At 34.4% G+C, this 144179-nt stretch overlaps 6 protein-coding genes, 1 long non-coding RNA gene, 2 other non-coding genes and 2 pseudogenes across 14 annotated transcripts; 2 read left to right on the top strand and 9 right to left on the bottom strand.

The window, feature by feature from the left end:
• Positions 1-1121: 1121 nt before the first annotated feature.
• On the top strand, positions 1122-3688 carry LOC145587292 (uncharacterized). Of its 3 annotated transcripts, none has more exons than XR_014101241.1 (4): positions 1122-1439; positions 1836-2220; positions 2850-2930; positions 3339-3688. It is a non-coding gene; the product is annotated as an uncharacterized LOC145587292 (long non-coding RNA). The 3 variants fall into 3 exon arrangements; XR_014101243.1 differs by having other exon boundaries at positions 1125-1439; positions 2131-2220; XR_014101242.1 differs by having other exon boundaries at positions 1128-1439; positions 2136-2220.
• A 9633-nt stretch (positions 3689-13321) lies between these two features.
• Positions 13322-14243, bottom strand: LOC145590190 (ribosome-inactivating protein PD-L3/PD-L4-like). The gene has a single exon (XM_081646944.1). The coding sequence runs from the start codon at positions 14241-14243 to the stop codon at positions 13344-13346; it is 900 nt and encodes a 299-aa protein (XP_081503070.1). The 3' UTR covers positions 13322-13343.
• A 5998-nt stretch (positions 14244-20241) lies between these two features.
• LOC145590192 (uncharacterized) lies at positions 20242-20640 on the bottom strand. The gene has a single exon (XM_081646945.1). The coding sequence runs from the start codon at positions 20638-20640 to the stop codon at positions 20242-20244; it is 399 nt and encodes a 132-aa protein (XP_081503071.1).
• A 10140-nt stretch (positions 20641-30780) lies between these two features.
• LOC145590193 (antiviral protein MAP-like) lies at positions 30781-31770 on the bottom strand. Its single transcript, XM_081646946.1, has one exon. The coding sequence runs from the start codon at positions 31768-31770 to the stop codon at positions 30781-30783; it is 990 nt and encodes a 329-aa protein (XP_081503072.1).
• A 6664-nt stretch (positions 31771-38434) lies between these two features.
• On the bottom strand, positions 38435-42097 carry LOC145590194 (antiviral protein MAP-like; annotated as a pseudogene).
• A 30824-nt stretch (positions 42098-72921) lies between these two features.
• LOC145590319 (small nucleolar RNA R71) lies at positions 72922-73028 on the top strand. Its single transcript, XR_014101947.1, has one exon. It is a non-coding gene; the product is annotated as a small nucleolar RNA R71 (small nucleolar RNA).
• A 10297-nt stretch (positions 73029-83325) lies between these two features.
• Positions 83326-94598, bottom strand: LOC145590195 (putative F-box protein At3g16210; annotated as a pseudogene). Its single transcript, XR_014101870.1, has 3 exons — positions 94526-94598; positions 85084-85219; positions 83326-84921 (listed from the first exon to the last, which is right to left on the bottom strand). The product of XR_014101870.1 is annotated as a putative F-box protein At3g16210 (transcript).
• A 1159-nt stretch (positions 94599-95757) lies between these two features.
• LOC145587293 (UPF0548 protein At2g17695-like) lies at positions 95758-98874 on the bottom strand. 3 transcript variants are annotated; one of them, XM_081644026.1, is made up of 6 exons: positions 98195-98614; positions 98007-98071; positions 97736-97912; positions 97456-97654; positions 96052-96101; positions 95758-95984 (listed from the first exon to the last, which is right to left on the bottom strand). In XM_081644026.1, exons 1-6 carry the CDS (start codon positions 98222-98224, stop codon positions 95939-95941), a joined length of 567 nt encoding a protein of 188 aa, XP_081500152.1. In that variant the 5' UTR covers positions 98225-98614; the 3' UTR covers positions 95758-95938. The 3 variants fall into 3 exon arrangements, with proteins under 3 accessions (XP_081500152.1, XP_081500151.1, XP_081500150.1); XM_081644025.1 differs by lacking the exon at positions 98195-98614 and adding an exon at positions 98777-98874 and having other exon boundaries at positions 95758-96101; XM_081644024.1 differs by having other exon boundaries at positions 95758-96101; positions 98195-98476.
• A 1385-nt stretch (positions 98875-100259) lies between these two features.
• Positions 100260-108731, bottom strand: LOC145587294 (uncharacterized). Its single transcript, XM_081644027.1, has 8 exons — positions 107892-108731; positions 105092-105194; positions 104926-104991; positions 103872-104054; positions 103587-103683; positions 100765-100895; positions 100558-100665; positions 100260-100476 (listed from the first exon to the last, which is right to left on the bottom strand). Exons 1-6 carry the CDS (start codon positions 108580-108582, stop codon positions 100776-100778), a joined length of 1260 nt encoding a protein of 419 aa, XP_081500153.1. The 5' UTR covers positions 108583-108731; the 3' UTR covers positions 100260-100476; positions 100558-100665; positions 100765-100775.
• Positions 108732-110773: 2042 nt separating this feature from the next.
• Positions 110774-112320, bottom strand: LOC145587295 (S-type anion channel SLAH1-like). Its single transcript, XM_081644028.1, has 2 exons — positions 111439-112320; positions 110774-111040 (listed from the first exon to the last, which is right to left on the bottom strand). Exons 1-2 carry the CDS (start codon positions 112318-112320, stop codon positions 110774-110776), a joined length of 1149 nt encoding a protein of 382 aa, XP_081500154.1.
• Positions 112321-118196: 5876 nt separating this feature from the next.
• On the bottom strand, positions 118197-118303 carry LOC145590275 (small nucleolar RNA R71). The gene has a single exon (XR_014101911.1). It is a non-coding gene; the product is annotated as a small nucleolar RNA R71 (small nucleolar RNA).
• Positions 118304-144179: the final 25876 nt, after the last annotated feature.

The raw sequence follows: 144179 nt of genomic DNA on the forward strand, positions 1-144179 counted from the left end.
TCATGCTTGATAAGGTAAAATGACCAAGTCACCTTTTAGTTGAAAGGGTGAAGGAGCTAATGACCTTTTGGAACTCATACATATGATGTGTGTGGACCAATTAGTTCAAGAATTAGCAAGAGATTTAACTATTTCATTGCCTTTACTAACAATTTAAGTAACTATATCGATAATTACTTAATGAAGTGAAGGTTGGAATCATTGAAATGTTCAATATTCCAAAATTAAATGTAGAATCAGTTTGAGATAAACAATTTCACACCACAATAAGATTGTTGTGATAAATAATTAACTCAAAATTAATGATCATCTAAAAGGAATTGTTGAATTAATTCACAATCCAAAAACACTACAATTAAATGTGTGTTGAAAAGGAATCAAACTTTGCTTGTCATGGTTCGATCTTAGATTGACTTTAATGATTTACATATATTGTTTTGAGGATATATATATTAGAACAACAATTGTGAATATACTAAACAGAAACTCAACCAAAGCAATTAAAAAGACGTCATAAGAGTTATGAATTGAAAATGTTCCAAAAGCTGTCTTTTCAAAACAAGATTAAGCGTTATGAAATCGATGTAAAATGTTTACAAAGATGACATAATGCACCCTAAATCAAGTAAATAGTTCTTCGTGGGTTTTCCTATGGAAACTAAGAGGTATTATTCCTACAATCGCGTAGATAACAAAGTGTTTGTTGCTCGCGATAATGTCTTTATAGAAAGAAATCTCTTCCTACAAAACTAAGTGGGAGTAAAATTAGATCTCGACACTACTAGAAAAAGGGTCTTTAGTATCATAAAATTTAGTATCAGTAAATATTTCCGATACTAAAAGATTCATTAGTATCAGATAATTTTTTTCCGACACTACTTGGATTTTGACTCAATCTCACTATTAGACTTTATTTTAGTGTCGGAATTTTTTTCATCCGATACTAATAACATAGTAGTATCAGAAACATTTCGATACTAATAGATTTTTTTCCTATCGGAATTAATAATGTTACAAATAATTGCCTATAGTAACCAATTATTCCGATACTAAAGCCTATTTAGTATATCTGATGAAAAATTTACATACTTGGCGCGGGCGGTACATTAAAATTTTGGGGAAATTTTGAAACACTACACTTCATTTTTATAATTTCACCTCGGTATTATAACCAAAACCAAATTCAAAAGAAAGGTCTTACCTTTTTCTTGAGCAATTGAGCACTCTTATCTCTCCTCCTCCATTTCACGAATCTAGGGTTTACACCAAAATCCAATTTGCTCAAATTCACGAACTACCCATTACATTCGAAGTTTAATTACTTCGATTTTTCTGAAAAAAAGCAATTGCTGCTCATATCATTTCTCAATTTCTACGCATCGAATGGGATTTGCTACTCAACTTCTAAAATCTCAACCAATATTCACTGGTGGTATTTGGTAAGTTTAACTCACTGATCTACTTATTAGAATCCTCTTTACTTTAAACCTATCCTATTTGATTAGGAATTGTTGACTTATATAAAAATATGAAGAAATTCTTAAATTAGGCATATTTTGAGTTTCTTGATTAATTCCATCGTTAAGGGCAAGAAAACTATGCTGAAAATTTCAATTTATCATAGCTTAACATTGAAAATATTGAACAAATTTATTGGTTTTGGTTATTACTAGAGCTGTGAAATAAGGATTCAATGTAGAATTTATAATTTATTTGATGAGTTTAGATTTAGATTTGAATTTGGATATTTGAAACGACAAAAACTGTAATTGTTATCGCTAGAATTGTGTAATTTTTGTTTGTTTTTGCTGTTTTGAGCTTCAATTTTGCTGCAGGTTGGATGAATCTGAATGAAAATACACTGTATTATCAGAGACGTGTTATTTTGCTGGGTATAGTTTGGGTCCAGTGCAATATTATATGTTCATTCTAAAAGGTTGAAGGTGTGTTAGACTTAATTAAAAAATATTTAATTATTTATTGGTTTGCCTCAAACTTCAATGTCCCTTGAAATAGAGATAATATCATTAAATTTTTGGTACTTAGTTATCTCCCTATTTCCAGTATATGTTTTGGATGTTTAATATATCTGTATGGAGAATTGTTGCTTATGTTTGATTATTATTGAAGAATAGGTTTAGTTTAAGGAGATATGACTATAAGAGTGAGAGGAAGGAGCAAAATGAAGGAGAGAAAGAACAAACAACCTTATATTTGAAGGTATATGATCTGACCCTTGCAACGCTTTTGTTTTGAATTAGGACCTGGCTTTTTTATTCTCTATTATGTTTCATTTGGGGATGATTTGGGTAGCATCAATTAGAGTACTCCAACTTTAGTTTCAACTATCAACTCAATCACTAGTAATGCTTTTCTATTATTAAAATAGTCCAATTTTCTCACTGATTCACTAATTTTAATTGTATTCTAATGGGTTTATGATTAATAGAGGTTAGTGATGTATCTTTTATGTCTTACATCCTACAGAGCACTATTGTAGTTACGATGACGGAAATATGCTGACATAAATGAGGATGATATGTATTTGGACTACAATGAGATCATATACGCACTTATTAAAGTTTTTATATATGGAGATATATTAGCGTTCATGATGGAGTAATGTTGGTGGTGGTTCTTAATCTTTGTGTTCTAATTTTGTGTAACTTTCAAACATGCAGTTATAATACAGAGGGTTTTACAGAGAGCAAAAGAAGGGGTTTAGTTGTTCCCTAATAAAAATTCGCTATTCATTGTTGTCTTTAATTTTGCTTGTGGAGCATGGTTTAGTTTACTAAACATTGCTATCTTTAAAGTGTTAACTTTCTTATGCCTATTTGTGAATTTAGTTGGTATACGCAGCAAGATAGAGAACAATATGAGTACTTTTTGATGGGAAGATTATCACAAACTCACATAGTACTCTCAAGGTACATCTTACTTTCTTGATGAGTATTCATGTCATCTTATTTATCGCCCTATAGTTCATGTTAGAACAATCTCACTTTTAATCTTGATAGCTTGCTGAGTTATCAATTTACTTGTTATGTATGATCAAACTAACCACTATATATGTTCCCCCACCAAACTTAAGAAAGTAAATTAGAAAAGTTTTCTATGGATTATTTCTTATATAAGTTAAAAATACAAGCTACACTAAACAAAATATTATTGTATATGATGATGAAGTCATAGCTGAAATTCTCTTATGTCCTTGTTAAACCTTATGGCTAGTGTATTAAGTTATACAATGCATGCTTTCATTGTGTGATGCTCAAGATACTAATATGCTGTTGGATGAATTTGTATGTGATGGTTTTTCTTATTTATGTTAACAGCTTAAATTTTTGATGATCTAAAATGTCCAAGTTTGAAGATCGTTGATGGAAGCGTATAGCTTTTTTGGAAATCAAGTAGCTATTGTATACTTATGTTAAGAAAAATTTATGCTACAATTTTATATCTTCAATGGTGGTGATGATTATGTAAAATTTTCTTTGTATCTTTGTATTACAAGCATGTATATATCAGTTTTTTGTATTAGAACTCCTTAATGTAAAATTGTTTACAGCTCTAAATAAACAAAAATAATGTACAAGGGTTTGGATTATGTATTTAGTTTTGAATCATGTATAAATTAATTGAACAAGGTTCATTAGTTAATAATGATACTATATTTTGTCTAGTATATGAACATTTCTAATACTAGAGTACTGTTATTGTTGTAAAGTTAATCATTAGTATCAGAAATTTCTGATACTAAAGAGATTTTTCAAAGCTAAGAATAATTATTGTATCAGTAATTTCAGACACTATAGGGTTAGTTTAGTATCAAATACCAATCTGATACTAAAGATTCAACTCTTTTGTATCAAATATTTCCGACACCATAGTATCTTTATAGTATCAGAATATCTTTTGATACCACAAGACATGATATTTGTATCTAAATTTCGGTTACTAATTTTCCGATACTATTGATATATCCGATACTATAGGCACCCCTTTTTAGTATTGGAATAAAAAACCGATACCAACACATTAGCCACAGAGGTACTAGTATCGGTTGAGTATCGGAAATTATTTCCGATACTAATGACCTTTGGTATCAGAAAATATCTCTTTAGTATCAATAAATTCCCGATACTAAAGACCAATTTTCTAGTAGTGCGATGAGATTCGAGACGAGCAACAAATGAATGTGGATAATACTACATCAGAGACGAGGGCACATGAAATCAGCTAATTTGATAAATCATGTGTCGATGCAAGCTAATTTAACTAGCGAGGCTTCTATCGTCCCACTTGAATGAAAGGCTTTAAAGAGTTGAAGAGAATAATTCTATTGTTGCTTATACTTATTGTAGGTTACTTAGGATCAAAGCAAACAGTTTGTTGAAATTCTAGTAAAAGGTGGATTCTAAAATTTTCCTATTGGAATGGTTAGAACCCATACCCTACATGCAAGCTTTGGTAAGTGCCAACTCAGGAAGTGGCTTAAGGCCATGAAATCCAGTTGAAATCTAGAATGGACTCCATGTCTGTAAAGATGTGTTAGTCCATGATAGTCTTACAAATGGGGTCAAACCTATTAGCTGTGTAAGCCTATTCGGATTCTTCTAGTGATTGCTGATTTCGATTATGAAGTTTAGCATTGGATATCAAAGGAGGATATGTATATGATACAACCTAAGGGCTTTGAAGATCCAGAAAATCATAGAAAGTTTTGCAAACTTCGGAAATTCATTTAATGGATTGAAGTAAGCATTAGGGAGTTGGAACATTCATTTCGAAGAGGCAATCAAATACTTTGATTTCCTTGAAGAATGAAAAGGAATCTTGTAGAGACAAGAAGTTTATTTAGAGAAATTGGTTTTCTTAATCTTGTATGTAAATGACATACATTTTATATGTGAAATGACATATCTATGCTTGAGTAAGTCAAGCAGTGGTTAAGGAGTTGTTTCTATATGAATGACTTAGGAGATGTTAGGTGCATATTGGGAATCAAGATCCACGAAATGAATTTCGAAGAATGATTGGACAACATCGAGAGACTTATGTTGATAAGGTTCTTGACAAGTTGATGAAGCAAGACTCTAAGAGAGGATGTATTCCCATGTTTCATGGTATTGCGCTCAGTAAAACTCAGTGCCTTCAAAAGCCAGTAGAGTTGAGTAATATGGATAGTGTACCCTATGCTTCTGCAAAAGGGTCCACTTTATGTGCCATGAAATGTACAAAGCAAGATATTACATATTACTTGTGCATGTGTAGCAGGTTTCAAGCAAATTAAAAATAAGCATACTGAAAGTTACCAAGAACAAATCCTTAAGTACTTGAGAAGCACTAAAGGAATTTTTCTAGTTTATGGTGGCAAAAGTGAACAAGTTATCAAAAGGTTATGCGGATGCAAGTTTTCAAAACAGGCAAGATGACTTTAGATGGTGATCTAGATGCATTTTATGTCTGAATGGAGAAGGACAATGAGCTTGATGAAGAGTTCAAAGCACAACACTGTTGCATACTTAATGTCAAAATATGTGTGTTTAGCTCCAGTAAAAGTAGTTAAGGAGGAAGTTTGGATCAAATTGTACTGTGACTAAAAGGACACTTTTTCCAAAACAAAGGAGTCAAGGTCACATCACAAATCCAAACAAATAGATATGAGATATCACCTCGTTTATGAGATCAATGACTTGCGGGATGTCATGATCTGCAAAGTTTTAAGTGAGAATATCGCTTATTTATTAAACCCCTTCCACAGAATAAGGTATGGGAGTCATATTAAAGTCTTGAATTTTAGCAAATTATATAATTCAAGTTGTGTATGTTTTGAGAAAACATATTACATGAGGAATGCATATATTTGCAGAATTATATTTAAACAGAAATTTTTATTTCTCTTATTTAATTATGGTTTTGGAAATTAAATAAAATGTCCAAAATAATTATGAATTGATGGGCTCATCAGGTTGATGACCTGGTGAATGAAACTCCACAGGTGAACAAAATTCCTATATTATTTAAGTTCCTAGTTCGAAATCATTAAAGTGGACATAAATGATTTCAATAAATGGACTAGCATGTAAGATTGATTGAATAGTGCAGTTTCATGGGCTATAGGCGCATAGTGATGCTCGGTCAATTACTTGGATATGCATGAATGATGCATGATTGAACTATTGACCTACTTTGAAGTTCAAGTATAGAGTTTTCGAATATATTACTGGATTTCTATGACACGAGTGGGACATTGATTCTATTTAATGATTGATTTAATTGTGGTACATTCAAACGTCTACCCGTAACCGGAGATTATAAAGGATGTTTCTTGGTTACTTCAAAAGTTGAGTGGGAGCTTTGTTGCTACAAGATTGGATTGAGTCTACTTATTAAATTAGGGAATGTGTCATGACCGCTTGAAGAGGGAGAATTCAGAAAATATGTGGCCGCGTTCAAATGTATTAATCAGTAATCATTTGGTTTTGTAATTCGAACTCAGATATTAAGAAACGATTTGTAGATTAATATGATCTCGACATGTGATGAAATCATATCATCAAATTGACACACATTAACTTAAGGAATTTGAATATTGCACACTTGTCTCAGACAAGTGGGAGATAGAAGGATTTATGTCTTCGTCATGTGCAATTACTAGATATATAAATGGATCAAATTATGGAGATAATTAAGTTCGTTCATTTGGGTCGTCGTTATATTATAGCTAGAGATACTAAAGATCTTTGGGTTAATAAAATAGGCCAAATCCCAATTGGACGAATCCTATAAGGTCACACAAAGGGTCTAGATCGAGCATGAGAGGACGAGGCCCATGATGGGCCTCATCCTCTAGCATGGCCGGCCATATGGAGGAATAAGGAGGCTTTTGGGCTTCGTGACTTAGTCTAATTATAATAGGATTATAAATAGACTAAGAGGCTAGGGTTTTTAATAGTGCAATTGAGTGATCAGTTTGATCAAACCCTAATTAGAAAACACAAGACCAAACCCCTCTCAAGCTCCTCCTCCCTCGGCGCCGGTTATGGTTGTTCATGGTGGTCGGTTCAGTCCATTAAAGGTGGTGATCGCGGTTTTCCTCTTTCAGTTGACCAATCTAGTATTGGTGGACGGCTCGTTCGAAGCTCATGGACTAAGTAGAGGAGCAACGCTTGGGGCTCTATTCTCTTCCGGATTTGCCTGTCGAATTGCAACGTGGAATTCACGCTTCAAAGGTATGATTATGTGTCTTGTGTGTTATGCATGCGATCTTGAGATTAGGTGCTTTATGAATATGATTCATGTTTTCCGCTTTATAGTACCTATAAACTCCTACAACATAATCAGCCCGTACACATTGAAAGCCAATTTTCGGGCACTTCTGGTCAATTTTTGGGGTTTTGATGTTTAATGGAAGATTGTTCCTCTCGAAAAAACCTTGAATTTAGGCTCAAGAATCACCCAATTCGAAGTTATATTGAAGGAGTTATGGCCTCTGCAAGGTCTGCCTATTCTTTCCAACGTAAATCGAATTCTCTTTAATCTTATTCCTTTATTTTCTTCATGGTAAGTTTTCTAAAATTATTTATACTTATTTCAAAGCTATAATTTTATATTAAAGTATTATTTAAAGAGTTTTATAGTCCATGCACATTAGATTTGGGTTTATGTCTAAAGATGTTGTAATAACCTTATGGTTATGTTAATTGCAAGGTGTATTCGTGATTGAACTTTGAAAGTGCGAAGTGTTGATTGATATTCGTAATCAAGGTACATTTAGGTGGCTATAACCTTTGAAAGTGATTGGTTTGAATAACATGTTTTATGTAATTTGATGGTGATTGAATTAAATTGATTTGAATTATGATTTATGAAATAAGTATGTTTGGAGGTATTGATTTTAAAATTTGTTTTAATAAATTATCTTTGAAGGATTGATTTTCATATCATGTTTTGAATGGTTTGAATTACTTATCATGTTTAAATAAAGGTATTGATTTGAAATGTTTGTTGAATTAAGTAAAAGGTTTTTCAAAGGAAAAGTTATTGATTTTGAAAAGTTATTAATATGAGATTTTATTCTCAAGTATTTATTAAAAGGTTGATTTTAAAAGCATGTTGAATTGAATATAAAGGAGTTTTGAGTGATTCTACTACAAAGTTTAATTTTATTCAAAGAGGAATTTCATGAGAATTATTGAATTATTTATTAAAGCTTTACAAGCATGATTATATTAATCCCACTATGCGGATTTGGTTGATAAGACTATGGATTTTGTAGACCTAGTCTTTCCACAAGGATAGCCTTCTAGATAAGGACACTAACTTGGGGGATGTGCACACTTGGGTGAGGAATTGGTCTTAAAAAGAAGAATTGGTTTTAAAAATCGTTTTATTGAATTATTAGAATTGATTTTGAATCATGAGTTTGGAATGATTGGATTAATTATTGGAACTGATTTTAAAAGCATGTTTGCTAATAAATTGAGTTTACGCTATCTTGCACTTATCGTACTTAGCATAATTTGCTAATCCGTATTTCCTATTTCTTTTGGTTCGCCCTATTTACTGTTATGGTAAGCAGTGTTGACTATTTTCAGGTGGAGTCATGAATGAGCATATGGGAGTCCCGTAGAGTTGTAAAAAACCGACCCGAACAGGTGAATCCGAACCGTTTCGAACTATTCCGAAAAGAAACTGAACCGCTAAGAACCTGTTATTTTAAAACCGTAAACTAGATCGACCCGATTTTTTAAAACCTGAAACTTAACCTATCCGAATGTTTTGAGAACCGTACCCGTTATCAAACCAAACTGATACAACCCGAAACCAAGGACAACTCGGACCGAGTACTTCCGAACCCGATAGCAACCTAACCCATTGTAAACCGAAACCGTTTAAACCCGACAAAAACCCGATGAACACAAATCGTTTACAACCTGTAACTGGTTAGGACCAAACCGTTTATAACCCGTAATAAGTTATGGCCGAACCGTTTACAACCCGTAACCGGTTACAACCGCACCATTTATAATCTGTAAGTCCGTAACCTGTTATGACTGTAGAGTTTTTTTTTTTTTTTTTTATTTTTCTCTCTTTTTTTTGGGTATATTTTATCAATAGTAAAACAAAAGGGTTTAATATGAATTACGAAGTATTTATATTGAAAAGGTTTGGAATTTTGATGTCATTGAAACTCTTATGCTATAATATTATCGTCCTCTTACAAGTAATGGCTTATGGAACACTATATTGTATTAAAAAAAATCTTAATCAAAAGCTAACTCTAGATTTGTTATTATTATTTGATCCTGAAAATCGTTATACAAAAAAGGGACATAAAGCAAAACAACTAATTAATACTTTATATGATATACTAGAATTACTAATTAAAGAATGTTGAGGATATACTAGAAGATATACTTCAACGAAACCCGTTTAAAACTGGCAAAACAAGTTGTCAAACCGACTGAGTTCAACTCGAACCAATTATGACTTGAACCGATTACAACCCAATATGTTTTGACCCAAAACCCGCTTTAAACTGACAAACCCGATTTTTGAACCAACCGAATTTAACCCAAACCGATTATGACCCGAACCAATTATAACCCGACCCGATTAAAATTCGACCCGAAAAGAAATTGTAATAAAAATAAACCAAACCGAACCGACCCGAAATTATTTAAAATCGACCTGAACTGACCCGATAATAATTCCAACCTGTTAAAAACCAACTTGTTACAAACCGAAAATCGATAAACCAAACCCAAAACCGAACCGCAAACCCGATTGACACCCTTAGAGTCCCGAGATTTGCTTCACCTAGTTTAGGAATGTTGATTTTGTCTTTATTTTGAGTACTCATAACAATGTTACTATTTTTATAAGTATTTATAAACGAAAGTTGAGTTTTTTCGCTGCAAGTTTTGTTATTAAATTAAGTATTTTGAGTAGCCTTGCGTAATCACGTGGTGGTAACACTCCTAAGGCCCTGTTCTGATTCATTGAATTAAGCTGAACTGAACTGAACTGAACTTATTGGAGTTGAATTGAACTAAACTGAATATTTTATGAGAGATGGAAATGAATAACTGAACTGAACTGAAAATAAGCTTAAGAGAACAGACCCTAAGTCTATCTCTACGATATAATTATACGTATTATACTAGTATTTCTATAGAGGGAGATTTGGGGGTGTTACAAGTTCGTCACTATGCTTTTCTTGCATCTCGATTACGGTCCGCTGGGTTGCAGACTAAGCTTCTACGTCATGTCGGTATTGTTAGTCTTGGTCGAGCTTTTGAGGAGTCTGACATTTTGAGTAATCTTAGTGAGGTCGTTGCCCCGAAACTCATGAAGAAATTGGCAGCTATATATTTCACAAAGGTTACCGCTTCTACAGAATCCACGTTTTCTTTATCTCCTCGTCAATCAGCCTTGTGGAAATCACACTAGGGTGATCACCCCTCTACTTGGCTTCGGGCTATCCCTATTTCGGGGTTGGGTCAGACGATGAACGCAAAGACTTACCGATGTGTGTTGTGCTACTGGTTGAGTGTTCCATTGTTCTTTATATTGACGTCGTGCTTAGCTTGTTCAAGGGTTTTTTCTGGGGATATTTTTGGTGATCACGCGGTGCCGTGTGCTGGTATGGTGGATATTAAGCATTAGCATAATGTTGTTCGGGATACCCTTGTTGATGTTTGCTATCGATCTGGGATTTCAGCGAGAAAGGAGGTTAACATTGGGTTGTCCGGAGGGAATGACGGGGCCCTATGACCTGCAGATGTATTACTTTATTCTTGAGATCGTGGCCGCGTTGTTTATGATGACTTGACAGGGTCTTCTCCTTTGACACAGTCTGGGCTATCTCACTACTAAAATTTGGTAAAATTGCGACCGTGTTTTTACGACCGTCATTAGAATGGTCGCAAAATATAATATTTGCGACTGATTTTAACACAGTCGTCATTTTGCAATCATTTTGGGCTATTTAACGGTCAAAAAGGTATTTAAACGTTTTTTTAAAAATAAAATACATGTGAAAAATAATTCTGAATAAAAACAATTCTATTGCGACCATACAACCGTTATAGAAACGGTCGCAATTTGCGATCGTTTAAAGCGATCGCAACAGGGTTAATATTTATTTTTTTAAAAAATATGGTATATAAGGAGTAGCAAATTAACCTTAGGCCTAATATTGTTGACCGCCGCTCCATATCTCCTCTTTCCTTTCTCTCCCTTCTTTTTCCTTTTTCCTTCTTATTCTCTTTCCTCTCCTCCCTGATCTGCTCCTCCTCCCTGATCTGCTCTCTTCTTTTTCCTTTCTTTCTTTCTTTCCTCTTTCCCTACATTTTTGCCTCTCCTTTTCTCTTTCTCTTTCCTCTTCTCCCTCTCGTTCTTCTACCTCCAGTTCTCTTTCCTCTTTTGATCTACTTTTTGGAAGTTTTTCGGCAACGTCGGTGGTGTTGGTGAGTCCGGCAAATTTCCTGCACGGTCCTAATTCTCTTGGTTCGATGCTTAGGTGGTGGATGTAAGCAAGTTAAAGGTTTTTAAGGTCAAATTCGACCATGAAAACTTTAGATCTAGACTTTTTATTGTCGAATTTGGCCTTATTAAACCAAATTCGAAATCAATTCGGGGTTTGAGGTATATTTTCATGTTTGTTTTTTTTTTTTGTTCGAATTTGGTTTGATTTTTTGTTGATTTATATACGAATTTCCATGTTTGAATGTTAATTTTTTTTACTTGATTTTTGTTCTATATGGGTTTGAAATCCGTTTTGATTTTTTGATTTTTTTATTTGGGTTTATATAGTGGTCGTTTTGTTTATTTGGTTTTGTGGGGGTTTTTTTTTTATTTTTTTATTTTTTTGATAAATTCATGTGTTTGGTGGTGTGTTTAGGATGTCGGTTTAATTTTGGTGGGTTTAGTTTTTGTGGGTTTTTTTTTGGGTTAGTTTCTTTCGGAGATGTTGACCCGGAGCAAAGGAAAGATGACTAAGGTAGTTTGTGGTTGACGGTTGTGGTGGGTAGAGGTTGTTTAGAGATGGCGGCGGCGGTGGGTAAGGCGTTTTGAAGTGTACAAGTATGCAGGCCAGTGGAAAGTAGCTGCTGGTTGCGTTTGATTCTGATTTTTTAAAAAAAAAACAACTAGCGACTGCCTATGGCCGTCACAAATGTCCATATTTGCGACTGGTGAGATAACGGTCGCAATCAATAATATTTGCGACCGTTTCAATATCGGTCGTTGAAAATAAATAAAACGGTCGCAAATTGATTGCGACCGTCAACCCGTCAAATTTTTTCTTTTTGCGACCAAGCGAATAACGACCACCCTATTACGACTGTTGATGGTCGCAATTATTTTCAACGACCGTTTTTTCTATTTTCAGCGACCGTTTGAGACGGTCGCAAAAACCATTGTTTTTAGTTGTGTCTGACTTTGTTCCTTGACAGGTTGTGGCTAATGTGGCTCATCGGAAGCGGGTCAAGTACGAATCTAGTTGTCAGGCGATTGGATATGGTTTCATTCCCTTATCTTTTTCTTCACTAGGGGAATTAGAGAAGAAGGTTGTTGCATTGCTTAAGCAGATTCAAAAATTCTCGACGACGCAAGACATTGGGGCACGTGCTGCTGCGCATATATTTACTAGGGTAGGGTTGATATAGCTAGAGGATTGGGGATGCAGATTGTATTTCGGCTTCCCACTAAATTTTTGTAGGTTGTATGACATCGTCTGCTTTTGAGAAATAATAATAATCTTTAATTTTACAAATTTTACTACTTATTAGGGATTAGATGTACTTTGTATTAATCATTGAAATTGTACAAGTAAGAAACTAATTGCAATGTTGCATGTACGTCGTAACAATTACTAATTTAATTGATGACAATGTGAACTTGAGATAAAGAGATTCTAAGCTTTTATTGATTATGATGGTTTACTTAGCAAAGTCATTTTTTACGCTTAATTTATGATTAATAAAATACAGTACGTTTATCCATCCTGCCGAGCAAGTACCATGAATTTTCTTGTAATATAGTAATCCGCAGGAACAAAAATATCTACTATTTTTTTTTTTTTTTTTTTTTTTTTTTTTTTTTTTTTTTATGTGCAACTCACATTAAAAAAAAATAAATAAATAAAATAAAAATCGGAGGAAGTATAATTATAAAATTCAAGTCAAATATTATTATTATTATTTGAGATGTTCTTGCAAGAATGCATAAATTGTGCTTTATTTCATTTGAGAAATGGAAATTAAACATACATAAGCAAATTTCATACATTACACACGTCATTATGACTTATGCACGACTTAAATAGAACTTCACAATTCAGCAGCTTGATCTTCACCAGTATTGGTTATTAAAAACTTGGTCATAAACAGCTTCAACTTAGTAAATAGAGATAGTTGGTTACTTCCAAAATTTTTAAGGAGTGCCATATCATTAACTATGTCTTCGACTTTAGTCACTTTCCAATCCTTATCGTTCACATCCTTTAAATCAAGCTCCGGTGAGATTACTCCCTTCTTAGATTCCTTAATACCTTTACTAATCTTACTCCAACGAATCTCCAATCGCATTGCTTTTGGATCGGGGTTATAAGAATCCGCAAATTTCGCCAAAATCATGGATTCGATATATTTGAAACGTGTTGCTTCTGAAACCATTTGAATAACAACAAGCATAAACTGAGCTTCAGTCTTAACAACAAGCGTCTTTCCGTAGACATCGTTGATGAACTTGTTCAACGGTTTAACTCCCAATCCCACTCTACCCCGACTCGATACGCCAGCATTACTCTCTATATCAGCATATGAACTTTTGTAGTTTATTATTAGACGGTTTTTACCCGTTGCCTCTGTAAAGAGATCGGTTTTTGCATCCGAAGGAGCATCCTTAAAAATATGTGACCTAAAGTTTCCATTAAATTTGTCAAGATATCCAACGACATATATATCATTATTTAAATTCAAAGCTATTGTGATGGTTCCTCCCTCTGATCCCTTAAGATCAACCAAAATGTACTTCTTTTTGAAAGTAGCAGCCATTACTGGTACGTTGGTGCCGCCGTATTTGAGTTTCGGATCCTTCACCAAGTTACGCAAGTCGCTCAATAGCTTCGAATACGTTGTCGCCGGCGGATTTGTTGCATCGAAACTTAGATCTGATGCCGCAAATGTTGGTTTTAGGATGACTAACCATACCACAACAAAAGCTCTCATTATTGTTTGTATTCCATTCATTTTACCTGTTAAAGGACTTTAATTAAGTTTACAACAAAAAAGATTTGGTTATAAGTTATGGTACTTTATATTGCAATAATTAAAATTAATAATATAACAGTGCGAGAAAGTTTAAACAAAAATAATATAATTACTACATTGATTGCACATTATAGTTCACAATAAATCCAATAATAAAAATACGGTGCAAGCATCTTTTTGTGCAGCTGAACATAATGAGTGACCGCCTGCGAGAAATACATGTAACCCCTTATAACACTAATATAGTATCCCTTTATTATTCTTGTTATTGATCAATAAATTCTTAAGTAACGGAGTAACCCCTATAACAATGACATAATAATTAAACCCTTATAAATAATCCTAGCTAAGTAACCCTACCATGGTTGTCATGTACTCCCTCCGTCCCATAATTACAGGCAAATATACTATTTTGGGTGTCCCAAAATATTCCTCCTATTACTAAAAATAACATTCAATCATTACTTACTTTTTACCTTTTCCATACAAATTACACACATACCTAACAAATTATTACTTACTTTTTAATTTTTTCATACAAAATACACACATACCTAAAAAATCATTACCTACTTTTTAACTTTTCCATACAACATTCTCTACTTTTTATCAACATTCTTCACTTTTTAGCTTTTCCATACAATATTCTTCTACATTTTCCATCCTCCTTAAAAACCGTACTTTTTAGAGTTATTTGCCTGTAATTATGGGACGGAGGGAGTAGTAAAATACGTCACATACTAGTACAAAAGTTAGTGTAACAATATTAATTACAAGTAATAAACATCAACAATAGAAAAAAATGGTAAAAGAACTAATAATATACATATATATATATATATATATATATATATATATATATATATATATATATATATATATATATATTTAAAAAAAAAAAAAAAAAAAAGTAACTTGGCTTAAGCTTAATATATCAAAATCGAAGATGACATACCAATAAAAACTGCGAAACTAAATGAAAGTTGCTTGATGATATCCTAACTCCCCTGGTCTGTAATAACTCTAACTTAGCTCCTTTAAAAAAAAAAAAAAAAAAAAAAAAAAAGGTTGCTTGATGCGTTTACACTTTGATGACTTAGAGAACGTCGTATGGGAAAAAACAATGAGCTGCAACGTTCAACTTATCTTCTTCTTTAAATAGAAATCATGAGGAAAGTTCATGCGTGCACGTTTTAGACCCAAAAAAAAAAAAAAAAAAAAAAAAAAAAAAAAAAAATTTAATACCAAGTACTAGTATATTTTTACGTAGTATTAATGTACTTGTATTTTTTTTTATATTTTTTATTTTTTATGAAAGATGCTGTCTTTTATAAGTGTAACATGTAAGATTTGACTTGAATTTTATGACTAGAAATTTTGTATCATGTAGTAGGGGAGTACGGTATATTATTATTAAAAAAAAAAAAAAAAAATGCATGTACATGGCACGTGCTAGGCAGGATCATGTCGGACAAACGTGTAGATTAATCACATGTAAATTAAGTTTAAAAATTTATTTTGCTCCGTAAATCATCAGATTCAACATATATTTAGTTTAAAAATCACACCTCTGTCTCCTACCATTTGAGTTAAGGTTCCTCTTTCTTCCGGTAGGTTATCTCCTCAGTCCATGTACCAAAAAGCTGTTTTTTTTTTTTTTTTTTTTAAATAATTTTTTTTTTTAAAAAAAATCTTTTAACTCTGCTCAAACAGTTTAAATCTTTTATATCAAACAGTGTCATTTGATAGGAAGAGAAATTACAGAGTAAAAAAAAAAAAACAAAAAAAAGGACTCTTAGGGTTTGTTTCAATTTACTAAAAACAACTGAACTAATTGGGGCTAAATTGAACTGAACTGAAATAAATTGTTTATGAGAGAAAGAAATTAAAAACTGAATTGAATTGAACTGAAATTAAGTTGAACAGAACAGACCCTTAATAGAAAGTAGCCACGTGGCCACAAATGTCTGTACATAATAGGTCACGCGGAAAAACTCTACCATGCATTAATTATTTTATTGTTGAGCACCATTCACCATTTCATATTTATTTATTTTAATTTTACACCAAATACATTTCAACGATAATAAAAAAAAAAATTCTGCTTTATCCCAAAAAAAAAAAAAAAAATTATCGTTGAGATGTCATAAATTTACCTATAAATATAGTCCAATATTGATCTGACATACTTTTTAATTTCACACTTAAACTTTTTAGTCTCTTTCTATTAACCCACAACATACAATTTTCATATTATCCAAATCCAAAAACAAATGTTAGTGATACTTATGGAGTAAACTTAATCAAGGAAATAATTTCTACTCCACAAATAATCCAAATTTCCAACGATAGTCTCCAAATTTTCAAGCCAATTACCATTTTGACCCAAGTACTCTAATCCAAATATTCAAAGGATGTTATATCACAACATTTTTAATCGGGCAATAACATATCCAAACCAACAATTTTCTAACCAGTTTCCACAACAATCTCTTAACCAATTTCAACAACTACTGTATATCAAATCCCTCAAAAGTATCCATTTGGTTCAAAGTTTCTAATGTCTTTTGTAGACACCTGATTGTGTCTCCCCAAAAACCAAACCCAGTGATGAATATCTTTCACGTCATTTGATTATCGAACAAGGTGAAACGTGAAAAGTCTTGTGGTGCGGTTTTTTTAATAAAAAATATTTCTTTCTGTTTTCGAAAATGTTCTTTTCTTACTCTATTTATGGAAAATGTCCAGTCCAATTTAGTTTGGTCCATAATAAAGGTCCAATAATAGTGTAGTTGGATTGGGCTCGAAAAGAGCTTTCCAACGATATATTATAAGCCCGATTCCGATAAATAATGAGGAAGTTATGACCAAAATACGAAATTGGGCCCAAAATGATTATATGGGGCACAATGATCAAGTAGAGGGGCCATTAATTAACATTCCTAGAGTCATTAGGGTTGATTTTAATTTTCTAGAATAATCTGGAAGGTTATTTTAAATTCTAGTGGAATTAGGATTAGTAATTATATCTTTTAGAAAAGTAAAGAATTTTATTCGGAATAAAACAAGTGTTTTGAAAGATTAAATCTGATTTTAAAAGATAAGTACGGACATTAATTAGTCTAATTTAATTAAATTAAGGACTCTGTACGGCCTTGAGTTAATGCCTGGACCATCGCGAAACGACAGCTCTATCGCGCCGCGATGAAGCTATCGCGGCGCGATGGACCCTGTCGCGCCGCGATGGGAGCAGTTTTATTCCGAATCGAACTCGATCTTTTTCTGATCGTTTCGGGACTATTTTCTCTATAAATAGGGTCGTATTTCCCCGTTTTTATTAATTCATAATCATCAACAATCATCTTTCTAACTCTATTCTCTTCTCTCTAAAAGCTAGAAACTTGTTCTTTCTCCCTCTTTCTAAGCCTAGCCTTTTTTACAAATACAATACCACATTCAAGAGTTCTACACACACCTAGTCAAGTTCGAAGTTGCCTTCGCCCTAGACGTGAAAGGTTGATAATTTCTAAGGGGTTGGTCCCAAATTCCTATTTCAATTATTTAAATTAATTGTTTGATTTAATATTTTCCTTAAAGTTACTAACGTGTGTATTGTTTTGATAGAAAGAGATATGAGGCAAAAAAGTAAGTTGTTTCACTGCTTTATTTTTCTTTAAAAAAGCACGCTTATATTATTTTAATTCCTAGTATCATGTTAAGATGCTTTTATTGCTTTCTAGTATCATGTTTAGGTTGCTTCCTATTTTCTTCTATCATGTTAGTATCATATTAGGGCTAAAACTTTGATTTTTATTGCTTAGTTACATGCTAAGGTTTGTTATTAATCTTGTTAGTATCATGCCTAGGATCTTGCTAATATTATTATGCTTTGATGAGAATATTATTTTTTTTTATGATGATTTGTTATGTCATTATTATTATGTATGTTGCTTGATATATTATTGTTATTGATTGATCACGCCCTCTCTTGCAGGTTTAAAGGGATCGGAATTTGTACTTGTAATCATGCTTAATAAGATAATTAATAATTTTATTTAGGCTAATATGATTTTAATTCAAGTGATCGCCAATAATAATTTTGTTTGTGCATTAATATTCAACCAACATAGATTAAACAGGTTTAGGATTAATATATTGATTGTATGTTAGTCAGAAAGCGTACATGAATATGAGAAGAATAAAGTAGAGGCCTATTTTTAGGGCAGGTTCAATCTCTATTAGGTTGGATTTGTACCTTCATCCTCGAATATCCACTCATGGTTCTAGACTACTATGGAGTTAGAGATCTCATGGATCGTGAAGGGGTGTAACCTTCACCCTTTGAACAGTTTACAAGTTCCTAAAGCTTGTTGGTGATTCTTTGCTCTAGCTTCCTTCCATTTGGACGCCACCATGTTTAAGTGTATGATCACAGTGGGGCTCAACTGTGGGATGCTTGAAATATTCTCTACACTTAACATTTTTTTTTAAGGGTCAACATTGTTATTTTAATATTAATAGTGATTTAACATATTTAGTTATTTTAATAATTTTGAAACCATGCTCAACTCGACTAATTTATTAGTTAATCGAAATAATAATTAAAACATAAGGTCATTAATTAATTATATTATTATATAATTACAAGGGAAATTCTCTTTGGTAAACCTCTAATTGTTAAAATTCTTAATGGTGAATTGTAAAAAAAAATTATTATCCTTGGTAAACTATATTTCAAAAAATTAAGTCATTGGTAACATTAATTATAGTTATTAGGGATTTTAAGCTTAACCGTGGTTAACTAATGACCTAATGAGAAATTTGACCCTATTAACAAGTCTGAATTTCCCTCCAAATCAATTTCCTCCTTCTTATATACCTCTAATCGATTTCTCCCTTTTTATAACCCTAATTTTCACGATTTTCCCCAAATTCTCTCTGATATCATGAAGAACACTCGATCATCTTCCTCAGCTAAGGTAATCACCATGGACGATCGGATGTGTGTTGCGATTATGTCCCCCCCCCCCAAGTTGCTGCAGTGATGGTTTCACACACCACGAAGAACCCTAGAAGACTATTTTTTAAGTGTAGGGCATGCGATCTTTTCAGTTGGTTGAAGGAGCAGGATATAATCAGGGTTGGTGACGAATTGGAGGTTGACAAGGTGCTCTTGTTGTTGTTAATTCAAGGCTGGATGAATTAATGAATTTCATCAAATTAATTGTGAGGAAGATGGCTTTGATTATGTATTTTGTAATGTTATTTGTTGTTGCGAACTGGTGAATTAGATTAGGATTAGTATGGTGAATTAGAATGTTAATGTTGAAGGTTATGTTTTAGGGGTATGAATTAAAACTGATGTACTTGGTTATGCAAATGGTTAAATAAAATTGGTACTCTTACTTTTGTGCACAATGTATGAGTTTTTGCAATGTCTTTACTTAATATTAATGCTTATATTTCATTGAGAATTGTCAAAAGCAAAAGATTACATTAACCCATAATCTGTCCAAAAAACACACCATATGAATGTGTGACACATACAGTTAACTAAGAAGCAAAATAACTGTATTAATACTTCAAAATCCATGCGCTGTTTTGAACAAATTTTCCTAAGACACTAAGATGCAGGTTGTGATGCTGAGACACCTCCCTTAGCTTTCTTTAACCTTGGTGAGACTCTTAATGGCTGTGAAGATGATGCCACTTTTGCTGGTTGTGGTTGGCTTATTGATACTCCCTTTTTCTGCTTTTTTGCTTGCTTTTCTTTGGGCTAAGCAGTTGAGGTTTCACCTAAGGCAGCCTTGTCTTTTCATGTCAAGCCACCTTGGCATGTCCGTGACTTATTCCAAAATTGTTGGCATTTTCCACACCTCACAGTCCTGGACCTCTTCCCTTTTGCTTGCTCACCCTCTTCCCTCCTCCTGTTCCTAGCATGTTACCTATAGCACTTTTATTGCTGGTGGGCAATCTCTGGATAATTGCTGTCTGGCCATTGCTCCACATCTGGTATGGCCTTGATAGAGTTGGCATAAGCCAGTTTGTATCTTCTGACAGAGTACCACTCACTGATGCAGGCCCTAGGATCTTGATTATCATGCAAGATTTCCCTCATAGCATGTTTGCATGGAAATCCAATCAGTTTCCAAGCATTGCATACACATGTCTTTTCCTTTAGGTTGACAGGAAGCACATATTTCCCATCAAGCACTTCAAATTCTCCATCTCCAGATTTCAAACACTTGCATGTCCTTGATTCATGGCTAATCACTTGCAGCCTTTTCATGATATTAGGGCAAACATCATCTCTCCAGCTCTCACATGCCTCCCTTCTGGTTGCCATTCTAACCATAGTTAGTCTTCTAATACTTGCAGTACAAGTGATGACAACAAATTAGCATTGGGACTACAAATTAACACTAAATCAAATTAGGTTGGGCTAGTTAATTACCTTCAAGCAGAGTTAGCACTGGTCTGCATTTATCAATGCCCATGGAAGAATTGAAGCTTTCAACAAAGTTCGATTTGTTGATGTCACACTTCACAGCTGGATTGAAGGCATGCTTTGACCATCTTGATTTTGGTCCAAGCTTTGAGAGCCAAACTAGAGCTAGGGGATTGGCCTTTTTCAATGCCTCCATTGCCTTTTTGAATGTGAATGGATTGTAAGCTCCAGCAGCCTTCCAAAATAGTTGAAACATCAATAAACCAGGATATTCCTTCTTAAAATTTTTGACCAAGTGCTTGCAACAGTACCTTCTGCCCACTTTTGGCCAAATTTCAGAAATGACAGGATCAATACCCAGTACAAATTAACATGTGTTATGGTTTACATTACATAGTTTAGCATAATAAAAGTAGCTCACAAGATGGCAGAATCAATGTACCTTTTGCCTATCACTGATGATGCACCAATCATCACCCCTGCCACTTGGTTGTAAAGCATTTTTCAAGTGATATAAAAAGAACTTCCAACTTGTAGCATCTTTAGCTCCAACTATTGCCCATGCTATAGGAAATATATATCTCATTATTTCCATCAAGAGCAACTGCAGACAATAAAACTCCACCATAGTTGCCGTTTAGATGAGCTCCATCTACACCAATCAGACTTCTGCATCCAGCACTCAACCCATCAAGTGCAGCTTTAAAGGCAATGAATATGGAACTAAACACCATAAGTCTGTCAGGACCAACATTGTTTCATGCACAGAAAGCTAATGAGTTAGGGTTTAGCTCTTTGATAACATCACAGTATCTAGGCAATTCATTGTAGGAAACATCATGCCCACCATGAATTTCCACTAAAACCTTTGTCCTTACCCTATACAATGTGCTTTATGCCATGGTCACTCCATATCTCTTCCATAACAACTGATTTAGAGCCTTGGAAGGAACATCATTGTTTTCCCTATTATCATCAAGTAAAACCCTCATAGCCCACTTAACATTCACCATATTGTTTCTTGTCTAAAGTCCTTGACAAGTATGCTCTGGGTTTTGTATGCTTTTGATTGCCCAAGTTGTACCATCTGGAAACACAGATGTATGCAATCTCCACCTAGGGTTGTTCATTGGTCCAAGACCGGACCGGATCGGACCAACCTGGATTGGACCGAAGACCGAAAATTAGAATTTTAAGAACCGAAGGCCGGACCGATTAAGCTAGGACCGAACCCGAACCAGATCGAAAGAATCGGTCTAAAACCCAGACCGGACCTTTTTGGACCGACTTAAGAATTTTATTTAAAAGAATACTAAATTTTTAATAAATTTATGGAAAACACGAAAAAAGTGAAGGAAAAACTATATTTTAACGTAATTTTTACGCCTTTTTTGTATGTTTAGTAAAACAAAACTAATAAAGTTAAAGTTTTCTAAAATTATTAAGGATAATTTTAACCATTATTTAAGGTTTCACGCATATTTTTAATAAAAAAATCGGTCCGGTCCAAGACCCTTTTTTATAGGGTTTTGGACCAGACCGGAAAAATGAATTTCAAGACCCGAAGATCGAACCAATTAAACGGTCCGATCCGGTCCGGGGTGGTCCGGTCCATTTTTTCGGTCCGGACCGATTTATGAATAACCCCTATCTCCACCCACAGTTCACATCTGAGCATCTAGCACAAAATCTCTTACTGCTAGCAAAGTCAATAACTACTGCAAATCCACACTGGATGCAGTAATCCCTCTCCACATCCCTGAGGTGTTGTTTGTCCATGAACAGCTGCCAAGGCTTCAAAACTATCTTCCCAAATCCCTCATCCTTATACACTTCTCCATTGTTGTACAACTTGGTTAAATGATTGTCCTGTTCATTCTCACACTCAAAATGTTCATCTTTAAAAGGGTCATAACTATCTTCAATCATGGGCCCATAATCATCCTTAGGCAAGTCTTCTTCATCCTCTAAACTCACATCTTCTGACTCATTACTCACATCTTCATCAGACCTTCCAGTAGGGATGTAGCCATCATCTTCACTATCATCGTCATCTTCAAATGACACCAAATTAGTGTCCACATCATCTTCACTTAAGCTAACAGACATAGTCCTTCTCCTATTCTGTTCCACTAGTTGTTGTTCACTCCCTCCTCCACTTGCACTAGTGCTAATCACAATCAATTTTCTCTTAGCAGTTGTCCTAGGCAATCTCTTTTGAAAAAAGACTAACACTCTAGAGGACTTAAAAGAATCACCCTCACCTGAATTATCCCTAGTACCAAACTCACCTATGTTTTGCAATGGAGGTATCAAATATTGGGTATGTGGTTGGGCTTGACTGTCCTGTGTGATGATGTCATGGGGCATCTGGAATTCATTTGCAAGAAGATCATTACTTTGGTCTAGTTCATCAGTTTGGTTAGGCTGGTTAGTCTGACATGGGGTAGGGGAAATGTTGAACCATGTCTCTAAGGCATTCCCTCGTCCCCTCCCTTTGCCAGAACCTCTCCCTCTACTCTTACCACTCCCTCTCCCTCTCTCAGAAGCTCTCCCTCTGCCTCTCCCTGTAATCCCCCATATTTCTAATATATTTATTTATTATTTATACAAATATTTTTTTTATTTTAATTTTATAATACGAATTATTTGTTACAAAAATAATAAGATTTTATTACTAGTAAGCTAAACCATTAAGTTTTAGTCTAATTTACAACTCCCTTGTTAAGTATTGGCCCAAAGTTGATTTCTATTCAAGCCCAAACTACCCAAATTCTACTCCTAAAAAAATTAGGAGAATAAAACCCAAATAAAACACCAAACCCTCACCTCTCTTCCTCCTCTTCTACGTGAAAAAGAAAAAAAAAAAAAAATTCTTCCCGAGCTGTTCTGCCGCCCAGCCCGACGCACGCCGTGACCACCACCTCGCCGACCACCACCCTGCTGACCGGCGTCCACCTGCTGTCCCCGACCAGTGCAGTCCGCTTCTTCCTCCTTCTCTTTCCCTTTCTTTTTCCTCTTTTGTTTTAATTAATTTGATTAAAGTTTTTACCTTTGATTAAATTTTGTTCTAAATTATTATTATTATGGTTTGATTATACATATAAATTACAAAAGGTTATGAATTTATGAGTTTTGATATGTTTAGATTGTCATATAAAATTTCAGATTTTATATTGTGTATAATTAAGGGTTTAAATATAGATTTTTCATGTTTTAGCGCTTGAAAACGTGCTAATTAAGTTACCTAATCATATTATGTTTAAATTACATTAAAGTATAATTATTTGATTTATATATAAATTTTCAGATTATAAAAGTTACAATTTTTATGTATAAATTGTGTTAATTTCATATTTTTATGCTTCTAATCTCATAAAATAATGTTTGTGGATATTTTATGATTAAAAAGTTTTGAACTTTAAAGTCTAATATCAAGAATAAATTTTCAGATTTTAAAGTTACAATTTTGAAGCCTCTAATTTCGTTAAATTGATGTATTTTTGGGTTTTAAACATACTAACTTACTATATAAGAATTATTTCAAGTATACTTGTTTATGGGATTATTTTATATACTTAAACTAAAATTTCAGATTTATTTACTTACTTTAAAGCTGTTGGAATTTCATGTTATACACTATATTTTCATAATTTTGACATATAAACTTATAGTTGGGATGTTATATTATTATTATTGACTAATGAGAACAATTTAAAAGCTTTATTTTGATAGTTTAAGAGGTTTTAAAGTAGTTTAGTATTGCTGTAAATTTATTTGCTTGGGTATTAATTTAATTCTTATTGTTTGATTTAGGAGAGGAGTTTATAGAAGGTGATTTCTAGTGAGTAAAGTGGCATACCAATTTGTTTACTCAAGGTACGTATGAGTTACGAAACCTTGCTTTTAGATGCATGCATGTTTAAGGACGGATCAAGAACTTAGTATCATGTATAGAGAAGACTGGGATAAATTGTTTGGTTATACATTGTGATTTCCGTATGTTGTGCACTATTCTATATTTCAAGTATTGTTTATGCTCTAGTTATGCAAAGTGCGCTTAGAGGCAAATGTATGTGGTTGGTGAAATGATTCATTTATTACTCGTTCTTGATCATGGAGATAGAATGAGTAAAGGAGGAAATTTAAATCTTATATGACGAGGTTAAAGTTGTGGGGTGCCTTATGCACTCAAGGTGTTTATACACCGAGGTAGTTAAAGGAATAAATAATAAATGTTACTTGTCACTAATAAATCAAGAATTGAAATTGAAAGTTTGCTTTACTTGATTGAATTGATATTAGATTGATTGTATTGCTTTGCAAATGAGTCATCACCAAGTCTAAACTTGTAAATCATGTAAAGTGCAAGATGGATGAGCAACAAAACTCTGGATTTTTGCACATCTGGAGTAATGATAATCAAGGGTTGGGGTACACGAGGTATTAGCCGTGCACTTTTCTTGAGGCCGTATGATCTACGAGTCTCTTATTTCAAATATTTCTTTTCAAAAACTAAGAGTTAGATGAGATCTCATACTAGCTACGGTCACGGAGTCGCGCCCGTGGTCATTGGATGTTTTATTGATATTTTCGAAAGGAGGCATGGAGTTTTTCTTTTGTTGATGTTCCAAATGGAGCATGGGTTGGACAACCTTGTCTATTGCTTAATCCAATGAATAATAATGATGAGTTAACTATGTTAACTAGTGAAGTATTAGCAAATTGATAGTTGAGTCATGTGTCGAGTCTACAAATTAATGATGTGTGATGATTGATTATTAGTACACTAGTAGAAAAAATCAATTGGGAAGCCCCAAATTGGAAGCGGTTCTTGAATTCCGCTTCCAAAAACCCTCAAAAATCCACCAAAATAAAAGAGAAACATACAAATGGGAAGCGGTTTATGAGTGAACCGCTTCCAAATATTCTAATTGGAAGCGGTTTGAATAGTGAACCGCTTCCCTTTTTAAAAAAAAACCCTAAAACTTAGTAGTATAGCCGCCCCTTATATTCTCTCTCCCTTCATTTTCTTATTCTCTTTCTCTCTCCTCTCTTCCCTCTTCTCTCGTCACTTTCTCTCTCCTCTTCATCTCTCTCGTTCTCCTGGTTTCCTATTCTTCGATCTGCTTCATCTCCTTCTTCCTCTTCTTTTTCTTTCTTCGATCTCCTTCTCTTCCCTCTTCTTTTCCTCTTCTTCCATCTCCTTCTCCCTTCGATATCCTTTTCTCTTCTAACCACCACAAACGCCGACCACCACCACAAACGCCAACCGAGCAAGCATCACCGACTCACCTAGCAAGCACCACCATGTATTTCTAGGTTTTTAGGTCTAATTCGACCATGAAAACCCTATATCTAGAGTTTTTTATGGTCGAATTTGACCTTTAAAACCATAATTTCAAGCCAAAATCGGGGTTTTGGTGGATTTTAAGGTATGTTCCTTTTTTTTTTGAGGTTTTTTATTTTATTTTACGGTGATGTGTGGTTGTTTTGGTTTGTTTCAGGTGGCGGCGAATCTGGTTTGGGTGGAGGTCGTGGTGGGTAAAATGGGTTTTTTTTTTTTAATTTTAAAGGTTGGTTAAAGGTGCTTGGTGGTGGTGGTGATACGGTATAAGGGGGCGGTGATACGGTTTTGGTGGGTGAATGTTGGTGTTTGGTGGATGAATTGCGCGTGGCTGGTGGCGGTTGGTGGCTGTGGTTTGGATGCTTTTTTATTATTATTTTCTTTTTTTCTCCAAGAAAATGCTGTATTTTTTTTTATACATATGTTAATTGTTTGTATTTTAATTTAAGTGAAAAAAAAAATTTCGTAAAATATATATATATATATATATATATATATATATATATATATATATATATATATATATATATATATATATATATATATATATATATATAGGCATAATGGAAAGCGGTTTGAACCGCTTCCCATTTAAATGTGCAATGGGAAGCCCCCTAAGCTGGAGCGGTTTAAAACCGCTTCCTATTAGGGGGTTTGAATCGCTTCCCTTTTAGTGTTTTCTACTAGTGGTAGCATGCTAGGGTTTTCTTATTATGTTTCCCACCTTGTATGTACTCAGCTTTGCTGATTACGTGCTTTGTGTGTCTTTCTTTGGTCATGGCCTTCGCCTTTTATTGACCCTATGACGATCCAATTTTTACACTTGTAATATTGGGGAGCAGATTAATCACAGGTTCTTACACATGCAGCATCCGCATCTAGGTAGTGGGATCTTGAGTGGAGTGTTGGTTGCTTTTTTTTTTTTTTTATTGCTGTTTACTTTTGAAGTTATTTTAACTCAATTTTACTTTCATACTACCTCTAATGGTTTGAGTTTTGAATAAGGGCCTTAATGGTTCCAAGTTATAACACTTAATTTGGTTTTGTTCGTTGGTTTTGAAACTTATTTAAAACTGATTTAGTTTTCCGCTGCTAATTCCTGATATAGTCTTAACGTTTGAACACGTGGTGGTAGCACACCAGTAATTCTCTTGAATATTGTTCAGGTTACTTACAGGTTTAAAGAGAGAATTATTGGGGTGTTACACTCCCTCTTTTAGAAGCTCTACCTCTCCCTCTCCCTATTTCATTCCCTCTCCCCCTCTTTCTACACTTAGGTTGACGATTTGCTTCCCTCTCAGCCCAAGTTTCATCTGGGTCATAATTTAGAATCTCCGGTTCACTCACATTGATTGATTTACCCAATACCTTAACATGTCTATCAAAGTCAGCCTTACTAACAACTTTAGCTTCCACCAACTCAAGTTGTTTTTTCTTCCTAGGTGTCAGTTTTTTCCTATTGCTAACTACTGGTTCAGCTACTAGCTTAGATACTGGTTCAACTACTAGTTGCTTTCCAGCCATTAGTGATCTTGCAGCTGCAACAACCTTAACATTCTTTAGACCATCTCCAACCCATATGTATATCTTCATTTTGTCAGGCAAATTAACAAACATCTTCATCAAATCAGCATAACTTTCAAGTTTAACATGCTTCATTTTATAAAACACATACTGAAAAGTGGGATGTTGGGGTGTTTCAACATTATTCTCCTTAGCTTTTTCCCAATACTCTATAATAAGGTCTATCAAATTGACCTTATCAACATCGTCAACCATAACAGACACATCTCTACCCCTATATTGAAACTGTAGAATAATTTTGTCAACCATTCTGCATCAATGAAACCAAAGAACATCCAACAAATAAATGTATAAGAATCAACCCTAAAATAGCATATCATTCCAACAATAAACAACAATTACCTAATAATCAGAACCCTAAACAAATAAAAAGGTCAACTTTAACAATTAACATAATCAATCAAACAAAAATAACCAATACCATCAACAACATTTCATATCCAACCCCATTATACTTATTTAAAAAAAACAAAGCATAGGAAAAACGTTAACTACAAAAAAATACATATATGGCTTCAATTCAGACTAAAATGGTGGTATATTTCCCATAAAGTTCGAACTTTGATGCCGATCGTCTTACCCAAACATGAATTCAACAACCTAGAATTCCCGAACAAAATCCCTCACAACGTCTTTAATTGTCACTCAATCCGTGTTCAATTACCACTAACAACTACAAACAGTATCCCAGATTAAAGTTGAAAATAGCCCTAGATTTTTCAAGGACAAAAACAAAGTGCAATTTTGAGAAGATGAGCAATCAAAAATGTCGAATGATGAAGAATGAAGATGAAGAGAAGGCTGAACGTTTAAACTCTCCAAATGATTTGACATATGTAGTTGGGGCAAATTAAATGGGGGTATTTTAGGCATCACATCATATTTTTACTTAGTAATGTTAACCACCATTGAGAATTTTAACAATTAGAGGTTTACCAAAGAGAATTTCCCTAATTATAAATTAAATTATGACTTTTTTTTATAATTAAATTTATAGAATTTGTCAAGGGTAAATCCGTAAGGTGGGCTTTCTACTTTCTAGGCTTCAATCACCGTGAAAAAAGTAGGATTTTTTTTTTTTTTTTGGGATTTTGGTGTAGCGACTGGCATGGGTGGGAGATTGGTCTAGCAGGTGGGGGCCGGGGCAATAGATGTGGGTTTCGGTGGTGGGTTGTAGGGGTGGGTGTTAGTGGTGGTGGTGGTTTATTTTATAATAGGTTTTCGATTGATGACCTTTGACAATTTAGCGATCGTAACACTGCCGATGGTTGGTTAAAGCCGGCGAAATCTCCAATGGACACAATCAAAATCGTTGAAAATTTGATTTTAACTGGTAATTTCATAGGTAATTCAAGAAATATATAAATACGTTGACGGCCAATTACCTAGAGCTAGCAATCCCTTACACGACACGACAACACGGCCGAAACCGACACAACACGAACACGAAGTTACTGAGAGAAACACGACACGACACAAAATCAACCCGAACACGACCCGTTTGGATAAAGTAGTCAAATTATGCAATTACTTACATTTTACATAGTTTTTGATAAATTTTATGAATAACATGAAATTGACACGAAACCAAACACGAACACGACACGACACGACACGACTTTTTGCCAGCTCTACAATTACCGATGGCTAGTGCAGCCAACAGTAATAATGCCGCTTTTGACGATTTTAAACACATTTAGTGATGGATTTTGGCCATTGGTAATTGGCTATTTTCTTTTAGTGGTTGACCCACTTTTTTTTTTTTTTTTTTTTTTTTTTATCACATTTGTTAATGCACAATTTAATTATTAATATCTCAAATTATTATTAAGTACAAAGTATGAAAGTTGATGATATAATTATATATTTTGATACGATTCTAACAAGATCTCACAATTAAAACTCTAAACTATGAAATCAAGTTTAGATAGAGTTTATTTGTCAATAATATCAGAAGTCAAATTATATCAGATAAAAATAAAATAACGACACAGGGCTTAGGAAGTATAAAGAAACAAAATTCTAAAGGTCACAAATTCATAATATATGACATAAAAATGTGTCACAATTTTTCGATGGATAAGGTGTACATGTATAGACTATGACTCAATGAGGTGATAGGTAAGGCAATGAAAAAACTATGAAGAAAATATAACGTTCTAAAATTGGTATTCTTTTTGTAGCAAATTATCGTCATCATCTTCATTTTCAACATTGCAACCATCTTCTCTAATTTCTAAATAGAATTCAAGAGAATAATAATAACGCTGTAAATTTGATGCTATTATTTATGAAACTCTGAAAATTTACATATCCATTCTACATTATACATCTAGTAAATGTGATTAGTACATAATACAACAGTTTGTCAACCATTAATTATACTACCTCCGTTTTATATTATTTGCAATAATTAGACATTTTTCCTCTTTACTTTATAATGAGAAAATGCATGAATGATAGGATAAACGTGCAATGGGTGAGAGTTATCACATGTGTAGACTTTTCAAATTTAGTAAATTAAAGATCTGAATTAATATATTCGTAGTTTTCTTGTGTTCAAATTAATGCTACCCCGTTCCTAATGGAAAAATACTTTGTATACTCGCCACTAATAATGATAAAAAACACAACTCAACATGTTAAATGATATTATTGTATTAATAGTGGGTAATTGTTAGGAGTAGGTGGACGTAATTTTGCCCGTTCTTAAATGATAGTTACATGTGATAAGTTGATAATGTATCTAATTATTATAGAGACCAATGATCGTATGTTTTATGAACAGTTTAAGAAGATGCCCAATCGAGTTGAATTAAGGAACCATAAAGGGCGGCAAGTAAAAATGTGTACGAGAAACCAGAAAGTGAACAAATTAATTAATTCATAATTTTGGGTTTTTGAATATTATTGAATTGCATTATCAAACATAATATTACAGCCTTGCACCATACATAATTCAAGTACATACTTTATAAGATGTTAGCAAAAGCGTACGTAGTTATTAAAGAGATAGGGACATTATATAAGGAAGCAATACGTACATATGTAGGAAATTCAAATAAAATACAACTGTACTAATTAAAGCATGAATAATAAATATAATTATTAAGTGATCACATAACCGCAGATTTCGGAATTGTACGATCCACATCCACATTATCGACCAAATTAGAGGTTGGAATAGGCATGTACTTGAGGAGGGCCATGTCACTTTTTATGTCGTCCACATTATTTACCATCAACTTGTAGTCAGTGTTACCAACCTCAATGGGTGGCCTAATAACAGTGCATTTATTCATTGTTTGATTTTCTGCTCTATGAATTGCATACGAGATTTTATCCCAATCATTTACGAAGCCTGATAATTTGAGTTTGATTTCCTCTTTATTATTGTACTCACATATGGCAGTTTCGATAAATTTAAAACGTGCTGCCTCTGAAACCATTTGGACGACCATAAGAAAAAATCTAGCCTCGGTCTGCACACTTACTTCACCTTCTGGTTTCCCATACACCTCCTTAAGGCTAGATTCGAGGTTAGGAATTCCTATTGTTTGGTCACGTTTGTTCTTATCGGCATATCTTTGAAGCTCATTGTAGGTGCCTTCAAATCTAGTAGTTCTATTTGTCGTTGATTCTGAGAAAAGAGTGTTCCTGGCAAGCAGAGGAGCATCCTTAAGGAAGACAGCCCGATAAGTGCCATTGTATTTGTCTTGATAACCCCATATGTATAGATCTTTGGCATCTATTCCTAGAGTCACCCATTTAGTGTTACTAAATTTGAGATCCACCTGAACATATTCGGTGCCTCGTAAAGGGACACGTCGTGTTGATGGTAAGCCACAAGCCCTAGGGGAAGCTTGAACTAGATTACGCAGTCTTGTCAAGAATTTGGAGTAGCATCTTTCACCCAATCTAACATCGAATGGTATGGATGGTAAGGCGGCCGTGTTGTAGTCTAGTTGTTGCCCACATTCATCAGCTTCTATTGCTAATATTGATGGCATAATAAACACCATCATCATCATGCACCACCAAACGCATACTGCTGCTCCCAATAACGACCTCATACTTCTCTTCTTGTCAATTTTACTGGCCTGCATATTATGATTTGCAAATTTGATCTTAAGAAATAAAGCACAGCATAAGTTTCAAGGGTTGTACAATATAATTATATTACTTTCACATTCGAAGCTACTAAAATAAGCTCTGCATGAATGCATAGGATTCGATGACTCATACAAGCTAAGTGTTATAGCTATACCTACCAATTCGGGTCAATGGGTTGGGTTAGTTATATTTCAAGTCGTTCTAAAAATTATCTTAAATAGGGTAAAAACATAAAATCATTTATAAAAAACGTGATAAAAAAAAAAGTTTGTGTTTTTCTCAGTAACTTTGAGTTATTATTGGTGGGAAAGGTCGGGTCAAGAATTTATAGTTGTAGTCATAGGTTGTCTATGAAGTGGTGATGATATTTTAAGATTGTATTAGTATTTTGTGTGTATTAATATAGATATAATGAATAATACAACTCTTAACAATAATAATCATTTGTTTTGTTTGACTTTGCAATAGTTTGAGACTTTGACTTTCATTGTGGCCAATGGATAACTTTTACTAATCTTTGACTTTCAAACTTGTAGTTGCATATCTTTAATTACCGAGAAATCAAAATTATAAAATGTTAATATTTTGAATATATAATTAAAACAAACTTAACAATATCTCACTTAACTTTATTTTTCTAGCATTTGAATCATCAAAGACAATTTGTAATATGTACTTTTATAGTAAGTGAACACGCCAATATGGTGCAACTAAAAGAGAGCAGAAGTTTATATACTAGTGAACGACGTTATAAAACAAAGAAATAGCAAATAAAAAGAAAATTGAGTACTATAAAAGAAATAAATAATAATGAAAAAAAAAGAACGAAATACTTCATAAGAAAAATAAAATAAAATAAACAAATAAGAAAATAAAATGCTAGTAAACACTAAGGAATATATAAGAAATAAAATAATAATAACAATAATAATAATAATAATAATAATAAAGACAAAAACAATTTAAATAATAACACTAGAAGTTTATGATGTTTCCTTTATTTGGTTAACAAAAGCTCTTATACTTTTTTTTTTTTTTTTTTTTTTTTTTTTTTTTTTTTTTTTTTTTTTTTTTTTTGTGAAACAAGCAAAAGCTCTTATACTTCATATATATTTAATTCTTTCTTTTACCAAAAACACTCATAGCCCCGTATAAATAAATAAATACAGAGTATGTATATATAATTCAATCACAAAATAAATAATAAGGAGAAACTTACAAAAATGCTAATTTATGGTGGAAAATTAGTGAAATACAAATTGCCAAATTTGGTGCGGTAGCCTGGCCTCATTATCATCACAACATACACAACATCCTTATATAGGGAAAAACATATACATAAAGTGGCTCAAGTTGCCAAAAAACGATAAAACAAATTAAGAGGTTTAATGATATACGCAATACACCTATAATTTAGTTGCTAATCTTGCCTTCGTTCAATAAAAGCATCTTTCCTTTCCTAGTTATATAGTCAACAATTAAAAAAAAATGATGGCGGCTAATCTTTTTTCATAGACAAATGGTGTCTTGTTACTAAAGAAAGATGCCATTATATACATTTTTATGCATAGTTGGGTTGATTCCTTAATTTAAATTAATTACCCGGCCTCTAAATCTAGCATCTTATTTTTGGCTACCACTGCACTTTATAAATATATATTCACATTTGTGAGAATCATATCTATTAATATAGCTTTATAGATGTTCTTTATCTATCTTAGAGACTAGAGAGTTGCTCCCTTCGTTTTTAAATACTTGTTTACTTTTCTTTTTTTGACCGTTTTTAAATACTTCTCCATTTCCTTATTTGGAAAACTTTTACAATATTTAACTAATTTTTCTCACCTAATGTACCCACCATGATCATATTTTATTAATTTCATATTCTCTCTCCTCCAATCCTCTCCACTACTTTTGCTTTTTATAATTTTTTATTCTTCCATCTACCCCACTACCTCCATATATTATTACTTTTTTCCAATTTCTCCTAAAACTCCGCGCATGGTGACAGGTTAAAGTCGTATCACCTAATCAAAACTAATTCCTAAAACCACTAACTAAAATAGATAGAGAAGTAAGGTCGAATTTACAGGGAAACAATGTTCTTTTATTTCTAATAAATTATTATAATCTAAATTATCAAGAAACGAGTATTTTTATAAGAATTATACTACGACAATAATTAAACTAAGGGAATAATCAACAATAAAAAGATCTAGGGTCATAGGTTCACCAATAATTAATACTCTGGGATAAAACATAACAATCAATTATCATGCATAAATTAACCAGATTATAAAGGACTTTCGCTACGTATTATAATCACATAATTAATCTATCGATATTAAATCGCATCTCTCGAATCTTGACTTAACCATTTATAAATTAACCTGTCTATTAAAACTAAGCCAAAACATCAATTCAAATCTCTCGAATCTCGAATCAATATTGCATAATTCCTATTAACTAAATCCTAGTTAAAGTCTAACAGCTAACCACCGCCTCACAAACAAAAGTTATTGGGCTTTAAATTGCTGTGCCCAACTAACAAAATCACGCTACCATGCTGTCCGCTCGATCAGGCCCAGTCAGATTTGTAGAAGACTTGATTATTAGGCTTTTTGTCTTTGGGTCTTCAACCTTGGTTTTATCTGATCCTTGTCTTTTATGCAATTGATTTTTAGCTCTTAATTACTCCTTCACCAAACTGAGCCCTTAATCACCAAATTAAATTATTTTAGTTCGGCTATGAGCTTAAAATATAAGGTTATAAAATACAATCTGACTCCAATATCTTCGTAGTGACTCATAAGCTCAGGAATTGTCATAAATCTGCAAATTCCTATAAAATAATATCAATTCTACAAAAACACTAAAAAACGTATATTAGTGATATAAATAGCTCCGCAGAGCTCAAATAAGCACAAATATGACCGCGGGACGGGGAATAAAAATATATATATATAATAGACTCATCACATAGAGAAATGGAGCAAGTTTTAAAAACGGAGGGAGTATTAACCTAAATTTTCCAAATTAATATGAAAGTATTTAACCTCCGTTAGCTAAGGATTAGTTACTATTTTAGGAGATTATTTGTGAGATATAAAATATTTTAAAGTTCCAATTTCTACTCTTTTTATCTTCGAAGTGAAATAGAATGCCCTTATAGCTTAATCTCCATGAGAAAGGCTTTCAATGGCACTTTTACTGTAGGTGGTGGTTATGGACGAGAAAACGGAAATAAGGCTGTGGTCGAGGGGCACTGTGACCTTGTAGCTTATGGCCGCACCTTTCTAGCCAACCCAGATTTGCCTAGAAGATTTGAGCTCACTAGCATAGAGAGACATCCTATACATACTTCTCATCCTGTTGTTGGCACACTGACTATTCTTTTCTTGAAGATGTAATGTAGTCTATTATATTTTTAAATGATGCAAATCAAATGCATAGTAATTACGTTCTTTAATTTGTTGAGTCGTCTATATATTAATCATGAGATTGAGTGGCGTCAATCCAAAGTTACGCATGGTTATTTAATTTACTACCTCTGTTACACATTATGTGTAACTTTAAGGCTTGGCACAGACTCCTAGGCAAAAAATGAAAATGGTTGTTTAAGAAAGTTAAGTGAATGTAATTAAGTAAGAAAATAGATAAACTGAAAAATTAATTAACTACCACAGCCAGTCTGCCACCACCAACATCCAACCCCCTACCCACCATCCTTATCAGCACCATCCAACCACCACATCCCACTTAACCACCTGAAACTCACCATTGACGACCCATATGAAATCCCACCACTGTTTTACCCGACCTTAACCACCATTACTTCACCCGACTCAAACCACCGCTAGCCTACCCGACCTCAACCACCGCTACTCTACTCGTAAACTACCAACACCCAAAATCCACCCAGGCCACCCACTTAAAACCTACCTCACCAACCCTGCACTCAAAACCCACACTTGCTCACCTGAAAAACATGTGAAACCCAACCAAGACCAACCCACTTGTGCCCCAAAATGATAAAAAAAACATCCAATTTGGATTCAAACCCACCAGATCTAAACAATTTCACTAAAAAAATTAAAAAAAAAAATATAGAGAAAGAAGAATATGCAGTAATGGGAGATCGAACAATCTTCACGCCATTATTAGCGTTGAGGTTAATGAGAAGGTGTGGTGGAGGATGAGTAATAGGGTTGTTCGATCTCCCGTTACTGCATATTCTTATGGAAAGTTGCACGTAATGTGTAATGGATAAATAGCAAAAGATGCACATAATATGTAACGGAAGTAGAAGTTGTTTAATTATTTACATAAATAAATTAACATATGCATCATATAGATGAGTTTTAGAGAAATCTAAATATTTATCTTTATTTAACAAGTTATAATTAAGATTCTCACTTTCTTAGGAATTACTCTAGAATAATGCATGGTCTATGCATTCGGGTGAACCATGTGCATGGTGAACCCAGTTAAATATAAAAAAGGTAGAAAGAACATTAAGTGTTTGAAAAAAAACATGTTTGTTTTTAACAAAGAACATGCATTACTAAAGAACATAAAGACATTACAAAAGTAATATGATAAAAAATTTATTAAAATTTCATGAAAAATTACACTACATTAGCGGAAAATTTCTTTACCGAATATATCATTTCTCCAAAAATAGTTTTCTCTCTCTCCAAAATTCAACTTTTCATAATAATTTTCGTTTTCTCTCTCTAAATTTATTTTTAACTAAAAAAATTCAAGAATTCATTTTCAAATTAAATTTTGAATTATAAATTTCAAAATTCAAAAGAACATTAATTAAAGAACATACGTTAAAGAACATAGGTTCAAGAACAAATTAAAAGTTAAAGAACATACGTTAAAGAAAAAATTAAAAGTTAAAGAACATACTTTAAAGAACTCATTACCTCAAAGAACATACGACTATACGAGCCAATCAAAAAAATAATAATAAAAAAAATGACATACCAGCAAAATTCAAAGAACATACGAGCCAAATTCAAAGATCATATTTTGTATTATTGAAACCCAAAAAACATGTTTAATCAACATATGTTAAAGAACATAAGTATATATAGAAGAACATATTATCAAACATATATAGGTATGTTCTTTGTCATACACGATATGTTTTTTTGTCAAATAACAGTATATTCTCTCCGCCTGCTAAGTACACTATGCGTATGGTGCACCTGGGTGTATAATACTATTTTCAACTTTAGAGTAAATTTATCTTTTAGAATCCTAGAGAGTTGAATGATAAAAATTTTGTTTGATGAGCTTTTGAGGGAATTAAACCAAACACATAACTGCACATTTTGTGCATCTTGTTGACTGCGATTGACAAGAAACACTCAATTTCTGCGAGACTTGAGATCTATCCTGGTTATTTTTTGTTACTTAAATCCATATTGTCAAGTCATCAATTATTCTTGTCATTTATTAAATATGGAATGAAATAATGTTTATTGATGATAAATTAATAATGTTAACTGATGTATTTATCATTTAATGAAATTTTTTATATTGAAATCAATATTATTGAGTTAATGATTTATAAGGATAAATTAAAGGACTTTTTGTCAAAAACTACCTAATAAAAGCAAGATTTTGTGAGAAACTACCTAAATAAAAAAAATTATTGTAATAAACTACCTAATAAAGGTAAAATGTTGTAAAAAACTACTTAAGAAAAGGTAAAATGTTATAAATTACTACCTGGCCTATACCGGATTTCCACCAGTTACCAACCTCAAAATACTTTTTAAAACCACCACTTTCATTCCCAAAACCAATACAACTTGCTTGAAATTGCCTCCACCATACCTAAATTAAACCACCTTTCAACCCCAACACCACCACCTCTAACCCCAAAAACTACCATCATGAACCACTAATCTACTCTCACCAACTTGGAATATCCTCCAACCACTTAGAAAACAACCTTATCACCTTGAAAACCAACCCTCATGATAGTCTCAGAGGTGTTTTAAGGTAGATCAACATCATAAATTAAGTCAACAATGGAAATTCGGTCAAAGGTAATATCTTACAACATTTTACCTTTATTAGGTAGTTTCTTTCAACAATTTTTTTATTAGATAGTTTCTCACAAAATTTTGGTTTTATTAGATAGTTTCTTACAAAAATTCCTAAATTAAAATATAATTTTAGGCCACGACAATGAGGCTTAACAATACATCAATCGATCTTTGTTATTGGTACATTGATACAACATGAGTACACGCATAATTATTTATTCATATAGTACATACATAACAGTAGTAAAAATATGATACATGCTTAATTAAGTGTCTCTAAAGCCGGCTAATGAAGCCATAATATGTACATGATCAGAGAATAATTATATTGAAGTGTTATTATAAGCTAAGGAAACAACCATTTTAAAGTTACACAAGTGCATATTGCAAGACTCCGACTATATATCGGGCTGTATATATATCATCGTCCAAAATCAAGCTTCCGATAACACTAAAAGCCTGTTTTGTTCATCTTAATTCCAGTTCAATTCAGTTCAGTTCAGCTCCAATCAATTTAGTATTTCAATTCACTTCAATTCAGTTCCTAATTTCCTTCTGTCATAAACAATTCGTTCTAGCTCTATTCAGTTCAGTTCAACTCATCCCCAATCAGTTCAGTCCCAATTAGTTCAATTGTTTTCAGTAAATCGGAATAGGCCCTAAGGGTGCTAGACTTGTACTTGAGGAGGCCCTTGTCGTTTTTTATTCCGTCCACTTTATTGACCTCATGCGTGCTGGTAATCAACGATTCAACATTACTAATTATAAAAGTTGGTGTAATAGTAAAGCATTAAGGTGTTGTTGATTCTGTTTTTATGTATAGCTTGAGAATTCAGATCCCAATCATTCTGAAAAGCTACCATTTTCTTTTTGAAGGAATCGGAATTATTCCCCCTAGCTAACTATGGCTTGCTCCATAAATTTGAGTCATGCTACTTTTGGAACCATTTGAATCGCAATAAGAAAAAACCTAGCCTCATCCGTCCCCTTGTTTAGTTCGCTCTCTTGTTTATTGTACACTTTTCTAATGGCTCCATATAGATTTTGTATTCCTAGTACAACGTTTTTTCAGTTGTACCAGTAGCAGGCTCTAGGCTGTTATAGTTAAATTACCTCCGAATCTAATGGTTCTTTTCATTGATCCTTGAAAAAGGCGGTCCTTAGAAGCTGAAGGAGTGTCATTAAGGAAAGTGGCTCGGTACTTTCCATTGTATTTTACGTTGTCTTGATAAGCCCATACATATAATTCTTCGGCATCTATACCTAAGGTCACCCATTATTGCGTGTTACTAATTTTGAGGTGTACTAAAGCCTATTCGGCTCCTGTTAAAGGGGGGTTTCGAGTTGATTGTAAGGTACAAGCCCTAGTTGGGGCTTCTACTTGATTGCGCAATCTTGTTAGAAACTTGAGTAGCCCGTAACATGTAGGGGATGATTTATCGGCTACATAAGGGAAAATGGTAGAATTCCAAAATGACTAGACATAATTCAAAACTTTTTATAAAACTGATGAAAAAAATTATTTTCTTAATATTTTCGAGTTAGTAATTTGTGTACCATAATATGACTTATATCAGCCGTTGAGTTAGCATTTTTACAATATTCAAGTTTTTTTTAGGAAAGTTACAAAACCAAGCAAGTTTAAATTAATTAAAATTAAATTTTTTGAAATGAATTGGTTACTCTAAATAATCATTATTTATAAACATTTATACACTAATTTAATTTATAATTGCTCTATAATATCTAAAATATACTTCATATATATACTATATATGTATTGTACATATATCTCATGTGTATTGAATGTCTATATATATTTGACACTTAAAAATATGTACTTTAAGTAGTTTTTTTTTTTAAAAAAAAGAATAATTGTATAATCTCAATTACATAATAAATAATATAATTTTGAATCATTACTTTTATCTCTATCAAATTTTATACCTTATACTTTAAAATTTAATTAAATATGATCAATTGATTCCATTACATTGAACTTAGTCCCCCTTACATAGGGATGTAATGTGTCGGATCTAAATCGAGTTTTACAACATCTAGATCTAGATAACGTACTTGCATTTTTAGAGGTATATGCAATTTCTTATAATGAAATCAGAAGAGACATAATGCTTCTCCTTGCTTTTTGTAGTTAACACAAAATGCTATTCCTTATTGATGGTTTTTCTAATTCCCATCAAACTTTATAAAAGTAATAACAATTTACCACTAAAGAAAAAAAAAACACTCATATTCTAATGAGCTTTCTTGTATAGATATTATGGTTTCTTTTGTTTCTATGATGATATAGGTTTTCTTATCAAACTTCAATGCCTTGATAATGGTAACACCACCTAGTTCTTTATATAATGTATTTACCATAAATTTTAAATCTTAGAAATTCAAAGCTAAGCTAGGGAAATTTTTTTTTTTACAATGGTATTAAAGCCAAAATATTTTATTTATGGCTATTTAGTTTTATATAATGTATTTACCATTAATTTTTTATTAGGTTTACTTAGTCATCAATTCTTCTTGTCTTTATTTTATTAATATGGAATGAAATAATGTTTATTGATACGATAAAAAATAACGTTTACTGATGAATTTGTTATTTGAAATTACTGATATTGAAATCAATGTTATTAATTTATAAGGTTTAATTAAAAAATTATTTTTAGATAAGGAGAATGAGGCTTAACATTACCATAGTTTGTGCAGCAGCCTAATAAGAAGCCCAGTATATTTCAGGAAATTCCCTCCACACTCTAGACCTATCGAATAACACCATCACCGGAAATATTCCTCGAATCTTCAATTTTATCATCTTCTTCATCAAATCACAATGGCAGGATTGGAGCAATCATCGCAACATTCTTCTATCTCCTCGTGGTCTCCGCCATAGCTCAAGTTCCCACTAGAGCTCCGACAGCATCTCGATGTCACCACAAACTCTCGCCGCAACTCCTTCTACCATGGCCGCAACTCCCAAAAACTTCTCTCTCCTCATGGTCTCGATTTGGTGGTGAAATTGTGGCGATTTGGTGCAATTTGGTGGCGATTTAGTAGTGGCGATGTTGTAGAATACGAAAACACGAGAAACGAACCATGGGTTTAGAGCCGAGGGTTTAGGGGTTTGCTAGTGTAGCCTCCATTGATGTATGGATGGTAGGTGGTGGAGACAAAGGAAGAGAGTGTGTAAAGGGATGAGAGAGATGATGGAAAAGTGGCAGAGGGTTTACCTTTGTTGAGAACCAAAACGCATACTATGTTGGATTATTATTACATCTGATTTTTTTTTGGATGAAATGGTTAATGATGTGGATCAGCCAACAAAATACCAATATCAACCAACTAAAATAACATATCAGCCAATTGATGTCTGATATCAGTCAACAGTAGGAACATATATTAAGACATCAATAAAAACGTATAAGCTAACAAAAGGAACATGTTAGCAAAAATAAAAATAATAAAAAAAACAAAACAAAACAAAAACTAAATCAACATATTAGCCAATAAAAGGAACATATCATTAGCCAACAGAAGGAATATATCAGCCAACAAATGAAGCATATCAACCAACAAAATGATGAATCAACAAACAAAAGCAACAGGTAAGCTAACAAAATAAACACAATACATTGGCCAACACAATGAAACAAATAAGTCAACAATTAAAATATACATATCAACCAACAAAATAAAGATATCAGCCAACTAAAGAAAATATCAGCCAACTGATGTCTTATAGCAGCCAACAAAAGAAATATATCAAAAAATAAATTACAAAAAATATATTAGTTAACAAAAGGAATATATTAGGTGACACAAAAACCATATCAGCCAACAAATGAAACATATTTGACTAAAACATATTCGACTCCTATTAAAGGGGGGTTTCAAGTTGATTGTAAGGTGCAAACCCTAGTTGGGGCTTCTACTTGATTGTCCAGTCTTGTTTAAAAACTTGAGTAGCCAGAACATCGTTTGTTAGCTCAAATGTTACTGTGTCGTAAGCTAGGGTTTCTCCGTCTTATACTGTGTTGTTGCTAATGGTGGGACAACAACCATCATCAACATAACCATCATCATCATGCACCACCATTGGTGCTGTTAACAATTTTTTATTTTAAATGTTACTTTGATTGTAATATAACTTACAAAAAAAAAAAAAATTATGATAACATGTATTTCGCATACTAACTTGTGACAATTATATATAATTGAAAATAAAAACACGATGATTCATATTGAGTTTTAAACGAAAAAGATCAGGTCATCTTAGAAAAGGTATTAAAAGTTTTCACTAAAGCTTTATAACTTGTTTTCAACTAAAAAAAATACGAAGTAATAATATTTAGGAAAAATTGATTCTAATAATTCCATCTTTGGCCCGTTCACTTTAGATTATTATTTAATAACCCCACCTTAATTTATAGGGGATCTTGTTTCCCAAAAAAAAATTTATATGGGATCTTGTTCTATTGGTCCCTTATGATCGGTAACCTGTACATTGGGTAATAAACACTTTTTTTTTATATATAATTTGAGTGACATGTGTCACTAAATACTTGGTAAATATATATATAAAAAAAGAAATCTAGAATAGAAAATTTGGTCAAAAACCTAGGGTGAGTGAGTCTCGCACTAGGGTTTGTGAGTGAATGCATAAAATTCTTCAATTTTCTTCCAAATTCTTGACTGATTCTTCTCAATTTCTTGCTATTTTTTCTTGTTTCCTCGTGATTGTAATCATGGGGGAGGAATTAATCAAAGACTTGGAAAAACTTCGTTTGACAGAAGCCAAGGGAGAGGTGTTAGGAGGTGATTATGTCGAAATTGTGAGTGAGGATACGATGACCAAATTAAATCTCACGCTCATGGGAAAACTATGGACTGTGAAACCGTATAATATCGAGGCGATGAAAAAAAACCTTAACGAATGTGTGGAGATTAAAAGAGAAGTTTGCAATTAGGGTTGCAGAGACAAATTTATTTGTTTTTCAATTCTTCTTTGAGGAAGATAAAGAACGAGTTCTAGAAGGTAGACCATGGTATTTTGATGAAAAATTATTGCTTTTACAAGAAGTTTTGGGAGATGAACAACCATCAGAGGTAACTTTCAAGCATACTCCTATGTGGGTTCGGTTACTGGACGTGCCTTTCAATAATAAAAGATCGCTGGAGGTAATGTATGATGTGGGGGAGTTTCTTGATGGCTTCCTAGAAGCTGATGATGCTGACCCTTTGGGCTGGGGTGATTGTATGAGGATAAATGTACTAGTGGATATCAATAAACCCTTGAGAAGGGGGTTGTTCTTAGCGATGGGAAAGAATCAATCTCGTTGGATTGATTTGAAGTATGAAAGACTAGCCGGCTTTTGTTTTTTCTGTGGAAGATTGGAGAATATTGAGAGAGAGTGCCAATTCAAAGAGAGTTGTGAAGATGATACAACAAAGATGGTTTATCAATATGGTCCATGGCTTAGAGCTTCTCCGAAGAAAAGAGTGAGGGTGGACATGGCTGAAAGAGAGGGGGAAGAAGAATATATAAACAAGTTGAGACTTGCGTCCAAAACAAAGAAGGTTTCTTCTTCTAGTGATCCTGATGTCATCAAACTTGGTCCTGTAGGGGCAGCAAGAAGGTTGGCATTCTCGTCACCAAACTCTAAGGACAATATAGATGAGTTGAAGAGTCCAAGGAGTAAACAAGCTGAACTCATTGCTATAGCTGATAGTAGGTGATAAAATGGTCCTAAGAGTAGTTGGGACTTCTATGATTGAGGAAGGGGAGATACAGGAACCGAAGGGTCAATATCGAGCTGAAAAAGAGTCTCGTGAAGTGATTAAACATCCATAAGAATTGGGGTCGGGGGGGTTGTCCGAATCTTTTAACAAGATGAGGAATTGATGTATGATACTCCTATGATGTTGTCTGATCAGAAGGAGGGGGTAGGAATTGACTTAGAGGAAAATTTGGGGGGGAGGGGAAGGTAATGAAAAGATAGAGCCAAAAAGAAGAGGGGGTTGTAGGTTTTAATCATAAAAAACTGAGAAAGGTTAGGATCATACAAGGAGAAAAAAAGGGTAATATGAGAATAGGGGAGAGTTTATTGCCAGGTGGGAAAAGAGGGAATAGAAAGTTGGAGGAAGAGGAGAGTGACCTGATGATGGAGGGAGATGATACTGATGATATGAATAAAAGACGCAATGTAGCACTAGTAGAAAAAAGCAAATTGGCACCGGTTCAAAACCCCCCTACGCCACCGTTTTGAACCGTTAAGTATTTGAGGGATGCCAATTCATCCAACAAATGCCACCGGTTCAAAACCGGTAGGAAAACCTATTATTGGCACCGGTTACCGGTGGCAAAAATATTCCTGGGGGTTTTTTTTTGGTATTAAAACTTATTGGCACCGGTTAACCGGTGCCATTTCATGTAATTTTTTTTTCCTGTTTTTTCTGCAATAATAATAATAAAAAAAAACCTGTTTTTCATGCAATAATAACCTGTTTTTCCTGCCCTTATAATTGATATTAACAAAAATAATTATCATTAATAATTATCAATAATAATTATAATTATTATTATAATTATCATTAATAATCATCAATATTAATTAAAATTAATAATAATTATAATTAATAATAATAATAATAAGAATTGAAATAAGAACAACAATACATATATAGATATAAATATTCCCAAATGCAATATAATAAATAAAAAGTGTCAGATATATATACAAACAATACTAATTAATTAATGAATAATGTAGTTAAAAAGTTAACAAAATATAAATTCAAATAGAAGTGAAATTTACAAGTTAAAGGTGATAAAAGACGCTAACATATCTCGAACTTCATTAAGTTCCTTACTTGTCAACGGACCATCCTTTTGTACCTTGCAAAACTTGAAATACGTAAAAAAAAATATGTTAGAATTAATTAATTAGGTTAAACATTATGTATTTTCTATTTGTTTCTCATAACATGTCTATATTACCTCGTATTAGGTGTCTAAGGCTTGAAATTGCATCAAAAGAGCATTTTACTAATTTTTAAGACGCATTTTATCAAAAATGGTCCAAATATGGCCTATATGACTTCTACTTTGACCATTTTCTATATTTCTTATCAAATGAACTATTTATTTCTCATAACATGTCAATATTACATAGTCTTAGGTGTCTATGTCTTGAAATCACATCAAAAGAGCATTTTACTAAGTTTTAAGATGCATTTTATAAAAAATGGCCCAAATATGGCCTATATGACTTCTACTTTGCCCATTTTCTACATTTCTTATCAAATGAACTATTTCTTTTTCATAACATGTCAATATTACCTAGTCTTAGGTGTCTAAGGCTTGAAATCACATCAAAAGAGCATTTTACTAAGTTTTAAGACGCATTTTATCAAAAATGGCCCAAATATGGCCTATATGACTTCTACTTTGACCATTTTCTACATTTCTTATCAAATGAACTATTTCTTTCTCATAACATGTTAATATTACATAGTGTTAGGTGTCTAAGGCTTGAAATCACATCAAAAGATAATTTTCACTAAGTTTTAAGACGCATTTTATCAAAATGGTCCAAATATGACCTATATGACTTCTATTTTGCCCGATTTCTACATTTCTTATCAAATGATCTATTTCTTTCTCATAACATATCAATATTACCTAGTATTGGGTGAATAAGGCTTGAAATCACATCAAAATAGTATTTTATTAAGTTTTAGGACGCATGTTACCCGAAATGGCCCAAATAAGGCCTATATGACTTCTACTTTGCCCATTTTCTATATTTCTTATCAAATGAACTATTTCTTTCTCATAGCATGTCAATGCTACCTAGTTTTAGGTGTCTAAGGCTTGAAATCACATAAAAAGAGCATTTTATTAAGTTTTAGGACATACCTCACCAAGCTGTAGACTATCCGTACATTGAGTCACTATATCAAGCATGAATCTCATCACATACAAGCCACAATCAACTCCATTATCTTGTTGTGCGCACTAGCATAGGACGGACAAATCAAATGAGTCAAACATGCATAGCTAATTATCAATAATTTACACAATGTTTATTAAGATAATCACAATATCGTGTAAATTACCATCGGTGATTTCCATGTAGGACCTTGAGGAGCACGACAATGTAGCTTCTTCATAACACTGTAGGAAAGTAAATTCAAATTTGATTAGTCGTCTGACTACTAAATGATTTAGGTAATAATAATCAACACTAGGTAGCTATATATATTTACTTTTGCAATATAGCCTTCACGAGCAACTTCTTTGTTGATCGAGCTGAATCAAGGTGAAAGATTGTTTTATTGGAAAAACAAATCACCATGAGGGTCCAATGCAACCTACATAAATTCACAATACAAACAAATCAATAATTAGGAGTTAACATATAATAAGGGGAAACGATTGAATTTGACATGGTTAGACATACTCATCATAACATGGGGCGAATATGAACTTGTTTCCCGCACGCACTGATTCATTGATACTCTGTTCAACATAATACATCACGTCAAGGTGGTTGCCTAAGATTCTAGTAGTGGATATCTGCTTGGGGCATAACCACCCAACTTTACAAGGAGAATCAGTGTCACTTAAGTGCTCCTGTAGTGCTCTGCGTGCATGAACATTGAAAAATTAATGGAAATGAAGGATAATCACCACTAATTTGAATAACATAGATTAAATGGCATCGAAGTACCTCATGAATGTTTGAATGAGGGAAATGTTAAGCATTGAACCACATAGAAATTCCTTCACATCTTCTTTGTTAATCCATGCAACTGCATCCTCATCATAGTGGAAAATTGCCTTAGAAAGTGCAACTTCAATGGGATCGACCAAATGACTAACACGACTGTGTAGAAACATTAAATCCTTAAAGAGCGATTGAAGTACAATGTCTTCAACAAGTGGAGTAGGTTGCATGGGTGAACCTCTCGAAGAGTTCTTCTTTGACGCTTGTTCACTCTTGGACCGTTATTCACTCATCTTCTTTTTAGGTTGATCAATGCTTTCAGGCTTCTCCACCCTCTTTCTCTTTGAAGTTTGGCTTCTATTTGAAATTTGAAACTTCAATGAGTGAGTGATAAAAAATAAATAAATAAAAATAAATTAGGTGTAGCTGCCAAGGCCGCAGGAGCCCAGGCAGCAGCTGCCCAGGGCCTTACAGCCGAGGCAGCAGCTGCCCAGGATGCAGCTGCAGCCGCCCAGGCCGCAGCAGCCTAGACAGGTCCTGTCAAGGCTGCAGGCCGCAGCAGCCGAGGCAACGCCTGCCGAGACTGGAGCAGCCTAGGGCAGCTGCTGTCGAGGCCGCTGCAGCCTTGGCAACGGAGACGGGGGCCGGGGAGTTGTGACTGAGTGCTATTTTTCGGTTTTTTTAAGAGAACAAGATAGAGAGTCCAGATTGGTTATTTAACACAAAAAAAAAAAAAAAAATTACCTCGTTGGTCAACCTTACCCACGCATGTGGCCATTCCACAAAGCTACCTTATGCTTGCCAAAGTTTAGTTATCCTAACCTCGTCTATGGGCACCGGTAGTGGGATGTCTTCGAACCTCGCAATCATAGAATTGATCCCAACTGAGTAATGTTGTGGCCTAAGCGATCGAAAATGGACCATATCACCGGTCGTCACTTGTGCACTACCATACACCACCAATTGCAATTTTCCACTATTTGATAGCCCCGGGCCTAGAAGTGTACACTGGGAATTCACTTGTAAAAAAAGAAGTTATCAAAAGAGGTCTTTTCCTACACAATTGATAATATAACGAAATTCAATACGCTACAACCAAACAAATCACCCGTAAATCTGGAAATTCATGCGGTGTTGGATTATCAAGCTCCCTCGAGTCCGCATGTGTAGGAGTAGCAACCTGCAATAGTTCATCAATAATTCCACCTTAGATCTCACGTAACTCAATATTTCAAAACTAATAGATTTGAAACTACCTCATGTAGCACATCTTCTCCATGTATCTCATCTCCTCCATGTCTCTCATCTTCTCCTTGTCCTTGTAGGTGACTACATGAGTCGACCGGTGTAGTCGAGGGGAACGACAAGCTCGGTAAGTTCATATGTTTCGCCCAAGCATTGAATTCACCTATTATCTCATTGTGTACTTGTTCCTTAATTGATGCCACCTTGGCATCCAAGTCATTCGGTGAGTTAACACTTGCTCGAGATCGACCCGATTTTGTGTATTCTGGACCCATCACCTTTTCCCATCTTAGAAATGTCCCTCCCGAACCTACTACACGTCCTGGATGGTAGGGCTTTCCCAAAGCCAAGCTGAAAGGATCTTTCACTACACTTGGGACCAACTTGCCCTCCACAAGTTCTTTAGTGTACTCAAGCTGTAGCAAAAGGAAAAAGGATGTCAATAATACAGTTAAAGTTTTGAGAAGTGATAATTATGCAAAAGCTTCATAAAATTCAATAGTTCATAGGTAACTTACAAGTTTATCTGCCATATTTTTGGTTTCCGGACCCTTGATGACCCATTTTCCGGTTTCCTTATCAAACGTATGGAGAGAACAAATGAAATCGCCAGCACGACTCATCAAAGTAGTGATCGTGGAATTAGAGGGTTCTTTCGATGACCCTAGAAGAGAATTGGGGTATACTCCCTCTTGGATCCACGTTCCCCTCCATTCACCAAATGTCTTACCCCCCACATGATGGGTGTACTGCCTCTACAATGCATTTTTTGTATTTTGCTCTTGAAGTTCCTACATAAATACAAATGTTAGTATCATTACTTCAAAAAGAGTCAATATATATTATTCAATTGGCATCAGATTTACCTAAACTTACAATTTCTTTCTCTTGACTTTTTTGAATAACGAAAGATTCCCATTCATATTTTGACACGCTTTGCCATTTTTGCCACGGGAGTAGGTCTTCCTCAACAACTTCGTCATTTCCACCTTCATTATCCTTTCCCTTGCAAGCTTTCTTCTTCTTTGGTTTCTTCTTCTTATAAATCAATCCATTAGTGAAGGTGGTCTTGAAGCCTCTGAATCTTTCCGTTACTAGAGATTCAAACACCCTTCTCTTGTCGACATCATTAGGAATATTAAACAGCTTCTGCAAGCACAAATAAAAGCGATTATTAGTTTCTATTTACAAACAACCGTAAGTTGAAGGTATTTATAATTGTGTAAATGTGCCAACAAAACACTTACCCTTGTATCATCCCAAAAGGTTTGAATCAAGCCTGGAGGTACTTGCCGCCATTTAAGTGTAATGGGGATTTTACGAGCACACATGCCAACTTGGTTAGCATATTGTCGATGCCATTTATTTGCCCATAGATTGGCCTCTGTTGTCATACTCCAGGACCATGGGACCGGTAGGTTTCTTAAAACTTGTCGTCGGACCGCTACCCTTTCTCTTAGCTGGTGCCTTTACCCCCCCCTCCACCACCTGTGTTCTTTTGACCCTGTCCTTGGCTTTGAGTTTCAGGAGTCGGGTTCTCACCTACAATCTCACAAACTGTATTTTCAATAGGAGGCACACGTTCAGCTGAAATTTCAAATTCTTCAAGCCTACGCTCAAACTCATCTTGAGCCTGATCTTCTGGCTCACCCAAATCAACCTCCTTGTTCACATCATAAGGCTCGTCCTCGTCCTCATCCTCCATATCCTCTACACAATAGGTCATAATCGTCCTCCATGAGATATAAACACCTGTCATTACAAACATAAAACGTTATTAGTTTATAGTAAAGTAGAAGCTTATTTATGCCATTTTCGCCTACTTATGCTCCTATAACCTTGTATTTGCATGAAAATGAATACTCTTATGCAATTTCAAACTACAAACATGTTAAATATAATGAATATGAGTTGTTAGAATGATTAAATGTTAGTTTATATACAAAACAAAGGATTTGGGTAAACTAGAAGCTCATTTATGCAATTTTCACCTACTTATGCTCCTATAACCTTGTATTTGCATGAAAATGAATACTCTTAGGCAATTTCAAACTACAAACATATTAAATATAATGAATATGAGTCTTTAGAATGATTAAATGTTAGTTTATATACAAAACAAAGGATTTGGGTAAAGTAAAAGGTCATTTATGCCATTTTCGCCTACTTATGCTCCTATAACCTTGTATTTGCATGAAAATGAATACTCTTAGGCAATTTAAAACTATAAACATGTTAAATATAATTAATATGAGTTGTTAGAATGATTAAATGTTAGTTTATATACAAAATAAAGGATTTGGGTAAAGTAGAAGCTCATTTATGCCATTTTCGCCTACTTATGCTCCTACAACCTTGTATTTGCATGAACAAACATGTTAATTATACTAAATATACTCTTAAACCATTACTAACATTCAATTATAGTACCTCAATCTAAAATTCCTTCATCATGGTTTGATCGCATATAACCTGCTTGGTCGTCTATGTCATTTGGTACAATAGGTCTAGGAACAGTGAAAGGCGCAAAATCATCAAACGCATCATATTCTTCCTCATCCTCAACATCTCCAATGCCTAGGATTCTTCTTTTGTCGGCTAGCACAATAGACCATTTTGAATCGACTTGGTTAGTTACGTAGAACACTTGCTTAGCTTGAGATGCAAGGATGAATGGTTCTACACTATCATTCAAGTAGCCAAGATCTACAAGAGTAAAGTCATCATATTTGACGTTATGCCTGATATTATCAACCCACTTACACTTGAAAAGAGAAACCGTGAAGTTACAAAAATCAAGCTCCCATATTTCTTGTATTCGACCATAGTATGACAACTTTGCATCGACAGGTGATTTATCCTTAACACTTGCAAACTCCCTTGGCGATGCCACGAGCGTTGCACCACTGTTTTGGGTGGAGGAAGATTTCAAATCCCGACCCTTAGTCCAAAAAGTGTACCCCTCAAATGAGCGAACATCATCCCTATGACCATAAGTGTAGGGAATATTTCAAGCATCCCACACTTGAGCCCCAATGTGATCATACACTTAAGCATGGTGGCGTCCAAAGGGAAGGAAGCTAGAGCAAAAGAGTCGCCAACAAGTTTTAGGAACTTGTAAACCGTTCACAGGGTGAAGGTTACACCTTTTAACGATCCAGGAGATCGTTAATTCCAATAGGTCTAGAACCATGACTGGAAGTTCGGGGATGAAGGTACAAATCCAACCTAAAAGAGATTGAACCTGCCCTAATAATAGGCCTCTACTTTATTCTTCTCGTATTCATGTGCGCTTTCTGACTAACATGCAATCATTAGGTTAACCCTAAACCTGTTTATCTATGTTGGTTGAATATTAATGCACAAACAAATCTATTATTGGCGATCACTTGAATTATAATCATATTAGCCTAAACAAGATTATTAATTATCTTATTAAGCGTGATTACAAGTACAAATTCCCTTTAAACATGCATAAAAGGTGATCAAGCAATAACAATAAATAAATATAATATCAAGCAACATAATAATTACAAACATCATCATAATAATATGATAATAATCTCAATCTCAAAGCATAATAATATTAGCAAGATACTAGGTATGATACTAACAAGATTAATAACAAACCCTTGCATGTCACTAAACATTAAAGATCAAATCTTTAACATGATACTAACATGATATTAGAAAGAATAGGAAGCAACCTAAACATGATACTAGAAACATACATGATATTAGAAATTTTAGTTACTACCCCAAACATGATACTAGGAATCATAAAGACATCTTAACATGATACTAGGAATTAATAAAATAATCTAAGCATGATTTCTATATCAAAAGATCAATAAAGCAATTAAAGTACTTACTTCGATGCCTCGTACTTCGTTCTAATAACAAAATACACTCGTTAGTAACTTCAAGGAAAATAATAAATCAAAACAATTAAATTAAATAATTGAAATAGGGATTTGGGACCAAACCCTCAGAAATATCAAACCTTTCACGTCTAGGGCGAAGGCAACTTCGAACTTTGCTAGGTGTGTCTAGAACTAATGAGTGAGGAATTTTGTAAGAAAGGGAAGGTTTAGAAAGAGGAAGAGAGAGAAAGCTTTTAGCTGTAGAGAGAGATGATGGTTGTGAATTGTCAAAAAACGGGGAGACACGACCCCTATTTATAGAAAAAATAGCACGGAATCAAATCAAGTCCTATTCGGAATAAAATACCTCCTGTCGCCAATGACGGGAGTCAGCGCCAAACGACAAGCTCGTCGCCAGGCGACGAAGGTCAGCTCCAGGTGACGAAATTTAGCGCCAGGTGACGACTCTGTCGTCTCGTGCTAGTTTAAAAGTACCACACACTTTTTCACACGGAATCACCTTTCAAACCGGTTGCAGGTAATTCTGCGTCCAAGCAGATTTAAAATCAGATTTAATATATTTTATTCAAAATAAAACATCTTTTTAAAAATAATATAATTATCAATCCTAATCTTATTAGAATTAAAGAGAACCTCCTATATATTCCAGAAGATCAAAATCAATCCTAATTACTTTAGGAATAATAACTAATAGGCCCTCCTCTAGATCATTGGGCCACATTTAAAATCATTTGGCCTAATTTAATTTAATCCATAACATCCTCATAATTCATCGGAATTGGGCTTATAATATATCATTGGAAAGCTCTTTTCTAACCCAATCCAACTACACTATTATTGGACCCTTATCATGGACCAAACCAAATTGAACTGGCTATTTTTATATAAATAGAGTAAGAAAAGAAATATTTTTGAAAACAGAAAGAGAAATATTTTAATAAAAACATCCTCATCACTAGACTTTCCACACTTTCACCTCGTTCGATAATCAAATGACATGAAAGGTATTCATCACTGGGTTTGGTTTTGGGGAGACACATTTGGGTGTCTACAATAAGCAAGCCACCTTACTGTATCGGTGATATTACTATCATCAAATCGACCCATTACTCGATCACGAAACCAATTGACAAACCTCTTATTATACAATTGCATTAGTGCCCTTTCACCTTTCGATGGAAATTCATCACGCAAACTAGCCATGCGCTCGTTTAAATATGGGTGAACATCTGCAACATGGTGCAACACATAAAGGTGTGCTTGTAAGAACTGATCTCGGTCAGGTGACATTCGTTTCGACTCAATTGTGCCATGACCATCAAGTCTCCCTTCATGTCGAGAAGTAGGAAGACCAATATGTTTAGCAACAGCTATATAATCGGCCACACAGTTACCAATCTCCTCACCCACGGTCCCTTGTATCATACTTCCTTCCGGGTGAGCCTGGTTCCTTACTTTATTTTGCAATGTACCCATGTGTCTTTCAAAAAGATAGCACCACCTCATGAACATTGGACCGCACAACTTAATCTCACGCACCAAATGAAGAATCAGATGTACCATTATGTCAAAAAATGAGGGTAGGAAATTGTAGGGAATATTTGAAGCATTACCCCAAACTTGAACCCCACTGTGATCATACACTTAAGCATGGTGGCGTCCAAAGGGAAGGAAGGTAGAGCAAAAGAGTCGCCAACAAGTTTTAGGAACTTGTAACCGTTCACAGGGTGAAGGTTACACCCCTTAACGATCCAGGAGATCGTTAACTCCAATAGGTCTGGAACCATGACTGAAAGTTTGGGGATGAAGGTACAAATCCAACCAAAAAGAGATCGAACCTTTCCTAAAAAGGCCTCTACTTTATTCTTCTCGTATTCATGTGCGCTTTTTGTATGCCTCGTACCTCTTTCTAATAACAAAATACACACATTAGTAACTTCAAGGAAAATATAAAATCAAACAATTAAATTAAATAATTGAAATAGAGATTTGGGACCAAACCCTCAGAAATTATAACCTTTCACGTCTAAGGCGAAAGCAACTTCGAACTTGGCTAGGTGTGTCTAGAACTAATGTATGAGGAATTTTGTTTGAGGGGAGGTTTAGAAAAGAATAGAGAGAGAAGGAAGCTTCTAGCTTTTAGAGAGAGAAAGAGAGAGATGATAATTGTTAATTGTAGATGATTGAAAAAAGGGGAGATATGACCTCTATTTATAGGAAAAAAGAGAGTCGAAGAATAAGAAAAGAATCCGAATTCGAATCGAAATAAAACTCGTCGGTCAGCAGTTTTTGCGAATTTTGTTTTTATCATATCTTTTGATCCAGAAGTCCGAATAAGTCATATAATATGTCGTTGGAAAGCTCTTGAAGTCTAATTTCCAACCCAATTAGAATCAGATTAAAATATTTTGTACATTGAAAGATATGGCCAAAATAGTGGGACGGTGTCAGTTTTGGAAAGAGTTTCGTATTCCATTCATATCTTTTTCGTTATAGCTCGGAATTAATATTATAATATATCATTGGAAAGATAATTTCAAGATCTATCCAACCATATAATATTTGGATAAAAATTATGAGGCACGAAAATAATATCTGACTGTATTTGAACATCTTTAAATTCGAATAGAATTAGGACTTAAAAAAGGAAAGTTTTTATTCAATTTCAAATTCTATGATCTTATCTTTTCAAAAAGGATAATTAAGATCTTTTAGAAACTCGTAGAATCTTCTAATTAATCCTGATTAGTTTAGGAATAGGATTAAACCTTTGGACCCTCCACATGATCATTGGGTCGTAGGTAAAATCCGGTTTGGGCTCGATATAGTATTTTGGCCATAACTTCCTCATTATTCATCGAAATTGGGCTTATAATATATCGTTGGAAAGGTCTTTTCAAACCCCATCCAACTACACTATTATTGGACTCATATCATGGACCAAAATAAACTAGAATTCACGTTTTTCATAAATAGGGTAAGAAAAGAAATATTTTCAAAAACAGAAAGAAGAGATATTTTAATAAAAACATCCTCATCACTAGACTTTTCACACTTTCACCTTGTTTGACAATCAAATGAAATAAAAGGTATTCATCACTAGGTTTGGTTTTGGGGAGACACATTTGGGTGTCTACAGAAATACATCTCAAATTTGCACAAAGTCACAACCACTTCCTCTTGCAAAGCATCAAGTGTACAAGGATCAAGCACTTTGCTGCATATTGCATTGAAAAACGAACAAAGGCTTGTAATCGTTTCCCTCATGTGCTTCGATAAAATACCAAGTATTGCAATCGGTAGGAATACTTGCATCATAATGTGACAATCATGGGATTTCATACTTGTCAGCTTCAATTCTCCATTCAAGGATACAAATCTTTTCATGTTAGATGCGTACCTTGATGGAACCTTAATGCCGTACAGACATGCACAAAACATGCGTTGTTCTAACCTTGACAATGTGTGGCAAGCCGGAGGTAAACAAGTCTTTTCATCCTTGCCTTTATCCTCAATTTTCTTCTTTAACGCATCCGTGGCCTTTCCCTTTCCCTTTCCCTTGCTCTTTTCCTTCCCTTTTTTCGAAACATTTTCATTTTCCTTTCCCGGTTCCTTTCCCTTTCTAACCTTTTCCTGAGCCCAAAATTCTGGACGAATCCCCATCTCTTGCAAATCTAACCTTGCACCCTTTCCATCCTCTGTTTTGCCTTGAATATTCATCAGCGTTCCCAAAAGAGTATCACACACATTCTTCTTTATATGCATCACATCAAGACAGTGCCTAACGTCATCTTCTTTCCAGTACGGAAGCTTCTAAAAGATTGATTCTTTCTTAAAGAGAGCAGTTGAGACCGTGGCTTTTTCAGATTTTCCAAACACCGTTCATATACCCTTAACTCGAGCATAAATCTCATCATCAGTCAATGGTGTAGGCGCAATCTCCTCTTCCACTGTCCCATCAAAAGCCTTTTTCTGCCTACGGTACGGGTGATCACGCCTAAGGAACCTTCGAGTCCGCAAGTAGACATCTTTGCGAGAATTCTTAAGGTATATGCTTGATGTGTCATCAATACATATTGGGCACGCTTTTTTTCCTTTGACCTTGTACCCACACAATGCAAGTTACCATATGTAGGGAAGTCATTCATGGTTCACATAAGGGCTGCACGCAATGTGAATATCTCGTTCTTATGAGCATCAAAAACGGAAACCCCTTCGTCCCACATCTTTCTCAAATCCTCAATAAGTGGAGTAAGGTAAACATCTATGTTGTTTCCAGGTTTCCTAGGCCCCGTTATTAGCAGTGAAAGCATTACATACTTACGTTTCATGCACAACCAAGGAGGCAAATTATAGATCACTAAAAGTACCGGCCATGTGTTGTGTTGGGTACTAAGAGTGACAAATGGATTCATCCTGTCCGTGCATAACCCAATCCTTAAATTTCTGACTTCATCATCAAATTTCCCAAACTTCAAATCAATGTTCTTCCACTGCGGGGAGTCAGCTGGATGCTTCAACATTCTCTTTTTATTTCTTCCCTCTGCATGCCACCTAAAGTTTTTAGCGTCTTTTGGTATTGAGAATAGACGCTTAAACCTTGGAATAATGGAAAAATACCACAACACCTTAGCAAGAGGTCCCTCCATACCAGGATTGCAACTCATACGCTTGTAGCGCGACTGCTTGCATCGTGGACACTCCTCTAATTATTCATACTCGTTTCGATAAAGAATACAATCATTAGGACATGCATGTATCTTCTTATACTCCAAACCAAATGGACACATGAGCTTCTTTGCATAGTAGTAAGACTTAGGAATTTCATTCCCATCAGGCAACATCTAACTTAATGCGGTCAACAAAGAAGTAAAACTAATGTCCGTCCACCCATGCTTCGACTTAATGTTGAAAAGTGTTAGCACGGTTGATAGTTTGGAGTATTTTTTGCACCCAGGATACAAAGGCTTTTTGGAAGCCTCCAATAATAACTCAAACACGCCACCTTCAACACCATGCAACATCTCATCCACGTCTTCATCCTCGACCTCATCCACCTGATCATCCTCGGCTCCATCCTCACCATTATCAATAATATATTCATCATTCTTGTATTCCTCGTCCACATGAATCTCATTACTTCTATCATGCACATCATTCCGATCAAGATCCCCACTGTACTCTCCATCTTCACTGTGCCAAATCCAAACATGGTATTTAAGCCTAAACCCACGACAAAATACATGATCTCTAATGATTTCAACATTGTTGACCACCTTCACATTATTACAATCAACACAAGGACAATAAAGGCCTTTGTCACCCATTTTGCGTTAATAAGATAAAGCCCTCTCGCAAAACTCTTGAACCCCATTCCAAAATTCCAATGTATCACATCTACCATACATCCAACCACGATCCTTCTCTATTTAGTAAATTGTCTCTAAACATACATAGCAACATATTATGAATAATGTGTAATTGCTACATATTTTATGTAAATCAAATTCAAGTACACATTGTGAATATACCATTCATATAGTGAAAAAATGCATGTTTCCAAAGGGTCCTTATCACTCCAACCTAACCCATCCTTGAATGTCTACTCTTACTAGTGAATGTATGTCAACTTTCCAATTTTAAGGAAAATCCGGCAGCATTTCCCCCTAGTTCTCCAAGTACACGATGTAGATAATTACTTACCGATATATGTACCTAGAGAACATGGTGAGGAAATGGTAAGCCAAGATGTTCCTTAAAATCATAAAGAAGACATACATTCACCACCTAAATGAGAGTACACATTCAAGAACAGTCCCAACCGGGGACTATTCAAGACTTTCTCCTAATGAGAAAGCCTTGAACGGGTATCTAGGCATATGATGATGCAAGAATTATATATATTGTTGTATTTATTTGTAATTAAACAATACACAAGTTGTAATATCTTGAAAAAACTTTTATTAAATGGATAAATAGAAAGAAATATAGCTTAGTAAATTTTATAATTTATACCAATATAGCAAGTACAATGGATGTACACTTTTGAACTTCCCACTTGAGCTAAATATGTAGTCTTCAAGCTAAACTCGTGCTTCACATATGAATTTATAAAAAACAAAAATTAGGTTAAATATTATGTATGTATTATTTCTTTCTCATAACATGTCAATATTATCTAGTCTTAGGTGTCCAAGGCTTGAAATGACATCAAAAGAGCATTTTACTAATTTTTAGGATGCATTTTTATCCAAAATGGCCCAAATATGGCCTATATGACTTCTACTTTGCCCGTTTCCTACATTTCTTACTAAATGATCTATTTCTTTCTCATAACATGTCAATATAACCTAGTGATAGGAGTCTAAGGCTTAAAATGACATCAAAAGAGCATTTTACTAATTACTAAGTTTTAAGATGCATTTTATCAAAAATAGCCTAAATATGGCCTATATGACTTCTACTTTGCCCATTTCCTACATTTCTTATCAAATGATCTATTTATTTCTCATAACATGTCAATGTTACCTAATTTTAGATGTCTAAGGCTTGAAATCACATTAAACGAGCATTTTATTAAGTTTTAAGACGCATTTTACTCAAAATGGCCCAAATATGGCCTATATGACTTCTACTTTGCCCATTTCCTACATTTCTTATCAAATGAACTATTTATTTCTCATAACATGTCAATATTACCTAGTTTTAGGTGTATAAGGCTTGAAATCACATCAAAAGAGCATTTTATTAAGTTTGGAGTATATTTCATCTAAAATGACTCAAATAAGGCCTATATGACTTTTACTTTGCCCATTTTCTATATTTCTTATCAAATGAACTATTTTTTTCTCATAACATGTCAATGTTACCTAGTTTTAAGTGTCTAAGACTTGAAATCACATCAAAAGAGCATTTTACTGAGTTTTAAGACGCATTTTATCCAAAATGGCCCAAATATGGCCAATATGACTTCTACTTTGCCTATTTCCTACATTTCTTATCAAATGATTTATTTCTAAGTTAAAACGCATCATTCATCAAACTAACAATTGCTAAACTATTTATTCACTAATTTGTTCAAAATTACCCATTAAAACATACCAAAATTCAACTAAGTAACAAGGTCACTAATCTCTAATTATTCAAAATTACCCATTAAAACAACCTAAAATTACACATTAAAACATACCAAAATTCAACTAATTAAGTAACATGGTTACTAATCTCAAATTTATTCAAAATTACCCATTAAAAAAACCTAAAATTACCCATTAAAACATACCAAAATTCAACTAAATAACAAGGTTACTAGCTAATCTCTAATTTATTCAAAATTTCCCAATAAAACAACCAAAAATTCAGAAAAATTAGGGTAAAATTATATTCAAACCTTAACTTTAGTTTGCCTAACAATTATTCAAAATGCAAAAGAAAATAATATAAGTGCATATTTGAAAATAATTGTTCAAATTACCACCAAAAAAATTATTACTAACCCTAGGTGGAGGTGGAAAGGGAGGAGAGATGGAGGGCAGAGGACGGCGGTCAGTGGTGGAGGAGCCAAGGGCTACGCGCAGCGGCTAGGCACGGTGGCTGTGGAGAACGAACCTTGAGGAGTGGGCGAACCTTGGGGCTGTGTGGCCTGTGGTGAACCTCAGGGTGGTAGCTCTCAGGCCTGGACGCGGCTGTCCAGGTGGAGGACTGGTCGACGCGACTTTTTAGGTGGTGGAGGCGGTTGTTCAAGTGGCGCGCAACTTTAGAGGGGGCTGTTGGTGTTTTCGAACACCAAATGAGGAGAAGGGAAGAGAAAGTGAAAGAGAAAGAGAAAGAGAAAGAGAATGAAGTGGGAAGGTGATGGAGTTCTGGCGTTGCAAGTGGTCGGCGTTGCAGGTGGCGGCAGTGGTGGAGAGTTTTCGAAAGAGGAGGGAAAGACATTGAGGAGGGAATTCGTGAAATGAAAAAGGAAAGGGGAAAGAGAAGGAAGAATGAAGGTAAGTAAGGGCGGGTTTTTCTTTTTTTGAATTGCCACCCGTTTGGACCGGTGGCCTTTAAGACATATGGCACCGGTTTGGGTTGAACCGGTGCCAATTAGCTACAACCCAATCTCGCCCATTTTTATCCCCATCGGTTTTTAAAAACTGGTGGCCATTACTCGGTGCCAAATTGACTTTTTCTACTTGTGTAGAAATCATGACTCAAAATTTGCCGGGCCCCACCCTTTGGGCCCTCGGTGATCAATGAATTACATCATAACTCGGTATTGTAGGGGTTTGGGGAATTCCTCGGCGGTTGTGGCTCTAAAAATGTAGCTTTTCTTGAAAAAAACCCCAAATTATTTTTTTTGTCGGAGACGAGATTAAAAAGTCATGAAATGGAAAAAATAAAAATAAAGCTCAAGTTTCACAATTTGTTAGTTGTGAGTTGTGTTGGAGATGGTAGGAAGAGGAGTGGGGGGCTTTCATTGCTATGGAAAGATACTATTGATGTTACCCTAAAATCTTCCTCGCAAAATCACATTGACTCTTGGGTCAAAATTTCGAAGAAGGAGGGTTGGAGATTTATTGGAGCTTATGGTTACCCGAAAGAGGAAAATAAGTATAAGACGGGCATCTTATTAGAGAATCTGTGTGACAGTCGTGATACCCCATGGGTGTGCGGTGGGGATTTTAATTTGATGTTGATGTCGAGTGAAAAGCAAGGGGGTAATGATTTCCAGTTAGCTAAAGCGGATATTCTAACTAAGGGAAGCAGTTGCTATGTGTTAATTGGAGGATTTGGGGTTCACTGGTCATCCGTTCACATCGACGAATATTAGGGGCGGCGATCATAAATTACAAGAGCGACTGGACAGGTATCTTGCGAACAAGGAGTGGAGAGAGCTCTTCCCGGGCTCCTTTGTGTCTCACCTCTCAGAACGAAAATCAGACCATCTCCTTATATTGATATGCATTAATTAAGGTGTGGGAAAGCAGAAAGAGAAAAAAATAAAAAAATAAAAAATAAAAAATAAAAAGGGGTAAGCAATATAGATTTGAGGAAATGTAGCTAAGAGATGAAACTTGAGGAGATATTGTTGCTAATGCGTGGAGAGGTGCTGGAGATATTTTCTCTAAAATTGCTCACACATCCTTGAACTTGAGTGCTTGGAGTAGGAACAAATTTGGTGATTTTGTAAAAGAGATGAAAGAATGTAGGGCCCGAATGGAGAGTCTTATGGAGGAAAGCCAAACAGAGAGTATCATTGCTCAAATGCGGGCTTTGGATGATAGAATGGAAAAGTTGGAGAGTAAGGAGGAGTTGTATTGGAGGCAACATAGTATATAGGATTGGCTGAAATTTGGGGACAAGAATACAACCTTTTTTCATACAAAAGCTAGTTAGAGAAAATATCGAAATCACATTCGTGAGATCAAGGATGCTGCTGGTAACATTTATATGACGAGGATCAAATTTCTAGAGTAATGGTGCAATGATTTGTTTGCATCGAGTGGTCTGGTGGAGGCCAATAGTGTGGTTGACAAAGTGGACTCTACAATTTCGAGCGAGCAATTTAAAGATCTAGCTGCCCCTTTTACCGGAGATGAAGTTCATGAGGCGCTCTTCCAAATGCATCCCACAAAAGCTCCCAGCCCTAATGGTACGTCTGCTGTTTTCTTCCAAAAATTCTGGAATATTGTTGGTGCTAATGTGATCTCTAGCTCGTTGAATTTTCTTAATAACGGTGGTGATATAGGCTCTATTAATCAGGCACATATTGTTTTAATTCCGAAAAAAAAAATGTGAGTCTCTTGTTGATTATAGGCCTATTAGTCTGTGTAATGTGCTATATAAAATTGTTTTGAAAGTCCTAACAAACAGGCTAAAAAAATATTGTCGTACATTATTAGCGAGTCTCAGAGTGGTTTTGTTCCTGGAATATTGATCACAGACATTATTCTTGTTGCTTATGAATGCTTTCATTATCTTCAGAAGAAGAAATCAGAAAAGAAAGGCTACTTAAGTTAGAAGCTTGATATGAGTAAAGCTTATAACAGGGTGGAGTGGTTGTTCGTTTCTGGAAAAAATGATGATGAAATTTGAATTCCCGGAGTCGTTTGTGAATAATATTATGAAGTGTGTCTCGTCGGCTTCTTTTGATGTCCTTGTGATTGGACAACATTCCCGTGTTTTTAAGCCTAGTAGGGGGCTTCAGCAGGGTGATCCTATATCTCCGTTCCTTTTTATAATGTGTGCAGAAGGTTTTTTGGCCCTTCTCCGCGATGCAGAAAGGAAAAATGTTATTTATGGGGTGAAAATTGGTAGACATGTTAAGCCTATTTCTCATTTATTTTTTGTTGATGATAGTCTTCTTTTTGTGAGGGAAAATGAAGAAGAAACTAATAGAGATCTTGATATTTTTTCAACTTATGAGTTGGCGTCGAGTAAAAAATTAAATATGGAATGAAAACTCATCAGAAGTGTCCTTTAGCCAAAATATTGATCGTAAGAAGAAAAATATGCTTCAGATGAAGTTGTCTTTTAAGGATGTCGATGGACATGAAAAATATTTAGGACTTCCAACATACATTGGAGGTTCTTATAAGTAGGTTTTCCAGAGTATTCAAGATAGGGTGTGGAAAAAACTCAAACGTTAGAAGGAGCACTTTTTATCATGGAAGGGAAATTCTTATTAAATCTGTAGCCCAAGCAATCCCGATTTATGCTATACAATGCTTTTCTATCCCAGTAAGCATTCTTGATGAGGGGGAAGAAATTTCTTTTGGGGGCAAATAAAAAGGAGAAAAAGAAGATGTGTTGGGTGGCTTTGAAGAAGATGTACCGGGGAAAAAATCAAGGTGGGATGGGGTTCCGAAATATGCAACTGTTCAATAAATCTATATTGTCCAAGCAAGCATAGAGAATTTTATCCAATGAGAACTCTTTAATGTCTCGGGTTCTCAAAGGTAAATATTTTCCCTCCTCTACTTTTTTGATGCAAAGGTGGTTCGGGTATGAGTTTTACTTGGCGTTTGATAGGCCGTCGTTGAGCCTACCAAAGATAAAGTCCTATCTTGGTCTCACTAGCTAATAGCAAGGGTAAGAAAGGGTCGAACCCAAGAGAGGCGTTGAATCAACCACTGAGATACTACCGCATAAATAAGCTAAATGAAGTCGAGATTGGTTTGGTTTTATGTAACAAGTGCTAGTTCAAGTCAACTAAAGCTAGGGGGAGATTAACAATATTTAGAGAGTTCTAGGGCTTGGGATATACCACTCAATTTTGTCACAAATCACAATTAGCAAGTAGCAAACAATGGTAATTTGAGGGGATAATATAGGGAAAGTCATCTAAAGCACCCAACTACTCTCTCAAGTTAGAAGGATTACTCGAATTATGAATACAACCTACTCTCGTGGTTACAAAGCATAAAACAAGTATTAAAGCATAATCACGATGACAAAAACATTCCCTTGACTGGAAATTCCTATTCTCATGGAATTTCAAGTCAATTAAGCATAAGGGAGCTAACTCAAGTTCATCTCTCGATCCTTCGTTGAGAAAGCTTAGATAATAGTTCTAGCAATGGCCATATACAAGAACTAAGCAATTAAACCACTTACGCTCAACTAATTAACGCCCAACAATTACCAAATTAACACATGCAACAAGTAATTAGTGACTACATTGAGGGTTTTACCCAAACCCTAGAAAATTAGACTACTCACAATCCATGGAGATTAAAGCAATTAAGGATTTCAAGTAACTCATAAACAAGAATTAACTAAAGATTAAGCTAAATAACAATCTAAGCATCCAGGAATTAAGCAAGATAATTAACAATCAAAGCAATTAAAATGGAAGAGAAGAGTGAGAAAATGTTACTAGAAGCTTCAACTTGAATATCAATGGTGGAACTTGTCTTCTACAATGATTGAGAATGAAATTTCCAAGCTAATAATTATAATCTAACTAATGATTTGAGAATATTTGTGTTTCTACAATTGCAAACTAAGAGGAAGCACTAAAAACTTGGCTGCCGTACAAATGAGCTCCAAGAGTTATTTATAAAGACCCCCAAATAAAAAGGACAGAGAAAACAAGAGTCGGGCACGGCTACAGGTCAGCACAGACGTGCTGAGGTTGGCACGGACGTGCAGCTATACCTGCACGGACGTGCTGAGGTTGGCACGGGCGTGCACCTGGGAGGCAGAAGGTACTGTTTTAGTCAGGGCATCCTGCACGGACGTGCCAAATATGGCACGGACGTGCAGGCCTTGTTCAGTAGAATCAGTTTTGAAACTGATTTGGGCTGAGAAACCTGCACGGACGTGCGGGATCAGGCACGGACGTGCTGAATATCCTGCACGGACGTGCTGAGATCTGCACGGACGTGCAGGCCTTGAAAGCAGCAGGCAGTAGTTTCTGGTCGTGCTGGAACACTTCTGCACGGACGTGCCATACTTTGCACGTTCGTGCAGACTCTCTAAGGCCTTTATCTTCACTTTTCTTCGGTTTTGCTCCATGGTTTCGGCTTCTAACCTCGGTTTATCATCCAAATGCCTCAAATGTTCGTCTTTGAACCTAAAAACCCAACAAAAACACTAACAACCCGTGAAGCAAGGGATACACAAAAGTTGAACAAAAATAGAGTAAAAGTGAACCAAAATGCCAATATACCAAGTAAACAAGGTTCAAAATCACTCTAAAATCGTATCAAATAACAAGTTATCAAATCCCCCCAAGCTAAGCTTTTGCTAGTCCTTGAGCAAAACAAACATGTCAAATTGAGAAGGAAGATTACTTGCTAATGATCAAACCAAGAAAATATACTTAAAGAGAAAACACAAACACAAATCCGCATGGCAAGAACCATAAACACTTTTAGCACAAGTGAAAAGCAATTTAAACCCCTAAGTCGCCTAAGAGGACGAGTTTTTATCTCGTGAGGGTTTCCCTTGAGCTTAACCCACAACTTACACAAACCATGCCAAAATTATCATAACACATCATCATCATCAAGGTGATCAATACACACCAAAACCAATGTTTTTATTGCCCAAGTCAACTCATCCGGATATAAATCACAAGCGAGACAAGTGAGTGACTTTCAAGAATTACCGATAATACAAATGTGCACATGAGTTAGGGGTAGAGAGGAGAATTAAGCAAGGTTGCACTAGGATACTTCCTTATACCTTTTACTAGTTCATTAGAGCACGTCTAGATATTCCAAAGTTGCAAAAAGCCCTCTTTCGGTTATAAAATCTCAAAATGCAAGTCCACCTCCCAAAATGCACTCCCAAGCCCTTTCAACTACGCTCTAATTGGGAAATTTACACAAGAAACATCATAATAGATAGTGTGTGGGAGGCATCCACAAATTGACCTCTAGAGAAGAAAAAGTGAAAACTTTGAGAAATTTGGAGGAGCTTTTGTTCTCCTTTTCTTTTTCTATTTTTTTTTTTTAACATTCATTGCCCTCGCCTCTTTTAACTGTGAGCAGCTCTTTCTTTTATTCGATACATGTGGCTTATTATGCCACTTATTACACAAGATACAAATAGAACCAATTCCCTAATAGAGTTTCATTTAGGGGGAGGAGGGGGGGAACATCAAGGGCACAAGGGACCGCAATTCGATTCAAACATATCCTACTTTGGGCAAATTTGACAATATCCTATACTAGACGTGCAATTGAGCATTCATCGGTTTTCATTTCATATACTCTAATGCAATCAAGATTAATAAGCCTCTAAATGACCCCAACTCTTGCACACACCCTTCTAAAAGAACTTTTACTCATCACTTAAGAGTCAAGCAAGCAAATCATATAAGCATCGTCATTTGAGTCTCATCCAAGGGCCATTTTTCCATTTTTTTTTTTTTTTTACTAGAGGTTGCTAGAAAACAAGAATAGATAAAAAGTTAAGAAAACTAAGCTAATCATAAAAAAAAAAAAAAAAATTGAAGCACAACTATACATCTAAATAAATAAAGAGAGAAGAGAAGAGAAATATTCACAAATTAAGAGATTTGGATTTAGGGTGTTGGATTTCAAAGGGAGCAAATTTGGATATTTAGGGGTTTGGATGCTAGGGGAAGGAGCAAACAACATGCAAAGTTTATACCAACAAGAACATACAAGAACCAACATATGAACCAAAGAGAAAGACTCCCCCCAAGCTATCATAAACATTGTCCCCAATGTTAAAACAATTAAAGCACAAGAAGGGGAAGAAAGAGAACTAACTCATTGGCTCGGGCCTCCTTGGGAGCTTGAGCCCCCGGGGTACCAATGTCGGTAGACGTTCCGGAATTCACCCAATTTTGATCGAAGATCCTCAAAGCTTGTCCTCATATTGTCGTAGGAGGACCTCATGTCTTTGTGAGACTTTCTCATAGTCTCGAACTCGATGGACATGCGGTTGAACCCGACATTCATCATTTGCATTTGTTGCTCGAAGGAAAGGGGTGGGTTGCCCTCACCCATGTCTTGACCTTGGTAGCCTTCTTGGTACCCTTGTTGGTGCTCATATTGTTGTTGTTGTTGGAATTGTTGTTATTGTGGTTGTTCTTGCTCTTGCTCATGCTCTTCTTCATCATCACCGGGAATCCAAGGGTGGTCCCTCTCGAAGACCTAGTTGCTCTCGTCGTAGATGAAGGTCTGCTCCGGATCGGGGAGGTAGGCATAGGAGCGGCCACACACGTGCCACAAGTAAGGATGCGGCCCTTCCACGTCCGCAACCCATCTCATGGTCCTAAGCGACTGCATGTCTAGCTGCGTCGGCCCTGGGCAAACCTGCTCATCTGCAAAATCAAGGTTAAGAGCAGAAGCAATAATAGTGACCATGCCACCTATGGTGATGTTGCCGGACCCAGTGGCAACATCCTCTAGGTGATCGACAAACCAGGCCCCTACATCTAGGGCCGTACTACCCTCGCTTAAGTGCCATAGGAAGTGAAGCTCCCTATTGGACACTACACCCGAACTATCACCTCTAGCGAACGTCGTGTTCGCTATGGTGCGCTGTGACATCCTAAAGGCGGGGTGGATTATGGCCGTAGCTTTATCAGTCCTAGGGTTGTAGTCGAAAAGGCCGGTGATCTTCCTCCAAAACTCACCCGCACAATAGTTACGGGGGGGGCCTATCCTTTGGTCCTATGGTTCCGTTAATTGGCCACCCAAAAGCTTGGTTCACCCTCTTTATGTTCAAGTTGTGTTGGGTGTTCATGAGTTGGAAGGTAAGGCGGCGGGGGGATCTGTTGTTGTCTCGTTGCACTTGAAGGGTGGAGAGGAATTCAAGTGTCAACCTTTTGTAGGTCGGGGCGCTTAAATCTAGCCAATTTTCTAAGCCACAACCCTCGAAAAGCATCCTAACATCGTCCCCTACCCCTAAAGCCTCGGCAACAGTCTCGTCATAGAACTTTGTAGGTCGAACTCTCCTCCTACTTATTCTTATATAGTTGTTCAAAAATGTTGAGTCATTGAACACGATTCCCATAGTCTCCACTTATGGTGGATCAACGGGAGGAGGAGGAGAGGGGTTGCGGTACCTAGCATCCGTGTTTCTAGGTCGATTTCTTCTAGACATGGTCGGTCTTAATGCAATGCAATCAAACAAACCAAGACAAAATAATCACCTCGCAACCACACAAAGAGACTAAGTCCACAAGTCGACCAACCAAAGCTCAAACAAGGCCAATGAACACAACACAATCAAGTCAAGTTCTAAGTCTCCCACCTAAAACAAGCAAATCACCAAGCAACAAAGACCACTTCAATAATGCATCTAAAACAATTCTACATCGATTTCATGCAATATTATCAAAAAAACCAACACAACAATTCACCTAAACAAGCATGCTCTTCCTTCATGAAAATCAATTTTTCAACCTCACTTACAAAAAATCCAATTCTCAAAACACACCAAAATCCATTCAAACTCAATAATGCTTTTCAATTATCAACTATCAATCACTCACAACCAATTCAAACAAACTTTCTCAAGCAATTTCATGCAAAAATTCAAGGAATTAAACATGAAATTAGTGAAAGGGAGGAACGATTATACCGAGCTTATCGTGGGTGTAAAACCCGCAAATGAACCTTTCTAACCTTCCTTTTGCTTACTTGAACTTACTCCTTCAACCAATTGTCTTGAACTTTAACTCCAAAGAAAACCCCCAAATTGATTTTTCAAGGTTAGGGTTTGAGTATTTTGGGTGATTTTTGGGTTTGAATGTGAGAAAAGGAGTAGTAGATTGTGAAAATGTTGAAATGGAGTGAAGATTTTGGAGAAAATTGTTGAATTTGGGTGAGGATTTGGGTGAGAATGGAGAATTGAGTGGGTTTTGAAGGAGGAAGTAAGAGTTTTAAAGAGAGGAGGAGTGAGAATCGTGAGATAGAGAAATAAGAATGAGTGAAATTTTTTTTTTTCGTTATAACCTTGCTGCTGCCAGCCATTTTCGGGGCGGCACGGACGTGAAACAATTGGCACGGACGTGCAGCCTCAGACAGAAACGTGGGTAGGGTACTGATTTATTTGGCATGGACGTGCAATATGCGACACAGATGTGCGACGTTGCACGGACGTGCGTAATTTGGCACGGACATGCAGCCTCAGACAGAAACTTAGATAACATACTGACTTGTTCAGCACGGACGTGCTTAGCCACCTTGCACGGACGTGCTTAATTTGGCACGTCCGTGCCAATCTGGAGAAATTTATATCAAAATTTCTGATTGCTTCTGACTGCCTCTGCACGGACGTGCGATGCTCTGCACGTCCGTGCAGACCTGATGCTACACGATCCTTTCCCCTTTTTTTTTTTAATAATAGTAATAGTAAGGCATAATAATAATAAGATTATTATCATTACCATTATTATTATTATTATTATTATTATTATTATTATTATTATTATTATTATTATTATTATTATTATCTACTACTTCACTTCCACAAAAACCTTTTCTTACTTTTCTTTTCATCAACACCTACAAAAGACATTGAGAGAAAAGTTAGTAATAGTAAGAGTGATGGAAATTAAATAATAGTTTGTGAGAGAGAGAGAGAGTTGAGAAACTCGGGTTGCCTCCCGGAAGCGCTCTTTTAACGTCACTAGCTTGACGACATTGCGAGATCAATGAGAGTAGGGAACATCAAACTCATTAAGGTGAACAACCTTGGCTTCCTCATGCACAAAACCGTCAAAGTATGCCTTAAGCCTTTGGCCATTCACTTTGAACGGTTCACCATTGTTATTTGAGATTTCTATCGCTCCATATGGAAACACCTTCTTAACGGTGAAAGGTCCACTCCATCTTGACTTAAGCTTACCCGGAAACAACTTCAACCGGGAATTGAAAAGTAGGACCTTATCACCTTCCTTAAACTCCATTTTGCTAATATGCTTGTCATGCCAAGCCTTGGTCTTTTCTTTGTAAATCCTTGCACTCTCATATGCATCCATTCTTAATTCTTCCAAGGCGTGGAGGTCAAGCAACCTCTTCTCACCGGCGCTTTGAAGGTCGAAATTCAATGTTTTGATAGCCCAATGAGCCCGATGCTCAAGTTCTACCGGCAAGTGGCATGACTTCCCATAAACAAGCTTGTATGGTGTGGTGCCAATAGGAGTTTTGAACGCGGTGCGATAGGCCCATAGAGCATCATCAAGATTTGTAGACCAATCTTTTCTAGACCTATCCACCGTTTTCTCAAGGATCATTTTTACCTCCCGGTTTGAAATTTCAGCTTGACCACTTGTTTGGGGGTGGTAAGCTAATGACACCTTGTGCCTCACACCATATTTCTCAAGGAGAGCTTGAAAGGATCACTATGCAAAGTGTGAACCTCCATCACTAATCACAGCCCGGGGCACTCCAAATCTTGGAAAAATTACTCTTTTGAAGAGCTTGACCACAACATTAGCATCATTAGTAGGAGATGCAACCGCTTCCACCCACTTTGATACGTAATCGACGGCCACTAGAATGAACTTGTTCCCAAAAGAGCTCGGGAACGGCCCCATAAAATCGATGCCCCATACATCAAAAATATCAAGTTCAAGGATGTTGTTCAAAGGTGTTTCATTTCTTTTTGAAATATTACCGGTTCTTTGACACCGGTCACAAGCTTTCACCACACCCCACACATCTTTGAACATTGTTGGCCAAAAGAAACCGCATTGCAATATTTTCGCCAAGGTCTTGTTGGCACTCATATGTCCTCCATAAGGTGAGGAGTGACACATTGTGATAACATCTTCAATTTCATTATCCGGGATTCACCTTCTAAAAAGGCCATTAACACCTTGTTTGAAGAGCAAGGGGTCGTCCCAAAAGTATTGGCGAACATCATGAAGAAACTTCCTTTTTTATTGATAGTAGAAGTCGGGAGGGAGAATAGAGCAAGACAAGTAGTTTGCAATGTCCGCAACCATGGTGCTGGTCCTTAGAGAATAGCAAATAGTTGATCATCCGGGAATGAATCGTCGATTGGCAAGTTATCAAGATCACCTACAAGGATAGGCAACCGTGAAAGATGATCGGCCACCACATTTTTGGCACCCTTCTTGTCCCTAATCTCAATGTCATAGTCTTGTAAGAGCAAGACCCACCGTATCAATCTTGGCTTTGGTTCCTTCTTGGACAAGAGGTACTTCAAGGCCGCATGGTCGGTGAAGACTATGACTTTAGATTCCAACAAGTATGACCTAAACTTCTCAATTGCATGAACAATGGCTATAAACTCCTTTTCTGTGGTTGTGTAATTCCTTTGTGCATCATCCAAAGTTTTGCTAGTGTAGTAGATAGCATGGAGCTTCTTATCCTTCCTTTGTCCAAGAACGGACCCAATGGCAAAATCCAAAGCATCACACATAAGCTCAAAAGGAAGCTCCCAATTAGGGGGTTGAATGATAGGAGCCGAAATCAATGCCTCCTTCAACCTATCAAATGCTAGCAAACAATCATTAGTAAACACAAAAGGGGCATCCTTTACCAGCAATTGAGTGAGCGGCTTTGCGATTTTTGAAAAATCCTTTATGAACCGGCGGTAAAAACCCGCGTGTCCAAGAAAGCTCCTTATCCCCTTCACATTTGCAGGGGGTGGGAGGCGCTCAATGACCTCAATTTTGGCACGATCTAATTCAATGCCCCTACTAGAAATTACATGACCAAGAACAATTCCTTCTTCTACCATGAAATGACATTTTTCCCAATTCAAAACTAAGTTCACCTCTTGACATCTTTTCAATACTTTAATCAAATTTGAAAGGCAAATGTCAAAAGATGAACCAAAAACAGAAAAGTCATCCATGAATACTTAAATTGATGATTCAAGCATGTCGGAAAAAATAGACATCATACACCTTTGAAATGTGGAAGGTGCATTACAAAGTCCAAATGGCATCCTTCGATAAGCAAAGGTGCCAAAAGGGCATGTGAATGTAGTCTTCTCTTGATCCTCGGGTTGGATTGGGATTTGGAAGAATCCCGAGTATCCATCCAAGAAACAATAGTGACTATGTGATGCTAGTCTTTCCAATATTTGATCGATGAAGGGGAGTGGGAAGTGGTCTTTCCGGGTGGACTTATTCAATTTTCGATAATCAATACACATCCTCCACCCGGTGACCGACCTTGTAGAAATGGTCTCACCCTTATCATTCTTGATGATGGTCATGCCTCCTTTTTTAGGCGCAACTTGAACCGGGCTAACCCACTTACTATCGGAGATAGGGTAGATTATGCCCGCTTCAAGAAGTTTTAAAACTTCTTTTTTCACAACTTCCTTCATGTTTGGATTGAGCCTTTTTTGGTGCTCAATCGAGGAAGCATGATCATCATCAAGTAAAATCTTATGCATGCATATAGTAGGACTTATCCCCTTAATGTCATCAATTTTGTACCCAATGACACCTCTATACTCCCTTAAAACAACTAGGAGTTTCCCAAGAGAGGTATCATCAAGTTTAGCATTGACAATAACGGGATAATTCTCACTATCATCAAGAAAAGCATATTTAAGTAAAGGAGGAAGGGGTTTAAGTTCAACCTTGTGAGGAGGCGTAGTCCTCTCCTCTTTTACCTCCACATTAAGCACTTTCACTTTCTTTTTGTTGTGGACTAAAGGTTGGTTGAGCAAAAGATCATACCCCCTCGTTTTTTCACCTTCCTCAACTAAGCCTCCCGTTAGGATAGCTTGTAAAGGATCTCCTTCAAACAAATTTTCTTGGAACTTCTCTAAGTCCCTTTCCAATGTATCAACTCTATGAACTTCATCATACAATGGCTTTTTCAATGTTTGTGGGAATGAAAATGATATTTTCTCATCTCCCACATTCAAGGTCAATCTTCCTTGCTTTATATCAATCACAACACCCGCGGTGTTCAAAAACGGTCTTCCCAAGATTAGGGGCACCGTAGTATCTTCTTCCATTTCCATTACCACAAAATCACATGGCACAAATACTCTTCCAACTTGAACCGGTACATCTTCAAGAATTCCCAAAGGTAGCCTAACCGTGCGGTCGGCCAATTGTAAGGACATTCTTGTTGGCTTCAAGTCTCCCACTTTCAAACTCTTAGCAATAGAATAGGGCATCAAACTCACACTTGCCCCAAGATCACATAAAGCATCCATAGCCTCTAAGTCTCCAATCTTCACCGGTATTGCATAGCTACCGGGGTCACCAAGCTTTTGAGGGAGCTTGTTGGTTTTGTGGATGAGATTGGTTGTATTGGTTTTGAGGGGGGCCTTGATTTTGTTGTTTCCAACCCGTGTTTTGTTAGGGTTTCCAACCTTGATTGTAGGGTTGAGAGTATTGATCGTTTCTTTTCCCAATAGCCGCAGCTTGTTCTTGGTTAGTTGAGTTGCAATAGGAGGACAAGTGATCATTTCCTCCACTAGTTTCACAAGACATGACTTGTTGTGAAGAAGAGCTTGGAGATGTAAGGGTGGCTTGATCTAGCTTGTGAGCTAGCATGTCGAACTTTGATGCAATAAGGTCTATTGCACTAAGGTCGAGGATTCCGCCCTTCTTTGCTTGAGGTTGCCGTCTATCACCTCCGTATGCATAGTGCTTTGCCACTTCTTCAATCATCTTGTATGCATCATCTACCGATAGCTTTTTAAGGCTACCACCGGCCCCGTTATCAAGGTTGGCCCTTGAAGTAGGAGTAAGGCCATCATAAAAGCTTTGAACAATGATCCATGATGTGAAACCATGATGTGGGCATTTTCTAGTGCAGTCCTTGAAACGCTCCCAAGCTTCACTTAAGGTTTCATCAATCTCTTGGTTGAAATTGGTGATTTTCCTTCTTAGTTCGGCGGCCTTTTCGGGTGGACAATACTTTCCAAGGAAAGCTCTAGTGACTTCATCCCATGTGGTCAATGATCCCTCTTCTACCGTTCTCAACCAATGCTTTGCTTTGTCACGGAAGGAGAATTAAAACATGTGCATACGGATGAACTCTTCCATGATGTTGTTTTGCTTGATGGTTGTGCACAATTCGAGAAAGTTGTCCAAATGAGCAAAAGGACACTCATGAAAACTCCCACCAAATTGATCACCTTGTATCATACGGATGAGTTGAGGTGAAAGCTCAAAATTATTTGCATTCGTAGTAGGGAGACGTATGCCACTCTGAAGTGTGAAGGCATTGGGGTGGTCATAATCTCGTAACAATGGTGGAGGAGGATTGTTATCACCCATGTTATCTTCTTCGTTGGTTGCAAAGATTTCCTCCGGATCGGAATCCGAATATACAATAGAGAACTCGGGTGTGCCTTGCAAAAGCCTCCTCACGTTTCTCAAAGTCCTATTTAACTCTGGATCAACGGGAATAAGCGGTGATTGCTTACTCTTCCGTGTCATGCAAGGTCAAACAAAGCTAAGAAAAACGTTAGCAATGACTATCACAAGTTGAAAACACAAATATACAAAAATAAATAAGAAAAATTATGATACAAATATACACACTTAGACTCATTCAACAATAATACATTCAATGTGACTTTGCCTCCCCGGCAACTGCGCCAAAATTTGATAGGCCGTCGTTGAGCCTACCAAAGATAAAGTCCTATCTTGGTCTCACTAGCTAATAGCAAGGGTAAGAAAGGGTCGAACCCAAGAGAGGCGTTGAATCAACCACCGAGATACTACCGCATAAATAAGCTAAATGAAGTCGAGATTGGTTTGGTTTTATGTAACAAGTGCTAGTTCAAGTCAACTAAAGCTAGGGAGAGATTAACAATATTTAGAGAGTTCTAGGGCTTGGGATATACCACTCAATTTCGTCACAAATCACAATTAGCAAGTAGCAAACAATGGAAATTTGAGGGGATAATATAGGGGAAGTCATCTAAAGCACCCAACTACTCTCTCAAGCTAGAGGGATTACTCGAATTATGAATACAACCTACTCTCGTGGTTACAAAGCATAAAACAAGTATTAAAGCATAATCACGATGACAAAAACATTCCCTTGACTGGAAATTCCTATTCTCATGGCATTTCAAGTCAATTAAGCATAAGGGAGCTAACTCAAGTTCATCTCTCGATCCTTCGTTGAGAAAGCTTAGATAATAGTTCTAGCAATGGCCATATACAAGAACTAAGCAATTAAACCACTTAAGCTCAACTAATTAACGCCCAACAATTACCAAATTAACACATGCAACAAGTAATTAGTGACTATATTGAGGGTTTTACCCAAACCCTAGAAAATTAGACTACTCATAATCCATGGAGATTAAAGCAATTAAGGATTTCAAGTAACTCAAGAACAAGAATTAACTAAAGATTAAGCTAAATAACAATCTAAGCATACAGGAATTTAGCAAGATAATTAACAATCAAAGCAATTAAAATGGAAGAGAAGAGTGAGAAAATGTTACTAGAAGCTTCAACTTGAATATCAATGGTGGAACTTATCTTCTACAATGATTGAGAATGAAATTTCCAAGCTAATAATTATAATCTAACTAATGATTTGAGAATATTTGTGTTTCTACAATTGCAAACTAAGAGGAAGCACTAAAAACTTGGATGCCGTACAAATGAGCTCCCAGGGTTATTTATAAAGACCCCCAAATAAAAAGGACGGAGAAAACAAGAGTCGGGCACGGCTACAGGTCAGCACGGACGTGCTGAGGTTGGCACCGACGTGCAGCTATACTTGCACGGACGTGTTGAGGTTGGCACGGCCGTGCACCTGGGAGGCAGAAGGTACTGTTTTAGTCAGGGCATCCTGCACGGACGTGCCAAATATGGCACGGACGTGCAGGCCTTGTTCAGTAGAATCAGTTTTGAAACTGATTTGGGCTGAGAAACCTGCACGGACGTGCGGGATCAGGCACGGACGTGCTGAATATCCTGCACGGACGTGCTGAGATCTGCACGGACGTGCAAGCCTTGAAAGCAGCAGGCAGTAGTTTCTGGTCGTGCTAGAACACTTCTGCACGGATGTGCCATACTTTGCACGTCCGTGCAGACTCACTAAGGCCTTTATCTTCACTTTGCTTCGGTTTTGCTCCATTGTTTCGGCTTCTAACCTCGGTTTATCATCTTAATGCCTCAAATGGTCGTCTTTGAACCTAAAAACCCAACAAAAACACTAACAACTCGTGAAGCAAGGGATACACAAAATTTGAACAAAAATAGAGTAAAAGTGAACCAAAATGCCAATATACCAAGTAAACAAGGTTCGAAATCACTCTAAAATCGTATCAAATAACAAGTTATCAACGTTCTATCTTAAGTGTGAGGAATGTTATTGAAAAAGGTGCGAGAAAGGTTATTAATGGGGGTAGTAGTATCAATATTTGGGATGAACCATGGGTGCTCAACTCACAAATTTTTGTGTTCTTTCAGCCAAGGGTAACGGGGAAAACTTTCCAACATATGTGAATGAATTATGGGATGATAGAAGCTGGAATTTGAGCATTTTGCGGTAGCTTTTTACTGATAGGAAAGTCAGTGACATTTGCAGCACTCCAATTCCAATGTTCGATACTCCGGATGAGTGGTGTTGGCACTACTCGAAGGATGGCTTATATAGTGTTAAGAGTGCGTATAATATATTAATTGAAGAGGAAGAATTGAGCAGAGCATCTTCATCTAATGTTCCTCCTTCTTTCAATTAGAAGATCATTTGGAAAGAAAATGTCCCTCAAAAGATTAAGTTCTTTGCTTGGAGGTGCATCAAAAATGCCATTCATGTGCGTATGAGGCTGACTGCGCGAGGTATGGAGATTGATCACATATGCTCGATGTGTGGGGAAGCGGAAAAAACCACTATGCACATGCTACTACTCTGTCCTAAAGTAGCTTCAATTTGGAAACACTCAGTTTTAAGGTTAGACACAATTGGTGAAGAAGGTGGCTGCTTTCGTACATAGTTGGTGTGCTAGCAAGAGTGAAATATTTAAAGAGCCAAAAATGATGGGATATTTTTTGGAGTCTTGTGTAGGATGTGTGGCTGCAGAGAAATGCTTGGGTTTTTAAGAAGAAATTGAAGCCTGAGTATGATGTAATTCACAAGGTTGTGAGGCTTGTTGGTCAGTACGAAGAGGCGACGAAGATGGCCTCCCCTGGAATGTCGAGTTAGAGCTTGGGTTCGGTGTGGAAGGCACCTCCTGTTGGGGGTGTATAAACTGAATTCTGATGCAAATTTAAGCATACAACAACAGCTTGGTGTGGGAGGTGTGTTTCAAGATGCTGAAGGGTTGGTAGTTGTGGCCTACTGCTCGAATTTTAGGGGCAGCTTTGAGGTAGATTTGGGTGAAGCTATTGCAATGCGGCAAAATGCCTTTGTGATTGCTTTAGAAGATTTGTTCTTGAAACTGATAATATCAAGTTGTTCCACCACATGAAGAAGGGTATCACGCTTCCGAAAGCCTTTGGAAATGTGATAAGGGACATTCTTAGGCTATCTAATCAATGTATTTCTTGGTCTTTCTCGTTTGTGTGAAAAGAATGGGTAATAGTGTTGCCCATAGCTTAGCTAAGTTAAGTAGTTCTTTTAGTGAGTTTCGAGTTTGGTTAGAGGATTATCCCCCAGAAATTCATGGGGTGATTTGTAATGATCTCGAACTTTTGCTGAGTTAATAAATGGCTAAGCTCTGTTTTGTGTCAAAAAAAAAAAAAAAAAAAAAAATGACCACCGCGTACCCTAACCCCTAAATCTCCGACAATGTTATGGTGATTCGAGGGTGGGATTTGGGTCAGGGGTGATTTCGGAGGTGGGGTTGTTTTTGGTATTGGGGGTTCTGGCCGACCGTTTTTGGGGGTTTAGGGTGGCGGCCGACTAGTTTTTGGTGGGGTTAGGGTAAGGGTTAGGGTTTCACGGTGGGTGGTGGATTTATATTCTTTTTTTCAACCAATTACAGAATGACATGTGGCATCTTATTAACCTATTAAAACCGGTTACCAATAGGTTAGGGACCAATAGAAGAAAATCTCCTATAAAGGTGGGATTATTAAATAATAATTTAAAGGCGAGATTACGAAACGAACTTGGGTTAATTGGAAAATGAATAAGAATTCATACCATCTTTGCTATCTAATAATGTTGTTTATTTATTCTTCTTCAATATAGTTAATGTAAATCATGAGAGTGTATTTATTTGTAATTTTATAGTTGCTATATATATTTGTTAAGTATTACGGAGTATTCTGTACTATATATTAACTAGAACACAAAATGATTTCTTAGATTAAATCTAAACTAAATAGATGTACATACTTAAGATTATTATGTACATTAAAAAATAAAAATAAAAATGAAATTCATCAACAAAAAAATATAACACATAAAAATTGAAAACTATAATATAATAGTATTTAAAATATCGATCCGGGACATTATTCGGGTTAAACAGTAGTTTTCCTTATTTATTATAAAAAGTGCTACTCCGTATTAAATAAAGAATTTCAACAGCGCATAAATTAGTGCTATAACAAGTATAGTGCTTCATCTATTCAAAAAAAATATAGTGCTTCATAAGCGTTGCGTTTAGGGAAAAAAGTGCTACTGTATGTCTGTATTAATTGAGTAATGTGGTGTAATGCTATCAGAGTGGATTAATCCTACAATGTACCAGGTGGATTATTTTAAGGCGGTGACGATTGTAGTTCAACGGTGGAATTATTATTTTTATTATTATTGTGATCAGGTTGTTGTTTCTTCATGGTTTTAGGAGTGAAGAGAAGCAGTATGTGCTAGACTGCAAGTAGCGTCAAATAACATTATTGAACTCATCGATCTCAATGCTTCTTTTTAGGTTTTCTTATAAAACTTGGGTAGCTTTTTATAGAATTTGATAACAAAACGTAAAAATAAAAATAAAAAATAAAAAATAAAATAAAATAAAAAATTGAATAAAATAGAAAACAATAATATGCTATATAGTGCTATATTACTATGAACAAAGAGAACCACTATATAATACTTCGTATATGTTAGTCATTACTAGGGGGGACCACATGCCAATTGATGACATAGCTAAATTCTGCCGTGAAAACCTTCTTATATATCCCTTTATTGCTTCAAATTAATTATTGTGGTTTAGCTTTTGTCAAAATGATAAAATAAAATAAAATAAAAACTTAGGGATGAGCAAACCAGGTACTACGCCGAAATTTAATGAACTGGACCCGAAATTGGTTAGGACGGGCGTTAAAATTTGGAATCGCTTCAACCAGGTCATAAAACTTAAGAATTGAAATTGGAACCGCCAAGTAACGCTTCTGATTTCGGGTACCGGTTATATTTATAAATGTTAGAATTAATTAATACAAATTATAGTACTTATTCATTTTATTTTAGTGATAAAACCTATATTTTTGTATCCATTAAACTATTTTATTTATTTAAGGCTTTAATAATACTTGGTATATTTTATGTTTTAAAAAAAAAAAATTTGGTATATTTTTTTTTTATATTTTGCTAATTAGATACTTTCAACAAATATAATTTTTACGATAGATTAAGTGTAATATATGTCGAGTAACAGGGTACCCAAATTAGTTCCATTTCCAAAAATTTGAGAATTGGAATTGAAATTGAAATCGGTTGTAACTGGCCGCTTAATTTAATATGCAAGTAATCAAATTGGGTCCAATCTGGGTTTTCGAAACTTTTGCTCATGTCTAGTCGTCGATGTCGTAACACGACACTATATGCTTCTTTAGGTTTTCTTATGAAACATAGATAGCTTGATATATTCTGAGTTTCCAAAAATTTTGCTCACCCCTCCCTAGTCGTCAATGTCGTAACGCGACACTATATGCTTCTTTAGGTTTTCTTATGAAACATGGATAGCTTGATATAGACTTTGATAAACAAAAAAAAAAAAAAAAAAAAAAAAAAAAAAAAAAAAGCATAACTTGACACTATATGGATTTTTAGGTTTTCTTATAAAATTGGATATCATGATATAGAATTTGATAAGAAAAGTAGAAAACCAAAAAACAATAATAACACAGCCGTAGAAGGGGGTGTGCACTCTTGCACAGGGCACCTAATTTTTTTTTTTTTTTTCTAAAGCGGGGCACCTAATTTTTAAAGGGCATAAATTTTTAATTTTACTTTTTGTTTACTTTTTTTTTTCTTTTTACTATATATATATGAAATAGATTTATTCTACAGAAATAATCTTAGAAGTTAATTAAGGCTTAGCTATTCTCCAAGGTCCATGCACATTTTCATCTCCCTTAATCAAGCTTCCATATTAATTCCTTCAACATTTCATATTCTTCCAACAATTCTAATTAATACTCCGTATTTTCAAGATTACCAAATTTAAAAAACAAACTTGAAAGAAATGTCTATTCTCCCATTAAATATACATATTATATTTAAAAAAAAAAAAAAGGAATAAAATAAAAACTCATTGTCATATACTCGAATTGCTTTGTGAATTGCTAATTTTAGTGATTTCGATCATTTCGTGGCCAGTGCTTGCTTTGCTCATCCTTTGTTCGATTTATGGTAAGATAATTTTCTTGTTTAAAATCAGCAATGTCAACTAGTTTCTTCATTTTTTTTACTGTTCTAAATAAACTAATACATAAGTTTTTAAATTTCATGAAAAAAATAGTAAATGTGTATTTATTTGTGTGTGTTTAAAGGTTAAACTTGTTAGTGATGTGCCTATTGTAAATAATAATGTTAATGATACTAATAATGTTAATGTTGGTGTTATTGGTGATGTATTAATGTGCCTATTGCAAATAATGTGTATTACCTAATTGTAAGTAATAGATTATTGATTAAATTTTTTTTATAATTTTTAAATAATTAATGGCCTATTTTTATTTTAGAATAGGGCCCCCGATAAAATCACCACCTAGTTGTTTATATGATGTATACTAGTTTAGTACCTTTATTAAATTTTGAGATAAATTTTTAATCTATATGTCAAATTTCAAAATGTATCTCTAATACAAAATTAGTTAGGAATTGATGTACTTTTGTGACGACTTAAACATGTAGTAGGCATGTAAATGACTAATAATAATATTGGTATTTTTTTTTAGAGTTATAATCTAATTTTTTTTTGAATAAAATTATAATTCAATTATATATATGAAATATTGGTATTTATCGAAAATAAAACTCTCAACTAACCATTTTATCTTTAGATTTTATCCATATAGAATTGTAAACTAACTATTTTATCTTATGAAGTCTATTTAAATCTATCCTACGTGGTGTGACACTTGGCGAAAAGTTAAAACTCCAAGTGTTGATGCCTCGTGACCTGACTAAAAGTTTAGTTTTATATATTAGTTACTAGTTTTGTGCCCGTGCGATGCCCGGGTTATATATTGAATTTTCAGATAAAATTTTAATCTATATATCAAATTTTAAAATATATCATTGATACAAAATTAGTTAGGAATTGATGTGATTTTGTGACGATTTGCTATCTAGTAAGCATGTAATGGCTAATAATAATGTTGGTGGAAATGTTCGATTTAATACATTAAAAAAATATAAAAAATTAGCAAAAAATAAATTAAATAAAATAAATGTTCAAAACTCATTGGGTTGTAAGAACCCAATACTTTGGGCAATGGTTGAACATTTCTTGACTCATAACCTGAAGTGACTCAATCCGAGATGACTCATGACCCGACTCTAATTGACAGGTCTACATAGTAATAAAATTCTATTAGATTGTGAAGTATATTATTTTAATCGATTAGTATTTATTATAAATGGATGTTTTACGCTTTGAACTACTTCCTTCGCTCCAAAAAAATATTATGATATAAAAAATAAATTTATATGATAAATTTTGAAAATTATAATCTAATAATTTTTTGAATAAAATTATAATTCAATTTGTATATCTAAAATATTGATATTTTATCGAAAATAAAATTCTAAACTAACAATTTTATTCTAAATTGCTATCCAAATTTGATTGAAAATAGAATTATAAACTAACTTTTTTATCCTACAAATTGAATTCTATATAACTCTATCCTACGTGGCGCGACACTTGGCGAAAAGTTGAAACTCGCTGTCTCGTCGCCTGGCTAAAAGTTTAGCTTTATATATTAGTTATATGATATGATATCGTAGATTTCAAGTCTTACAGATGCCGCCCCCCAAAAAAAAAAAAACTTTACAAAGGTATTAAAGCCATAATAAATTATCTCCCAGAAATAACTAATATTGTAAATTGATGAATATGAAGATGGCTATGGGGGCAGCAAATTGTTTACGGTGGTGCATGATGTTGGTGATGGTTTTGTCAGCAAAGGGCATGCAACAAGAAGTAGATCAAAATGAATGCATGCAACTATCAAAGAATTATAGCACCCTATCATTTGACCTGCGTACAGGTATGAATTGCTACTCAAAACTTTTGACGAGACTACGAAATCAAGTTGCGGCTCCTACCATAGTTTGTGGCCTCAAATCGACTAGAGCTATCTCGTTGAAAGGTCAGGAGTATGTGTTATAAAACCTAAAGTTTAGTAACACTGAATGGATAACTCTAGCCATAGATGTCGAAAACTTATACATTTATGCTTATGAAGACAATGTTATACACGATGATGGAAAGTATAGGGTTAGTTTCTTTAGCGGTGTTCCTGAAGAGGCCATAAACAGCCTTTTCCCTGGAGCAACAAAAAGAGTCATCAAATTTGATGAGGGCTATACGTCTCTTGAGAGATTTGCGACTGTAACTAGACTAGAATTGGCTTTAGGAATCCGAAACTTGGAGGGCGCCATCAAATCTGTCTACCGTAAAAAAGAAACTGAACTTGATAAAAAAAACTGAGGCAAAATTTTTACTCGTAGTTATCCAAATGATTTCAGAGGCAACCCGTTTTAGGTTTATTGAGCAAGCTATTATGGCAGGGGATGAAATGATAGACTTCCAAAATGATTGGAAAGTTATATCAAAAAAAAATTATGAAGCTGAGGGAAGTAAACCAAAATGCGAAGAGTTTTCTCCACCCCTTCAAGTTGGTAAAGCGTTCTACGACAATGTTAATGACATAAAAGATGATTTGGGAATCATCTAGCATCAGTAAAATCAAAAAGAATTATTTCCCATGGTCTTTATACTATTATATACTCCGTATGTCATCTTGTATGGTCAAATGTACTCTTTTCCTCTAATTGGTTTAAGAGTGTTGTTTTGTGCATACAGCTATACAAGTTATATTGTCACAATAATGAATAAGGAGTACCTTTTTGTAATGTTTCTATAGTCTTCATTCTTAATTATTGTGCACTTAAAAATACATAGTCTCGGGAAAATAGGGAAAAAAAAAATGTTAAGCTTCAACATAGAATTCTTACATATAAAAGCATGAAAAACACAAATTTATTTATATTAATCTCATAAAATTTAAAATTACAACGAATGATTTCTTTTCTGATAATATAAGTTCCAACAGAGCAAGAAATTTGCCATTATCCAATGCCTGGAACCAATTGATAATGATCCGTGGCTCATTGATATAACAGAGTGGTTATGCAAGCTTATACCAGTAACTGATACTATGGATTTTCAATTTGATGGATCTCGATTTTACAATTTGTATATGTTATTAGATTAGTTTTCATCAAAATACTTCAACCTATACCCTCGAGTATATTTTTACATGTAACTACGTCCTCAGTCTAACATGTGAACCATCAAAGAGAGATTGAAGAGTCAAGATACCACTCTGCAATTGGTGAACACTCTGTTTTGCATGCTGCTTGCCGGCAGCAAAGACTCTAGTACCATTCTTTACCTGTCACGCAGGACAAAAACTAGAACTTGTACATTGACTACATTCATGTATCCACTAAGAGTTTATTTGTTGATGTTTGGTTACAAATTGAATGTAAATCAGGCAGGTTGTAAGCTAATAAGATTATTCATTAATGCCTAATGTATGCACTAATGTGTCACTCAATAGTGAGTTAGTGACCTATATTGCAGTTCAATACTTTACTGAAAAGGGCAGTAAACTATCTGAAACAGGCAATTAACCTTCCCTTTTTCAAATAGCAAGACAGAAAGCACACAAAGCAGTTTTGCATTCTCTTATATTACTACGAAAGAAAATCCAAATGCCAATAGCATAGTACAGCATACCTGCATACTAACTACTAAGTACTTAACTAACAATAGCAAACTTAATTAATAGCAAAAGCATCCATAAGCACATACGAGATTACATTAGGGGGAGCACATCAATCCCAAATTTGCTCAACATTGAAAGGAATAAAACTAGCAAGGTTGTGCACCACCTCGTTTCCTAATCGCCTCACATGACTGCATTGCAAACTTCTATACCATGGCATACAAAGTACTTAACTAGCTAAAACCTTTTAATACCAATTCGCAAAAGAGAATAAAAGTGTAGCTTTCTTTGCAGCTCATCCTTTACTGTCACCACAACACTCGAAACATTTTGGCCATTTTCATAAAACTATACACACACAACTTTGGTATTCCAATAACCAGTTTGAGCGAAAGACTATATGATTAGGCTTCAGCCTAGTCAAGTTCTGCTTCAGCATCCTCACACAGCAGCCCTGAATTCATATTATCTTCAAATGAAACCAGGCTTTCCATGTACGCAAAAACTCCTTGACATGCCATACTATACTTAAAGCCAAGTTCCTTTAGTTCTTGTGTATTAGGATCAATCAGAACTAGTTCAGAACCCTTATTTTCTAACAGGATACAATTATCCTTCCAATGACCAATTGGATTCCAAATATTTGGGAGAGGTCCCAATGTTAATTTCTTGGTCCAAGATCCTTCTTTCAATGTCCATATATCAAGGACTTTTTCAGTCTGGTGGAGAGACAAAAGAGCAAGAGAATCATCATATACTGCAAGACACTTAGAACTTGGCTCTGTATAGTCTGGAACACCCGACTCTTTAAATGAATTTGTAGCCATGTCAAAAGAAATGATCGCATGAGGGTTACAATCGTTGTCTAATCCAATCCAATAACAACAGCCATTCACATAGACATAACACTTATTTGTCTCCAAGAAATAAAATCAAGCAAGATATCCACAATATGTCCACGAATTGGTCCGTACTGAGTAGACAAGGACCGATAGAGGATGCCTGTCACTTTCTTCTTCATCATCAGAGGTAGGCCAATAAGCTCTAATAACAACCACCTTACAATCACCAGTAAAGAGGATCTAACCCAAAACCATAACCATCATCATAACCTTTCTTCCTGCAAAAAGAGATTTGGGACCCAAGACCATCTGTGCAACTGATTTCAGGTAGCGATTTAAGCATATTGATAGCCGGATTCCACAAAGCACGACGACTATAATTGTAGCAGAACACATAATATAATCCATCACAAGGACCACAAATTAGTGAGTTATTGATCGTGCTGCTGATATTGAACGGCTGATAGCCTAAAACTCGAGGACATTCACCAACCAATAACTCATAAAATTGAATTTCAGCATTGGAAAGACGATAATAAGCAAGGAGACAACCACGCCAACTATCATTGTCCTTGTTATTATAATAGTTATTGAGATGTTTGGATACGAAATTCGGACTCGAAATAATAGCATACCATGATTTGCAAACACTCTTAAACTGCAATAGATCTTTCACAGGTAGCCGTGACAATATCTCAATAATCAGAGCTTCGGGCAAATGATCTATCTTATCAATTACAATCAATCTCGACCTCTCTTTTTCATCATTGATTCTGAAAAATTACCCCCCAAAAATATATTAAGCAAATTTTGAAAACAACCATCAAGAATTAAATTAAAAGGAAGAGAAATATACCCCAAGAAAATTAAATCAGCAAATTTTTTTTAAAAAAAAAAAAAAAAAAACCATCAAAAATTAAATTAAAAGATTTGACCTTTGTTTCAAGGATTGATAAAAAGGACTGTTCAGATTTGGTCTAGGGTAACTGCAAACATAACGTTGCAGAGAGAGCCATTGCAGCCTGCGACCGAAACAAGAAAATACCAATTCAATTACGATATAAAGTAAAACTTAATTAAGTTAATTTCTGAAAATGATAAAATGATATAATGAAGTGAAAAAAATAAATTCCTAAACCCTGAAGTTCTCAATTGTTCTTGTTTGGTCCTCAGAAATTAGAAATGAGTCAATTGAGATGATTTGAAATTAGTGTAGGAAATTGGGAGTTATCTCTATTATATAAGTGAGGGAATGTAAAATGACCACAATACCCCTTTTCTTTTAATTTCAATAAAAAGGAAAGATTAATCAATACTAGCTAATAAAAAGGAAAGATTAATCAATAGCTAATAAAAAGGAAAGATTAATCAATAAGCAATTATAAAGGACATATATTAATCAATCAACAAATAAAAAGGAAATAGTAATGCATTAGAAAATAAAAAGGAAAGATAAATCAATCAAAACAATAGAAGGAAGGAACTAACAGTCCACCTTCTATTGTAGAGAGAGAAAGTAGTGTAGAGAGAGACAGCTGAGAGAAGTTGGAGCTAGCTATTTAGTGCACTTGAATGATAGGGGTGGGAAATGGGAATGTGTGCCACTTTAGGGTTAGTGCCCTAAAAAGATGGTCTCTGATTGGCGGCGCGACATGTGTCCTTTGGGGGCGCCGTTTTGCGACTTTCTCGGGTTTTGGGTCTCCTAATGTAAGGAGGCTTACTCTCTCATTCAGGTGTTTTTAGAGTTGTCACGTGTCATCTTCCTAAAGGGACACATATCTCCCTTTTTATTAGGCCACGTGTTAGTATGAGATTGGACCATGTGTTGGGGTATTTTTTTACCCAAAACAATGTTCGTTTTGTAAGGTATGATTCCATTTTAATTTCTTCATTTGAAATTCCTGATTTTTATGATTAAAATTTGTTTTTGAGCATTATCAATAAATAATTTCTGCCTCAAATTATCTTAGTGAAATATCTACATATTTAAGTTATAATTGCCATTTAAAAAAAAAAATATCCTGATTTTCTTCACTTGAGTATAAATGTTTGGGTTGTTTAAGTTTTTGGTTATCTTTATATTACAATGGCGATATTTTTACGATTTTGTAGAAGTATTCTGTTTCTTTGCATAATTTCAACTACTCCGCCTTTGCTAATGCTTGTATAATCGACACATATTGTAAAAGGTTAACTATGGAGAAGTACATTATAAAACTTGATCAACATTATAATGATATTAAAGATGATAAATATGATAAGATCTATCTCACGTATGTAACACTTTGTTCTTTTATTATATGTTGTTTATATATTGACAAATAATCAAGTTACTGAATAATACTATTAAGGTACGAGTACAATTATAATTTAATAGCAATGAATATATTTTTTTTTATTTACATTTGGAACGAGATTGAAATCCTCCCGTGGTGATAGATCTCGGTTTCCTTCTTGTTCTATGCTCATTGATAATGGTGAAACTATATATCAATTAAAACCATGATGCACTATCAAGAACATATTTTTCTAAATTCATGAAATTTTGACCTACATGACTTCATATATAGTGATTACATTAATTAATATTATATCTTGGGAACAAGTTTGCTTTTATGTAAAATCTAATATGCTATTAGAGAAACATAATAACTATTGTAGATATTTTTTACATCTAACAATATGACCAATTTGAGCAAAATTTTGATTATAGTTAGTAAATTTGTTAACTTTTAGATAGAAGAATCATTTCCGATCCCCTCACTATTATTACATACTATACCAATTTTTTCACAATAAGCCTTATGAATTTAAACTCTCTTTATATCCTCCATCCCTCAAACACAATCACCTGCTTAAACCTCTTAATATTGCCACATATATACCATTCCTAACCAAAAACCCTCTCTTTTAATATAATGAAGATAAAGATGTAAATTTAAATTAGTGATCGATAATTTTTATTATTTGACTCATTTTTTGTAATACAATTACTCCCAAACGAATGTGACTACTATTTTTTGAAAATAGAAAGTAGTGTAAAGTAGACGGTATATAAATTAAAATGAGGCCAGGACCTATAAGATTGGAAGATTGATGAAACACTAGTATTTAATTAAGATGAGTTCAAAATGTTTAATAGTACTATATTGATTTGTATATTTGAAATCATGTAGCTAGATGTAACTAACTAAAATCAAGATTTTATGCATTGACAAATATGAAGGCATCAAATTGTTTACTGTTTATCACATTATGGATGGTGGCTTTGTCTTTACATTTGGGTATTAAATTATATTCAAAAGTCTTGACAAGACTAAGAAATCAAACTGCAGGCCCCGACATGATTTGTGACATAAAATCAAAAAGAAATACTCCATTAAAAAGTAGAGAATATATATTATGTTGTGAAATAAGGAGAAATATGAGAGATTAAGAGAGAATTAATCTATCCATGTTATTCTATATGATAGGGGTATATATACATAGAATATTATAAGTAGGGTTTGTTTAGATAACAATAAACCCAAGATCTAGAATATTCTGGAAACATACAAAGAGGATAATGGATATCCACACAATATTTTCATAACACTTCCCCTTGGATGTCCATTATCGAAGATTGTGCCTCGTTAAAACCTTAATAGGAAAAACCCTATGGGATAAAAACCTAATTAAGGAAAAAGAGTACAACATTCTTCGTAATACGCTCGATATGCTGCCTCATTAAAAACCTTACCAGGAAAACCCAATGTGGGACAAAACCATGGTCAAGGGAAAAAGAGTGCAGCGCGTATTTTCTCCCCCTGATGAATACATAACTTGAGATCTTCTAGTGCCGCAACAATGTATCCAATATGTTTGCATATCTTCTCATATGTAGTAAGTAAAATATCATTAGTTGATCTTCAATTCTCTTAAACTGAAGTTGCGTCTTCAATTCTTCAAGTCTTCTCGTGAACATGTGAAGTGTTTTCATTTCACCATACATGTGTTTATCTCTAATATCATTATTTCAAATCTCGATCTGTTTAGTAGTTGATTTAAAAATTAAACTAATACGATTATGACTTCTTCTGGAAGTCGTTAATGATAGAAATTGATAATCATTATTTGATCAAACTTCATTAATAATAATTTGATGACAAAACTTGATATCATTAATGTCATTCTTCAATTTCATATGAATTAATATAACACATGTAATTATTACATTTATCATGGTTCTTCTAGACCATAATAAAATAGTTTCACACATAAGTATCCCGTTGATATTCTTTAGAATATTCATAATTGACATGATAGTTCTTTTGCAAATACAAATAGTAATTCACTAACTTTCATATGCTCAATCTTCAGGTTGAGATGTCAGTAGTCACATTGACTTATCAAGAGTTTGATAATAATTGAATTGCAATATTCAAGATATAAACTTTGCAGGGCTGAATATTTAAATACGTCGTACATAAGTTTTTCAGGAACTCTTCTTACATGATTCATAACATGCTATTCAATCAACGTCATCAATATTTTCATCACAAGTATAAGCCCATTGGAACATAAGTATTTCTTTCTAATATTCCATCAGAGTTGTAAATATGTCTTATTATACTTTGAATGAACATTGACATACACCACACTTATTATATAGATTTTAAAGCATGCAATATGAGATATAAAAATATGATAACATAATTAACAAATTATACAATGAGTAATGCATTTACAACTTCGAACATATGTAATGAATAATCCAATAACCTAAGACTCACACATGCATATGAATATAAATAAGACTCGAAATAATGCAAGACACTGTACAGTGTGGATTTTAAAAATCCATATTTCTTTGGACTTCTGGTCCATGATAAACTTTTATTATTATCATTATGTCGACATTAAAATGGACATATATTTTAGATCCCTTATTCACTAGTCCATTATATCGTGCACATGCATTATTTATCGGTTCCATCATATACCGGTATCATCATATTATTCCTCAAGATACAATTTTAATTTGCATGCTATTTTGACAATGATATCTGAATACATTTTTCATTGATACCATCATAATTTTTCTTACATCATAGGCCATCTATTATAATAATTCAGATATCTATACCACTTTTAGGGTATTTCATTCACTATGGTATTTATATACTATTACACTATTAGTGTTAACTGCACTATCTTGCCAAATATCATATCTATTAAACATATCTTTATTTTGGAACCGATCATATACAACCTACACTTCAGGTGTAGTGATTCAAGTACAATTGGCAAGATTTTATCTCAATGTATACACATAATATGACCAAAATGTATATTCAACGCTATGCAACATGAGTCATAACTGAATACAAATCAAATCATAAATGTGCAACATATCTTGATAACATATGGACGAAAGTTGGCTAGAAAACGTTTCAAATTACCATTATTTATATAGGGATTATCAGTTTAATTAATTTTTGCCAACTTACTCCAATTCTCCCCCTAAGTTGGTAAAATATCTCATATATAGGGGCATCACAATTCTTCACCAACTTAGTATACAAATTTACAATAAAATTCATTTCATGGGAGGATCATAATCAACGAAATTTATCTCTCAGAATAATTATATTAAAACAAGCTTTTATCTCTTCTAGAGAGCAATTTTAAATTATTTCTTCATTAACTCTACATTGCATAATACATATGTATTTATTATTAAATCTTTCACAATTTGTTCTCTTCAGGAGATCAATAATTCAACATCAATGGGGAGACATATGTTGTGCAGTTGAATTTCCTTCTTTTCTATTTCTTATGTGCTGACATGCATACAATAGCCCCAATCAAGAGAATTGTTATACAGATATAAACTTTCTTGTAATTTCACTAGGTGATGATCTTCGGGATCACTAGAAACATTGATAATATGATACTAGTTACTTAAAATTACCACATATAACTTGTACGTGGTGAGCTTCTGGTCACCTAATATTTGTCAACATATAAATTATTCTAGTGAACTTCTGGCCACCAATTACTTAGAAAAACTAATGTATTATCTCTTGAACTTTTCTTTTAACACAAATTATTAAAAAAATCACAATCCAAATATAGCTCAATCTCAATGTTATGTCTTGCCATTTAATTTATTTCATGTATTTAACATTGAGAGAGCGTCAGCACATTATCAAATGAAACTTCAGGTTTCCATAACGGGTAATTATTCAACCCAGATAGCCTAATTTAATTATCACATCCAATCACTTCTCTAAATTAAACTCTGGTAAGTTTTCCAACACTAGTGATCACTTTATTATTAATCTTACGTTATGCCATGAATTTGATGTGATATTTGAACATCAACATGTGTTTCTTTATATAATTGGCAAGACAATCAACAAATATTTTATCTAATAATTTACTCATACTCTGCTGGAGTTTTGACTATTATCTTGACACATGTTAATCTTGTTGAATATTTCATACTCTTCTAGAGTCTTTTATATAATCATGAAACATATAAATTTTACTAAAAGTGATTTCTTCTAGAAATGTAATGGGATTTATCATTTCCTCAAATTTGTCATTATCAATAGTTGCTCCATTCCTTTTCCGATGGTTGTTATATTTTAACTCTAATGGATTACAACACTTCAGACGTGCTTTAGGTTCATTAGTAGCCGATGTTATCCTTCTGGGACAATAATTTTTTATTAGAGCATTTATAATTAGTATATGATCAATGACATTTATATCCATCTTCAAGATGGTATCATTTCAAAATATATGATTATCATCATGTGGCCACCTCTATTAAATAAATCATTGATATAGACTAATGTATGTATAAAACTGACCATCAACATATTTCATTATTCATGTGCAAGGATTACATAAAAACAATGTAATAAACACTATCTATCTTCCCCTAATCCTTGCATATGGGGTATAAAAATAGTCCAACAATCTTTAAATCCATTCTCCTTTTTAGTAATGCATGTATCAAACAAAGCAAAGTTATTATTTTCCTCTTGCCCAATTATAAGAATCGTTATATTGAAAATTCTCAAAAGTGTGTCATGCTCAATTTCTTAAAATTCATAAAATTAATTTTTACTCAACTGAATATTATGTACTCATGCATGTTTACATTTCTTATGAACTTTTCCATTATATATGATCAATAAAATATCATGCAAATTATTTTTCACTTCTGGGAGTGAGTTAATCTAGTATCACTTATTCTCACCCAAAGTTTGGTATCTAGATTACTATTCAAAATCTTTTGTACATAAATTCATTCTTATACTATAGAAACTATTAGAAAGTTCTAAGTCAAATAAGTACCTTCATATTTCTTCAATTATTATCATTATGACCCTTCATAAATTTAAGGATGGGAATTTCAAATCCATATATATGAGTATTTCATGTTCAGTCTATATATGAGTATTTCATGTTCAGTCTACACATCATCATTCATATAATTCAACTTAATGTAGGCATAGAGTATCATATATATAATCGAATTCTATCGCACATTAATCAACATCTCAACATTGGTCCTAAATAATTGAGAATAATGTGGGAGTAACTAAAAATATGGGTTGATCCTAAATGGGTGATTCAGAATATATACAATTATACACCAAACTTGGCACTCAATTACTTTTCTACACGAAATTTCATATATAAACTAACATTATTTTGTTGTACATTGCATTATTAACATGATAACCCTATGCAAATTATGCTAAGGCCGATTGATACGAGGAAAGGTTAAGATTAGTCAAAGCTGCTATATAACTTCACACCCATACAACATAATGGAATGTAATCAAGATTGTTGTAAATTAATATCAATTATTCTCATAGAGTTTGTTTTATCCTTATCCATTGATGTGTAAATATCATGGATTTATAGTCATACATCATAAAGATACACATATTACTAGTATTAGACTATTAGGTATAATGCAAATTTCATCCCTCAATCAAACCAATAAAGATTATTAGTAATATAAGTTGTGGATGAACATATATAGTATAAGAGTAGAGAAGACTCGAATTATTCTATTAATAAGTATGTGGCCTTAAATAGGCTTACAAGAGTGTTATGAATGTATTATACTTTTGGGATCTTAGTTCCAAGAATGTGCAGTACTTGGTTGATGCAAATAATTAATGGGGTGATAGTCTGCAATATTTCGATTGTAATTATGCCTTCTCAAATCAATTTTCTTTGTATAAATTAATGATTCTTGATGTAATTACTTTTATGGCATTAGCCTTTTAATATAATTATCTTTTTCGTTGCGTATAAGGAAAATAACGAATTGTAAAGATAATTTACAAAGTCAATATTAGAGGTAAATACAAGCTATATTTATCTATTCCTAACTACTACCCAACAAACCAAGAAAATAGGAAGTCTAACCACTTTGACTGGTTAAGCAATTAGCTTTATGTTTGTCATCGTAAAATTAAACAATTGGTCAATATTAAGGATGCAAATTAGAATTGATTTCCTAGTCATTATTTTTGGGCTTGGGGTTGAACTAACATGTAGGAGTATTGCCTGATTGCCTCACATAATAAGAAGCCTTTTACTTAATCTTAACAATATAATTCTATAATATTGTTGCATAACAAATTAAATATATAGTTGACTTTATCAGTTCTTATCTCTAATAAACAAGAGGCTAACTTTATTATGTATAAAGTTATCAAATTACGTTTTTGAAGTATAAAAAAAAACAGAATCATTAAATTCTTGTACAGTAATATCAACCATAATCTAATAAAAGCTTATATAATGATTTATTATAAAAGAGTATCAATGATAACCATTAATCATTAACAATCGTATACTAAATTCCTTAATTAATAGAGGTTAAATCAAAATATATGAGAATTAACTACTCTAGTCACATATAATTAATTAATCTCAATATGTTGAGAATAAGGATCAATTAATACAGTAGAAATATTCAAGCATAATAATCATGAAATTATATGTACAACAAGCTATTTAATCAATTCAATAAAACAAAAGATTATGCATCAGTCATGGTTTGTCGGCAGCAAATTGGCATATCAAGTTATCAACAAAATTAAAGACTTACATGGTTATACCCCTATATTTATTCTGCATTAATAAAAACAAACTCATATGTAAAATATAGATTAGTCACATGATACCAATAACCACAACATTCTACAAAGATTACTGTGATGTTTTGCGATGAATTTCATACTAATTAACTGGATTTTATTAAGTACTGACCTCGGTGAGGATTGATATTTAACCCCGATGACAATCGATTATCTTATTTCTTCACTTTATCAAGCAGTAGCAATTAATCACGTCTCCAAAGATTGATCTTGTAAATTTTGCGATTGGTTAGAGAATGGTGCTGATAACGTGTTGTGAAATAAGGAGAAATATGAGAGATTAAGAGAGAATTAATCTATCCATGTTATTCTATATGATAGGGGTATATATACATAGAATATTATAAGTAGGGTTTGTTTAGATAACAATAAACCCAAGATCTAGAATATTCTGGAAACATACAAAGAGGATAATGGATATCCACACAATATTTTCATAACATATTACTAAATCATAAAATTAGTAATATGGAATGGCTAATTTTGGACAAAAATGTCACTGGCCTTTATGTTTGGGCATATCAAGATTATATGATGTATAATGGAAAATTTAGGGCAACTTTCTTTCATGATGCCCAAGAAAGCTATAAACATATGTTCACCAAATTTAAGGAGGCTATAAAGGACTTGAGAGATCTTCGCGCGTGAATCGACTGAATTTGGTTTTAAGAATTCCAAACTTAGAGCATGCAGTTATGAGTGTCTACAATAAAGTACAAAACATACTAAATAGTGGAAAACTAAGACAATGTTCTTACTATTATTGGTCAAATCCTTTCGGAGGCAGCTCGGATTAGGTTTACGAAAGATGTCAATATTGCCGAAGACAATTAGTATTACGTATTTATTGTAATAAATGATTAACAAATTATTAACAAAACGAATAACATGAAAATAAACATATACTTTTCAAAAACGTCATGTATGTTATTTTTAATTGACATCATGTTATTTTGATTTTAATTGATATTATGTTATTTTTAAACACGTTCACCATGTTATTTTCAAAAATAATATCAAAATTAATTGAGGTCAACAGGTCTTGATATTGTTTAAAAATAACATAACAAATTTTTGCCAGATGATGCAGATTAACCTTTTCAAAAATTTCTGAAATGTACTGATTATTGGAAATCTAATTTTGGTAGCATTGTTCAAATCAATGAGTTTGTGTCTAGTAATATACTGGATTATATCTACCATTGTAATCTTGAAGGATCATCGCTTCACCTGATCTAAAAGTGGGCGTCGCAAGTGTTAGTTGCTCTTGCATTTTTGAACTCCCTCGAACCAAGGATTGTACTTACCCAACTATGTTGCGATGACATCTTTTTGGATTTTTCGGGTTCAACCATCAAGATCTGAGGCTTAGCAACTGCTATACTTCTCCTGCATACTACTTCGACTGAACGTCTCTCCAAGAGTCTACGCTCGCAGTCTTTGTCCTTCGGGTTTTGCGTCTACAAACTTGTGAAACTGATTCTCGATCCCTCGAATTTCTTGCCCTTTTTTGAGTCTGTTGCTCATATCTCCTCTCATGCTGCTTTTGATTATTTCTCTCACACCCAGTTAAATTCCTTCATTCATCACTATATTCATCCCAATGATACTAAATATTATATAATCAGTCTTATGAGTCACTCATTTTTAAAACCGAAGATGATTTCCTGTCCATGCTCAATGTCGGAGCCTTTACCCTTTCTTGAGGGTTACAATGATGAGGTGATTGGGGAGAAAAGAATGAGTTTGACATTGAGTGAGGTTGGAGATAAACGTAAAGCATTAATCTTGAAGATTTGGCAGGGAAATGCAGCAAAAACATCTAATGAAATTCAGAAAATGCTTGAAGAAATGGAACAGCAAACATGGTTTTGGTCTGAGGCTGAGATTAATTTTGCGCTTGAATAATCGATCAGTTCGTTAATGCCACGGGTAGTAATTCAAACACTTGGTTATACTTGTGTTAGATAATACTTGGTTATTGTTAGGGATAAAGTCCACATGACTGATCGAGTCAATTAGTTAAGACTCTAGTGCTAGTTCTTTTAATATTTACTTTTGCATAATATTTGTTATGAAATTCTGTATTTTTTTCCCTAGCAAAGTTGCTTCAAAAGATACTTCATATAGCAGTAATGTGCAGAACCACAAATATTTTAGGATGTATGAATTTCCCTGTTGCCTAGAAAGAATGATATAAGTTGTAACTGGTAAGCCAAGATTTGTTCTAGAAACAATTATGGTCATGGCATTTGTTTTATTGAAATCGAAAATTTGCATCATAACCTCGACATGGTTCATTGAGTTCTAAGCTGCAATGCTTTAGGAGTTCAAACATCACCTATAAATTATGATTGTTTGAAGCCATCACTTACGCTATGTAAACATATGGAATATGAGGTTTGTAGCAAAGTTGTGACTCAATATAATACGAAAAAATTACCAGACTGATGCTACATGCCCTGGTACATCAAGACTTCACTCTAACATAGAATCAAGCCAATCAATTGCAAATTACTACATTAAATGCTCAAAGATTCAAATAAAGAGCTTACATCCATAAAACCAGCCAACACAACAATTGCAACTAGTATCACTCAGCAGATATATGCTTCAATACAGCATCTGTAGACTTCTTCGCGAAATACTTCTGCCTAAACTGTACATAAGGATAACCCATAAAGGAAAGGAAATGTGCAGGTTTTGAAAAGGAAAGTATTTCATACCACACTTGATTCTTGTCATCCAGCTCTACTGAAAAGCGTTCTTCCCCGGCCTGTGTGTGCAAATATCAAGAACTTTGGTGAAATAGGCTACTTTAGAATCCCTATGATAAAATGTTATTCACCATAAAATGCAAATTCAACAGCTGTCATCTCACCTATTGTGAATAACATTCCCTAGCCATCCTGGTTGGCATTCACAATTCGGGGATTATGAAAGAGAAGGAACCTTTGAGTATTCAGACAAAAAGACATCACTTATACCCAGGTTATCAAGCTAAACAATTAGCTCACCCAAGAATTTCACTACGCCAGAACACCCCTTTAGAAAGAATTCAAAGCTCCTACATGAAAAATCATGATCCCTGACATTCTCTGACCTGAATATGTTTAAAACTGTACCTCCACGGCTCCACCACAAATTTCTCAACTGGGATTGGAGGGGTGTGAAGGACCAGAAATGATCAATGGGTTTGAGATTTCTTCTGGAGCTCTAATTCTACAGGCTAGAATGTGGCAGAATATCTAGCTTTTCACATTGGATTAGAGTGTGCAGCCTGAAGCATTTGGGAGAAAGCATCCATATTCACTGATTCAAGAGTGGCTATTTCAGGTGTCTCAGTTACCCAATATTAGAGACCTGTTCACTTGGTTAAGCTAGCAAAGGAAAGTAAGTTAAATTTTGATATTTTTATGTATCACATATTTTCTGAACATGGTTTATCCTGAACCTATGTGCCTAGCAAACCTAAGCACGACTTGATTTGTGGTAATCTAATGTTATCCCTCTAAGCTTTAACCTAAAAAAAGGCCACAAAATTTTTGTGCAGTTTTTAGATCTTGCCAAGGAAAGAAGACCCCAATGAGACCCAAATGAGTGAGTGACCAAGTAACTACCTTATCCTAACTTAGAACCAATAAACTGCAATTTGGTTCTACAAACCTATGTTCTATATATTGGTTTTTTTTTTTTTTTTTTTTTTTTTGTTGACACAATGTTCTATATATTGTTATTGTCCTTCAATATCAACAATAACTGACCAAACTAGTAGTTTTACAGCAATAAGGAAATCCACAGCCAACATTCTGGAACTTCCTAAACATAGCATGTGACGCAATTCTGGATATACAGGTCTGATGTCTCACAAATATTTAATTCATTCAAAGAATCCAAAACTGATTCTTCAAACCTTAATATTCAAGTATTTTAACACATTATTGCCATTGTAACATGATAGGAGGAGGGTTGAAGGGAGGGGATTGTGGGGAAAAGGAGAAAAATAGTACACAATTCAATCACATACCACTAGAATAGAGCAAAGTTATTACAAAATTCAATCATGTATGACATACCACAAAATCAGAACAAAGGTATAGAAGAGCAGTGAAGAAGGAAAAGACACTGACCAACAGGTGACCTTTAAGGGTGCCACTACCAAAGCTGAAGGAGGCTTTCATTTTCCCAGAACGCTTGTTTTCGTTCACATACACCACCTGAAGAGGCATCATCAACCATGGAAGGAACTCCTTGACACAAACACAAAATTTTACCCCACTTTTGACCGGAGTTGTAGGTTCAACGAATGTCCAGTTCATTTGGAAATGCCTGTATATACATGACGATCAGGGAAATCAATCAATGAAAGATATTCACACTATCTAAATCATGAGTACAGAACGAAACTACCTCCAATTCTGAAGTGCATTCTTTCCTTTCTCATATGTCTCTTGACCGGAACCAATTAGAACACGAGCATGATTTAATAAAAAACCCTCTTCTGATAACTGGTCATCTTTCTGCAGTGAAGATATTGACCTATCAGTAGCTCCTATGCGTTTAAGATTATAATTGAAGGAATCAGTCCTGCAAATAGCATAAAAGAAACAAAAAGAAATCACCTTGAGAAACAGAAGAAAGTTAACAAAGGCATAAAACAGAAATTAAAACCTTGATTTACTTTTCCAAGCAAGCCTTTTGATCTTTCAATGACGGACGATTCCAACATAGGAAAACCATTCTTTCCTGTCAAAAGCATTGATGTTTTTAGATTTAAGGAGTCAGCTCAAACTATGATGCAAAGAAAAAAACTTGTTCACAAAGAATAAGATGAATGAATAAACACGAAAGTAAAAAAAATAAAATCACCCCATTATCATTAAAAATAACCCAAATCATTGATAAAAATCACCCATATCTTCATTCTCTTGAATGAAATTTTCCATATTTATAAAATACATTCATAAACTAAAAACTAATTCCTCCATTTCTTAATACATGCAACATCATATTTCATTGGATTTGAAAATATTTCCCAATACATGTATCATTTCCTTCAACGGAAAGGGCAACTTTGTTAAAACTCGTGAAATTTCATCTCTCTCCGCTCAATTGGAGTTTACATGCATAAAGAAATGATTCGAATTTTCTAAAAACAGTAGTTCAAAACCCATTTCTCATTTCTACAATACATCAAACAGTTGGTGTCCAATGCTCATCATTTAACAATCCAACAACAGCCCCAAATAAAGGAAAAAAAAAATGCAATCTTTATGCAAATCAACAACCAAATTATCCAAGTTACCAATAAATTGAACAATATTTCATAATTAAATAATAAAAATGCTATAATATTGAGAATTGATACAAATTTTAGAGTAAAGTTGAGAAGATATATGCAATAAGATTCAAACCAAAGAAGATTGAAGAAATTAAGAAAAAGAGTTTTACCTAATTTAAATTACCACCGATGAAGTGATGAGTGGTATGTGGAAGTAGTGATAAATTTAGAGAGAATAAGTCATTTGCTTTTTGTTTCAAGACCAATAAAATGCACGAGCAATTCAACTAAGGGTAAGGTCTATTCTAATTTACTGAATTGAGATGAATTGAACTGGAGTGAAATGAATAGAGCTGAAATGAAATGTTTATAAGAGAAAGAAATTAGGAACTGAATTGAACTGATTGGAGCTGAACTGAATTAAACTTAAATTAAGTTGAAGAAAACAGGCCCTAAGCCATTAAGGAACCGTACATTTATCCGAAATAAAATTTGATCCTATTTGTTACTACGTGTTAAAAAACGATCAATCTGAAAGTAATTTTAACAATATTTAGGTACCTTTGATTTGTACTCCATGTTAAGTTTAATTGCATTTTAATGTGTGTTTTTAAATGGACATAATGATTATAAAAAAAACTATTTTTAGTGTGTTTATTAAGCGACTGGCCAAATTATGTGATCGCTTGTAACAAAAAAAAAAATGGAGTGACCTCTATAATAATAATAGAGTAACCATTATACTGATATATTAATATCTTATTATACTTATTGAATAACCTTTAAATAACAAATTAATCCCTACGTGGCAGACAAAGTAGCCTCTATATTACTACTAAGTAATCCTTATAACCCTCCTTAACACTAACCGAATAATCTATGGTGGTTAAAACTTCTTTTTTCTTTTTAGTTGACACGATTCTTTAGTCACGTTTGCCAATGCACAAGTTTAACGATTAATATCTTTAATAACCGATAGACAAAAATTATAACGTATGGTGACGAATCTAACAAAATCTCATATGACAATATTTTCCATTCCGTAAACATCACAAAATACGATCAAATATTAATGAATGAATAGCGCTAAAGTCAAAGCGTGTCAACTAATAAAAAACATAAGTAATCAGATAAACAAAACAGAGCTTTAATTCCTTTGTGTATATTGTTCATTGTTTTACTATCTACAAAACAATGAACAATATACAATATACAATAATGAGCTTAGTAAAATAAATATGTTGCAATTCATCATAACCAAAGGAAAAGAAAAGTGTTGCAATTGATTTGAATTGGAGGGCATAAAACATTTAAAAACCAATTTGACCCAATAATTTTTGTAACAAATAAAGTCAATAAGCCGTTACAAACAATCTATTAAACTAGCCAACATTGCCAACCAAGGCCACTGCCTCCAAACCAATTTGACCCAATAATTTTTGTAACAAATAAAGTCAATAAGCCGTTACAAACAATCTATTAAACTAGCCAACATTGCCAACCAAGGCCACTGCCTCCAAACCAATTTGACCCAATAATTTTTGTAACAAATAAAGTCAATAAGCCGTTACAAACAATCTATTAAACTAGCCAACATTGCCAACCAAGGCCACTGCCTCCATACCCCCCCCCCCCCCCCCCCCCCCCCCCCCCCTAATCACCTACCTCTCTATTCATGTATTTCAACTATATGACACTTTTATAAGAGGCTATCGTACAGCTATTAACATACCAGATTACTAGTAAACATACATGGAAAAACAGTATGTAGCTAAACTAGGTGCAAAAACTAAATGTCATCGCTCCAAAGTCAAATTCTTGATGTCATCTAACTCCGAGAAAGTTCTGAAAACAGCATGAGATCCATAATCTGCAGAATAGATGAATAACATCAGAGATAACATTCCAAGTTATTTTACACTAGCATGATGATATAAGAGTCGAGACGCACCTAAAAATCTGGACAGTTGAGCTCCTAATCACATTTAAATCTTTGTTATACCAACTCTACAACTTGCAAGTGTTACTTGAAATTTTCAGTGAAAAAAAAAATCCCGTTCTGCATGCAGAGAAGTGCAACTATAATTAGATTAAAGATAAAACATACTGTAAGAAGCTCTGATTGGAATTGTTACTATATGGATAATGTGTCAATCACCTATTGTAAAATTAACGAAGCTCGTCATGGTAGTCATAATCGTCTTCATCACTGAAAATTGTACTATAGAAAACATATGGATTATCAATCATCTCTTCCAGTGAAAGCCGTCCATCTTTATCTGTATCAGCCTGAGATACATGGAGCAGGGTTATTAGAACTACCAAAGACATATAGGAGGGGAAGAGGAAAAAAAATAAAAGACTACTAGGCTAACTTGCAGAAATCAGCAGAATACTCTCCACCACAACCCCTTCCAAAAAGGAGAAAAATGAGCTGGCTTAAAAAAAAATTGCGGATGGTAGCAATACCAACAGCCAACAGTGATATTAACAAACATAATGTAGATTGTGCTTACCAACAGCCATGATTATAGAAATTACAGACAATCCAGCACTACAAAAGGAATGGCTTAGTCCAATTTCTTTGATGGCAGGGAGATGATTTCCGACTTTCAATGACTTACTGCCTACCATTTGTTCATGTAGATTCACAATTTATCAACAACCAATAACTCATTCTCGCCTATTCAATTCTCCCTTCTCTTCTTTTCTATTGTGTCCCTCTGCTTATCAATTTTCTATCCTTTCTTCTCATCTTCAGTCCAACTATGTATATCTAGGCACTAGGGTTAGCATTTGAAATACACTAACCCGGAAATTCGGGCTGACACCACCAAGAAACAGCATATAAATATTAGAAATTTGAATTCTCGGATAGGCCAAAGGTCACAAAAATTTCTATCCTCCCTCAAATTTTTTTTCGCTGTTAAAGCTTTTCTACTCTTTGATTTACAAATGAAATTTATTCAAAAACTGAGGATGACATAAATAACAGACAGAAAAAATGGGCAGCTGCTCTTCGAAGTGAAAATTCACATGCTGAATTGACGGTGTGACAAAATCATTAACCTCAAACCATTATCAGTAAACTCCTCTAAAACTTTATTATTGACTCCATCGAATCTTTAGCACCAACATCATCGCTTATCAAAATGAGTAACTCCATATATTTGCATGGCCAGTAGCGGCCTCATTTAGTTATCAGCATCACATTTTATGCACAGTCAATAACACCGTCAGTTTCAGTACCCCCAGATATGCATTGTCAGTAACTTCATTTAATCAGTCACAACATTAACAAAGGAAGACTAGATTGTTGGGTGGGACCATTGACCACAAATTTTCAGAAATATATCACCAGACACCAACACCTAAATTAAGCTTATGCAAAAACAAGGTTTATCAAGACCTGTTGACCTGTTGTGGATTATATTTTAGGTGGGAGAAAAAAAAAAAAATGTAAAAATGCGAAATGTGTGGGTAATTGTATGATACGTGTTACCGCCACATGCCTCAACTTTACAGAACCTTGGCAACTCAAAACAAATTATGCTTGTAATAAGCTTTTTAGTGATTCCAATAACATTAGTAAACTTATAATTTACTTATGTGGGAGTTACAAGCTGTAATTCTCTACTTTAATGAAGTCATGCTGAGGTGGGTAGTTAGTAATTTGTTTCACTTTATTTCCAGATTCTGCTGTAATAAAGCTTTGTAAGCTCTTCTTGTATAAAGAGGTTTCCTCCCTCCTTTCATTTAATGAAAACAATAAGATAGCCCATTATGAGCTCTGATTTTCACTCTCCTGATTATAAGAGGATTCATACCTAAAAACCTATTATAACTGATAAATTTTAAATTATTTTTAAAAGGAAGTTGAAATCCTAATCAAAATACTGCATAATCGAATGGCCTTGATTTAGTCTATTGTAGTAGCAGTAGCTTTTCTTATGTGGTTGAATTCTCCCTCTACCCAAAATAAGGGGCGAGAAGTCTACAACAACTCAAGCTTAGAGGTTAACACACTCCAATTTAGCATTACATCAGACAAAGACAAACTTAACCATTACGGCCTTCCAAATAAGGGTTGACAGATGGGCAACTTATAGAAAAGGAGCTTTGTAGGTAGCTATGAATAAGCAGCATGTGAAAGAGCCAGATGAATCATCATTTCACTCATGAGTTCGATGAGGATGTTCACAAAGCTCCCCTAACCACTTACTAATGAGGATCAGTTCTAAAATGGAAGTTCCAAGAAGAGTCAAAGCCATAAGAGCATGACGAGCAGTAATTATTAAACTTACAAACTAAGAATCATTTAACAATGTTCCAAAAGAGTTAAAAAGTTCAGAGTTTGTTTTGAAGCGTGCTAGCATTAAACAATTCAAATAAATATACAACGCCTAAATAAGTTGATGAGAAACCTAAACTTTAGACCAGGGCTCCTCTTTTCACACTGTAACTTAATGTTAGAACACATCTACATCAAATGTAAAACATTATAAATTCAGGTAATCAATTTAAGAACAGCTAGATAACATCCTACCTCTAAGAATACCATAGCTTGTAGCCATATTTCAACGAGTTCTACACAGCTGAGTCTACTATTTCTTTCTAGACTACAGTCTTTCAAAAGCCAAACTTGACAGCTGGAGAACTGATGATGACTTTGCCAATTCAGCTATATGCATCAAACTGAGCAAACTAGTAATCAAATGCTTTCAGCAAAGACAATGATACCATGACACCAACCAACCACACCACAATCACAAGTCACCGGGTGATAACTCAATCACATGTTACCAACCTAACACTACAGTTGCTAAACATGATAAAGAATTGAAGCTTTAGCAGTTAGCAGAATTCTGAGTATCATACAAAAGTAAAAACATAGCATAATGCTCTCACAAATCAACACTGTTCTAGCGACAAGTAGAACTTAAAGCATAAGAATAACAAAAGTTAAGTTAAAAGGAATACCTGAGATATGATGTAATCTGCCTGTTGTTTGGCATAGTAGCGTTCTGAAGGATGAAGCTTATCAATTATAGGTAACAACTCTGGGTCTGACAATAACCTGTAAGCAGAAATATGTCATGTTTTACCCTAAAAAATTACTACATGCCATAAATAGAGAGCCCTAAAAATAATAAAATTCAGAGAGCCCAAATCAACAGGAAAATTAATCTGTAATACAAAGTATGTGGGAATGAAAAGAAGAGGAGTCCTGCATATATAAAAAATCCAAAGAATTTTGAGATGTACCCATCACCATCTTTGTCAAGCTCATTAAACAATTTCCTAGCAGCAGGAGTTTCAGTAGAATCATCTAAATGATGAGTAGAATTGTGCCCATGCCCATCTTCTTCGTAGTTTCTCACCAAATCAAAAAGCCCATGGAAAAATTCGCTGAAGTTGACCTTGCCATCTTTATCTGTGTCCCTTTCCCTGCAAGTTAAAAAGGACACAAGAAGATCAGAAAGATCCTTGACCATCAAGCCACAAAATCCTATGGCAAATCTAGAACCAGTTAAAATGTTTCTTAAAATATAGACATACACCACAACATATACACCATCAGACAAAAGTTACGAAACGCACGATAGTCTTATTAAAATTATCAAGATAGGAACATTGTTGCAGCAAAGTTCCCAGTCACATCAATGCTGTTCATTAACAAGATATTTGAAAGAATTTCTGAATTAACTGTGTTCTTAACCCACAGAATTCATATTAAGAAACTAGTATGCATCAATAAAAGATTCAAAGGCAATGAAGTGACTCCAAAAGTGGCACTCAAATGAGGGGAAAAGAATTTGAAATTGAATCATTGATTGGGTTAAGAGCCTGATTGAGGTAGACTGAAATTTTGGTTGTCCTTTTAGAATGTACCCAGATTTCATAGCAGAAACCCTTCCCCTTTGTCTAAAATGGAGAGGAACATCAACATTATATCACAGCACACATGACATACAGAAAAAGTGATCTTTGTAAGCTCAGCAATTGCAGCTTCATAAATGGACAATCATTCAATAGCATTTTCTTGCAGACACGAGACAAAAAAGAATAGCTTATTTCCGAAAAGATTCATTAAACATACAACGGAACCAACTTCCTAAACTGGTATATTATTGCAAGGCACCCTATCAGTTAACGGTATAGACTTAGTGCAACCCATTGCAGCATGGACGAACTTCAGAAATACTCCGTGGGAAACATGCGAAAAGTTTTGAAGAAACTCAAAAGAACATAAAAGATAAGACAAAAATATGATAAAAGGATGTCTGCCAGTTTGAATAGAGAAAACTATTCAACATACCGTATTTCCTCTTTGCACAGCCACTGAAGTAACTTTGGGTTCTTTGTATCAGCAGGATGCAAGAAGCTATCAATTACAAAGAGAATGGATTAGGAAACATATGAAAAACCAGTAGCACCCAACGACACAAGTGAGAATTTTAGACAGATGTAACAATGGAGCTTACTCCTTGAACTCTGTAATATTTAAAAGACCATCTCCATTTATGTCAGAAGCATTGAAGTGATCCTCTCTCCACCAACCCATTTCGTATCCAAAGGTATTATTATCTGCAGAATTAGATGTTATTCAGTAATTAAGGCAAAGTTTATAATAGATATGGTAGCAGTTTAACACTAGCACCTGGATAAATGGCAAAATATGATACTTGTAAAATATCAAGATTCTGAATGGAATTCAAACTGTGGATATCGAAAAGATCGAACCAAATAAACAATTGAAACTTCGTACTAACACCCTTTTCCCATTAAAAATCAACCCAGTAACATCAAACAACAATGTGAAATGTGAATTTTGCTGGCAAGCACAACCAACATTCATGCCCCTGGGCATAAGTGGGTTTAGAATGTAAAGCACAAATATATCAATCAACTCACTCAATGGATAAATAAAGCCCCCACGACCCTAACAAACCTTACAACTCATGACAACACTAAGTAACTCTGAGGAATGGCCTACAACAATTGATTTTAATGGTTTAGTACATACACTTGATGATCTTAGGCACATTAACAGATATTAATCAAGACTTGAGGGGAAAAAAATGAAAACGTGTACAGAGATTAGCGGTATTGACGACTATAAAAGGATCATAAAACACTGTATTTCTTTGCACATCTTGTTAGAAACACTGATCAATGGGGTCCAAGAGCTATATGTATCCAGCAGTCAGAAAAGTATCAATTGCAAACAAATCTGAGATAAATCTAAGCACAATATCAACTTTTGGCTATGTTCATTAAGCAGCAATTACTTTGTCATGCAAGAAACTTGCTCAATTAGGCAATTTGATGGTGTGACTATCTCATTTGCATTAAGGGGTCCATTATCAATTTACCATAGCAGTGTACCAAGATAAACCAATATTATTACCAATAGGAGTCAGCGCATCAAAAACTTCAAAATGTGAGTAAAGAATATTTAACATATACAAACCCCTCCCTCCACCAACCCATTTCATATCCAAAGGTATTATTATCTGCAGATTTAGATGTTATTCAGTAATTAAGGCAAGATTGTAGTATTATACAAGTAGTAGGTATGGTAGCAGCATAGCACTAGCACATGGATGAATAGCAAAATATGTAAAATGGGAGTAATACTCCATAAAATATCAAGATTCAGATATTCTGAATGGAAATCAATTGTGGAGATTGCAAGATCAAACCATATAAACAATTGAAACTCAGTACCAACTCCCATATTCCAGACTTCCAGTTAATATATCAAGTTATCAACCCAGTCAAATCAAACAACAATATGAAATGTGAATTTGGCTGGCAAGCACGGCCAACATTCATGCCCCTAAGCATAAGTGGGTTCAGAACGTAAACACAAATACAACAACTAACACCCTCGATGAGTAAATTAAGCCCCCAAAACCCTAAAAACCATTACAACTCATGACAGCACTAACTCAGTAACAAATTAACAACTACAGCAATTAAAGTCAATAATTTGGTACGCACACTTTATGATACTAGGCACATTAACAGATATTGATAAAGTGTCAAGGGAAAATATAGATTGAAACAGATACAGTGATTGCCAGTATTGATATAAAAGGACTACAAAGGATCACAAAAAATTACTTTTCTTTTTACATGTTAGAACTTAGAAACACCGAGCAATGGGGTTCAATGGCTATATGTTTACAGCAGTCATAGAAGTTATCTATTGGAAACAAATCTGAGATAAATCATAAGCACAATATCAACTTTTGGCTATGTTCATCAAGCAGCAACTACTTTGTTATGCAAGAAACTTGCTATTAGGTCATTTAATGGTGTGACTATCTCATTTTCATTAAGGGGTCCATTATAAATTTACCATAGCAGCGTACCAAGATAAACTAATATTTTTACCAACAGGAGTCGTCAGTGCATCAAAAACTTAAAAGTGTCTGTAAAGAAGATTTTGCATATACAAAGCCCTCCCTCTTTATTTTTCCCCCGAGTAAGCTCTAATTTCAAACTCTTTAAAGATATATTTCCTTGATAAGCAGGGGACTTTGATTGTTAAAAGATTATCCAACAACATAACTGCCAAACTCACTAAAACCAAACTAGATTCAGGATTCACCTGCCCAGCATCTAAAAATCAGACCTTTACTGGAAACAGAAACTATAACTTCCCAACCATCAAGTAGCAATAATATCCATCAAGAACAATGTAATTGAATCAAGAAAAATGTAATTGAAACAAGAGAAACAAACCAAAATGTTCTCTGTTAACCCACCAAGACTAAAGCAAATTACTCAAGTCACACCTTAAAACCTGCATTATCTTAGAGACCTTGATCCCTTATTTTCAAAATCACTGAAAACTACCAAACCCTAGACCACACCATTCAAAAATTGTATCTTATTTTCAAAATCACTGAAAACTACCAAACCCTAGACCACACCATTCAAAAAAAAAAATGTTGCATATCTTAGACAAAGCAATCACATAATTCAGCATCTTCAATATCAAACATAAGCCACCAAGAACCCAAAACAAGTCCTGCACTTGAAAAAAAACCATAGTACATTATAAACCCTAATCAATTTCAGTAAAACCAGCCAAATGTGATCAACCCCATCCTAAACACTACCACCACCAGTACACCACACACCCACTAGCCCCTTTGAAGCCGTTACGAACCGAAACATTCTTGGTTCAATTTCAACATACATTACAGATTCACAAAAACAAATTCAACATAAAAACCAATCAAAAACATAAAAATTGGAAAGAAAGTAAACCTGCAGATTTAACCCAACTAGGAGGCTCATACTCAGAAAACGAAACAAAGCCATCACGATTCTTATCATGTAACTCCATCTCCCTTTGAGTCCTATGATAAACCTCCGTCTCAGCCTGCCGCAAATTCCACTCAGTCAGCTCATTTTCCGAGGCATACCCATCAATGGGGTCCACATCAATCTTCGGAAACAACACCAACAATCTACTTGTCACATTAAATCTCTCTTCATCATTCAAATACTCTTCAGCATCCATGAAATCCTCCCACTCCGGCTGCTGCTCATACCCTGGAGCGTGATGTTCTTCGACACGGCCGTGTTGATGATGATCACTCTCTCTCTCCTCCCCGTGCCGGGAAAGTCCGGCGATCTCCTGGTGGTGCTCCTCGAAGTACATCCGCTCCCACTCCTTATCTTCGCGGTGGCGCTCCATCTCCGCAACCACCGGATCGAACGCAACTGGGTCATGGTGATGGTGGCGGAATTCGAAGTGTGGGTCAGGGTGTTCAAGGTGGTCTTGCGATGTGAAGGTGAAGTTTGACCGGAGTTTGAGGCGACGGTGGTTGGTACGGCGGTGATTGCGGTGGGTGTCAGGGTGGCCGTGCGAGTCGTCACGGGTTGGTGAACGGGAGAGGAAGAGGAGGAGAGAGATTCCGATGATAATGTAGAGAATTATAGATAGTTTCACCATTGTTGGGAAAGAGAGAGAGAATGGAGTTGACAATGTGGTGGACTGATTGAGATAAAAATGGAGGAGAGAGAAAGAGAGAGGGTGGTGTGGTGTAACACGGGGTAGCCGTGCAGATTGATTGTTGCTGAAGATTGAAGGCAAATCTTGAAGTTTGCTGGGGATTTTGTACGTACTAAACTAGTAGTATCCTGATTTCCTCCTACTAATCTTTTGACTTGCATTTAATTTAATCACAAATTTTGGTTTCTTAATTGTTTAATTAAGGTGGAAGGAAAATGACAAGCTTGGGTTGGGTCAATTTCTTAACCAGCAATAAATGACAAGCGTGATGTTCTTCTCTAATAGTCTTATACTCTTATTTGGCTAAAGGATTAAGGACTAAATGACGGCCGTGTCACTTTTGGTTTGAGCACTAAAGGATTAAGGACTAAGAGCCCAAGTTTAGAGATACAAATACAATGGTCTTATACTCTTATTTGGCAATTGGCTACTGGATGTTAGTTGTTTCTCTTAGTTGGTCTGATTAGCTGTTTGTAGACCTGTCAATTTGGGTCAACGGGTTAGGTTTGGGTCAAATTTCGGGTTGTTTGGGCCATTTAGTTCAAGTGGTTTGAATAGCTTGGATCATTACAAATTATGATAAGTGGGTCAAATTGGGTTATTTGGGTCAGGTTGGGTTCGAGTTTTCTCTCAGTAAAACGAGTTTGGAATCGGATCGGGCTAGGAATTGACAGGTCTAGCTGTTTGTATTGGTTTTTTTATGTTGGTTGTTTGACTATTGGCTTTTAATAAATATGTTTGGTAAATATGATAAAATTGGGTTGGACTGGCGCTCAGGTTAGTCGAGCCCATCTTGACCGGGCCTAGCTATTTGCTTATACTTGTTCATAACTCATTTTTGGTCATCTTTGTTGTTGTATAGCTGTTGTATGCACCAATTACAATTACTGTATAAGTATTGTGGAAGGTCTTATATTGCAGGGCCGGGTCATCTTACCACGGAGTTTAAGTTGCAATTTCAATGAGTGTCGTATATGATTAGAAGAGTATCTTCTTGACATACAAGGGGCCATTTGTAATGATCTTGCAAACTTGATGCTTTAATAAAATGCTATGCTTTCGATTTGTGTCACAAAAAAAAAAAAAAAAAAATCTACCAGACTACTACTCTGTATTAAAAACTAAACATTCAAATTAAATAATGAAAATCATGTAGAATTCCTAGAATAAGAAATGAGAAAAAACCACTTTGTAAACTCTTTATGTAGCTTTAAATCTGTCTCAAAGTTCTCAACTCCCCCCTTGGTTAATGTTTGTAAATAATGATCATCATTTTAGTTTCTTAAGTTACCAAGCATGAATTCTAGAAAATAATGGGATCATCGTAGGAGATTATATGTACAACGTATATGTGATGTGGCAGCTTGTGAAAACCTTATTAAGGATTACAACAATGGTGTTTAATTTTAGTTATATTGGTGCATAAAAAGTATAATCTAATTATCTAAGGAATATTAATTTTACCCTTGACAAATCTATTTTATATTTTTATAGTTATTTTATAAAAGTTTGTTTTTGATGAAATCTAAAATAAACCTTAAATTAAAAGAATTAAATCCAAAATAGTGTTCTTCGATAAAAATCAAGATGTTGTTATTCAATGTCCTCTATAGTATATTTGTTCAAAAAATATGTCCATAGTATACCAGTTGTTAGAGTTTGTAACTTTTACACTGTATCATAGGTCATTCGACTCACCAGTCACCACTAATACCTCAATATGGGGAAAGGATTCTGAGGAATTCCACTCTTATTAGTTTGCCACTCCCAAAAGCTTTAGTGTTTAACTATAATGAGTATTCTATGATAAAATATTATACTATATTTGTTTCAATCCAAAAATGATAGAAATCATGCTCAACTTATTTTCTGAGATTTAGAAAAGAATAATGCTACCTATAAATAACTACATAAATTGGTAACACAAATAGTATTGGATTTTCAATTTTCATAGATGAGATGTGCATATGACACTACGTACATATATAATTATAGCTGGTGTGCATATGTATATGTACATTGATATGCTCCCTCTCAATCTTAATTTCCCCCATTCCCGATATATAAAAGGAAAGAGGAAGGAAATATGAAACCAATTAGTACATTAATTAATCAATAATTACACTAACAATTAGTTAGGATTATTGGTATTTGATTTTGGTTTATGAGTAGCAAGGAACAAGTTGTTGATCTTGATAGTGGAGATGACCATTAGAGCAAGGATAATTATCATAGAAACAATTGATAAGGCAAGTGCTAGTGTTTGTGCTGCGCCATCTTTCACCTCTTGAGCGTACTTGACGGATGCCAAAGCCAGTGTTGTCAGTGGCAGTGAAAAAGACCACCATGCTATAGTAAACTTTCTTAGTGATTTCTTGAATAATGTTGGCCTACATACCTGCAACATTAGCAAACACCGGTCAGCAATAAATCAACTACAAACACGTCTACATATACTCTTACATACGAATTGGACAGTGTAATATATTGAGTCAGATCCTCTTTTTAACATCAATATTCATTATATTTGTACTGATGAAATCCTAAATTAAAATCTTACAAATTTACAATTCATATATTTTTTAACTAAGAAGTAATAATGAAGAAACAAAATAAATGTTATCATGTAAAGGTTGTTGGATTATAGAGTATTTTCTTGCTAAACACGTTTTTGTCGGTGAAATAGAAATCTGTTATTAGTACCACTAAGTGGTGTGGTGGAATAAGTACGTACTATACGGTGACTCAAAGGGCAATTTTAAAGTAGAAAGGATAGGAAAAATAGTGCATACTTACCAACGACATGAAGAGAAACATGGAGAGAAAGAAGAGCATCTTCGATACCACATCAAAGGTCCCGACAATTGAGCACCATGCTATGCTAGCCATACTTGGAGTCGCAATGAACAAGAAGAAAACTGGCCTTAGTGACGGCGAAACACCATTGCTCCCTGGATGTCTTTGATATAGAGTGACAAACAACACCAAGTAGTGAGCCATGCTCAATGCGAAGAAGCACAACGCCATCTCCGACCATCCCATATACATAGCTTCCTTTGTTGCTACCAAATTTGCTATGACGGATAGTTGGCAAGCCGGGTTAGCCACCTTGGTTAGCACTCGTTTCCCCTTAATAAACCATTGCCCGTATAACTTGATATCGAGCATTATTATAGGTACTACAAACATCCACCAAGTTAATTGTTGGCAAATACTACCATCAGGAACGACAAGCATAGGCGAAGTTTGAAGCAATAACAGGCTTGACATCCAAGGAGCAAACAAATAGTTGACCCCTACATGGTGCAAAAACTCATCCTTCACCTTGTCAAAGTGATAATAACACCTTAACGTGTAGAGAATAGACAACGAGATCAAAACGAGTAAGGCCGTCGACCATAATAAATGAGTGGCCGTCGATGGGAAGGACAAGAGCATAGGGTGAAATTGACGAGCATGGTTGTCTTTGGTAATTTGGACTAGGTTTTTCCATAATAACACTTGAGCACATAAGGCAAGGCTTATTCTAAAAAAGCCTGCATGAAAATTTGCTAATGTGGAATACACGAAATGATCGTAAAAACCTACAACAACCATCTTATGGTCGTTATTACTCATGGTTGTATCGTCGATTACAACTTCTATGCCTGGTTTATTACCACCTAATTTCGAATCCATATTTATTTGTTTACTATATAGTATGTATGAATGTAGGGATGATTATATTGGATGAAGTAATAATGGATCAATCGATCGAGCTAGCTTAATATGCAATGTAAGTAATGAGATGTATTTATTTTTAATGAGGATTATGTATGTGGTATAAATAGGGAGGTGTTTAGGATATGCAAGTTTAGGAGACTACATATTCTCTTATATATATAGGAGTGCAAGATCACGTAGTTACACCAAACAAATAGCACTATCAAGAAGTTTAGGGACGTACATGTTGCTCTACAACTAAGCGAAGATAGGGTACAAAATCATACTCTAAAGTCCAATGCCTAAAAGTCGAATTCAGGACTTTTAACAAGAAATGTACATTAACACAATTTTCTAATTTTCTATTTTAAAATAGTATGCACCGTTCAATATTTGTATCACTAGTATTTACACGAGATTTCACAAAAGTTCATTTGAGAGAAAGAAATATAAAATACTACTATTAGAATGTAAAATTTGGGCAATAATATATGCAACGTATTATTATCTTTATTATACAAGTCAATGGTGGGGTGAAATAGTGATATCCACATGAAATATCTAACATGTCCTTTTTATTTTTAACTTTCTTTATAAAAATGGTTAGTGAGTGTATACTTCCTTTTATCTTTTTTATTTGACCTAGTTTGACTTTGTCACTATTTTTTACTCTCCTTCAGACGTTTATTTATTTATTTATTTTTTTTAATTTTTTTTTACGAGTATACATAAGGAAAAATGTAATCATGTGAATCTTCTTATTAAAATTGTGTTAGGAATATTAGGAAAATATATAGCCATTATTACATGTGAGTGGAAGTGGTTAAAAGGACTCCTTTTGAGCTTGGGAGTGCAACATCCTAAAGCTATCAAGCTATTTTGTGATAGTCAATCCGCTTTGCACATTGCAATTTGCAAATAATCCGATTTTCCATGAACGAACGTAGCATATTGAAGTTGACTGTCAATTCGTCCGAGATGCTATTTCAGAAGGTTTGATTGATCCATCCTACGTGTCATCATTATCGTTGTTTAGAATTCCTAGCTAACCTCCAAGTAATATATACACCTAATTAGCTTTAAACATACCCAATAACAAGGTGTAAATTCTCATTAATAAGTTTCTGAAATAAGAGGAAGAATATATGTACATACTTACTTGACAACCAATTAAGATACAACAAGTAGGATTAATGGATTATAATATCACCCCCAAAATAAATCGATCTTGGTAGTGCACCAAACAACATTCAACAATGAAGCAAGTAGGATATGGGTTAGTAGGGTTGCACATTGCTGCCACTGAGGACTACAAAGGCCAATATTGGTTTTTATTTAATTATTTTATAATTATAACCATGACCGGTTTTTTTAAAGAGCATTACACCTAAGACTCCATTTACTAATAAAGTCCTTTCACGTACATTATTTAATTTGATATCCTAATGGCCTAATTAAACCTCCAATTATAATTCACGTCCCCTTATAATTATGTTTATTATCTTCTAAGTTTTAGATAAACTATTTGTCAAATTAAAATAAAATAAAATAAAGAAAAGTTTTAGATAACCTATCAAACTATTCGATAATCTAATATCGCATGCAAGTATGCAACTATGCAAGTTAGGTACTTCGTCATCCTATTAAAATCGACCCCTATGCAATTTAGATCTTGGCGTTCCTTTATTTATTTTAATTCTAGTCAAAGTTTCATTACTATAATTCATTCCATTTACAATTTAGAAAATTAGAACTGAAAATGTAATTGTGTTAGGATTTCTTCTTGGATGATACGACACTAGTGGTGGCCTTTTAATGAGGTTTTATCTATCATGAACATACGAAAAAGGTTATGATTTTAAATTTTTAATTGTACAAGTTATGTATAAAGCGGTGGAGTGTGAACTATGCCATATATATATATATATATATATATATATATATATATATATATATATATATATATATATATATATATATATATATATATATATATATATATATATATATATATATATATATATATAGAGGAAGGCTCATGTAAGAACCCTCCTCTATATAAGAACCCAATCTTATATAAGAACCAATCTCAGCCCTTTATTAGTTTTGATCTAACTATCCAAAATGATCCTTTAGTAATGGCATTTTTGTAATTTTGAAGAGTTTATATTTAGAACATAGAAAAAAAATTTAGAACATAGGAAAATTTTTAGAACATAAGCTGAAAAAGATTTAGAACATAAGCAGAAAAAATTTAGAACATAGAAAAACAAAATTTAAAACACAAAAATTTAGAACATAAGCAAACAAAATTTAGAACATAAGAAAAATAATTTAGAACATAAGTTGAAAAAATAATTTGATTTATTTTCATGTTTTACTATTAAGTTATTATGGTTTATTTCCGAAAGTTTTTTTTTTTATATCGATAACCTATGTAGGAATCGAACCTACATCCTCTATGCATTTGCATAGTGCTCTACCAATTGAGCTAATAGGTTTTAGCATATGTTCTTTTTTTTTCATTTACCGTAAATGTTCAAAAGATTTTTGCTAATACTTTAATTTTTCAAAAGTTTTTTTGCTAATACTTTAATTTTTTCTGCGTACGCCTTTTTATATAATCTAAATTATTTTCCTATCATCTAAACTTTTTCATCCATTACTTTAAATTTTTCTGTCTATGCTCTGGATTTTTCGTATATTTCTGAAAATTTTCACCCTATGTTCTAAATTTTTTCTATCTATAATCTTAAAATTTCTCTTTTCTAAATTTTTTTCACCTATGTTCTAAATTTTTTTCCTATGTTCTAAATTTTTTCACCCTATGTTCCAAACTTTTTTCCTATATACTAAATTTTTTCACCCTATGTTCTAAACTTTTTTCCTATGTTCTAAATTTTTTCACCCTATGTTCTAAATTTTTTTCCCTATGTTCTAAACTTTTTTATTATGTACTAATTTTTTTCGCCTTATGTTCTAAACTTTTTTCCTATGTTTTAAATTTTCTTCACCCTATGTTCTAAATATTTTCACCCTATGTTCTAAACTTTTTGACTATGTTCTAAACTTTTTTTTCATATTTGACATTTTTTTTTATCTATGTTTAAATTTTTTTTCCTATGTTCTAAAATTTTCCATCTATGTTCTAAATTATTTTCATATGTTCTAAATTTTTTCACCCTATGTTCTAAACTTATGTTCTAAATTTTCTTTTATGTTCTAAATTATTCTTCCTATGTTCTACACCTTTTCTTAAGTTCTAAATTTTTTCCTTATGTTTTAGATTTTTTAATTTTTTTTTTCTACTTATGTTCTAATCTTTTAAAAATTTAAAACATAAGCAAACAAAATTTAGAACATAAGAAAAATAATTTAGAACATAAGTTGAAAAAATAATTTGATTTATTTTCATGTTTTACTATTAAGAATTTAGAACATGATTAAAAAAAAAAAAGAGTTTAGAACATGCTGAGAAAGAGTTTAGAAAATGATAAAAAAAAAGAGTTTAGAACATACTAAGCTACTAATAATCCACAATCATAGTACTAATCGCAATAAGTGCCGAGTGTATGAAACATTAAAAAAAAATAAAAAAATTTGCAGTGAATTAGTACAACTAAGGAGCAAGTTTATAGTGCCCTTTTATACTTACTTTTTCAGACAATCTGCAATGTGGTATTCTTCCTTCAAGTTTTTCAGTGCAGAAGGGGAGTAGGAGAGTGAATAATTGAATATAGCTCATACGTGTTTGAAGCATTGGACAAACCACTATATGACGAAAGGGAAAGCTAAATTTTCATAAACTTATAAATTTTTTGATTCAATTAACATGCATAGAACCCAAAAAAAATGCTACTTGCTGGCTTTCATTAAATCGAACAAAATAATTCGCAAAAATCGAACAAAAATCGCATTAAAAAAATGAACCCTAAAATCGCAAAAATCACATCAAAAACCGCAAAATCTACTTGAGCATCATGTTGATTTCATGAAAATTTGAACAAAATCGAAAAAAAAACATACCTGAAACAAAAATCCTTCAAATTGAAACGAAAATCCATTAGATTTTTGGGGGTTTGAGGAGAGAGAAAATGAGAGATGCGTGAGTAAGAGAAAGTTAGAGGAGAGAGAAAATTTTGGGCGGTAGGTAAGGGGTTAGAGGTAGTATACGTGTTTTAATCTAAACTGTCTAAAATAACTTAATCCTACGGCTGAGATGGGTTCTTATATAACTAGGATTCTTATATAAGGAGGGGTTCTTACCGGATCCCTCCCCTATATATATATATATATATATATATGCAAAATAGTTATGATTTCGATTGTAAAAGTTATGATATTTTCTCTAAATTTGTAGTTTACAAATCTTTATTATTATTATTGTAGATGTCGTATGACTATTTATTAATGATAAAATTAGTCTTCCTGACAAAAAAAAAATATTTGCTTAATGATGATGATTAAGAGTTCCTGTGCAGCTGGATTTGGGGAGTATTTTTTGTGAAATTTCTAGCTAGTTTATTTAAGAATTCATTATGATGATGTTGTTGATGTCACTTATACTAGCATGGAAGATATTATTGTAGATGTCGTATGACTATTTATTAATTATAATTTTTGTAGAACTATCTTTTAGCTTTATTGGTTATCTACTTTACACACTTTGTTCTTGTAGTCCAGAGTGTGATGTTATGCAATGGTGTTTCGTGTTTGTGATTGAGTAATTGAATAGTTTATGCTTTAGCTAGATAAATTACATCACCTATTTAATCGCAATTATCTTTATTTGTGAGTTTATCCCAGCTTGTAGTTTAGGGTGCTCAATATAACCAATTAAATTTCTCTCTAGTTAAATTGTTAGTCGTATTAATAGAGGTGGATTCGACTGTCCTAGAGTCCCTCTTATTTGATTGCTCTCTGATTTTATTGTTCTCTGTTATTTTATTATTTCCATCAATCTTATTGTCTTATTTAATTTCTGTTTTTAGTTTATCAAAACCACTTAATCTATTTCTCTTTAAGATTAAATTAGTAGACTATAGACCATAGTATTATTCAATGTTCTATGTGGATACGATACCCTATTATTTATCACTTACTACTAGAACTTGTACACTTGCAAGAATAGGGTTTTATAACTTGTTTAAAATCGCTATCAAGTTTTTGGCACTGTTGCCGGGGAACGGTATTAGAATAATTTAGTCTATTTGTCTACCATAGTTTAACTCTTAGGTTTATAATTTTCTGTTTATGTTCTTATTTTCTTTGTTTTTGTGTTTAGTTGTCTTTATCCATCGTGAGTTTTATTTTCTGTAATAGTTAGTTTTAAAGTGTTCTGATTTCTGGTTTGATGTGTCCAGATTACTTATTTAGCAACACTTTGGGTCAGCCACATAGCCTGGAGAAGAGCCCAGTGAACCTGCCTGGCGTTCTCTCACCACTAATTCTAGTTGATTTCAGTCAGTTCTCTGGTGATAGCTTCTGGTTTGCCTTGCGAAGAGTTTACTGAAATTTGATTTGCTAGGTGCTTTCCACCCAATCTCTTGTTTTGTGTTTAGTTTATGTTTGGTCGTAGATCCTTGCCTTGTGATTTAAGAACATACGATTCTGAAATTGAACGCACACTCTTGAATCTGAAAATCCTTACAAGCATACATATTGATGCATTTTTAGAGGTTTGCTCTACTTTTAGTATATCTGATGCTGCTGCTGATGCTATTCGTATGCGTTTATTTAATTTTTCCTTGAAAGAAAAGGCTAAAAAATGGCTAAATAACATAAATGTTACAACTTGGGCTCAATTGCAAAAAGATTTTCTCAAGAAATTTTATTCAATAGGTAAATTGAGTGCTATGAGACGTTCTACAACTACTTTTTCTCAAAAGCCTAATGAATTGTTTTATGAAGCATGGGAACGTTTTTGTAGTTTGTTACGTGAATGTCCACATCATGAAGTTCCTAAATGGCAACTAATACATAGTTTTTATTATGGACTAAGTGAACATAATCAACAAATGATAGATGCTTCTTGTGGGGGAAATTTTATGCAGAAAAATTCTGATGAAGCATGGCAATTATTTGAAGATTTAAGTGAAAATTCACAACAGCATGCTACTTCCTCTCATACTAATGCATCTAATGCATCGAGAACTCTAGGGGGTTAAGGGGGTATTTATGAAGTATCTCATACTCATGATCTTGCATATATAAAGTAGATGCTTTGACTAAGAAAATGGACCAAGTGGATCTTTTGAACAAAAAGATTGATCAACTTGTGAATACGAATAATTTGCATGTTAATTCCATCAATGCTAATGAAGGGTTTGCGACATGTGGTGATTTTAATCACTTATCCTATAATTGTCCTAATAACTATTCTGAAGTGCCACATGAACACGTCACTCACTCAATTCCATATTGTGTCACGTCATACACTCAATTCCTCAATATGCCACATCATCCACACTACCAACAAGATTTCATGTTGCCTCAACTATATTGAAAAAAAATACTTCGTATATGGATGAGAAGGTCCGAACATTTGACCTATTTGAATAAAGATCATTGTTTAATTTAACCATCTAGGCAAACAATCAATTATGCTTTAATGTTGCACACTAAATAATATTATACTATACCAATTGATTGTTGGTAGAGAGGTGATTGGGACTACACTTGGTAGGGAGGACTCGTGTTCGATCCACCACAACAACAATTGGGAGGGGACTGGAACCTAATTATTCAAAACTGATTCCCGAATCCGGATTAGCCCAAAGGGTGAATCGGGTGGAACACCAAAAAAATATATATATTATACTATAAAAAGTATTGAAAATACATAATACATACTCACTATTAAATGCTCTTAAAAACTAGCAATTGCACAACTACAAAAGTGGTATCCCGAGACAACATCCGAGCTACTCACTAATTATTAAATTAAAAGAATGTGTTGGGTGTGAGTCCAAACTCATGGTAAACATTCGTAAGTTATTGACTTATTGGGCAGCCTTTAAGAATAGCAAATTTTATTTGGTTGAAATTTCTTTTTGACCATAATTTCTAGAGACCCCCTAGAATTGATTAAGTCTATTAGTCGGTATAGTAGACCTAGCAAACAGGTCATTCAGGTCGGGTTCGAGTCGGGTCAATTCAGGTCGGGTTAAGTTCGGGTCAGTAAATGTTCGGGTCGAGTCGGGTTGATTCGGGTTTCGGGTCAAAATCGGGTCAGCACTTCGGGTCAAGTTTGGGTCGGGTCAAGTTCGGGTCAGGTCAATTTGGGTCGGGTCTGTTTGGGTCGGGTCAATTTTTAAGATCAATTTTTGGGTCAATTTCGGGTCGGGTCAAATTCGGATCGAGTCAATTCGGGTTGAGTCTATTCGGGTCAAGTTTATGTCGGGTCACCAAAATAAATTCACTTAAAAAAAAATAGTTGGAAAAATAAAGTAAAATCGTTAAAATCATGAGTACCTATTACGTAGGAAATAAAGAAGCCCTAAACTAAGTAATTCACTATTTCACCCTATTCACTTAGGATTCGAGTTAATTCGGATCGGGTCGATTCGGTTCAATCAATTTGGGTTAAAATCGGGTCGGGTCATTTCGAGTCGGGTCAAGTTCGGGTTTCAGGTCAATTTCGGGTCAGGTCATTCGGGTCGGGTCACTTCAGGTCAACTCTTTTTCGGGTCGGGTTCGGGTCATTTTCGGGTCAACTTTCGGGGTACGGGTCGGGTCAATCAGGTCGGGTCAGGATTGCCAAGTCTACTGTATAGTGCCCATTTTCATAAAATGGTTAACCATTTTTTATTTTGAATTCATTTTTTAATCAAAATTACTAACCTACCCCTAAATAAAATAATTTTAGAAAAGAATAAAAATTATTAGGAAAAAAAAAAAAAAAACAAACCCTCTGAGCCATTGCTCATTTTTTAGTCAATGCTTGCGTTTGGTTATCATTGCTAATGTGTTTCTAATTATTGTATATGTGACAGTTAGTGATTTACAGCATCCATACTATGCTATTAACCTATCTAATTGTTAATACAAGTATGATTTTGTAAGTACATTAAATGTTAGAAGAGAAAAAAAAAAATCTAAAAATTGTTATCTAGCGATTTGACCTGCATATATAATAGGTTTTGCAACTAATTGTGTAGTTAAAAACTAATGGATGAGATATTATCAAAAAATTATATCGTCTATAACTCTATACGACAAGGGTATTGTTTTGTACAATTGTGTTAAGGATGATGACCATGAATCCAGGATGTTCTTGGTACCTTAAGCTTGTTGGTAACACTCCCTATTCGATCTCAAGTTATTTTTGCAAATATTTTTCATGTTAATTTATTTTTTATTTCTATTTTTTACAGGCATGTTAATTATTATCTTAAGGACATGTGCATTAAGGATGGATTCATTAAATGTATTGAAATTTATTGTAGCCTATTTGTGAGTGTCTCACTTTATATAAAAACGAGAGAGGTATTACTTTATTATAAGGTAGAGATTTAAAGTTGATTAACTATGGCCCGACCAACAAGTCTGGCCCGATCCACCCTAAAAATGGACAGTTTGGGTAAGCCAAAAAACATAATTCTATTTTTAAAAAGGCTTGGCTCGGCCCAAAAGCCCGTCTAGGCCCGACACTCTTTCTCGAGTTAGGGTACGAGTTTTCTTACAAAGGTCCGGCCCAGCATGAATTTTGATCAATTATAAGAAATTTAGAGGAAATACTCCTACTATCTTGGTATCACCAATGAGTGAAAAAATCCAATTGTTTTGTTTATTTATTTTCTTGTTCCCATATATATATATATATATATATATATATATATATATATATATATATATATATATATATATATATATATATATATATATTTCTCCTTTTGTGATTTTTTTTAATTTTTTCCGTTTAATATCAAGTTCAATGCACGAACTAAACTACTCATATGGTTTGAAATCAACACATACCCTATTGTGTGATATACATTTTACAACCCCATCGAATATTCAATTGCTGATTGCTAGTTTCAATTCAAAGGTTTTTGGTGAATTCATGGCTCTCAAAAGGGGTGATTGATTGCCTCTTCATCATTAGTATCCCATATGCTGCTTTGTGTTTTCATTTTTTTAAATTGGTGGTAAGTGGTTTAGTTTATTTATGTATATCCTGCTTGACATTTTACGAAGCATAAAACTTTGCCGTGTATGCTGTCAAAAATTAAAATAAAGCATTAAACTTTGCACCATATATTTTCCTTCTTTCATTCAAAATTGTCCCAATTATTGAAATTTGGTTAGCAAAATATGCTCGTGGATACACATGTCAGTATCTCACTGTGTGCTTGGGGTATGCAAAGCAATATTTCTATCATTTATCCTTCATTAAAATCCCTTTCATCAATATTCAATAATACTTCTTTCATCTTTGTTGATCGTTTTCCCTTTTATTTTCTTGCTCGGAATCTAAAACTTCCCTTTTCTTTTGTAATAACAAACATGCTCCACTGCCCATTACTCAATTGGTAAACTTTATAAACACTAAGGATGTTTACTAGGTATATTATATAAATTGTTTGGAAGAGGAGATTAATTATATTAAATATGATCGTAACAGGGAAATCCATGTTAGTCTCTAATCTTTCTTATGGTCTGAAGTTACAACTTTTGTCATATGATTCCAACTGGGGCAGTACGGCCAATCGGCTACAAATGTAAGAGTAACAATGTGAGGTGGACTCGTTGTTCAGTCAAGAGCTTGAAAGGTCTCTCGGTGCCTTTCTGCCATATTGCCTGGATGCTGATCGATGGGTAATTATTGTGAATTTTTTCTTAACTTTTCTATTTTCGTTTTTATACATCTGACTTCATCCTTTTGTTGTTTCAGATCTCATGACCTTCCTTTCTCTTTCATTGATGAGATGGCTTCTAGAGGCCTTCATATGTAATAGAGCTTGGAACCATCTAAGGATAAGCGTTTAGATTTTGATCAGAACTCCATTGTGCCCAAGCGTTTTGTACTATACAAGTTTTTTTAATTATCACCAATTAGAAGGATCGACAGACATTGAATGTTTTTATCACATTATGAATGTGATGAATCATTTCCCCAGGATTGTCATTGGATGTTTTTATGTCATTTTGAATGTGATGAATCGTTTGCAAACTGTATAAGATGCCATGTTATGTTTGAATTATTTTTTACAGTATTATTTTACTTCTCAACAGGTTTCTCAAATTGTCATAATTTTTTATAATTGTCACTGTTATGTTTTTGCTCATATTTGATAGTAATGTATTAAGATTTCATCTACATATGATATCCATGTGTCACTCTTTCTTGTTCGTTATTAGTTGTCTTGAGATGGATACAACCGCGAGGCATTTTAAAGGAAGGAATGTTATGTATTTACAAATACGTAACAATGATTAAATTTTTTGGTCAGATTGTCTCACGTGATAGGAGACCATATGTTGATTGTTTCACTGTAAGTTTATATGGTACCATTGAATCTTCAATGGTACTATTTATGCATAAATTTGGTACAACTGAATGCATGTATAATACCATTACATGTATATATAGTATCACCATATGTTCAGTGGTATTATTTGATCCTCCAATAATACGACTCTTATACATATATTTAATTATATAAATGCCCCTTGTTATACATTTCTACATGCATAACATTCCTCCATTTCTACTTCCTCCACAACCACATGTCCCATTGGTGCCCGCAAGAGTGATCATCTTAGCTTTAAAAATGTCCTTTATTAACTTTTTTTTTTCATTCACAATTTCATTACAACAAGTGTCATTATTTTTTTTTATAAAAAAAATTAAAATAAAATAGGATTGCTAGACCTCTTAGGTGATAAAATTAACAATTCATTAATCAATTCTAGTCTTAATTAACATAATAATACTCGGTGAATAAATATTTTATACATGACCAAACAACACTAATTAATTATTTAAAATTTATTAAAACAAAAAAATAAATATGATTTTTCTAAGTGATTAGAAAACTAACTAATTTTCCTTGTTAAGTCTAAGGTAATTTTTTTTCGTAAATTTTGCAAAATAGTCACAAAAAAGTCACGATTTGGATTATAACTGACAGGCTAAAGTCGTATTACCTAATCAAAAATATTACCTAAGTCCTCTGACTAAAGTTGATAAGGAAGTAGGGTCGAATCCACAGGGAAACAAGTCTTTCTATTCCTAATTAATTAATATAATCTAAACTATTAAATAACCAAAATTGTTGTTATTTAACGGAATTATATTACGAATAATAAAAGTAGTGAGAAATAAAAGTAGGGGGAAATCAATGAATAAAAGACCTAGGGTATAGGTTCACCAATAAACAATATTTCAGGGTAAAACATAATAATCAATCATTAATGCATCAATTAACCAGATCATAAAGGGCTTTCTCTACGTATTACAATCACAGAATTAATCTACCGGTATTAGATCTCAGCTCTCGAATCTTGACTTAACCATTTATAAATTAACCTGCCTATTGAAACTAGGCCTAAATATCAATTCTCATCTCTCGAATCTCGAATCAATATTGCTAAACTCATACATAATAAACCTGCGCAAGTCTAGTTTCATAGCATTAAATCAATCAATAGGAAATTAATCAAGCATTGAAAATCAACAATAATAAATTACCCCTTCATATTATTTATGGATCCCCACAAACCCTAGAGAGAAAACTACTCGCACATAATTAAATCTAAACTAATCAAAGCAAATAAACAAGTCATGATGAAAGAAAGAGAATAAATTACTGAAAATAATAGAGAAGATATCGTTACCAAAGTTAATGGAAATAAAGAGTTGAATCAAGAACAAAGTGTAGAGAGAAAAATTTAATCTAAAAACTAAGTAGAGAGAGAAAGTCTAAGAGAAGAGGTAAAAGAGAGAATAAGAGAGAGTCATCATCTCAAAATAACTTAAAACGTATTTAACAAAGCTCCTAAAATCCTAATTAGAAACTAAGTAGATCATCGAATAATCATCCTCCGAAAACACGCGCCCGATCATGCGCCACACCGCCCGATTAGGCCCGCCTTTTTTTTTGCTTCATGAGGCTTCTCTCGCGCCCGGTTAGGCGCGAGCTCGGGCGAAGCAAGCTTCGTTCTTCTTTTGCCCTGCCCAGCCAGGCGCGTCTTCGGGCGAGGCCATGCTCGGATGGGCGAAGCTCTTGGGCTATCTTGGACTTCTCGATTAGGCTCTGATCCTTCGGCCCAATCCAGATTTCCTCTTTGGGTCTTGAATACTCGGTCTAGATGCCTCGATATCTCATATGCCGAGCCCTTAATCACCGGTTTGATGACTCTAATCGGCCTTGGGCTACGGAAGGTGGTCGTGCTCCTCCAATGTTTGTAGTTGCTCTAAATAATCCCGGGAAAATGCTCCAAAGGTGCAACTCCCTACATAACTCAACCAAAACTACAAAAACATTAGAAAAAACCAATTATTAATAAATGTGGCTCTAAAGAGCCAAAAACACTACCAATTATAACCAGGGACGGGGGTAAAATACTATATAAAATAGACATATCAAACTCCCCCAAGCCAAACCTTTGCTTGTCCTTAAGCAAAGAGCTCATCAATGAATAAATAAAACATGCCTCACCCAAAATAGTCAAAATCAAGAACAAACAATTCAAGGCAAATCTAACAAACATGCTTTAACATCAACCAATCTCATCCATCCAATCACTCATCCTCCCTAACAATTGTCAAGTAGAGCAAACCACAAGTGCATATATAATTCAAGACTAGTGCTCACACACTCAACTCTCATTTATGTGGCGAGTAATTAAAAGATGTATTCGATCGCTCTCCATCCCAACCCCTTTAAATGTGAACAATGCCCTCCCAACTCACACTCTCGTGTGTTTAAAAAGACATAGACTCAACCTAATAGTCGACTTGGAATATGTCAAGTCATTCCTTGCATTGATAGGCAACACTTTCACATCCACACAACTCTATGGACACGGTCAGAAGGTCTTTAAAGCTTGTAATGTAAGGATATGGTAAAGGGTAAGAAATATTTGGGAAAATGTGAGAGAAAATCAATGCTTAAAGGGAGCCAAATCCTAATAAAACCAAGGTCAAAAATAAATAATGACCAAACATCTCCAACATACTCAACTCCAACAAAAATTCACCAAATACAACTCCAAACATATCAAACAATCCCAACATTAGGGATGGAAATTTAATCCGAGTTCGATTCGAATCCGATCCGATCCGAAGGAAAAAATCTGATTCGAATCCGTTTAAAATTAGTCCGAATTCGAATTCGATAAAATAGATCCGAATCCGAATAGGAGGTGGATCGGACTTGGAACCTATGCAAAGTCCGACGGAGTCCGAATCCGAGAGTATAAGCATATGCTCTATAATTTGGGACAATTGTTTGCTTGTTTTGTAGCAAAATTTTGTTATGTAATTTAGTTTATAATTTAAATATGTTATGTTTATACTTTAATTGGTATGACAATACAAGCAATTATAGGTATATGAAATTACAAAAAAAAAAAATTCGGATCATTTCGGAGGTCCGTATAAACGGACCGGATTCGGATCCGAAAATTACGAGTCGGATCGGATTCGGACTCGGATTCGGATCCGAGTCCAGGGTCCGTTTACTAAACGGATCGGATTCGGATTTAGCCACATCCGACCCGAATCCGATCCGTTGCCATTCCTACCCAACATTTACAATTTCACTCATAAAAAATATGATAATATAGAATTAGAGTGAATAAACAAACTTTGAACTCATTCTTTTTTTTTTTTTTTTCAAACTTGATACTTTTTTTTCTTTTATTTTTTAGCAACCTTCACATAGAACATTTGATCATTGAAATATTTTTTTTCTTTTGCTCTTTTTTTTTTTCTTTCAACTCACATTGGAATTCAACTTTGAAACACAATTGTCATCATTTTTCCAATCACAAAATCAAAGAACAAATTATTCATCTTATATTCCCACATTGTGCAAATAGTGTGCACACTACAACTCCCTCACCTCACTAACTAAAAGCTCCCCCAAGCCAAGCTTGGGACTAGTAACCAATGGGGCTAAATAGGCTTGTAATGTGGCTAAATAAACAATAAAAGGGCACAAGCAACAACATGGGTAGTAAGAAGGGAACAAATGTATCTAAAATCATCTGAAGGCCGCCTAAAAGAATGAACGCCTTTGTCTTCCTCATTGTGCATAATAGTGAGCCATGAAACAATACTCATAGTTGCAAACCAATACTCAATTTCATTAACATACCAGGAACTAACACACATTCCTAACCAAATCAACTAGTCAAGCACTATATTCACAAGCAGTTGGACAAAATTGACGCATGTTAAGGCATCCGAGCAATCAAATATCAAATCATGGCTAACCTATCCACAATGTTCATCATCATATACCAAAAATCAAAACAATTTTTAAGTAAGGGGCACAGGGAAGCATGATTTACAATTCATTGGAACGTATTTTTGTATTTTTTTTGTTTTCCAATTTATTTTTGCATATTTTCATTTTCCAAAGCAATAAAAACTATCTAAAAAGCAATAAAGAAAGATAAGGATAAAGATACCAAAATCCAAAAATCTCCCCCAAGCAAAAATCAGACAATGTCCTCATTGGCTTGGGAACCAGCCCAGCATGGCTAATCCTCATCATCCTTATCCATGGAGCCAAATCCTCCACCGCTACCACCTGCACCAAAAGAGCTACCACCATAATAATCAGGATGAAAACTCCCCCCTGCCGGTCCCCCAAAAGGAATGTCCTGGCCATACCTGTGGAAAGATGAATAGTCGGTATAAATACCACGGGAGTGGGATCTCTAGCGTATCCCTGGGGTGGGGCTGAAACCAATCAGGGTAAATAGCATTATCGGGAATATTACCCCGACGAGCATAATCATCGTACATGGAATACAAGGCTCTACCCTGGTTCCTCTCAAGGTACCCTAATCGTGAATCTAGAGAGCCAATCATCCTCTTAAGGTCACCATGTGAATGTTCTATACGTCCTATGGCCTAACTTATACTCTGTAGGTCTCAAGCGGTCTCAGAGTCACTCTTAGGGGGAGGTGGAGGCATATCGGGTGGTGATGGCATTACCACGGGCTCAGGCTGGGGTGGTGATACTGGCTGTGCATGCCCCCGGGCGTGGGAAACTAAAAGGTCATATGTGTAAGACTCTTGCCCAAGGGGAAAAGCGGTCAAATCGAGGTTAGGCAGGGGAAAGATAGGCAATGGTTGCTCTGTTCCTGTCCTAACACACCAATGGGAAATTTGTTGACTATCCAATCTTACCTAACCCAAATCCTCAAGATACCTAGTGGTCATGTAAGTGTCCACCCCACAGTTAGTGAGACCGTGAGGCCTACTCTCAACAAACCCGACTTTCTTAACTATTATCCTAGTAATTAGGCCTCCTAATCAGATAGGGGTACTAGCCGTGTTACTAGCCGTGGCATGTCTACTCAGGTGGTGGATAATGTATCTACCCATGATCAGTTTACCATACCCAAACACATAATGTCCAATTACAACTAGTTCGTTAGTTTGTGCATTATGGGGTTCATTCCTACCTAAAAAACAAACACCCGAAAATCTTTGCCAGATTTTAGGGACAGGGTGATGAATAGGTTTGGCACTAGCATGTTGGGTGTTCGGGGTCGGTAAACCAGTTAAAACACGGTATACATCTTCCATTTTATATTCTTCATGCCAATGGTGAGGTAATTCAGATTCCAAGTAAAATAAATTACAGAATTCAACATAAGTTAAACTAATATTCTATTGTTGAACCTAAAAAACAAATTCAGCCCATGTTTACTATTTACAACATTCAAAGAGGAAATAAATTCACATGTCAATTCATGATACGTAGGATAATTCATATCAACAAATTTTCTCATTCCTATGTCATTCATGAATCGTCTAACGTAGTCAAATAAACCTAAGGGCTCAAGAGTAGGGTGGTGTAACCACCGTGAAGGGATTACCTCACGCTCATAGAGCTTTTTGAGCCGTTCCTTTTGTGTTGGGGTTGCAATTCGGATGGTTGGCCACTGTGGAACTTGCAATTCCGGATAGTATTGTTGGCTCGAATTAGAACTCCGCCCAAGTAACGATCTTGCCCTCTTTAAACCCATGTTGTAAAATAGGTTTGAAAAAAAATTCAATTGGAATTGAAAGATTTTGGTATGGGAATGTAGAGGATGAAGAGAGGAGTAAGAATATGTAATTATTTTTGGATTTGGGTGAGAATTGGAGAGGAGATCTTAGAGAGAAGGTAGAGAATTTATGGTTTTAGAGAGAAAAAGAATGGTGGAAAGATAGAATAAGGAGAAAGAAAGAAGAAAGAAGGAGAAAGAAGAAGAACAGGTGAACTCGCGCCCGGTCGGGCGCCACACCGCCCTGTCGGGCGATCTAATTATCTTGAGTTTCTTCTTCTCGCGCCCAGTCGGGCGCCTTCTCGCCAGGTCGGGCGAGATAACCTTTGATTTTTCTTCTGCTCTTGGGCCCGGTCGGGCGCCCTCTCGCTTGATCGGGTGAGAAAGTTTCGTACTCGTCAAATCTCGCGCTCGGTCCGGCGAAAATTGGTGATTTTTCTACTCAGCTCTTGCGCCCGGTCGGGCGCACTACAGCACTATGAGTCCGATTTTTCTTTCTTTTCTCCAAATTTGACCAACTCTTTTCCTTCAAACCTGTACAAAAACTCATTAAACTCATTAAATTCCCTCCTCTCTCCTCTCACAAGAAATAAGAAAGAAAGAAGACTAAACTAAAAAGCAAGAAAGTACGGGTTGCCTCCTGCATAGCGCTGGTTTATCTAGGTCCCGCACGACCCTCTTCCCACAAGTCGAGGAGTAAAAACCCTTGGCCTATCGTTTGGTCGGTGGTTCTTCACCCGGTCGGGCGATTTTTAGACCACGACTCTACTTCCTTACACGCCCAGTAGGGCGCCAATTCACTTTATCGGGTGGATGTTCCTTGGCTTGAACCGGTGGTTCTTCGAAACTGCTCGTTCGGGAACCCTTTTTGGCCTTTGGTTTCCTTGATTTGTCACTTGATTTAGTATTTATGACTTGATCCGGTGGAACTCTCACTAAAGGCTCAGTTTTCGCAAATTGCTTATTTGTCTCCACTTTCTCATCTTCAAAGCCAAGACCTTCAGTATAGAGCTCTCTCTATTGCATCTACTTCCTCTTTCCATCGATTGGTTGTTCCTGTAGAAGATGCAACACAAGATACTGCCTCCAAGGGATCTTTAACAAGAGCTTGGGGCTTGTTAGAACAATTATCAACCACATTAATGCTAAAACACTTCTCCTCTATCATGTGGGCTTTTAGGGGAATTATTCAGATTAAAAATAATTTTATCATCCCCTACTTATAGCGTCAGCTTACCATTTTTCACATCTATAATTGCTCCTGCAGTATTAAGGAATGGTCTACCCAAAATAATTGGGGTTTGCAAATCCTCAGCCATATCAAGAAAAATAAAATCAATAGGTATATAAAATTTACCTACTCTAACAGGAACATCCTCTAAAACACCTAGGGGGTATTTAAAAGAACGGTCGGCCATTTGCAGAGTAATATTGGTAGCTTTTAATTTACCCATATTTAGCTTAGAACACACAAATAATGGCATGACACTAACACTAGCACCCAAATCACATAATGCATTATCAATCATCAGATTGCCAATTACCCGGATCTTTTAGTTTAGGTGGAGATTTATTTTGTAGTACGACACTACATTCTGCAGTAAAAGCGACTATCTCTACCTCACTAATAGACCTTTTTTTAGTCAACATTTCTTTCATGAATTTTGCATATGCAGGAATTTGTGTAATTAACTATGTGAATGGAACTGTTACCTGCAAATCTTTCACCATCTCCAAGAACTTACCAAACTGCTTATCCAAATTAGTCTTCAAATGACGATTGGGGAATAGAAGTTTGATAACTGGCTTTTGAACATCGTCACTCTTATCTTTAGTTGCAACCTTCCCTGGAGTTTTACCCTACAATGTAGTATCAGAAATATTAGTACTACCCTGTAGCTCTGCAGGGCTAGGATTAATATCCTTTGGTATAACATAATCAGGATTAGCAATTTTCGTTATAACAGGTTCATCATTTTTGGGCATAGGAGGCCCATCATAGTGTGAACCACTCCTCAGAGTAATTGCAAAAGCTTGATCTGTAGGTTGTACTGGCTGTGATGGTAGGGCTCCTTGTTGGCGGGCTTGTAGAGTAGAGGTTAGCTGTGCAATTTGAGTATCTATAACTTTATTATGAGCTATAATTGAGTCAATTTGTGTATCTCTCCATGTGCTTCTGCATACTAGTTAGCATCGCTCTAATTTCTGACAAGGCAGGGTCGGAAGATGGAGGAGGAGTTTGTGGTTGGATTTTCTGGCCAGAGTTGGGATGGTAATATTTCTGCTGTGGTGGTGGTGCTTGTTGTTGTAGTTGTTGTGGAAGTGGAGGGTTTTGCGCATTGGTGCTTCGGTAGGAAAAATATGGATGGTTCCGGAACCCATGATTGTAGGTGTTGGAGTATGGGTTATTCTACCTAATGGATTGAAAGGCATTAACTTGCTCCATGGAACTCTTGTAATCTTGTTCCCAATGACCTACAATTCTACAATTTTCACAAAAAAACGTCATTAGCATTAATTTTAATTGCAGAAACATTAACTACATTAGCAGAATTAGCAGTACTGAGATTATCTAATTTCTGACAAATAGAAGTTAATTGAGCTTGCAAAAAACAATCAAAGAAGAAAAGAAACTACTAGATGCAAAGCAATTTAAAAGATTTCGATAATTCGCGCGAGATTACGTCTAAAAACGTACAAAACTGTTGAGAAAAATTCACAATGGATCGAAATCTGAGTACTGGTCTTTTAAGTGACCAGTGTTCGCGCGCAGCTCAGTAGGTCGCGCTGGCCAAGCGCGCGCAAGAAACTGGGTCGCGTGGGATGCCACGCGCAACTTAATGAGTTGCGCGTAACATTTGAATTAGTAAAAGATTTGGAGAAGCGCGATCTGCAGCTCACTTTCTTCTTCTCCTCTTTCTCCAATTTTGATCTCTTTCCATTTTTGGTTGTCATTTGAGGCTAAGGAAAGTAAATCTTGCTCCTTTTATTCTACCAGACTTTGATTTTGGTCAATAAAATGGAGAAATCGAATGAAGAATCCTAACTGAAGTTGGGGTTTTCGATTCGATTTGTTGTCATGAATTTGTTTGTTTGTTGTTGTGTCATGCTTAAGCAATATATTGCAACAAATTTCATGTGAAGTGATAAAGTATTGATCCTGTATGAGTATGTCAAGCATATATGTGTTTTTTTTTTCATTCTAATTTTGACTTTGTGCTTGAACTTTATTTCTCTTTTTTTGCTCACACAGACTATACTTGTTAATTTTAATGTAAATTGAAGTGTTTAGAACAACAATTATGCATTAAAATTATAAATGAAATTTTGAAGTTGCGACTCATGTTTATTATTTTTTTTCATGTGTAAGTTGCAAAATTGGTTTTATGAATGATAAAAAATAACCAACGGTTATTATTATTCATTTATAAAACTGTGATCTCAAGATTTGCACAAAACTAGTTAGTTTAGGAAATTCTTGAAGACATCATCGAACTAGAGTAGTTTGGCTATACTTCGGGATTTTGAGCCCCCATTTTATGTTTTCGAATATTGTAGCCCCCAATGTTGGGTGACTTCGATGACTTGTTTGTTTTTAATAATTAGACCCTTTTATGTTGTTTGAAATGGGTCTAGAAATCCTGTGTTTCGTCTTATTATGATAACAAATAGGATCTTGGAAGCGATTAAACTAGTGTGTTTAAATCGTTTTTTGACCATTCATAGTTTTAACAAAGAAATTTGCTAAGTCTAGTAATATTGGTCATTCAATAAAACAAGTAAGAGGAAAAATGAAATGTTGTTTAAAATTTTTTTTCGTCTATTCTTGCTACTTTTGAATTCTTTCTTTTGAGTTCGAATTTTGTCACTGTTTTGAAGCTCGAGAAAGTAGATGTTATCCTCCTTGCGAAATTCCAATGTGTGCAATAGTGGAGAATAATGAAGACTCCTTAATTTAGAATTTAGGAGTCTTTTGTTTACATTCTAACTCATGAAATTGCTTAATTATGTTTCTTGATATAATTTTCATGATGAATGATTGAGTACTAAACTTTCGTATGAACAAGTATGTTTTATGCATCGTGATTTTGTTTCTTTTGCTCTATACTAGTCATACTCTCTAATCTCTAGAGTAAATTGAAGTATTGAAACAACAATTATGCACTAAGATTAGTTTTGAAGTTGAACTTGAAAATGGCTCGAGTATGTAACATGTTTAATGGCCACGTTCAGTTGCAAACTTAGTTTTTCAAAGGAATAACATGATTATTAAATCATTGTGATACATTTGAAAATTGTAAGGCTCGAGATCTACGTAAATCATTTGTAGTTTAGGCGATTCTCGAAAGTAGCTCGAATGGCATGAATATCTTATTTTGTTTTTTTTTTGTTGATATTGGAGCCCCCATGTGTCGGGTTATGCGCATTCTTGCTATTATTTCACAAGTCTTGGAGCCCCCAATTTGGGGTAATTCTAATGACTTGCTATTGTTTAGACCATTCATATAATCATGATATTGAGATGGAGCTATGTATATATCCTATTTTTGTTTTTTGTAGATATTTAGAACAATGACATGGCTTTTGTATTTTTGTTAAAATCATGTTCAAGAAAACAAGTTAGTTCTTTGTTTGTTTACAAACCAAATGTTTAAGGTTTAGTATATCTTACCTAACGTCTAAACGTTTGTAAAGATCATTGTGTTGATTTTATTCTCAAAGTTGATTTAAAACATCAAATATTTTCTTTGTTGTTATCAATCTTTGATTTTGGTCTTGTAGGTGGTTCGTTTACCATCCCTTAGCCAATATTCACGAAAGAACTAAGCGAGAGCAAGTTCGAGTCAAGAAGAAGTCGAATCTTAATTCATTCCTTTTGGAAATATTTATGTATATACATGTATTATCCAAACGGTTATTGAGAATCTGAAAATTTATTTATTTGAGAAAACAAAAATTCAGAAAAGGATATTTTGAATACTATTTTTATTAGAAACATGTTGTTTCGAATTAGAATTCAAAATTTGAAAAGGGTCCAATAATTTAAATGAAAGTTTGTTTTGAAAAACAACTTTTTCTAGTAGGAAAAAAATCATAATCATATTATTTTTAAAACTGGACCCAAAATGGAAAGAAAAGTCTAGCTCGTAATTGAGTATAACTTTTTTGTCCAAGATTGATGAAGGTAAGTTGTAATTTGCAACTTATTTCAACAAAGATATAAAAATGTGAGCAACTTTTATATATCTAATTTTGTCATCTCTCCCTTTTTAGTGTTTGTCATCATTGTCATACTTTGATAATTGAAAGTGAAGTTCTTCCAATTAAAAAGTGTCGTAGTTTGAAAATGAATATTTACCAAACTTAGGTTTGATGGAGTGTTAGAATAATTTATAAAATCATTCGAATCACTTTCCAAAATATGGTCTCATTTCAAAATGAAAGTTGAGGTGAGACCTATATTTTGTAGCCCCCAAGTGTAACCTTAGGTGGCTTTTGCAATTCATGTATACACATGCTAGGGGATATTTCTCATGTTTATTTGAAGCCCCAAGGTTTGTATTTTTATTTTGTGGAATATTGCATATGTTTATCATGAATTGTTTGATCAAGTAACATAATTAATTATCTTGGTCAAATAATAGGAAGTGGTATTATTCCCTTTGTCATTTAAAGTTATTAAGATGGTTCATAATAAGCTTTGCATGACATTGATTTCGCAGCATAAATAGCGTGTTCAAATATGTAAATAGAGAGAAATAGGGATGTCCAGGCTTTTTTAGCCCCCAGTTTGACGCAAAGAGCGAAAAAATTATACTATTTTTTGAGTATTTTAGTTGCCAAATGGGAGGGATCATCCCGACTTACCCCCCAAAAAAGAAACGAACAAAAAAGACAGATTTGTATAAAAAGGAAGGGGAATCCAACTTTCCTATAGAAGAATAAAGAAAAAAAATAGACATGTTTTCAAAAAGCAAGGATTATTGACTTAATATTTGAATCATCGTGATGACTTGGCAGTGAGGTATACGTTAATACGTGTGATAGCGATAACGATCATTTTTTCATGTAGCGATCATGTTCAATCAATGTTCCTTGCTTAGAGAAGATGGAGATATCCTACTCAGGTGGACATATAAGTGAGAAGACCAATTCTCAAGAGTTGTAAAAGAGATCTAGAGTTGACGTCGAGGCTGTCGATATATCAAATCAATTTATTGTACTAACTCTTTTTCTTTCTAGGCAATTTATATAGAACTTGAATTACCTTGGTAATAAATAGCCGTATTATTAGAAGAAAAAAAGATGATTGTTTTTTTGAGAGTGATAATCATCTCATTTTTCTTGGCAAAAGATATGGAAAATATCGAATTTAGTTTGATTCGATTGCTTTACTAAAATGGTGTCATCAAGCCAATGGCTATCAAATCATCCAAATCATTTGATTTTTTTTTATATGATTTTGTAATCATAACTCAACACTTCATGCATTTTATATATGGGCATGACTATTCAATAGTAGGTCCATATGTGCAAAGGCCTAGGATTGGCCATATTTTCATGGAATGATGATTTTGGTACATGGTTATGGTCTACCTCAAGGAGGGCCTTTCCAAGGTTGTAACGTGGTTAGGCTTGGGGTTATGAAGAATGGACAGGCTTAAGTATACTCCCATAATCCCTTACTTTTGGTGCTTATCAAACTGAAACATTTCTGCTTTGTGTGGCAACATCCTACATTAGGTGCCTTTTCCTTGTCCTCTATCTTCTTTTTTTTTCTCTCTTTTTTTTTGACAAGTTTTATTTTGGGTTTAGAACGATTTTTTTCTTTCTTTTGCATTGGATCATTGGGCTTAGACTAACTTTAAGTCCCCCTCTTATGTTTCATTCCCCCAAATTTTCATTTATATCTCTTTGCACCATTCCCCTCCCAAGGTATGGAATAATATAGGTTGAATAACTAAGGCTCAACTGACGATGCTCAAAAGGGCTGCCAAGAAGATGGATTTCCTCTAAGGTTAAGAACATGGGATTATCTTTGTGGAGTTTCGAGTTGCCTCCTTTGTTGGTGAAATCATCATATCCTTTCTTTGTGGACCAAAGATGGGCCTCTTGTCGTTCGATAAATCTAGTAAGCCAAAGCTTATCAAGATTCTTAAAGTGTTGAGTATGTATGCCTTTTGATATTGCGTGTTTGTATGTATACATTTTATTTAATTCGAGCCAATAACAATAAAAAGATTGAAAAGAGCACAAGATAGACGTACTTGAAAATATATTTTTTATTCATTAATTAATGAGAGTACAAAATAAGTAGATTCGACAGCATGAATCTCTTAGTCTATCGTAAAAAAAAATAAAAAAATAAAAAAAAAAGTAAGAAACAAAACAAGACCTAGGATGCTACATCTTGAATTGTTGACAACTTCTTGAGATTGTGTCTTCGAGCTTTGTCCGTTTCCGACGTAGGTGAAATCCTCTCTAAAAATCTAGTCCATCTATATGATTCATGGTTTCATTTATCAAGTCCTTTTCAATTGTTGTTCCCACAGTATAGACCTTTTGAAATGTGTCTAAACCAAGGTATTGTAAATGGCACGTGTATGGTGGAGACATATTGTCTATGAACTTTGGGACAAGTTCATGATCCGGAGGTCTTTGTGAAAGAAGCGCAACCTTTGATCGCCACCTGGAAAAGAAGTCAATGAAGCCTTATTTTTCCCCTTGCTTAAGCAATTCAAGATCGCACAAGGTAGTTGTGAGCTCGATGTTATCTCCATATTGGGTTAAAAACGCTTTTACCACGTCACTCCAATTGGTATTTTGTTTTGCATCGAGGTTATAAAACCATGTTCTAGCAGTTGGGTCCAATGAAAGAGGAAAAATACATGCATATAGGCTTTGCTCAACCCCTTTCAATGCCATAATTCCAATAAAGCTCATTAAGTGAGTCCTAGGATTGTATGTAACCTTAAAGGTTGGAAAATCCGTAGTCAAGAACTTTTCTGGGAGAGTCTTGCCACTAGGTTGTGATGCAAGCTCATAATTGAAGTACTTAGCCCCTGAGCTAGCTCGAAGGACAAGTTTCTCCAAGGCCTAGCTTTTCGGCTCTTGCTTTTTCTTGCAGAATGTTTTCTTTTTCTTTCTTTGCTTTTATTTTAGCCTTTTCTGCTTTTTTATGAGCCTTTAATTGGGCTTCTTCTTCTCGTAGGGCCTTTAGGTTTTGGAGTTCCTGTCTAAGTTTCTCTAATGCTACTTTGTCACCCATGATTGGACTAGTATGCAAATGTGGAATATGACCTAGTAATGTGTGTAACGAGAAATTGAGCATGTTCACTTAAACCTTTTCTGCCAAGCATTCAAACAATGAACCAAAGTCAAAATGATTGTTTTATTTTTTTTATCCTTGTAATACGAATTCACTTTAAGCAAGTTTGTTGATGAAGAATGTCAAAAAATTCACGAACACTCATTAATGGAATGTCATGATTTGTGTTGACTTCAACTAGGTAATCATCTAAGGATTTTACTTTAAATAAATTGTTTTCGAAAAAGGTAGAAGAGAAAGAGAAGAAAGTTGGATTGAAAGTGCGCATCAAATTTTTAGGAATATTAATTGACCCGAACATACTCCTTAAAATGATCAATATACTATGGTATTTGTTGATCATTTAGATTACAATAGAGATCTATATGATTCTCATATTACTCATATTTAAAGGATAATATATTACTATTTGCTTAAAAAGAATGATGGGCTCCGAATGTAAAATCCAAGAAATAATTAAATCATTTTCTCGATTTTATCATTCATTAAATAATTAAATCATTTTTTTAGAGTATATTTTTTTTGTATCATACTATTTTTTTTCCATTCTATTTCTCTATTTTTTGTGTGAGGCAATCATCCCAAGTAAAGTTCTCGGGATTTTCTTTTTAAACCATAGAAGAGGTAAATAAATTATACTCTTAAATCAAGGTTGACCAATTACAACTAAAAAATGATGACCAAGAAAAAGGCACGTTTAAGAATAAACATATTGATGACGTCCTATTAAGGGATGCGAACTTCTAATGACGAACCTCATAAGAAATAATGTCATTAGTTCGATTATAAAGTACGTAAACGAATCATCATAATCAAAAATAGTATCGCGCGCAATTTTCCGTCTTGCGCTAAGGTGGAAAGTGCAACTTCAAGTGTAACTGCCACATGCGGTTGTTTTTTTTTTCTTTTGCGAAAACGCAAAAAGAACGATTAAAAAACATGTTTTTAGATTTTCTGAAAAAAAAAGAAAAACAAAAAAGACAATCAAAGTAAAAGTTAGACAACGTTGTTAGCCAAAAAGATATTTTTAGCACCTACTTAACGATTAACCTTGAAGTAGTAATATAGTTTTCTCCGTATGATATTGCTCGTAACGAGTCAAAGTCAATGTTGAACAATGGGCGCGCACAAGACACAGTGTTTCTTGGAGGTGTCGCGCGCAACTTTTGAACTTGCGCTTGGAGGGCACGCGCAACTTTGACACTTGCGCGTGCCACCTGGTATGTTCGACAATTTTTCAATTTTTTTTTTTTTTTTTTGAAATCGAAGTGCAGACAACAAATTATTATTATTATTATTATTATTATTATTATTATTATTATTATTATTATTATTATTATTATTATTATTATTATTATTATTATTATTATTATTATTATTATTATTATTATTATTATTATTATTATTATTATTATTATTATTTTTTGTCGAACCATAATTTTTTTGCGAATTTTTTTTTTAATTATATCTCTAGGTAACAAGTTGGAATTAGTTAGATTAGACACGAAGCACATATTCATGTAGTCACATAACCACATAAAAGGAACCGTCAAAGCATACAATGTCATTCTAAGGTCAAGGCTTGGTGTCCAAGGGTACCATATCTTAAGAGACGATGCACGAATCAATCACTCAACGTGTTGACCCATGACATAGCCCTCCCAACATTTTGTTGGCGATATGGGTGGGATGATTGTTATTGATTTCAGTATAGAAGCCTTGTGTTGGCAGCCGGTAATCAATGAGCCAATCCCCAATGGTTAAAGTGTGCTATGCTTATGCATGATGCAATGTTGCTTGTTTGGTTTTTACTTTTGTGAAAAAGGAAGATATTCTGCGTTCAAGTCTCGTTCTCTAACTAGAGATTATCCAAGTTAGCCATCGTTACAACCCATAGGTAACCTGGTATTGGAAACCTTGGACCATAACTAAGAACTAATCTTGTAACCTCTAAGTCCCCAGTGGAGTCGCCACTGTAAGGAGGGTGTTCCCATCGTAGGGGATCCTTTTCCTTAGATGCCCATGGTCCTTTAAAAGCCTTGGACTTTACACTTGTTAGGGTGTATTAGGATTTGAATTCCTGACTGTTTGGGGGACCTTGAATTAGAATTTATTCTATCATCACGCTTTTTTATAAGAAACAAGTAGGGAGTCGCCAATGAGTTTTAGGAAAACTCATAAACCTCGTTCATGCCTTTCTCCCATGTGGAGTTCATGGGATAATTAGCACGAATCGTAAGTTTACCCATGCCCAAATTGGTCTACATAAACCAGAAATGAGTTCGGGAGCGAGGGTACTAAAATAACGTTCCCTTTAGGGGGGGAATCGCTACCCTAGCCCTAGTGCGGCCTCTACTAGCTCTTCCTTTTTCACAATTTCATCACCAAACAATATATGCAACGTGATACCTAAAACTAATTTAGTTGATTTTATTTACAAGCGTTAATCATGTAGGAATTACATTGCAAAAGTCGTTATTCTTATTTAATCAAATTCGTAAAAAGAACAAAAAATAAACAATATTCGCCTTGTCTTAAGTGATAAAACAACAATTAATTATTCAAATTCTAGTCTTGATTAACGAAAGAGTACTATGTGAATTAATTAATTAAAAGTTTGTTTAAAGTGATCAAACAACACTAATTAATTAATTAAAGTTATTTAAACAATAAAAGAAAAGTGATTTATCTAAGTGCTCTGGAAACTAACCGTTCTTCCTTTATGCTAAATCTCCGTCTTATGCGTTTATGGACTTTCTTTCTTCTTCGTACCTTCAAGAGCTTCAATGGATGGATTAGGGTTGAAGAGCAGTTGGGAAGAAAGAGGGAAAAGTAGTATGATAGTAAGAGAACTTGAGAGATTAGGGTTTTAAGAATGCTAGGGTTTAGAATTCTGATTTTTCTGTCTGTTTAGAGCTGAACGAAGACCCCTTTTTATAGGCGTAGGAATCTAGGTTTAGGGTTTTAGAGCCGCGACGTCAGGTGGCGCGCGCAACTCTCTGAGTCGCGCTGGGTGCCGCGCGCATCTCAATGAGTCGCGTGCGCCAGGCGTGCGCAACTTATTGAGTTACGCTGGTTTGCGGTTTGCCTTATACGAAAACGCGTTTTTAAAACTTCCATAACTTTTGATTGCGGAGCAGGATTAAAGCGTGTGAGATATCATTGGAAAGCTCTAAATATCTACTTTCCAATGCCGTTGGAATTAGGTTAAAATATATTATGGATCAAAAGTATGGCCGTTGGAGTGAAAGGGTGTCGGTTTTGGGCCCAGTTTAGTGTTTTGATCATAACTTCTTTGTTTTGGCTCGGAATTGGGCTTATAATATACCGTTGGAAAGCCCTTTGAAAGGGCTATCCATCTGTATAAGCCTTTCACTGGAATTTGATGTTTGTTTTATCTGTTTGGCTCGGTTTTCAACAATGTAGGTTCCATTGGATCCAATCATTGCATTTAACGCATTTGGGTCCGTTATTAATCAATTTTAAACATGTATGAACACGTTTTAGGCCTAATTAGTAATCGGACAAGAATCTAAGATAACTTGGTCTCAAATATGGGTTTTAACTTACTTCATAATGCTTTTCGTAGTCCATAAACACTTCAACTTTGATCTAGCATGAAGAACGGGTTTTTATAACATCATCGCACTTCCTTTTCGAGACAAGAGGCCAAAAGTAGGTGTCTACAATATGTAGGATAAGAATAAGATTTAGTGGTTGGTTGAAATTTGAATATCAGGCTTTATTTTTATAATAATATGATATGATTAGTATATATATACCGATTGTTCGTGATAATTGTACGTGTACATATATTGCATTATTTGCATGCCTACAATACATTTTATATGTAAATCTGGTTGATAGAAGAGGTTCATGATCATTTCATTTATTTTTTTAATTTTTGAGGGGATGATTGTAATTGTACTAATAATTAAACGTTGAAAACTACTCCCTTTATCCGTCCCAAAATATTTTACAGTATTTTGATTTTGGTTTGGTTTGGCAAAATGCTGAATCCAGTGGCGTATCCAGGATTTCTGAACCGTGGGTTCGAAATCTTAAATAAAGAAAACGATGATCATATATCAATTAAATATTCAATACATTAGTTCAAATTTTGCGACTCAATGTCCGCATCATCAATAGGAGACACAATATCTTCTTCTATTGGAGGATTCCTTGAACTAGGTGAAGAACAAGTAGAGGACTTTTGCGACTTCCCGACACGTTTTCAAAAAGACTCTAAACTCATGGAAATGATTTTTTTACCCCCCGAGAAGACTCTAAACTCATGGTAAGTTGGTAACAAAAGCTCTACAATCTACAATAATACACAAAATAAACAATTAATTATCTAAACAATCTAATAATTGTTATTTCAATTTTTAAAGTCTATACTAGTTACAACATTACTACTTCTATAAATCTACTACTTTTAAAGTATAATTCTATTGCTAAAAATGATATTACACATAAAACAAAAATCCCAAGTCCCTAATAAACACATATTTGACGATATAAACTTCTTTTAATTATCAATTAAAAGACCAAGTAAAAAAATTTAAAATCCTAAGTTCCTACAATTTAATTTGTCAACAATTCAAGTATTCAAAATATATCAAAACCAATTAAACAAATCAGTAATTAATCTAATTAACACACAAAAAGAAATGTCTATTTTTGGTTTTTGAATGTTATTCTGAAATCTGAATGTAAGGTGGAAAAAAAAAAGAAAAAATACAAAAAATGAGGGCAGTATGAATCGAACCCACGACTTACGAGGAACACGCTGCTCTAACAATTAGCTCCTTACCAATGCGCCAAACATACTCAACAGATTATTCACCTCACAAAAACGCTTTTAACCCTTTCTTAATATTTTTTTTTAAAAAAATAAATAAAACTGGTAATTTTTTTCCAAAAAATCTGTGGGTTCAATGAACCCTCTTGAACCCCCCTAGATCTGCCCCTGGCTGAATCCAATTTATACAATTTGATTTAAGGTATGTATAAAATCGCAGTGAATTAAACTAAAGCGTGATAGCTAGGTGGCACGACAGCGGCTGTGGTGGTGGTGGAGGAGGAAGCGGCAAGGGGTGGGTGGTGGTGGGGAAAAAAGAGGGATATTGGTAAATTTATTAGAAAAAGGAGTTTAATTTGGTAAAAGTGGAGAGCTAAGGGTAATTAGGACAATTCCATCATTAATATGGGAGTTTCAAGTAACACGTGTATTAAATGCCTTGGACTAAAGCTAAAGTTCATTTTAATGGTCGTAGTTAGCCTAAAGTCGTCAATGAGTACAATTTTGTCTCAAAATATATCCTCGCGGTCATAAGCACACTTATTCACCGTCTTTATGCATGTACAAATTTGGTATATTCCTTTTGCACTTAACACATTTGTGACTTTAAAACATTATATTGTACATATATTTGAATGAGATCAAATTTGCATCATAATTTCACTATTAATTAGTAGTCATCACATAGAAGGGCAAAGCACAATTTTTTGGCTGCCACTTTGAGTTTCAGATTTCATCAATCAAGTACAATATGGATTGATGTCTCTGACAATAATTAATTAACTCACAATCATTAAGACTAAAAAAGAAATCAAATAAAAAAATGCTAGCAATATAGGGTAGGTGCAAAAATTACAAGAATAAATTAACATTAGCTTCATATACTAAGCTAATCTAATTAGCTCATGTAAAATTACAGGGCTACAAGAAGGGGCACTAAGGGTAGCATTGCTTTCAGTACTAAGTACTTAACCCGGCCTGAAAGCAGTGATGGCGCCGAGTTTATTTGCTGATTAACCATGACATAATCTTCTGCAAGATGTTCAGTTAGATCCATATATCAGTTTGAACTTTGAATTATATTTATCATCTTTAAGTTTTTGACATTATAAAGTTAATGTGAGTTGAACAAGACTACTCACCTATTACTGGACTTGGAGCAGGTGACTTCAGAATGTAGTCAGAGTGTAGACACCTAATTGTGTCTCCCCAAAACCAAACCCAGTGATGAATACCTTTCACGTCGAATGATAATCGAATAAAGTGAAAGTGTGAAAAGTCTAGTGATGTGGTAATTTTTATTAAAAATCTTCCTTTCTGTTTTCGAAAACCTACTCTATTTTATAAAAACGTCCAGTCCGGTTTAGTTTAGTCCATGATAAGGGTAAAATAATGGTTTAATTGGATGGGTCTTGAAAAGACCTTTCCAACGATATATTATAAGCCCAATTCCGATGAATAATGAGGAAGTTATGGCCAAAATACAAAACTGGGTCCAAACCGAATTTTACCTACGGCCCAATGATCATGTGGAGGGTCCAAAGGTTTAATCCCATTCCTAAACTAATTAGGATTGATTAGAAGCTTCTATAAGTTTCTAAAAATATCTTAATTATCCTTTTTGAAAAGATAAGATTAAGGAATTTGAATTAAATAAAAACTTTCCTTTTATAAAAACTTTCCTTTTTGTAAGTTCTAATTCTATTTGAATTTAAAGATGTTCAAAGACAGTCAGATATTATTTTCTTGCCTCATAATATTTATCCAAATCTTATATGGTTGGATAGATCTTGAAATTATCTTTCCAATGATATATTATAATATTAATTCCGAGCTATAACGAAAAAAATATGAAAGAAATACGAAACTCTATCCAAAACTGACATTGTTCCACTATTTCGGCTGTATCTTTTTATCTACAAAATATTTTAATCTGATTTATATTGGCTTTGAAAGTAGACTTCAAGATATTTCCAACGACATATTATATGACTTATTTGGACTTCTGGATCAAAAGATATGATAAAAACAAAATTCGCAAAAACTGTTGTCCGTCGAGTTTTATTTCGATATGAATTTGGATTCTTTTCTTAATTCTTCGACTCTCTTTTTTCCTATAAATAGAGGTCATATCTCCCCTTTTTCAATCATCAAATCTCATCCACAACCATCAACTTTCATCAAGAATTTCTTGATTCTGTCTCTCTTTTCTAAACCAACCCTTTTGCAAACACAATTCCCCATTCACAAGATCTAGACACATCTAGCCAAGTTCGAAGTTGCATTCGCCCTAAACGTGAAAGGTAGATAATTTCTGAGGATTTGGTCCCAAATCCAGTCTAAACTTTTTAACTCTTTCTTTCAATTATTTAATTTAATTCTTTGATTATTATTTTATTGAAGTTTACTAACGTGTGTATTTTGTTATTAGAAAGAGGTACGGAGCATCAAAGTAAGTAATTAGCT

Source organism: Chenopodium album, chromosome 17 (assembly GCF_948465745.1).
Source record: "Chenopodium album chromosome 17, dcCheAlbu1.1, whole genome shotgun sequence".
Classification (NCBI taxonomy): Eukaryota; Viridiplantae; Streptophyta; class Magnoliopsida; order Caryophyllales; family Amaranthaceae; genus Chenopodium; species Chenopodium album.

Excerpts from the sequence above, each read along its gene's own strand:
- LOC145587295 (XM_081644028.1), bottom strand. The coding sequence starts at position 112,320 with ATGGATTCGAAATTAGGTGGTAATAAACCAGGCATAGAAGTTGTAATC. Across the intron at positions 111,041-111,438 it reads TGTTTCTCTTCATGTCGTTG|GTATGTAGGCCAACATTATT; the intron begins GTAAGTATGCAC and ends CTAATGTTGCAG.
- LOC145590190 (XM_081646944.1), bottom strand. The coding sequence starts at position 14,243 with ATGAGAGCTTTTGTTGTGGTATGGTTAGTCATCCTAAAACCAACATTT.
- LOC145587294 (XM_081644027.1), bottom strand. The coding sequence starts at position 108,582 with ATGGTGAAACTATCTATAATTCTCTACATTATCATCGGAATCTCTCTC. Across the intron at positions 104,992-105,091 it reads AATATTACAGAGTTCAAGGA|CTTCTTGCATCCTGCTGATA; the intron begins GTAAGCTCCATT and ends TGTAATTGATAG. Across the intron at positions 103,684-103,871 it reads CTTGACAAAGATGGTGATGG|GTTATTGTCAGACCCAGAGT; the intron begins GTACATCTCAAA and ends TTCTGCTTACAG.
- LOC145590193 (XM_081646946.1), bottom strand. The coding sequence starts at position 31,770 with ATGCAGGCCAGTAAAATTGACAAGAAGAGAAGTATGAGGTCGTTATTG.
- LOC145587293 (XM_081644024.1), bottom strand. The coding sequence starts at position 98,224 with ATGATTTGGGTTATTTTTAATGATAATGGG. Across the intron at positions 97,913-98,006 it reads CAAAAGGCTTGCTTGGAAAA|GACTGATTCCTTCAATTATA; the intron begins GTAAATCAAGGT and ends TGCTATTTGCAG. Across the intron at positions 97,655-97,735 it reads AATGCACTTCAGAATTGGAG|GCATTTCCAAATGAACTGGA; the intron begins GTAGTTTCGTTC and ends ATGTATATACAG.
- LOC145590192 (XM_081646945.1), bottom strand. The coding sequence starts at position 20,640 with ATGGTTAGAATGGCAACCAGAAGGGAGGCATGTGAGAGCTGGAGAGAT.